This window comes from Diospyros lotus, chromosome 12 (genome assembly GCF_014633365.1).
Source record: "Diospyros lotus cultivar Yz01 chromosome 12, ASM1463336v1, whole genome shotgun sequence".
Taxonomy (NCBI): Eukaryota; Viridiplantae; Streptophyta; class Magnoliopsida; order Ericales; family Ebenaceae; genus Diospyros; species Diospyros lotus.
The window spans coordinates 7,000,285-7,143,681 of record NC_068349.1 but is presented as its reverse complement, the minus strand read 5'-3'; the positions used below and the strand labels follow the sequence as shown (position 1 = coordinate 7,143,681).

Sequence of the window (143,397 nt, the reverse complement as noted above, 5' to 3'; positions counted from 1 at the left end):
CATTAAAATGAAAAACTTAGAAGTTAGTAGTTGAAAGTTAAAAATTTAAAATTTAAAATTGAAACTTTTATCTTTTAATAGTTTCCCTTTTATAGGCTTTAATGATCTAATTCACTTTTAAAATTATATTAAATTTTATAAATATTAAAAAATTATAAAAAGTTGCTCATTCAATAAAAATATATTTAACATTTATTCAAGGTAGTTATTGGTTTTTTTTTTGTATGATGACTATATATAATTGTTTATAGGATATAAATATTTTCAGGTGATTCAATATAATTAAGATTGTCTAAATGATTACATTAATGATATTTATATACTTTTTATTTATTGCTATTATATTATAACGTCTTCTTTATAATTTATAATTTTTAAAATATTAAACCTATTAAATTATATATCAAAAATTTTAAATCAAATTTGTAATATAAAAATGTATAATTTTTTATTTTAAAAAATAAATTTAGCTTAAGCCAAGTTGAGTTTACAAGACTGGCAAGTCAGGTCGATAAGTTGATGAGATAGCGAACTCAACTCAAGATTTTTTTATAATTGAGTTGTGAAGTTGTACCCTATTTATATAGTAAGCTGAGTTAAGAAAGTTCATGAGGTGTCTAATTGATCTGACATCTTTATAATATATCAAATTTGTTAAAACTTAATCTTGCCAAGTTAAATTAATTGGTATTGCTCTCTTAGCATGTCAACAATGATCTATGCAAAATAAAATCACTTAGATTATTGATAAATTATAACCAAGGATTTGTTAAATAACGACTATAATCAAAGGAAAATATTAATAGGCACAATTTCACAAGTATAAATAGGCATTAATGAGACAATGACCACCTCATTACCTTGTTATTGTGTTGTTTGTAGGCTAAAGGCATATCCAACCCCTTCTTCTTTTACCATTTAACTATTTTGCCCCATTAACATAAACAAGGACCTATTAGCCCCCTCAACTCTCAATTTTAAACCTATTATGTAGTTCAACTACTAATTTTGTAATAGCTACATACCTTAGTACAACAAGTATTGCGCGTGAATTACATATGCGGTCTGATGTGGGCCCCACATTGACTAAGCCAATGGAAATGTGCCATGTGTCTCGATTTGCAAGAGAGAAAGAGGGCCAGTGGGGGATAGCTGCCTAAAACGACAAAGAGATAGTGAGAGATATAGATAAAGAAAGAGCGAGACATATAGATAGAGAGAGAGCGAGAGATACAGACAGAGAAATAACGAGAGATGCGAGAGCGAGAGAGACCGACAGAAAGAGAAAGCGAGAACGAGAGAGAGGCAGAGAGAGAAAGAAGACGACCGTAGAAGAGGAAGACGATCGCCCGCCCCTCGACGCCATCGCCACCCCCGACTCCAATCGACGCCCAACGCCCAGATCTGCCTGCGACCCACCTCCCACATCGCCCCCAACCCCAATCAACGCCATCGCCCAGATCTGCCCACTCACGCCTGGTCGCTGCTATCGACGGCCTCCCAACCTCGGTCGACGCCTCTGGCGCTGCTAGCGACCATCGACAGAGAGAGCAAGAGCAAGAGGAAAGAGGCAGCGAGCGGGAGGTCGTTGGAGACAGGAAAGTCTAGGAATAAGGAAGAAGGAAGAATGAGGTGATGTGCTGCACGCACCTCAATCGCATGTGTAATATACGCATTGACCCAGGTGTCTATAAAATTCAAAATTAGAAGTTGTGGGGGTTAATAAGTTCTTATTTAAGTTAAGGGGGCAAAATTGTTAAATGGTGAAATATGAGGGGACTGGCTATGCCTTTAGCCATTGTTCATATGTCACACCATGTGACCGAAAAGGCACAGCAACGTGTGCATCTATGCCATGCCATGCACGACCATATGTGTGATATGTATGCTTTTTGTAGTTCAAAGTCTTTAGAAATGTCTCAATTAATAATTATCAAGAATGCTATGGCATTATCATTAATGGGCCCATTGGCAGGGAGTTCGTTGGCTGTGGGGGCGCAACCTCCTCCTGACTTAGGCGAAGGCTATAAATTAAATCCTTAACAAAGTTTTCGATTTTAATGATTAAGGTTTGGGTGTTTATTGCTTGAACAATTGTTCCTAGCCTTGGTGCTTAGGATCGTGGGCATTGGTTGTTGACTTCGCTTATGTGACTTGGTGCTACAAATATTAGGGATCTTTTCCTATACATATGTTATTGTTGACATAGATACATATATCTTTATTAAAAGTTAAAGTAATTTAACTAAAAAGATTTAAACTAATTGAGTTTGAAAATTTGATATTTTATCAAATAATGAAGACAAATGGCATAAAATACCCTAAACGTTGTCTTTTTTATCGTGTGACACCCTTAATTGAGATCCATCGTACCCCTCAACTATCTATTTTACAATAATTAAACACCCTTATGTTAGAAATGTAATGCTTGCAATCACTTCATGGCCCTCACAATGCTCGAGTTCAACTATGCCGATGCCCCCACTTGTAGAGATATGCCACTAGTAGCACTACCAGGGGCGGACCTTATGTTAAGCCCATGAGGCAGGTGTCTCAGGGTTCATAATTTTGTCAATTTTGAGGGAGCCCATAATTTTTGTTGCTATCACCTATGTTGCACGAAAATGGAAAACGTTTCCGATAGAAAACGAAAATGTGGAAACGAATATTTTTTTAAAAATATAAATATAAATAGAGTTCGAAACGGGAATAAAAAAAATATTTCAAAAACGGAGAAATAACTCTTATGAAATGTTTTCTAACAAAATAGGCTATCACTATGACTCCAAGCTTATTCCCTTTGTTCTTGTTCTTCCCCTTACAAAATCTGTCTCTGTCTCATTCTCTTCCAAGAGTATTGATTTTGTGATTTTGTTGGGTTATTAATAAATTTTTATTTTTTTAAATAATTTTTAGAATTAAAAAAATTAAATTTAACATTATCATTATTTAAGTGTGCTATGTATTGTGATAATAATTTTTTTTTTTTGTTAAGCTTAATCAATAGTCGCAAAATTATGTCTCCTAAATATATATCTAGAGCTAAAAAAATTAAAAAATGAAAATAGATGCGAGAATCATTAATATAATGTCAAATAGGTGACAAGTTTAAATATTTTAATAGTAACAAAAAAAAAAAAATAGTTAACAACTTGAATAAAATTTTAGTGAAAGAGCAAGACATTGTCAAGAAATTTCCTGAGGGGTCCATTTTTACATTTGACACAGGCCCAAAATCTCGGCACTGAGCGCCATCATCAGCACGCCGACTTCTAGCTCGATCTTCATGGTATTATTGGATGGTTCAAAATGTTCCACCGTTAGGTTCCATCTCAGCACGCAGTTGAGCTCCATGAAGTTGTTGGTGGACGCCGAGAATCCAAGGTAGAAGAACTGGTTCACCATCGATCGGAGATCGAGATCTGCCTTTCTGAGCACCGATTTGGCCAGCTTTGGCGGCATTGTGCCATTTTTGTCTTGTTGTTGGGCAATGTACACCTCAATGACCACCTTGATTTAGTCGTACTCAACCCAGATGTTGAAGAAATTGGCCTGGCCGTCGCCTGCGATCTCCATCTAGAGCAGCGTCGAGGAGGAGACTATGCCGGATCGGACGCCATTGATATCCAGCCTGACGTGGTTCGCATCTAGGTCGATGCCGTCGCTGTTCGGTGGGAATCTCAAGTCTGGCTCGACAACGAAGGCGAGGCCTTCATCAGGAATGGCATTGTTAATCTGGTAGATGTTGATGGGGAATGAGGTGTTGAAGGATGCCACCCTGTCGGCACCGGTGACGTTGGCGTTGGAACTGCCTTTGTCATAGCTTGAACCTTTTTCTTGAGCAAGATCCGGCTGAACTGGTGGGATAAGTACAGGGCGCCAGCGGAGTCAAGGATGACTTGGAGAGCTTCGTTGTTAATGGTGGCTGGGTCTTCCATGGCGAATATGCGCACTGTAATAGACAGTGTCCTTGAAGGTGCTATATTTGGCGGAGAAGGTTTTGAGTTTCTCAGTGGCCGCCAGGAGAGAGAGGAGGAGGGGGGTGGCCTCAGTGCCACCATGGAAGAAATGCCACACCTTTTGCCATGTACGATGAACCCACGCCTTCAAACCTTTTGCCATGTAGGATGAATCACACCTTTAAAGCCGCTCAATAACACAGACTCGTGGTATTTATTGTAGTACCATGCTATTTGTACATAAGCTAATTTACATGTGAGTTGTGAGTTTATAGGTAAGATGAAAAATCTATTTTATTCCCATTTCTCTTTATCTCAATGACTATTTTATTCCTTTCTATTCTCTTTTTCCCTCTTATCTCCTTTCTCTGTCTTCTCCTCCCCCTTTAGCACTGCCCGCCGCTACCTCGCCTGATCGATTACCGACGATCGCCACTCGCCTTTTGTGCCTCGCCTCTCGCCTGGCTGAGCTTGCCTCTCGACCAGCGAGGGGCAAGAGGCGAGCGTCGGCCGTTAGCCGAGCAAGGCAACGACGGGCGACAGATGGTGGGCAATGATGCAGAGGCAGTGGTTGAAGGGGAAATGGGAGAAAGAAAGAAAGAGAAAGAGAGAGAGAAAGAAGAGAAGAAAAGAGAAATCGTGAATTTATCACGATAAATATTCAATTTATCAAAATAAATTCATTCTGTAAACCCATTTGTGAAGCTATTTTTGTACAAATAGCATTATCCTTTATTGTATGAATGTATGGGTGTATAATTATAATTGTTGTACAATTAGATAGTTTAAGGATAAAATAGGTCAAAATCTAAGTAAAGAATGTCAATCGACCAAAATAACAATGCTCAGTTTTGATGTTTTTAACCAATAATGAGCCCTTAATGACAAACTAGGTTAGCTAATAAAAAACATATATAATTAGTTATTTTATTTTTTTATTACAATAATTAATAATTATTGAAATGGTGACAAGATAATATAGGTAACTAGATAAGAGATTTTTTATTTTTTTATTATGCCTTATTATTGGCGTCCTTAGTCACCCCGTTTCAAGAGCTACACTGAGAAGATAAATTGAGAAATGTGCTCGATTGATCGGGATAATAGGTTTTGACACCACTAATGTCACTCCCAATATCCTATCCCAGAAAGAAACATTATTCTTCTCCCAAGAATCGAACTCACATTGGAAGTTCCCAAATAAACTTTCAACCTGCCCCTTTACCACTCGATTCTGTCTTGGGGTAGATAAGGGATTTCTTTACTTGTCCTTATAATGGTATTTTTATTGTCAAGATATTTTTATTTTATATTTTATTCTTAAATTTATAAAAGAATTATTAGTCTTGTAATCAATATATTTATAAATTAAATAACTTCACATATTAATGCAAAATATTAAAAAATTAACAACTGCAATGTTTTAATACATTAAGTGATAAAAAAAATACTACATTGATTTATTAGTGGCAAGATGAAAGGTAAAGAAGACATAATTAGGTTAGACTTCAAATTTGTAAGAATATGTTTAATTTAGATTTGTTTTTAAATCTATAAATTATAATATATAATTCAACACACTAAGGTGGGTTTGATTGCACACTTTTTCCATAGAAAATGGTCAATTTCCACCCAAATTCTAGTTTTTGAGGTGTTTGATTGGCCAAATTTTCCAGGTAACTTATTTTCTCACTTTCAATCACGTGATGCCTATTTGCCACTTTTGCTGGAAAACATTTTCCTTGGGGAGGCTGGAATTGATTTTTCAGAGAAATGGAAAATCAAGCAAACTAAAATCTTGAGTGAGAGAGAGGGCGAGGCGATCGAACAAGAGGCAGGGCAAGCTGAGCTAGTGAGGCAATGGCTACAGAAGAAGCCCAGCAGTGATGGCGAAGAGGGAAGCTCGGCAACGATGGCGATAGGGGAAGCTCGACCAGTGACGACGATGGCAACAGGAGAAGCCCGACAACGATGGCGAAGGGGAAAGCTCGGCAGCAATGGCGATAGGAGAAGCTCGACGGCGATGGTGAAGGAGAAGCGGAGCGATGGCGAAGGAGAAGCACAGAGATGGCGAATGGGGAAGCTTGGCAACAATGGCGATGAGGGAAGCTCGACGGTGATGGTGAAAGAGAAGCGGCAATGGCAGTGACGACAACCCTTCCCCTTCGTCTTTTTCCTCGTGACATTTGCAGCCATAATTTCATATATATGCGTGTGTATATATATATATATATGAAAATCAAACACCAAAATTAAAGAAATTTAATAATTTCTAGCTAGAAATTTAAGCTAATCAAACATCTTCAATTGGCTTTTTCCTTGGGATTTAATTATAGACAATTTAATTACTTAGAAAATATTTTCTTTCCACCATAATTCCATGTTAGCAATCAAATACACCCTAATATATATATATATATATATAATAATAATAATAAAAAAAAGCGGGAAAGCAAATGCAATCTGGCGGGAAACCTATAACGTTAGTATGCTCACGAGAGATCGCCTTTCACCTCGCCTCTCCCCCCTCCCCCTCTCTCTCTAGGGTTGCAGAAGATGTTCTCTAGCCAGTTCGATACCACCTCCACCTTCAACGGCGGCCGATTTACGTCTTCCCAGTCGACTCAGGCCACGGATTCCGGCTCTTCCGCTGCCAAGGTAAAAGTTTCATTTTCCTGTTTTTTCATCTCTCTCTCTCTCTCTCTTGCCAGCAAAACAGAGGGAGGTCTGTGTTTCCGTTTTTTATGCTTTTCACGTTCCACTTTCTTGCAGAATCGTGAAACGAGTGGGCTAGTTCCGGTTACTGTGAAGCACATAAGCGAAGCCACTAATTCTGGCGACGATAAATCCAATTTCGTTATTGGTGGTGTTGACGTCACTAACGTATGGGATCGACCATTTCCCTCTCTAATATTGACTTTATTGCTTCCGAGTTGGACAATTTCATGGACCAAGGGTTTTCTGCAAATATTTTATCAGTAAATTTGATAGACTTGAATTCCTGTTTTATTGGGAAACTGCTTTGTGCTTCGTTTGGAAATTGGAAAAGAAAGAGCAAGGAGAAAAGACAGCAAAAAGAAAATGAAAGGAATGAAATTAAATTTATCAAGTGCATTTTGGTTGGACTAGAAATGAGGAGTACTTGTCCAAGTGTTGGGTACTGTATTATTTCAAAATAAACGTAGCTTTAGCAGAATATTGTCTGATACTATTTATGATTATTGTGATTTCTTGATGCTTCAGGTTACAGTGGTTGGTATGGTGTATGATAAGGCTGTAAGGAATACTGATGTTGCTTTCTCTCTTGACGATGGAACCGGACGAATTAATTGTAACAGATGGTATGCACTTGTATTTAGCGTTGAATAATGTGTTTATTCTGTAATTGTCAATTTTTTATGCTGAGGTTTGGTGTTTGGAATATATGTGTGGTATGCTGCAGTTTTCAAAAGTTGCAGAATCAAATATAAAATACATTGATAACCGTTTGTTTTTCATCAGGGTCAATGAAGCCTTTGATAACAAGGAAATGGAAGAGATACAGTAAGTTATTAACCTTTCAGGAATTTTATGTTATGTTGATGAGATACTTTCTAAGAGAGGTCCGATCACTTGCTTTTCTTTGCACAGAGATGGAATGTATGTTCGTGTCAATGGATGCTTAAAAAGCTTTAAAGGCACAACGGCATTAGTTGCTTTTTCTGTCAGGTATCATATCAACATAAGTCCATTGGTACTTGTGTTTTAATGTATGTTCTGCATCCTTCACATTGGTTACAGAATTTATGGGGCTTTTTAATTGTGGAAAACAGCCCCAAGTTTTTAGAAAATTATTGACTGAAAATGAAAAATTTAGAAAATTTGTTCAAATACAAAAATTCTAAATATAAACTGAAGACTCAGAAATGCGGTTTTCAAATGTTCTTATTAATTTGGAGATTGGAAAATGCCTTTCTCTTCAATTTTTTTCCAGATCATCTCCATCTCCTGCTACAACACAAGTTACATGAAATAAAAATTCTCTCTCTGTGGAACATATGTTCCAATTTCCTATATTGAAAATTAGTTTTCTGTACTTACAACATTTGTGTTTTCAAATTTTCTTTAGGAAATGAAACCTAGAGATTTTGTAGAAAATTGGAGATGAAAAAGTGAAAAACATTTTCCACTACTAAAAAGCCCCTATACATTCGGAGTGTATTTCTTAAGTTAGCACATGTTGGTGCTAATGTGGTGGCACGCTACAGTTCCTCCATTTCCACTATTGCAGCTGATATTGTTCTTGCTAGCGCATGATGGTTGATTTGTTATATTGCTTCTTATATCAATAACCCGTGGCTGCAAAATTTTCTTGCACACAAGGCTTAAATCAATGCCCTCTCAAGCTAGTGTTTAATATGTTCATAAAGTTGCAATAATAGATTGAATCACTTGCCTGATTTTTCATATTTTATCTCTGTTGATTTGTGCATGGGTCCTTCTGTAGATTGGTGGATAGCAACTTCCAGATTGATAATTGCTAAACAGGAAGAATGGATGTATTCACATGTAACAAAATAAAAATGTTGGACTATGGATGTGTTTCCGTAATCTCGTACATATTATGTTAGACCTTAACTGTCAAGATGGAGAGGTTAAAAGTGCTGGATGCAATGTATGTGTGTGTATATATATTTGCTAAATTAAGGAACATGTTAGCACTAGTTTCTATTGCCATCCTTCATCATACTGAGGACCCATTTGTTCTTTAGCACAATGTGGTTACGCTTTCTAAACAGTTTTAAACTGTCAAAGTTTTTATCCAAACTAAGAGATGGAGACAGATATAGGTGATAGAGATAAGTAATAAATATAAGTGTAAATGGACAGTCTCTCTCTCTATTTTTAGGGTTTTATACTCGAATTTTTTACTATTATTTTCTTCCCGTAGATTCACACCTTACAATTGAACCTTGTATGTCTTGTCTCCTCTCTCTTTCCTCTACTCAAATTTATTTTAATTTTTATAGGCTTCCCCTCATTAGTAAGCCAAATACATTAAAAAATGGGGTAATTGGTTGATGGTATGCATTCTCTAATTGATATGCTTGATTGTGCTTCTGCAATTTCTGATATAGGGGGTTGCTCACCCTAGTCAATACTTAATCAGGTTCGTTGTCAGTAACATTTGGAGCGTCTGATCTTATTACTGCACCTTGTATCTCTCCACTATATTTAGCAAATAGGGAAGGCACTGGCATGAGATCTAAAGCACCACCAGCAGCAGGGTGCAACTTTCTCAAAATCTTTCTAGTCTGGCTTTTATTAAAAATAATGTCTACTTTTGAATCTTTTCTGTTCCTTTGGGTTCCACAACATATAATCGAACTCTCTCAATGGCTCCCAAAAATATTTTAAGGGGCAAGATAAAATGGTCAAATAAGAATGCAAGAAAAATAACATGAAATCTTGGATAAGATTTTTAACCCATTACTTATATAATCATGCCGTTGAGAACTTAAAAAGCATTAAACGTCTAACTATTGCTCATCCTTCCTGTTTCCAGCTGAAAAAATATCATTGAAACTCTGTAGAATACATTGGAAGATAGTGATGATTGTTAAATTAACATTGACGCAAAAGATGCGTAGGTACCCACACACATGGACACTTAGTATTTTCTCTCTTCCCAACAATTTAAAATATCCTAATATTTCCTTTTGGTTCATTTGAAACCCATTGGTTACAAGTTTGGAGTATATGGTAAACTTTCTTTCCTATGATCAACTGCTTTTGAATTTTGACGTCCCTGTGAATTTTCTTATGCATCTCAAATGGGCTCTGGCTGTCAACTCTATACCCAAATGCTGTAGAGATACATTGATCGTGTAACATGGCTTTGATTTGTTGATTAAATAGACCGGTGAAATTGGCAAACAACATTCTAAAAATGTACTGTTGTCTTCCTTTATACATTTTATCCTTTATTTTTGTGCTATTGATTGTTTTAAGAGCTTTTATGCATTCATTTCAGGCCAGTGACAAATTTTGATGAGATTTCCTTCCACTTTATCGAGTGCATACATTTCCATTTGCAAAACTCCAGTACAAGGGTATTTAGCACTTCTATTTTCTGTGTTATTTGGGAAAACAAAATGCATGCGTACTTCTGGTTAAAATATTCATCACAAGGTATTGTATAGCTGACTGTCTTATTCTGCTTAAAGCTCCAAGGTGATGCCACAACTCAACCTCAGTCTGTAGCTTTAAACACCACTACACATGATGGATCAACTGGATATCAGACAGGCCTGACAAATCATGTATGGAATTGGGAAGTAAATTTGGTTTTCGAATAGCTTATTGCATTTTCAAACATGATCCAACTTGTGCTTCTTTTTTTGCTTCTCATTTTCTTTCTTGACCCTCCCCAGCTCTCTGGACAATTTACTGTAGAGGGACTCAAGGGAATTGATCAAATGGTGCTTGATTACCTGCAGCAACCATTGAACTAGTGAGTAATGCTATTTTCTCAACTATCTGCCTGTTTTCATGATTAATGAATCTGCTGGCCCTTTTGCCAGTTTCAGAACTTTACTCAAGCATATTTTTTTTGTTGCATTTGACTACAATATTAGTACCTGAAATAATTTTTATTCTGAAACTCTTGACATTCTTAATGAAAATGCCTGTATCAAATTCCTTCTAGACAATCTTATTAAGAAATGCTTTGGTCACATTCCCTCAATTATTTGCAGTACCTCATTTGTTCTTAATGCTGATTTTTCTGAACCACCAAAAATGATTTGTTTGTAGTGAACGGGAAAGGGGCATACATAGGGATGAAATCTCTCAGAAGCTAAAAGTTCCGGTTGAGAAGATAATGTAATCTTAATCTCTCTCTCTCTCTCTCACACACACACACACACTCACATAGATGCAATTAAAATTTGTTCTTCTGTTGGTTTTCCCAGGGAATCCATCCGAACTCTTGAAGAGGAAGGCTTGATATACTCCACTATTGATGAATTTCACTTCAAATCAACTACAAGTGGTTGATTATGTTTTTAGAATTTTAAACTTTAGGAAGGTGCTGGCTTGAGGGCTGAGTAATGATACATGTGCTATTTCTTGTGCATTTTGGCTATGAACTGCCCCATCTATAGTTTGCTAATGTCTATATTTGTTTGCGCGCTTAGTTTTGGACTGAATATACAGACGATATTTCTTGTCCTCTACATACTTAAAGTTGCTTGTGGTACGTCAAATTCTTTTGTTAATGCTTAAAATGATCCAAATATGGAAAATTCGACCAGCCTGATGGCCTGGTTTTGATTTTGATGGGATTGAGTTACGACCCCATTTTTTTCTTTGTAATTTACTTGTTAAATTGTTTTCCCATAAAATTATCTGTTATATGTTATCAAGTTAATATATATATATGTATATATGTGAAATTAAAGTGTTTTATTACTATTAACTATCAAGTAGATGACATAAAATCATATCAACTTGACTGTTTGTTTTAGGGCAAAGCTTAAGCTTATGGAGACTATGGATTATGGATTAAGTACAGGGGAGGTTTTCTATTCTTCATTTGGGTCAGTGTAGAATTAATCTCAATGCATTGTTAGCTAATCCTATGTTTCTGTTGAAAAGTTGAATCCATGCATTGTCACTTAATTTTCTCTTTGAAGGCCAAGGGGTGTTCAGAATCATAACTTAGTGCTATTTGTGCTTAATTGCTCCCTATCTTTTTATTAAGAGAATAGTAATAATTTATTTGTTTAATATTATTTCATTTCATCCATTTCTATTGTTCTAATGAGAGAAATATTTTGAATTTCATTCTATTCATTCATTTCTCTCCCAGATCAATTCTTTTAGGTGCAACCACCGAGCAGGTAAAATGATTTAGTTGTCAAGGATATTTTCATTAACATTCATTTTTTTTTTTTGGTAAAAATCTAGTTATTAGATTAAATATGCAAAATTATTATTAGATAATGCATTCAATCTTTATTTTCACAACTTGAAAAAATTAAAATACAACTTTATTAAGCATCATGTTTAATTCTGGTTGGAATGAAAACCTTATGCGAAAATGAAAATTTAAAATAAACACCAACTTTTCTACTATCTGTTTTAATTTATTGCATTACCATTCCTCCCTTGGAAACAAACCCATCAGAACATTTGATAGGATAGTCAGAAGTCCCATGGATTGACCAAATGATGATGTTTCCACAAGAATGAAGGCCCAATATAAATATGAAAGGGTCAATTCGGCTTAAGTCTATTTAAATTCTAATGTTTTCAATAAGCCTCACAATAATAGTAAAAGAACAATATATATATATATTCTACTTTGATATTATTTTAAAGAATTAAATCTTGTTACAGTCTTCCAGTTTGAGTTTTATTAGATTATAAAATTTTAAATTAACTATTACGGGAGAGATCCAGCCATTTGTTCCAAAAGGTGAAATCGCTTACTTCGGGTGCCTTCACTCCCGGCCCGACATGAATGTTAGGGGAGGTTAATCATGGTGATTCAACTAACCAACAACAGCTAGATCAGTGTACACTGCGCACAAGGAGCCCCTCATTTGAGAGATTGCTCTTACATTATCGTTGATGAGACTCGATCCTGGGTCATTTGTTCCAACTTTACTGTTGTTGACCAATTGAGCTGCTCATGCGGGCAGGAGAGACCCAACCATTGCCTATTGCTTTGTGTGAAGAAGATGATCACATAATTTACAAAACTAAAGTACTCAATGTAAATTTTTTTTAACATTAGAAATACTCTTTTAACTCTTTATTTTTATTTCAAATTTCGAGAATATAAAGTTCATTTTTCTGAAGTAATTAAGTGACTCACCAAAGATCTTGGAAACACATTTGGTACTCACCTCTAAATTTTAGTACGATTAATATTTTTCTTCTAACTTTTATTACAAGTGAAGAGGAAGAGCGTTCCTTCTATATAAATGTCTCATAAGTGAGAGCAAACCTATTTTGTGAAGAAATATCATTAATTGCATGAGTGTACAAACAAATGTTGAAAATCTATATACAAATAGAATTACTGATACATAAAAGGTCTAGATACCAGCTGAAACAGTTAAATATGCTAATATTTCAACCCTGGATACGTCTTTTTTCAGTCCAACCCTGAGAACGAAAATACCAACCCATGAAGCCTACTTATCAATTTTGTTAGATAAAATCCACTACATATCTTTTAACTTATCATCAATCTTTCTATCAAACCTCTGAGAGATCAAAATAAAATATATCTCTGCACCTCATCCCAACTGAGGATTCTAGTTGAAGAAGACACCTTCAGAGTGACCATGTACGGAATTGCAACTGCAAGAAACTTCCATAACCATACAAGATTCCATCCTGTGTCTTTCCCCACTAAGCTACCACCCTCAGTGGCAAGCATTTGTAGTCTTGAAGGACTCAGAATATGGGGTTTTTGGGTGACATGGATTCCTTAGCTACTTTTCATTTTCTGATATTTGGAGAGAAATTGGACATGAAAGCAGGCAGATACACTTAAAACATATAGGCACTTAACTGGGATTAGTAATTATCAATCATCTCAGACAAACTCCACAGGCAATTACTAGTTAACATTAGTTCATTACATCACCATATTATTCAAAAGTTGGTTCTCCATGCCCAAGTCCAGAACACAGTTCAGTACGGGACAATGATCGAGTCAATAAGCTCCTGAAGTGGAGCCAGCTCCTTCTTCTCAATCAGCCCAAATTCCTGCAAAACAAAAATTTATAGTGAACTTTAGAAACAGTAATGAGATATGTACTTTATACTTAACATGTGGGCCATAGAATTTATTCTAACAGCAAGTCTTGCTGTCTTTGATTTGCTCCTTTATGATGAACTTAATTAACTTAATCAGAAAAAGATTTAGGTAGCAGAAGTGCAAAAGCAGTTTCACCAATCATGACTGCAAAGCAAAGTTTCGTGCACTTGGGGGCACTCTAATTTTTATGGTGAGCAAAACTTTCTAATTCCAAAAAGGAGGTGCAGAATCAGCATGCACAAAGTTACATGAGATGAGAATATATGAAATCTAATTAAAGTGCATTACAGGACTAATCACAAATTACTATATAGAAAATAGAGGTAGCTAAGGAACGGAGTACAGTACAGATGGCTCACATTTGTAGGTCCCCTTTGCTTTATTTCAGGATTTTTTTTTACCACCTAGAGGTAGTTTTTATTTGTGCTTGCAATATAACAGTTGATATCTGGATGTAATATGCCTAAGCAACCCCAATGCACACACGCACACACACCAAAAAATAAAATAAAAATGCTCGTTTGCAGTACATCCACCTCAGAGAGAGACACACACAAACACCTAATATGAACGACAACCTCATCACGACAATAAGATGAAAAATATTTTGAGAGTAAAATATTTTTCCTTAAAAAATTTTCCCCATCATGTAACATTTGGCATAAATTACTTAAAAGCTAGCATATTTTTTATGTAAAAATAAGATGAACAATTTTCAATAATAAAATACATACAACATTTTACACAAATTCCTTAAAAACTAGCATTTTTTATGTAAAAATAAGATGAAAAATACGTTTATATAAAATACATATAACATTCAACATTTTACATTTTTATACAAGCATTTTCCCAAACAATATGTAAAATATATCAGTTTGATGTATGAATTTTACATACAAATGCAAAACTAGTATTTGTATGCATTTGAGGGTAGATTTAAAATTTTTCAATTTTGAATTTTTTTCACCAGAAAATAAGATGATTTTTTTTTTTTTTTGTAAATTTTTTTATATAGAAAAATAATTTCCCAAATATTTTACATTGAAACAAAAAGAGCTATAATGTCAATCTTTACTACTTGTGAATTGGCCATAACTAAAGGATTATATTGACTTGGGGACCACTGCATTTTAAGATAAAACAAAGCTCAAGCCAATGCCATTTAAACCCAAATATTAAACTGACTTATAGCTGATATAATTCAAATGGCTAGCGCCTAACAGAATAGAAAAGGATATGCTATTAGTAAATCAAGTTGCATGAGCTTAAGAATATTTGGTTGAAAAAGGAATTGAGAATTTAGCGAAGAAGAAAAAAGAAAAAGGAATTGAGAACACAAAAATTAGTTTCAAGGTTTGAAGTACACTTACAAAGGTGAAGAGTATAAAATGCTTAAAACATGTGTTTAGATGGGCTTCCTCTTTCAGGCTCACAATCTTCTGGAAGTGAGAATGGTAGATATGAGCATAGACCCGAAACAGGCGTTTGAATATGGTCTTTACAACTTCCCTGAAGTTGGGAGGAAAAGGAGCACCTACACATTAAGGATAATGATGAACATAAGCTGAAGATATGGGACAAATGCAACCAGGAAAGGAGTGTCATTCAAAAACTAATACCCAAAGGATCTTTAAGAAGATTCAATAATTGGCTTTAATGAAAAAAGGGGACATTACCCAGCAAACAAAAAAGTAAAAAGAACATTAAGAATAAGATAACAAATCAAAACCATATATTACCCAGCCTCTGAGGAAAGATAGATTCTTCGTCCAACTGAGACTCAATCCAGTCCATCAGGTACTCAACATATTTCGGAGCAGAAACCTCAATTGGTTTCTTAATTTGTACGCCGTCAGCCCATCTATACTCATATCTGTAGATTTTTGGATTAAGTCAAGAGCTGTAAATTTCTACAATCAAACTATTAGGAATTTATTCAATTAATATAGCAATCATGCAAAGTGAAATAATGTTTTCCTAGCCTGAAAAGGTTCAGGGCCAAATTTTAAGTTCTCTGGATAAGAATCCACAAATAAGGAAACCTTTGGAAACTACTAAACAATAGTAAAAATAACGACAATAACAAAATTACTACCAAGACTATGAATGGGAACATAGATCTAACTGAAATACTCAAGTCTCAAACCATAAGGCAACAATGTTGAAACAAAGAGATGGAAAACTTGCATCTGTAATTGTGGAGATGTGGAATGCTAAAAACACACTCACTCTTCTTCAAGTTAATAAAAGAAACAATCTCCAGCAAAAATTAAATAAACAATCAAGAGAATATGAAACAAACATTAGCTCTGGCCTATGGGGGCATATACTAGGTTGGAAACAACAGTTAAAACAAAAACTATAATGATAAAAAAAATAAAAAAATAAAGCTTTAATTCCACTAGGTACGGTTGACTACATGGATTCTAACACTTCAATCATCACTATCTATAGTCACATATTCATAAGGCACATAATATATATTATGACTAAGGGGTCCTCGTCTAGTTTTTCCTGGCCTTCATCTACATCTTTTGCTAAAATCTTCCATTCCATTTTTTCTCACATGATCAAACCATCTAAATTGTGTCTCAAGTAACTTACCTTCAATGAGATCCAATTCAACCTAATAACTTCATTTCTAATTCTATCTTTTCCTGTATGACCGCACATCCTCTATTACATCCTTTATTAGTCTTTTACTTTGTTATCCCCATATTTTGCACATGTTAGTATTTCGATCAAATTTTCCCTTTTGCTTTCATGGGATTTTCCTATTGCAAAAAATCTCGTACATGCTTTTTCAATTTGAAAATTCTCCCTTAATTTTGTAAGTGGCATCCGCAATAAACTCACATCCTACATATTCAGTATTTGGCTTGAAGATTTTGGATGCTAAGTCCTTTCACATTTCAAGCTTAGTATTCATGCCTTCTTTTCTTTCTTCCACCAAGACAATGTCAAATTAGGAAAAAAACTAATTGTTAAGATCAACAAACACCCAAACATAATACAAAATAAGGAAGTCACTGCTTTCCTTTCTGGCCAACAGTCAAAACACTCTCCAATACCAATAACCATATTAAGAAAACAGCATATACTGATAAGAGGTAAACGCATATTTCTCCCAAGAAATATTAGAACAACCAGAAATAAGCTGCATTTCTTGCAAGAAACACCACCCTATCCATTCAATCTAAATTTACTTCCACAGAAATGATCACATCACTTTATTCTTGGGATACTATTGAGCTAGGCAGTTCAAGAAACAAGGAAATCCCAAGACACTACATAAACCCTAGTCAGGTTAACTTGTCTTAATTAAGGAGGTCCCAACCACCTACAGGATAATGTAAAACCAAATGAAAGACCTTAGCATCGACACACCTACATTCACCCAAGGGACTCATCAACAACAACAATAATCACAAGCCTTGATCCCACCATGCGGGGTCATTACATGAATTTTAGACCTCTTTAGCCTTCTCTATCTATGACAATATATCCTCTATAAGGCCATTATATGCTATGTCATGCTTAAGAGTTTTTCACTAATTTTTCTTTGGTTTACTTTGATTATATGCAAAAGACTTTGTTCTTTTTTGTTATTGTGACTTTTAGAAGTCAATTGACATTATAAATGCCATGCCACTGACCCTAACTTGATTAGGATAAGGTGGAGTTAATGATGATGATGATTTCTTCTCCCTCTTTTGCTACAAACTTCTTCATTTCATCCACTCATTTTACAAATGTGTGTGCTGCTCTTTTTTTCTCACAAACCATCTTATATTCCAACATCCTATATTCAAAATTATCAAAATAGTATCAGGTTGAAACTACTTACCAATCTAGTATTAGGGTTGCCACACCAGCTGCCACGTAAGTAGGGCTGCTTGTGTGACAATGCCAAAGGCATAAACGCACTTGGCTAGTGCGTTTATGTTTTGCCTACTGCCAGGCAAGGAACTCTGCTTGTGTGGCATGGACAATGCTAGATCGATAAATAATTCGTAGCCAATAGTGTTTCAATTAATTTAAATTAAAATAATATTTTTGAAAAAAAAAAAAACTCATATTCTTGTTATTAACAATGTTTAGAAAGCCAAACTGGAGAATCAAATTGGAAATAAGAGAGGGTAAAGGGTCAGACTAGGATGTACTTTTATCAAATAAATAAAAACATAATAATTAAATTATGACCTTAAAAAAATTTAAAACATATAAAATAATTCTATAATGTAGATGAAGTTACTAAAAGGCCATAGTATAAAGTAAGGATCTCAAAAGATTCTAAAAGATAATAATAAATAAACGAATAAATACAAATTAAAAGAAAATATTCTTAAATTGGCTCAAACATTCTAGGAGTTTGTCTTGACAAATGACATGCGACTAAGAAAGAATTTTTTTTTTTTTGGGCTTTTGCATGATCTCCAAGGACCATCATTGAAATTTTGAAGCTTTTAAGATAAATAAATTCAAGCTATCAAATTGCTACAGCATGCCCAATAATGTTTTATATCAAATGGTTGCTCCGAAGCTATAATGTCAACTAATTTTATGTAATTGATGGATTCAACTTTCCTGCTCCCTCAATTATAGACTGTTTTCCCAACAGAAAATTCCTCCACTTTTTCTCAGGAATTTCATCTCCTTTTTCTTAGAATAGCTACCACTATTGTTTTCGTTCTCATTCTTCCATCTCTGGAAAGCTTTTCTTGTCTCTTCTCTTGTCAGCTTAGCAAAGTGGAGGCTCCTAGCCAGATATGGGAAAAGAGTGGCTAAGCTGGGATGCCAGGATTTTCAAGTAGAGGACTAGGCAGTGAACATAAGCACAACTCTCTCTCTCTCTCTTAAAGTCTGATTTTTTGGAGGGAAGCAAGGATGAAGCTTGCAAATGAGGCTACTTGGCAAACAAAGCTTGCAAACGAGGCTGCTTTGCAAAGTTGTTCTCAGCTCTGCTTGTGACACTGTCCATGCAAACAAGTCACTGCCATCTCCTCCCTTTACTTACCACAGTCTCCAGCCGCAAATGGAGGTTATAGGGTCACAAATCCTGACCCTTAAAGCACCATTAAGAATTCCATTTCTATTCAACCCAATCTCAGCTGCATCAAAGATGGCAGCTGCACTGACAAGGGCTTTGAGACAGACAGTGATTAAAGTGTAAAGGAGGGAGGGGGTCAAAGTAGGACAGGTCACCTGATTCATGATTCAAGCAGCCGGTTCTTTCTCTTTGACTGGACCAGTCTGAGGACTGGTCACTGTTTTTCCCGTTCCAATCAGCCAGTCCAGTTAAGTTTTTAGAACACTGGTTATTAATAGTTTTAATACTTATTATTAGCAAATTTTAATATGATTTATTATTAATATTATTGCTATTTGTAATATTTGTATTCATAATATTATAATAATATTTGTTATTATTCAAATTTAAATTCATTTTTATTATTTATTAATATCTAAATAGTTAGAAATAATACTAATATTAATACTCCAGCTCCCATTCTTTTAACTACTAGATAAACCCAATTGATATTTTAATATTTTAATATGCATGCATGAGAGCACATGACTTCATTTAAAAGCTACAGAAAGCAATTTCCATGAAGGCCAACATTTCAGACGTACAGTCAAGGTTCGGATTTGGTCCCTCACATGAAGTAAAAAAGAACTCACCCATGAGATGAAAACAATAGAAAACAAATTTTAGAACTTAATGCATAGCTTCAATGATAACATGAGTGCTAGCTGAACCCATTTAGGCCATTAAAAGATAAAAAAAATTATACTAGATAAATTAACAATTGTTTGTCTTGAATCTCACAAAACTGAGTTTCTTAAGTTGAATTAAAGAAGACAATCATGAAGACATACTTGGGGCCTGCAGTCATTGTGGGACAGTTGTCTGGAGTGCAGAACTCTGTGAGGGTACCATAAAGCAAATTCACCTGGTTGAAGAAGTCCACAGCTGAAATTGGAAAAACAAACATCCTCAGTTCAGTCAGTTCTCAAAAAAGAAGCCCTCCCTCCCTCCCCTATTTTAGGCAACCCCTTTCGCTGGGGTGACTGCAAGCAAGTCAAGTATTGGTATGTATGCGGTGCATCATGTTGGTAATGAATCCTACACCCAATGGTGAATGGTGATTTTTAAAAATGTGAACAAATTTTAATATTAATATTTGACCAGTTGCCAAAACCTATTTGACAATCCTTAATACTTACACCAATAAATAAATGCAGAAAGAAGCAAAAGGTTGAGTTTATAGAGACTGTATGGCAACAGAGCGCCCTAATCTTAAGAGCAAAAAAGGATATGATAATAATAAGTGTTTTAGTACAAAAAGATTATTTGAGGAAAGGGAAAGTGAAGGATAATTGTACTACTTGTGCACATGCGCTTGAATATGTATATGTCATGCCTATACGGCATCCAGTGTTAGTTAATGGTGGACTATTCCAAGAATTTATCACATGAAACATCCATATCATTCTAGCCCCAGTAAATGTGACTAGATTGGAAGATACAGGCAATTTGCAGGCTTGCACAAGATACCCACACTTCAACTCACAGATGAAAGAAAACAGAGACCCTAAAGGTGACCCAATTGCCATTTCTTTTTATTAATAACCAAATGGTGTACTATACTGCACATGCCCACGCACACACAAACAGGAAGAGTGCAAGGGAGAAGGTTGATTACTGTTGACAGCTAGCCATTCATTAAGATCCTCTCCGGGAGGAAGTCTTACTGCTTCCCTGAGGTTTCCACTACCTAATGTTGCATCAATGTGCTTCCTTAGCTGTGCCCCCTGCATTAAGAAATAGAGCAAATAAGGTGTTAAGATCCAGACAGGCGCAGGAAATATCACAGTACAGAAGAATGAAACCCAGATACTGTAACTCACAGAAAAAGTTTCAGTGATGGGGCAATGAGGAACGCCAACATACATCCATGGCAATTTCTCATATATGCTATACCATAATTGCTTCAGTTGGATGTAAGTCCAGAAGCCGGATTCTACAGACCTTACCAACTGTAGCATGAATTCTTGACATGGCAATTCCATTTTTGGTCAAAATAAGCAGAAACAAGAAAAAGGTATTGGCCCTTGTGATTCTTTACCCACAGTTTTGGAACTCCACAGGAAGATCCATCTAAGAAGTATACTAAGTGTAGGCACTATTGGATCTCAATTTTCTTAGGCTCTCAACTTATACCCAACCATTTTCCTACGCTGTGACAAATTTCTTCCACAGAATGATAAACCATGGAGAAGAAAATGAGGGCATTAACCTTATTTGATCGCATCTTTGAAACATCATAATGAACTTTTTTATCTGTGAGTGGCAAAGACAGGATTTGGGGCTAGTGGGTCAATATATTAAGGTTTTATATTATTAAAATAACAACAAACTAGTATAAGTTTTACAAATGCAATTAAATATAACTATTAAACTAAGTAAAGTAACCAAAACAAATTCTTATAATAACATTTTAATTGTACAAATGTATTATTAGAATTGTTTACGTTGAGTTTTCATATTTTAAAAACGTTGTATAACTGCATCATTATCAATATATGTAACCAAATAAACATTCACCAAAGCATCTCCCATTCAATTATTCAATTTGTTTTTTATTATTTTTATTGTAGAGAAAGCTCTTTTTTTTTTTTTGGGGGGGGGGGGGGTGGTTAAGTAAGATTGAGTAGATTAGGCTCTTTCAATGCTTACTGTTGCAACTGGTAAAATCTAAGTCAATTTTACAAGTAAATAAGCAAATATACCAAGGGATAGACAGTAATTCTTTATCTTAACTAACTTAGCCACCCCTAGGGGATGGCTTGGTGGTAAGAGGCCATATATGGTTGCCTCCTCTACAAGTACGATTCAAACCTCCTCGGGAGGCAAGCCCGCACACAGATTTCTTTTATGCAAAATTGTAAATTTTGTATCATTGCACTTTGATCTTTTAGGAAGCATACACATCCATGCTAGGAACCATAATTTCATATTTATCATAAAATGAAGAAACTTCAACTAACAATGTCCTAATTTCATGTTTCTCACAAATGAAGAAACCTTAGCTAACAAATATCCTGATCTTTCCTCTGCAAAGCCTTTGACAATTCATTTTGTAATTCCAAGCACATTTTTCATTAATTTGTAAATTAAACACAAAATCAAAGGATTTGATCAATTGCAAATGACAATTTTCCTTGATTACTTTTTATTTTTTTTATTTTCTAATGAGGCAGATCAATTTAAAATTTTCATTTTTTTTAGTGGGGTCAAACTGTGATTAACCTTGGATTTTATAGAATTTTTACCTTATAAAGTGGGGGGAAAAAAAATCAGTGGGGTCAAATTGACCCCACTGTTTATAAGGTGGCTCCACTAATGTCAGTATTCTCAAACCTGAAGTTGAAATAGCAGTAGCCACGGACCAGGCCAAGTGCAGTTAAGGCCTTTCAGTCGACCCAGTCGCTCTGGTAATGTCCATATACTCAAGCCTGAAGTTGAAATAGCAGTAGCCATGGACCAGACCAAGTGCAGTCAAGGCCTTGACTTTACATTATGTTGAAGGCGTGGGGGTTGAACCCAAACCAACCAAACATGAAGCCTAGATATGTCCCAAGTCTACCAGTAATAAATATTTGAAGGCCCAAACCACAACATAGTCCATACGATAATAAAGTACAATATGTACTTACATTGACGTGTGTATCAGATTATGAGCGCAAAATTTCTCAACTCAGAGAATTTAGGTTCACAAGGAGAGGTTTGAGACATGTTACCTGTAGGTAGTTCATCACCATCCTACTTAGGAGTGGCAACAAGGCAGGGGGTGGGTTCAGCTTTTATTCACACCGTCTTTGACCCAGGTAAATTGAACTTTGTAAAGAAAAAGGAAAATAAGGATATTCTGGTGTTGAGGATGAAAGAAGGTAAAATATGATACCACATTAAACAAATTCAAGGAAAAAGACAAAGTAGCAAGAAATGCAGAAAAAGTTTCGAGTCAGAAAAAGTAACACACCTTACTCCCTGATGGTGCACTTTTCTTCGGCCGAAATGTCCTTTGGTTCCTATTTGCAAATGAAAACAAATTAAGGTGTAACCATAGAGGTAACTTATGATGTTTAATGAGTAAAATTAACCATAGAAACTAAGAATAATTTAAACATATGGATTGGAAACTATAGTTAACGTGCATATATACTAGCATACACACACAAATGTCACATGTGCTCACTTTCGCATTCCATCAAATACACTCAATATTTTCATCAAACAGGAAAATAAAAATAGATAAACACAGAGATACCAACACTTGTATTAGAAATAATGGTCAATAATGCTCTAAAAAACTTTGGAAATTCCATTATATTGAAGAAGTCCTAATTATCTGCAACATGCTTTATTTAATAATGTACCTAAAAGGAAACATGCTTCAGAATATATCAACTTATTTTTCCATGCATGTACGCTTTTAAACATGTTTATCCACAAAAGATAAACCAGTGTCTTACAGACCTTAATGTGCATAGATGTAAAAGTATAGCTACTTTATTATATGATACTAGATCCATAGAAATTAATTTCACACAATCCTGCTATATTCCATCTACCCTATCCTAGCATCACGCAGGAAAACTTATAAATAATAGTACCTTTTAAGTGCATAACATGCAGTAAAGAATTCCAGAAGTTTGTGAAGTCTAAGAGACAGAAAGTCTAAAAAGGCACCTCCTGATACAATAAATGATGCAGCGTGGAAATGTAATAACTAGTTTCACGTTAAAACTAAGAATGAACCAATTTGGGAGAAAAAGTCTAATATTAATCAAGCTGCTCAATAAACTCAAAATAAGAGTACTTATAGGCTAAACCCTAAATCCTAATTAAATCAGGAAACGGAAATCCTAATTAAATCTGGAAAAAGAAATCAAAAGAAAGTCAATCTACGTTAAAATAGAAAACCCTAAAACTTTAAAGGCTTCAAAATAGGCCTAAATGAGCCCTTTTGAAGCTCTACCGTAAAATGGCTCAACAAGCTGATTGTTCGGGCCTTTGCTTGTCTATTTGGTCCAAATAGTCACTTGCAAGACGATCCATGTGAAAAGGAAATCAAAAGAAAGTCAATCCAAGTTAAAATAGAAAAATCTAAAACTTTAAGGGCCTTGAAATAGGCCTAAACAAGCCCTTTTGAAGCTCTATCGTAAAATGGCTCAACGGGCCGATCGTTCGGGTCTTTTCTTGTCTACTTGTTCCAATTAGTCACTTGCAAGACATTCCACGTGAAAATGAAATCAAAAGAAAGTCGATCCAAGTTAAAATAGAAAACCCTAAAACTTTAAGGGCCCTGAATAGGTCTAAACGAGCCCTTTTGAAGCTCTTCTGTAAAATGGTTCAACGGGCCGATCGTTCAGGCCTTTGCTTGTCTATTTGGTCCAAATAGTCACTTGCAAGAAATTCCAAGTCAATAAATCTATAAGAAACAGTGCCAAATGCCCTCTAGGTGGGATTGACAGCATGAATGTAGCTCGCCCATCATTTTTATTTATAGCCATATTTTCTGTAAAGCCTTTATAACTCATCATACCTAAGAATTTCCTAACAAGTTTTTCTTAGTACCTCTTTTGTTAAAAACTTCTTCCCTTGTATGTGCTCTCTTCATAGGGGCCCTTATTTTGTTCTTCTCACGTGACTAAACCATCCTAAATTTCTTACCTTCAAATCTTTGAGTAATCTAAAGACTAAAAATCAAACTTTATCTTATAAATTATGTTCTTATCGCAGGAAGCATATGTTAGTTTGCACATGCTATCATGAATTTTTGGGTTCTAATTGTTTGAAAAGAACCAAAACACCATTCAAGATATGGAAACTCTAAAAACTGCTTTTTTCCTATTTTCAGAGAGAGAGAAATATTTTTTTTAAGTGTTCAAGTTTCTCTGTGACCAGAAGATCATGCCTTCAAGTTATGTGAATAGCATCCTTGCAAAAAAGCAAAGAGAAGGCTGCATGCATATATGATCCTCCCCCCAAACCTTGTGCACCGGAGACAATTTTTCTTTTTTCTTTTTTTCAAACAGAGAAATTTGGTAGGTTAACATCTTTAATCAATAACATTTTGAGGCCTCCAAAAGCTTTTAACCCAAAAACCTTAATCTGAGACCTTATCAACAGATGCATTCCCTCAGCCTTTCCGCCCAAAGAAGATGCCCAAAAACGAATGAAAAGAGAAAGAGATACTAATCCCAATTGCACCCTCACCCTGACGATCATAGAGGACTTCACATGCTTATTCAGATTTCAATATCATGTCGATACCAAGAAGAAATACAAATACCAACTGCATTTGTATAACTCCTATAAGAACAAGCCTCTAAGAATCCTACAAAATACCAAGTGGTTTATGCTTCATTCCCACAGAACTGATAAGCCTCAGTGGTCTCGTCAATTTTTTTCCCGTTTGGAGGAAGTAGCTCAATCTTTGCGAAAATAGCATTCCAAACACCAAACCCCACGCTATCATCATCCTTAAATCTGAACTGAAGAATACCTGAAAGAAACGATTACTTTCACTGAAAGAAGAAAAAGAAGAAGAAGTGCCTAAGACTTCAGTCTCAGAGTTTCTGCTTCATATGATCCAATTACGATTAGAATTGAAGTCCAAATCAAAGCAACATACAACTTCACCACACATGCAAGACAGACCTTCTGATTACCCGCAGATTAGATGTCGAATTACCGAGATCGTTAGAAAAAAAAAAAAGGAAACAAACGCGTATAATCATTAGCAACTACCGGCTATATCACAATCACTGGCCAAGAATCAACACGAGCAAAATCCAGCAAGAAATAAGAGGAGAAAAGATAGATCTGATTCGGTGATCATAGAACAGTGAGATGCGAAGATGAATTCAAGTTGTGTACGCACCTGCCCAGACCGAAGAGACTCATGGCTGAATGAAGGGAGAGAGGACGAATTAAAGAGTGGAGTGACCGTTTCGGATTGGGGATGACGAACAACGGAAACGTTCTAATCGACACCACCGCTTGACTTTCCGATCAGAGTTGCTTTACATCTACATATATTGCCAAAAGAACCAGCATCAGCCTGTTTATATATCACCGATGAAACCATGGCTCAGCAGTATATATCTATCTATCTCTATATATATAATATATATATATAATATAATATTCATATATTTTCTCAACTTTTTAAAAACCTAAATTAATTAAATACCGAATATGAAAATAAAACATAAAAAAAATCTCATAATTCAGAAATTTTCCAAAAATTTATTCTTCTTTTTTTATTTTATTTTCCGGATTTAAGTATTACTTTTAAAAATAGAGAAAGAATGGATACTTAAAAAGTGAAGTGATTCCACGGCTTGGCCCACGGAAAATATCTCCGGTATTCATTTCGTTCCCAAATTGAACTCCGATTCCGACCTCAGCAATTGGCCCTTTCTGATCGCCGGAATTAGAAATTGCGCTGGCAACGGCAAGGAGACAGCTGTTTCTAGCTGGATTCGGATTTTCCGACGGCAATTTCTTCCTCGGTACATCTTCGGAATTCGAAATCGTCCCCAAATGGAACTCTTATTCCAATCCAACCTTAGCAATTGATTGTTTTCGATCAGCGGAATTACGAGTCGCTGAAAACTCGCAGCGGCAGCAAGACGACAGATAGCTAGCTGGATTCTGCTTTCCTGTCCGCAATTCCTTCCTCACAAAACGCCAATTTCCACCTCACCCTTGTCGCTTTCCGCCGACTTCCTCTCTCGCATTTCGAGAGCTTCAATCAAAACGGAGCCAGTAATATTGTAAATTCCTGTTCTTCCTTGGATAGTTTACTACTGCACGGGTTGTTTGAATGAATTTATGGGTTCTTGTGTTGGTTAACTATGAAATATGAATTGCTCTCTTTTGCGTCTGATTTGTTAGAAAACTCCCCTAATCGTAAACAAGATGGGATTATATTTTTTTTTAGGAAAATCAAATCTAGGTATGTATGAGAAACATATTTCAGGTTGCAATAGGAAACACCAATGAGTATTATTGCTTATAAAATAGGCCCCGGCATAGGTTTTGACTAGTCCCCAGCTCAATAATCTTAAAAGAGATGTAGTGTAACCAGGTTAAGTTTATTGAGATTGTGTCTTCATGGAGTGTACCATACTCAGTAACCAAGGTTGTTTGAGTGAGAGTGACTAACTATATAGAGTTGTGAGAATTGCAAGAGTCTACAGTTGAGTGAATTTATCCCATTTTTACAAAATCATGGACATATAAGATCGAACTATGTTAAACTTTTATATATCCATTTCTCTTGGTTTCTGCGCATGATGTGTATAATCTGATCCTAGCAAGTGATATCAAAGCTTACTTACAAAGATTGTGATTCTATAAATTTGGTTGAAGAGAGATTCTACACAAGAAAAGGGGCTTGAGAGAGCAGAGCTTCTTTGCGTGTGCTTCATCAGGGAGCCATTACAAGTTATTCCTACTTACAGAAAAAGAAGAAGAAGTTATTCCCTATATGGAATCAGGGTTCAGATATAATATAATTAGTACCAAATAATAACCATTGGAAGCAAAACTCTTTGCCAAAGAGAATACAATTTTTTATAGTTTATAAATTGGTATATAATTGACGATTTCTTATAATTTAAATAAAGTGTAATTTAAATAAAATGCATGTTTTTTACGAAAAAATATGAAGGATTACTTAACTGTGTATTATGCTTAAAAGCTACCTCCTACTTCGTTTTTTATATGCAATCTATGAGCTATCAACATCATCATCATCATCATCATCATCATAATCATAATCATAATAATCATAATAATAATAATAATAATAATAATAATAGTAATTATTATTATTATTATTATTATTATTATTATTATTATTATTATTATTATTATTATTTGATGGTGTTATATGTTTTTTTCTTGATTTGTATGCATGATGTGCATGATTCCATCTTAACATGATTAACTGTGAATTGCTCTGTTCTGCTTTGCCTGAACTCTTTGCATGCACTGGTACCTCTTTTTTCTTTGTAATGTATTTTAACGAATTTGGGGGTTATTGTCCAATATCTTCTGAGTTAATTTGTTTGAAAATTTGAATCCATTTGGGTTATTTGCATGTATAGTTACTTCTTGCATATGATAAATTGGGTTTCTATACTGTGATTAGGTTGTAGGTGGAACCAAGGTTCTTCATTAGGTTGGTCTAAAATTTGTGAGCAGATATATATTTTTGTGTTTTTTTGGTAGTGTTTCTTGAAACCTTTGCTCATGTCATAATGTAATGGACATCTGTATTTAGCTTTTGTAGCTATTAAAGATCACATACTTCACTTGTTTTCCCCATGGCTGCTGATGCCAACCGTTCCAATGAGTAATAATAACTAGTATTTAGCTCAAAACCTTGAGAAATTCAATTAATTTTACATTTCCTTCTGAAAGTTGCTTCTAGTGTTCAACATGATTTTAGATATTTATAGAGTTTTGGTCCAAGACCCTTCTGCAAAACAGAATAATTAGTATGTTTTGGGGGGCTATAATCATTTTTAACCTATGGACTATGCTACAAGTTACAGTTAGGTTCCTGTTAAATCTGGATATTCTTCCCTTGGTATTTAGGTACTTCCTCATTTGCATATATTGTACAACTCACTAGCTAGTTTTTAGATTCATTCTGGTGATGAAAGCTTGGCATGGTGCAACAATCTTTTGTGCACGACTCACCAGTTACTTCCTTTTTTCTCTTTTGCAGCTTCTGCCGCAGTATTCTCTAGATTCAACAATCCAGTGATAAAAGCTCGGCATGTTGCTATTATTATCTTTTGTTCATGACCAGGGGCGGATGTAGGGGGGGGAAGCCCGTGCCAGCCCCAGCTAAATAGTAAAATATATATATAACTTAAATAGTAATATATATATAAATATATAAAAGCTCAGGCACAGCCCAGCCCCATGCCCTCCTCTGCATCTGCCCCTGTTCATGACTCACTAGTTACTTTCTTTTTTCTCTTTTGCAGCTTCTGCAACAACCTTCTCTAGATCCATTCCAGTAATATGATCTTCATCCGTAGTCAGCTTAGTTTTCAGGAAGAAAAGAAATTCAGAATTCTTGATCTCATGGCATGTCGGATTGTGAAGTTACCGTCTTTCATGGGATAGATAGATGATTTTGTTTGGCAATGTCTCCCATCCTGAGCAACAGTTATTGTTGTTCTGAAGGTGGAAAATAGGTAACTTTCAGAACGTACGAAAATTTCTGTGTCAAAGGAGGTCGCTGATTTGAGGGCGAGCTTTTGTAACAATAGTAAACTTATTCCTTCGTTACCAGAAACAGTCTCTTTGCAAAACAAACAAAAGGGGAAGCTGTATACAAATATATGCCCCCTTCCCGGGTGCACAAAACGGGAAGTGTCGGGGACTCCCTATTTAGAAGAGGGTGATAATTGTTTGTGGTCTCAATCGTTAATTCTCATCAGCTGGGCGGCCCTGGGCATAGGAGGCTGTCTCGGCAGCCGCCTAGGCCATGCCCATTTCAAACCACTTAAGGGCCCATGCCCAATTCAATTTTTAGATTTTAAATTAATTAAAAATACTAAATTTAAAAATTGAAAAGACTTTAGGAGCATCATGTTCATTTCAAGTCATTGTAAAATTTTAATCAATTTCAATCTCTCACCTTCTTTTTATCAATAATTAATTTCATGAGTATTAATATAATTTTTAATTAATCTCAATATATCCCTTATATGATTATATTACAACTATTTATATGTGCTTGACAGTGAGTGCGATTTCATCGTCTTTCTTAATTCTTCTCCTTTTTAATTTGTTATCCATCCATTGTCACTAACATATGCCATCAATCTACAAAGGTGTAGATCATCAATCCAATCGATTTCATAACTATGCCTTTTTTTCAACAATTTTATTTTCGTTCTTATCATCCCATTGTGTGACTTATCAGATATATCTTTTAATTTTTTTTATTAACTCTTAAATTATCAATTAATTTTGTGTATATATTTTAATATTTGTGATTCCTCTGTTATTAGTGAATCTATAGTAATGGATTGGTGATTGTGTCTATTGAAAAATATATGTTGGAATAAATTAATTGTAATAGTTTAATTATTGATTTTTTATCTAAAAATAAATTTAAAAAAAAATATTGTGAATTTTATATAATAATTTTTTTTATTTATATTAATTTTATTTTTAAATATAATCATAGGATTCATAAAAAATTTCACTTAAAAGTTCTTAAAATCTCATGGCCGACCCTGTATTCATGTTCACTGAGATTAACTCTTATTGAGTAATCAGTTATTCACTTTTTTTTTTCTTTTAGGAAGTGTTTATTAAAATGGGTAAAATAAAATTAAAATATTTTTAAAATTATAATATGAAATAGTCAAGATAAAATTGAAAAATATTTTAAATTTTTTATTAAATTATATATGCATAATTTTTTTTTATTTATAAGGTTCAAAATATACTTATTTTGAGAGGATAAAGATAAACATATTTAAAAAATAACAGATAAGAAATTACATTATTTTTTTTTTCAAAGATCGTTGGTAAATATAACAAATATATTTAAAAAAATAAAAATTTAAAATATTTCTTATATCTTTTTTTTTTTTTTTTTTCATCTATGTTAACAAACACTGTGTTAGAGCAAAAGGAAGCACACTGGCTTTGCTTGCTTCTTTATTGGTATTTCTGACTTCTCAAGGGTCAGTAATGTATTTCTCTGTTAACATTTGAATTGCAGTTGCTTTGGAACATGTTTCTTATTTTTAACTTTTCTATTAATGGCCTCCCCTTTGGGCTCAGTAGTAGTAGCAGTAACAATAAGATTGCTCTGCTCTTCTGTGATTAAACGTCACAAGTTAAATTATAAAAATAGCCTTTTATAAAATATATATATATATATTATGTACACGTATAACCTTTCCCTAATTCTTGCAAAAAAAGGGAAGTTTATGTGAGAATTACTATGAGAAGATGAAGAGCTTGGTCGCTACCAATTTAAGGGCGGGTTTGTGCTGCCCCATTTGATGCATAACAAGATTCGGATTTTTGAAAGTTCCAATTGGGGAAATGAATGGTAAGTTTAAGGTATGGTTCGTAATTTCATTTTATTCATTCGGATGACATGACATATGCTGTGATATACATGGTTAATTTAGTGCTACTTCAAATTTATGTTTACTACTCTCAGTTAATTCGCATTAGATTAGACGACAAATCTGATCGAAATTTCAAAAAGAATTTCATTCGTTCATCCATGGAATTAAACAGAGGGAAGAACAACTTCAATTTCTAATTATCACTGGACAGAATTTTAGCGCAAACCTTCACTGCGCTGCAGAGAACTTCAAATTCCTTGTTGCGTCTCTTGGCGAAATCATAATCGCCGGAGAAACCATCGAGGCGGCGCCGGCAGCGGCGAGCTTCTTCCATGGTTTCGTCGACCTGCCTCGCCACGCGCCTGTAGTCGCCATCGTTGAGCAGTCTCCTGCTCCGGTCCAGGCCTCTAATGGCTTTGCCGTAGTTTCTGGTACACGAGAACCTCCATGCCGCACTGTCGTCGCCGCCGCTGCTGGTGATTTCTCTCGCCTTTCTATACGCCAAGTTGATCGCAGCCTCCGCAATGCTCCGGGCGTCGCCGTCCGAATATCGCGTCTCAGGAACCAGCAAGCGCATGCAGCGGCTCCTGTCGTGCGTCCTCGAGCATACTTGCCGGAGGTTGGCATTCCGGCCGGCCGACGAGGGGGCGATGAGCATGGAAACCAGTGCGAGAGAAAGGAGAATGGAGTAGCCTCCGAAAGATGCTGCCATTTTCGATTGTCCGTGTTTGGTTTGGCTGTGCCTTGATTTCTAAGCGGGGATCTCTGCTCTTATATAGTGTTTGGACTTATGAGGGATTGTGACGTTATGAGGTTGGTGAATTTTAGGGTTTTAATGATCTGAAACGGGTTTTCGGGAAATAAGACATAATCAATGCTTCTCCTGGGATTGAAGTTTAATTTCATGCGTAACAGACTAACAGTTGAATTTTATAATTTTTGCCATTATAAATTATTATTAATTTTATATATATCACTTTAAGTTGCAATATTTGAAAAGTAAAAATAATATATAATAAATATACCTCTTGACTAAAAATAATATACACTTATTTATGTAAATCATTACCTTAAGTTAATGGTTAGCATTATCCTAATTACTAAAATATGAATTTTGTTTATTCTATAATTAGCGACAAAAAAATTAAATATTATTTGGGGTTCAAATCTTCTTAGACAAGTTTATACATTTTATATATATATTTTTAATATATTAAAATAATATTTGTTAATCAATATATGGGTTAAAAAAAATGAGATATATAAAGCATTTAAGACAAAAGTATTTTTCATTATATTTGTTAAATTTATCTGATAATTTATTGAAAAGAAGTCACGTAACTTTTTATTTTAAATTATTCAAATACATTTATTTCTCTTTCCTCTAAAAAAATTTATCTTAAATCTTACAAATAAGAAAAAATAACACATATATTATCTAATATATTCCAAAAAATTTAACAAACAGTCTAATAAAAAATTTAAAATGCTTTTCAATTTTATTTTGATCATTTTATAACTTAGTTTAAAAAATATTTTAATATTATCTTGATAAAAACTTATTTAACTCATTTTAACAAATGCTATATAAATTCATCCGCACATACAATCAAAAAATAATAACCCAAATTCTCATTTACACCAAAAATAAAAAGGCTTCGTATGACACCCTCTCAACAATTAAAATATATGATATTTAGTATTTGATATATAAAATGTCAATATTTGATATCTCAATTAAAAAAAATATTATTTTAAATTTCTTTTCGTGACAAAATGTAAGTGTGTTTATGAATGCACTCGTTTTTGTAATTGACATGTCACATGAATGATTGGTTGACGGTATTTGAATATGTTAACTAGTTTGTTGTGTTCTTTCAACAATTAAAAAATATGACATTTAGTTTATAACGTGTAAAATGTCAAATTTTTATATTTTAACTATTAAAATTTGTTATTTTAAATCCTTATATTGAGGCACACGTAAAGATATAAACAAGAGAGCGATGGAACCGTGTTCAACAAAAAGAAATTATAAATATTAGTTCTGTTATATTTTGTGATTGAAAATAGAAGAATATAACTTTTTGTGGGTTAATGATTCAAATATTTAGATGTTTAGGATTTAAGGGTTTTTTTTTAAGCTCTGAGTAATTTGGTCTTTTTTCCATCAAGGTAAATTTTAATTTGATATATCTCGTTAATGTAACTTTTTTATAACATGAAATTTTTATTTTCCATGTGTATGTTCTATAGAGTATAGATAATAACTTTATTTGCTTTTACCAGGTAAGAACTTAAAATAATAATTTTTAATAGTTAGAATACGAAATTTTGACAATTTTATATATTAAGGATTAAATACTATATTTTTAATTTTTTTAAGGAGCACAATAAACTAGTCAATTTATTTAAATACTATCAATTGGTCATTCACATGATGTGTCACTCATGAAAATTGACGCGTTTATAAAGAATTAAAGTATTAATTTTTAATAATTAAGATATTAAATCTTGCGTTTTACGTATCAAAGACTAAACGTCATTTTTTTTAATTATTAGTGGGATATATATATATATATATATTGTCTTATTGTTTTACGTTATTTAGGTGTTTTGGGGCTTAGGCCCAGTGTCAGATTTTATTTGTTTGGACCCATTCGATGCCCAATGGGCATTTTCCCTGACTCTGAAATTCCACAATCCATAGTGAGAGTAAGTAGATTACAGGAAAAATTCCCAAAAAAATAAAATCAAACTATCGTGTAAACTACTTTAAGATAATATTAATTATATATCGAAATTAATGGTTAAGTATTAGTAAATATATTTACATTTATCATATTATATTTTTAATATTTAAAGTTTTTTATTAGTTGATTAAATGGTTTAAATATAATATATTTATCATCAACTAATAAAATGATTTAAATATTAAAAACTAACTATAATAAATGTACTTTGTTTGAAAAACAAAAGTGTATTTATTAATACTTAATTATGCATTTAATGTAATTATTTTTAACATTCAAACATTTTTATTAATGATAACAAATGTATCATATTTTAAAATATTTTAATAGTTATTAAAAATATTCAAATACTAAAAATTAATTGCATTAAATGTACCTTAATAAGTATTCTGCTGGCGCATTGTACTTTTAATTTTTTAATATTAGGTTCAAATTTTCAATTTATATCAAATATATACTGTAATTTTGGGTCTTTAATTATGATTGTAGTTCTAATTATTTAAATTAATGATGATGTTTGTGTGAATTGTCTAATCTACCCTTATTATTTGTTCGTAACATATACTAAAACAAGTGAAAGTTGCATTTCAATTATTTGATAACAAGTGAAAGTTGCATTTCAATTATTTGATTTTGTTCTGTTATTCATATTTTTGAAGTGGACAAAATAAACGGGTGTGAGCCCCACCCACACACCCGCTTACGAGTCACATCAAATAACGTTATCAGACACAAATAACATAATATAATCGATCATTAATTTGATTAGTCGACTTATTTGATGGACACAAAAATATATTAAAATACGTACATTAGATTTTAACAAATGTGAGGAAGACCAACATTACCCAAACAATTATTTAAAGTCAAACAAACATAAATAAGAATCATGTTAAATGTATACCTATTTTATACATCTTGTGCTACATAAGGGAGTATTATGACTAAAATATCCTGCACCTCATGTGTTTCTATGCGCCTCATAAAAGGTATTTTTATCATAATACCCCCTTATATAATCTAAGATGTATAAAATAGATGCAGCGATAACATTTTCCCATAAATAAATTCCAATTGAGTGAAAAATCAACGCATGTAAGGCGTAATAATCAACGCATGTAAGGCGAAAAAATCCTAAATGGGAATGACCAAACACGCCTTTGGTCGCAAGTCGGCTTCGCTTCGCGTCAAGTAAAATCAAGGCTACTAATGATTGTCAATGGGGAAAAATATGGGTTGGGGCAAAAGCAAAAAGCAAAATGCAGCGTCTATCTAAGATTACGGAAGAAGAAACCTCCATTTCACTGTGCACTTAATTTTCACCTTTTCCCAGTTTCTACTCTGCTCGCCTTTTCCATGGCCAAACCCTAGATCTGTCTCCCCCAAGGTAACCCACCGACATCTTTCTCTTTCTCTCTCTATCTTCCCTCTCTCTCTCACTCTCACTCTATACATATATATGTATTTCGTGCGTGTTTATTTTTGGATCTTATTGCAGCTTTTTTAGCTTTTTGTTGCAAGTGAAAGGAACTGTTTGACCGGCGGCGGCGGCGGCGGAGGAGGAGCACAGAGAGAGAGAGAAAGGCAGAGGTAGAGAGAGAGAGAGAGAGAGAGAGAGAGAGAGACATGAGTGAAGCGTCATCGACGCTGGCGGCGACGGGGTTCCGGCCGCCGTTCACGGCGGCGCAGTGGCAGGAGCTGGAGCATCAGGCTCTGATATACAAGTACCTCGTGGCGGGATTGCCTGTGCCGCCGGACCTCGTCCTCCCCATCCGCCGGAGCTTCGAATCCATTGCTGCGAGGTTCTTTCATCAATCGAGCTGTAAGAAACCATCACCTCTCTCTCTCTCTCTCTCTCTCTCTCTCTCTCGATATACATGTGTTTATATTCAATTGATTATTTATGTGCATAGTTATATTATTGTAGTGGATATGTGTTTTTTTGGTTTTCTGATAGAGCCGTCCGCTGGTTTTCTTTCTTGCAGCTTTAGGTTGGTTTTCTCTACTTTTTTGTTTCCGTTTTAATTCTATATTTTCTCTTTCTTTGGTAAGTTGCTGAGCTTTCACGACACTGGAATGCAATAATGGTGTTGGGATGTATCATGTATGACTCTTAAATGCTGATTCCCTTTCCATGATATTACTGTAGTTTGAGCATCACAATATTCCAGGAACTTTTTGTGTTTGTCCATTGTTGATGATCAATGTTTTTGACCTTTACAGGTGTTTTGCCGTGTTTGAACTTCCATGGATGTGGGATTATTTCACACACACTTTGATTAGCGTTTGGAATTAACGTTTCTATCTATCTGTCTCACTTTTTTGTTTTTGGATCTGGGACAAATCTGTAATTGATGTAAATATTGGGCCCTTTTGTTGCTGTTAGTCAACTTTTTCGATGCTATTTTAAATAGTGAATATTTTTGTACTCAGCTAACTTAGTTCTTCATACTATGCTCTCTGCTATCGTTTCAGTGGGGTATTCTTCCTATTACGGGAAGAAAATAGACCCAGAGCCCGGTAGGTGCCGGAGGACAGATGGGAAGAAGTGGAGGTGCTCCAAAGATGCATATCCGGACTCCAAATACTGTGAGCGGCACATGCACCGAGGCCGAAACCGTTCAAGAAAGCCTGTGGAATCTCAATCTACTTCTCAGTCGCTGTCAACTGCCGTATCACGCAGTGCCACTGGAAGTAGTAGTAGTGGAGCTGGTAGTTTACAGAGCCTGCCTCTGCACTCCTTTGTTAATAGTAAGGATTCAATGCTTGGAAGCAATACATCAAAGTGGCAGATACAGCCTTCCTCCTGCGAGATCAATGATAAAGAGTACAGGTAAGATGCTCTTTCCTTGTGACTTTATGTTAAATGGGTATCTTTGCTTGTTTGAACATTTACTTAGTCATGTAATTAAGACATTTAATGTACTTTTGCTGTGAAAAACAAACAGCTTCTGTTTTTTTAGGCACTTCTATTTTTTTTAATGCAATTCATCTAAGAGGAATTAATATACATGTGCCGTCCCATTAAATTTGAACAATATTTGTTGGTAGACTTGCTGGTGGTGACAACCTGCTTGTAGGAAGATTATAAATTTGAGAAGAACTGTTTATACATTTTGGAAATGCTTATGCTGTCAGGTGTTTAATGGGTGGTTATATTGTGCTTTCTTGGTGGAATATTACATTAACATGAGTCATTGGATAGTTGATAGGTAACGGTATTATATATAGGAGGATTAATTCTGTTTTCTTTTATTAATGTGAGATTGATTAAAGCTATTCTTTTTTCAATAAGTTAATCTATCATTTATGCTTACATTGGCTATTTTCTGCATGGCTAACATGAGAAAACTTGCTGGTATACTATGCTAAGTATAGCAATATACAAGAGATTTCCTGGTATATTAGGCTAACTTTGGTGAATGTGCTCGAACCATTTTTTATTCCATAATTATCTGTGGATGCGCACCACATATACACTATTTTTTCCACTGTGCAGTATATATAATTTTACAAGAGCTCTGTGACATGATAATGATACAACAGCATTATAAAGCAAGAACAATCAAGCTCTATTAGAAGATGTCCATTTTGTTGACTGATGCCTATTAAAGGTAAGATGTGAGAGACATGATTAAGATACTTTGACATATGAAGAAAATTAATTGATACACTTGTTAGATGAGTTGTTAAAATTGAGGAAATTTGTAAAAGAAGAAGAAGAGAGGCCAAAGAGAACTTGGTGGGGAACCCTTAAACATGACATGGGATATAATGGTCTTACAGAGGATGTGCTCATTGATAGAGATGGCTTAAGGTCTAAAATTCATATAGTCAACCCTATTTAGGCTATGTTTGGCCATGCAGAAAAGCAAAATAGGTGCTTTTTTTTCCTTTTTGGGGGGGGTTGCTTTCTCCGAGTTTTTTGTTGTATTTTTTGGTGGTGTTTGGCCAAAATAAAAAAAGTTGTTTTTATTAACACTAAAAGCTATTTTTCTATTGTGAAGTAGAAATTGAAATTGGAGCTTTTGTTGTGTGGTAAAAGAAGCAAAAATAAAATTATTTTTAGACAAACTTGCCCCCAATCAATATTTAAAATTACACACTTTACATCAAACACTATTAACATAAATAATTTTGTTAGTATGATTTTTAGTATTTGTTTTTGCAAAAAAACATTTTTTCAATTATTGGCCGAACACATAAGAGCACAAAAAGTGTTTGTCAGATAATTTGTGTTCAGACACTAAACTGCTTTTTCTTGAAAATGATTCTTGTAAAAGCATTTTTCTAAAAGTGATTCTCACAACAAAAAAAAATTTCACAATGCCAAATTGGCACTTTCTGGGATTAAGGTTTGTGATTTTGTTGTTGGGGGAGGGGCATAAGGGGAAAGGAGGGGAGAAATTACCATATCATCATTATTTTTTTACTAGAAATGTAGCACCCCTGCTTTGCTTTTATGGCACAAGATCATCTTGTTTATTGGCTTCAGTATAGCGCTCTACTTGAGCAGGCATATGTTGAATTCTTCTCTGCCTCAGTGTGTAATTATGTGGTTTGTTAAACAAGAGTGTCTTTAGTTCATTTAATGGTGTACATACTTTTTGACTGTGGAATGCTTTATACTTTCAACTTAGGGAACTCTTCCCTGTGTGCTGGTTATAATTTCCATAGATAACATTGGTTATATGGGAGGTCTGTAACCCTCATCATGAAGGGAGTAAAGACTCCCAAAACATATGGACTATCCTTCACTGACTAGCTTGTCATGGTGTATTACTAGCAAGATCCCAGGGTTATTTTAGAAGATGCTTTAGGAACTAAAATGATGCTGGTGGCAGGGTACTTGGAAAACTCAAAAGGTGCAAGATTGGAAATGGAGATTGTTAGCATATGCTCTTCCCTGGAATATTAAGATTACTTTGACAACAAGGTTGTTTAACCTTGTTTGATGGCAGAGCATTGTATGACTTCGAGATGTATAAAGGGCATCAAATGAGAAGTAGTTAAAATTTCATGGATTATCTGTTATAGACTTATAGATCACAGGCATCCTTCACTGTCATTTTGGTCCGTGGGAGTTGGTATGAACTTGAAATTTCCTTTATGAATTAATGTGAATGTGCAATATAAGCCCACATGGATCTCTAAATTTTCATTTGAACAGGACAAATGCATGTTTTTTGATGTTATGTTTGACCCAGTGCTGAAAAGTGGTATTTTTTACATTATCTGTAACACACTGTTTCCTTGTCAGAACGGTGCTTGAAAATAGCCGTTGGACTTTGAAAACCTAGTAATATGCCCAGAATGCTCTCAATAGACTAATGTGGGTTAGATTGTGACAGAAGGAACACACAATTCTGTCATGTAGAAGACAATAGAAATGACTGAGAAGAATTGCAGAGGCCTGAAATATATGAACTTGGACCAATATGGTCTGATCCTCGAGGGCCTGATGCCAAACAATAGCTTACACTCGTGGTAAACAGGAACCTACTAATCTGGAAGATGGTAAGAGATGAAAATCCGAGGATTTTAGTGCTAGAATTCTAAGTTCAGGTCAATACTCGTTTGTTTGGTAGAGTTGGCATACAAAACCAACCTGGTGGACTAAGTAGGCAAGAGGAATACAAGTAGATTCTGGAGGCCATGTTTTATTTTAAGAAGTGCCACACTTTCCATTAAACCTTGTAATTAACTGTGACTTGCATGGAAATTTTCCTGTCAAATATCTTCTCAGTGATGAAATTTGCATCATATAAACAAGTTTCCCGGTGGTTGCATGCCATGCTCCTGACTTCTTTACAGTTTAAGGTCAATATTGGAGGAAATAGCATATGGCATTTTAAATATACCCCTGAAAATAATGCATACTTGGTTTGAGACATTACAATTAAAATGCGAAGATATTATTCCTCCTTTGTTCCCCTAATCCAAAATATAGAATTAGGACATTTATGCCCGAGCAGTTAATAGTCCTTGTCTGATTGATGCATTGTTAAGATGGTAGATCTATCAGTTAAGATTAGGCATGCTGCAAGATTCTGATCAATTACCTTTTGCTGATGTCAGTTGATGTTAAAATTTGAATTCTCCTTTTAACCCCAAAACGCAGGTATCTCCATGGAGTCAAGGCTGAAGGAGATGGGCAAGGTTTCCATTCAGAGGGTTCAGGAAGCTGCCGGGTCCTGGGAATGGACCGTAACATAGACAACACTTGGCATCTCATGCCATCATCCGGTCAGGTAGACCCCCCTCTGAATGCGAGCTATGGTGCCCATTTGCAAAGCAACTCCTATCCACAAGCCATGCTACAGGATTTTGAGTCAATGAGCAGTGCTGCAATGTCAAGACAGCGGCAGCAACATTGCTTCTTTGGCAGCGAGATTGGTCCATCAGGGCCTGGCAAACAGGAGACTCATGCCGTAAGACCTTTCTTGGATGACTGGCCTAAAGTTAGAGATTCATGGTCCAGTCTTGATAGTCAGAGGTACGACAAGAATACATTCTCAACCACTGAGCTATCAATCTCTGTTCCAATATCTCTGTCCGAAATCTCATCCAGGAATGCTTCTTCCCCAAAATGGTGAGTCAACAACTCCCTTCCATAAAGCTTGTTCCAACCTTTTTGGAAGGGTTTAAAACCCGAAAGATAAAATCAGACCTAAACAGTAGCAATCATCTTGCTTTGGTGCAGATGATGGAAAGAAGCCTACAGTAGCAATCATCCTACGATCTTGGATGTGAGGTATGGATCAAATAATGTGCCTTTTTTAGGAAGGTGTTTTACCTTCTCTTGCTTTCCGAACTTATGTATCCTACATATGATGCTCGACTTTGGGTTGACCAGCAAGCACAATCACCGCGGTTCTGTAATATTACCCCAACTAGTTGTATTCAATCAAGTTCCTGCTTAGAATAATTAAGATGTGGCTTGCTTCTAGTTCTAGATTTCTGGTTTTTATAGTTTGTGAAGAAGAGATGATCTGTGAATTCAGTTTGATGGCTGAGTTTTTTATTCATGTGCTCATGTGCAATGTCAATTTTCCCAAGTCCCATGCCATTGCCACCTTCGCGAGGACATTTTACATTAGCTACTTGGAGTCTTCATGCTTTCTTTCTTTAATTCCAATCCTATTACTGGACGTCCGCACGCATTTTTTTGTTTTTTGTTCATCTGGCTCTACCTCCAAAGCAGTCCAACATTTACAACACAATGGAATGTTAAACGACTGCTTAGTTATAGGAAATATTGTTCAGTTTTTCATTTCCAATTCTTTATTTTACATTCAATATTCTTTTTTGCCAAATTTTTTTCTAAACTACATAAAAAGGATGTTTTCAATTGTGATAAATATATTGATATATTGCATTAATAATATTTTAAAGTTGCAATTATATTATTAATAAGGGTTAATTACCTCAAAAAAGATTTGAGGACTTTTTTTTGTATTTTAGGTTGCGTTTTTTTTAATTTTTAATTTTTACTTTTAAATTTATTTTTAATTTTTTATTTTAGTAGCCTACTTTTAAAAAATTGAAACCCGTTTACTTTACCATTTTAAAAAATTATTTTTTAAAATAAAAAATTGAAATATACATTTTCTTTGAAATTTTAAAAATAATATTTTATTAAAAAAATTTAATTATTCAAAAAATTAAAAATATTTAATTTTAAATAAATTTGTTATGTAGATAATCGCGTAAGGAAGAAGATGATTGTGCATCTCTGCAACCCACATTTTAAAAGAGATAAAAATTTCTTGAATCAATTAATTATATCAAGTTAAATCGATATTTGATAATGTACTCTACCATTGGTTTGAAGAGCACTCAAAGGCAATGTCTAGGGCCAACTTCTAGAGGCTAACGACGGCGACATGCTTTCCTTTGACGAGATTTCGAGCAGTGGCGTCATCCATGACGGCGTAGTCCATGGAGTGGATTGCCGTCCCATTGAACACTTTCAGGCCCTTGTTGGACGGAAGTCTGGAATGCTCGAAATTCCGCTTAACCTTCTCATGTATAGGATTAGAAAATTTACTAGATAAACTTGCTTTACTGCCATGAAAATGCTCAAATAAAGCTCAAAATGAAACAAATTTTCCTTATTTTGAGTTTGAAGTTTATTTTGAAGGAAAACACTCAAAAAAATGGTATGTTCTCTTTACTTTTCAATTTTTAATTTTGAATTTATTTTCAATTTTCTGTTTTGGTAGTCTGGTTTTAGAAAATTGAAAATGCGTTCTTTTTATGATTTTGAAAAATTATTTCTTAAAACAAAAAATTAGAAAACGAGTTCTTTTTGAAATTTTGAAAATAATTTTTTAATAATATTTTATTCAATAAAATTGATTATTTAGTAAATTAGAAATATTTAATATTAATATATTATTAAAAAATATATACATTTTAAAGTTAATGAATTTTGTGATATTTTTTCTTATTATAATAATAAAATATGAATAAATAAATATATATTGATTTTAGAGTTTGTTTTGGATGAAAATACTCAAAAATAACTTTTTGTTATTTTGAGTTTTTCTTATAATTTTTTTTGTTTTCAAAAATGCATTTTTAAAAACAACAAAGAGAACGCATTTTCATTATTTTTTTGTTGTTTGGGTTTCTTTTACAATTATTATTTTTTATTTTTAAAAATATGTTTTTAAAAACAATAAAGAGAACGTATTTTTATTATTTTAGAAAATTGAAAACTAAAAATGACTTAAAAATAGTAAAGAGAGCGCAACCTTAGTTTTCAGATATTTGAATTCATTTTCAGTTTTATATTTTAAGTGTTTATTTTAAAATTGTTGAAAATGTATTTTTTTTTGTCTGTAGTGTTTTTGATATTTTAAAATTTTTGAGCGTATTTGTGATAAAAACAATCAAATTAATTTTTTTATTATTTTAAATTTTTTTATATTTTTTAAAAAATATAAAAATAATCACGAGTACGATTTTATGATTTTTTATACTGAAAACCCTTAAAATTTTATGATTTTGAAGTTGAATCGCACTCAATTTTATGATTTTATATGTCGAAAACCCTCTTACGATTTTACAATTTTAACAACCTTGATGATACTATTTATATTACAATATTAGTAATAATAATTACCAATGACATGATTATAATTTTAGTTTTTGTTAAAATTTTTGGAAATTTATAATATTCTTGATTATTACTTTCATTAATATTTGAACTATTAATTATTATTAATCAATTTTGAATGACTGATATTTTTACTATTTATAATACTAGTAGTTTTATAATTTTAGTATTATTATAATATATTATTGATTATTAATCAATTTAAAAATTATAAGGTTATAGTATGATAATGTAAATATAATTAATGTTAATTTTGATTGAATTGGAATCTATTTTGAAAAGCTAAGGGAAAATTCATTCTATTTTTGGGAAGAAAATAGTAGGAAATAAAAATAAATAAGTTCAATTTGTTTGTTAATTTGGTTTGATGAGGAGATATGATATGACATATGAGAGCCGGTAGCACAGAATATTCATGACCACGCAATTACCGGAATATTTCTCCAGAAAAATTTTAAAATGGTAAATACCCGCCACATATAAATATCGGAAACTCAAAAACCACTGCATATTCGCTCTCGATCCAGAGAGAGAGAGAGAGGGAGAGAGATGAAGAAGCCCTCTGCGGCGGACCTTCTGGTTTCTCCTCTGGATACGGCCAGCCCGAATCGATCGCCGGCCGGAACGCCGAAGCAGTTCGAGTTCAATTTGGGAGCCTTCAACACTGCCTCATCTTCGAAGAGGAAGAAGAGGAACAACAACGTCGGAACAAGCTCTATTCTGAACCAGGCTATTGGATCACCACCGCATCTGAATACGCTAAGTTCCATATCTGATCTGAAGGCTATGGCCTCTTCGCGCTTGGAATCCGTTAAGCGCTACCTCGAGCGCTCGCATTCCGAGATCCTCAAGGATATTGACAGTTCTCAATCTCGTCTCCACAAACGAGTCAAGGCCTCTCTCTCTCTCTCTCTTCTTGTTCAGTCACGCACCCTAAAACAGAATTTCTCTCATGTGCGTATTAGTCCCGAAATATAAAACTGAAAACCTTGCAATTTTTTTATGGTTGTCAAGTCGTGGCACACGGTACACACCACACGAATACATGGGCTACATCTCTTTATTACTAAGGTGATTGCCAAAAACCTATACAGAGAAACCTTCATATGGCTACTGTTTGAATAATTTGGATTGAAAAATTTGAATGGCAAGGAGTTTAGAATGAGTGTTTTGCTGCCAAACTGCAGTATGGTTCCAAATAGGCTACCGTTTGCTAAAATCCTTGGCCTTGGGGTACAAATTTGAGGGTAATGCTAAGGCTAAATTGCTTAACTCATTGATTCACTAGAGCGTGAAAATCATGCCAAAAATGCAGCTTAGGTGCTTAGTGTGTGCTGTAGCAGAGGAGGTGTGCAGCTGAACATTAGGTGTAGTTGTCGGATTATACTGGCTGCACAGAAGGACTGCATGAACTGAGGGTCGATATACATGTTTTTCTTGGGCCTAGGGTTAGTTTGGGTTAGGATTTGTGTTTATGAGCATGGCACTTAGTGGAGAATGCTAAGTGTCCTTCCATATAAAGAGTCCACTAAGATATATACAAGACTATGTTTCGCTGTGTATTTGAGAGATAATCTGACCCTATTACATGCTTTCTCTTAAGTGAATATGGTTAGGAGATTAATTAGGGATTATGTGGGGTTGATTAGTGACTGAGAGAGTGGTGTTGGGACAGCTGTATACATTGCTGTTCTTTCCCTTAAACAGGAGAAGACAATAGAGGTGTATTCTCTACTGAGCTGCGGAGATAGAAGGGAGGTAAAAAGAACCAAGAAGAAGGCTGTTCTTCAAGAAGAATGACGAATAGAGGGGTTACCTGCAGCAATCTAAGAACTAAGAAGGACTAGCTAAACTGAGTATTGTTTCTCTCTGTCTCATGTATGTTCTTTGGCATGTATTATAGATATGGCAGACTAAGATTGATATGAATTGCATGGCAGTGTGTGTGCAACAAGTATTTTGTGACTCATTTTGACATGTGTGCTGCAAGAAGGCTTTAGTTCATTCCCTTGTGAGATTGTGAACCTCTTAGGCCAGCAATATGAGCGATGAGCTCCATTTGTGAACATCAAAGGACAATGTGGCTTAAGTTCTTTGTGTTCCTGCTCCTATGTATCTCTGTTTCATCTTGTGTATATATGTTGACGTTTATCCTGGTGATGACAATATCCACTTGTTTACCCTCCCATTCCCTCTCCTTTTCCCCTTCTCTTCCTGCAGCAACCGGTGGTCACATAATTTGAAATTGGCTACCAATTAGTGAAATACTGCTTCAGATGTACGAATTATGCCATCAGGAATTCATAAACTAACTTTGTAACCGTCACGTCCTTTTGCCTGTGAATAACAGATCCAGATGCAAGCATGCCAGCAAATTATGGATGAATCAGATAAGGAATATAAGAAAACTGCTGAACGAATTAGCCAAACTATGGAAGCTATCAAGGTGCTTTAATGCCTACATATGTTACGAAACAAAAAGCTGATGTGGATTTGCTCAACAAGTGCTTTCTGCTAACCATAAATTGATGATTTATTTTCAGGCTGCATACTTGGAGATCATGGCAGAAGCACAGGCCAAGGGATCTCGTGGTATATTCATCTTACTTTTCTGGCTATCTTCTTCTGTGCTTGTGTAGTTTGCAGGTGTTTGTAAAAGCAACCTGGGATTTCAAGTAGCATGGATTTGGTAGTTATTAGTGAATTATTTGCAATGGTTGTCCCAGTCTGTGCACAAAAGTTGATTATTATTTGCAATGGTTTGCCTGCTGATGACAGGCGTTTGTTTATTTATTTTTTGTGCATTTGTTGCGGTTCTTGTACCGTGCATTCTAGTAATTCCCTAGGGGTCATTTATTCTACCCGTGTATAAGATATGTATGCATGTATATTCTGTTGTGACTCTGGCTCTATTTGTGCTTTGCCTTACAATATAATATACTTCATGAAAAGTAGCATAAATTCAGCTCGAAGCCTTGGCCTATATCCATTGATGTTCTAACCACTGGATGGGATAAAATTCATTGTCTTAGAGAAAGGTCCTAATCATCACATGATTCTTTATTTTTCAGCGTGCAAGACATCAATTCCTGAGCTCTCACGGTCATTTGAAAAAGCCCTTGACATTCTCAAAAGCCGCTACGGAATTCAATCAACTGCAGCATAACCAGCCCCCTCTATCATTGCGCTCAAACTTGAGTTTGGTATGTAGAACTTACGAAGGTTGATATCAATTTTGTCACTTGCTCAATTACTGTGCAGTAGGGCACCTCTCTCTTGGTATACTAAAGATGATCAATGCTAAATCTGACTTTTGATTTGTTCTATGGTTGGATGGACAAGTATGTAATGGCATAACCAATGAGGTAGGGATAGATCCGGCCAGACAGATGTATACGTGTAGCTTGCCAAACAGCTGAAGCAAAAAGTAGCCTGGAGTGCTTCTTTCTCATAACAACATACAGGATTTTGGAAATAGCTTTTCAGCTATGCTCGGATAATGGCTAAGAAACTAGCTAACAAGAAAAGGGGAAGCAAGCAAGAATATTATTCACACGATTAGATTGGATGATGCTCGAGCTCTCTATATTAGGCGATGTTACCAGTTGTGGAGAGTCAGCTAACTTTACGAATTCTTCTGAAAATTGAGATTCTCAAAAGTTCTATTAGTATATAAAAGCAAATCAAATAGGACAACCAAATCGACCCTCCCACTTTTGGACTATTCATCAGTTTCCACAAAAAAGATGCATGTGGTTTGTTTGCCAGTGGGGTTGAAGTACTTAAATTAGTCGGATAACATGTGAAATATTGAGCCAAAAGTTATTCAAGTTGGGTGATAAATATTTTCTTCTTTTTCTTCTAACTTTCTTTGTGGTGCAATTTAAGCTAACATTTATGGAAGTCTGAATCCTTGAAGTATAGCCACCTGAGGTTTTATTTGACTTATTTGCCCCACAGACGCCCATTATTTTTTCAACTTCTGATAATTCTCAAATTCATTTAAGTTAAGATAGAAGTTTTTTGCAGTGACTTGCATTCTGGAAGGAATCAATTTCTGCAGCAGAGATGGAAGGCAAACTCTATACGGCACAGACAAGTATACATGTGATGCAATTCAATTTCATTTTAGTAGTAGAATCTAATAGCTTCCTATTTCTTACGCCATCTATGCGAACTTTTTGACCCAAGAAGAGAAAGGGAAAACCAATAAGCAAAAGACACAAGTTAGTATTGAAACAACTGTATGCTTCTGCAAATTTTCACTGCTTCAATTCTCAACGTTTTTTAACCATTTAGTATGGTACAATACATAAATAGCTAACCGTCTTGTTTTACTAACTGTCAAAATTTTCCTTTTCATTCCATCCATCGGCAACTCCAGGTAAGATTTATTGCTTTTTATAGTTTTTTAACTGATGGGAGCACGTACATATGGACCAGACTCCACGTGATTTATTCCTTTATTTTTGAAAGCATGCATGGAGGAGAAACCCTTACTCCTACATTAAAAGCTTCACTTTTGATTTCAAAAGCTTGGCCAAATCAACTGGCATTTAAATTCAAACTGCATAGACCCAATTTGAATCCCTTAAACAATTTTGATTAATAGAAAAATGAACATAAGATCATTTGTTCGTAATCAAAATATATATTTGCTCTTGGACTTCAATAAGAAAAAGTCCATTTGGTTTAGTTCAATAATTGTCTCTTTAGGAGAATATAGTTTTCAGTGAGCTTTGTCTATGAATTAAGTAATCTTTGAATGTTTTTACTTTTTAAGTTTTTTTCCCCCCCCAGTTTTAAGCTTGAATAAATAAAAATGGTCTTACTAAATAGTTCATAGCTAGCATAAATCTTGTTATATCAAATATTATGAATTTTATGATTGTTGTATTTGGTTAGGGAATTGATTTTAAATTACTATAGTTTTAGGAAATGACACGAAAACCATATGAAATTCCTTCCTTGAAACTTTGGTAAGTTGGGTTTAAAAGAGATTCCTGTGCTATTGAGATGTGCAACTATACTTAGCACATGTGTTCTGTTCTAATAATATTGAACCTATTCCATAGGCTTATTAGCTTAGTTGTGCTTTGCTTACACGAGTTAGAAACTGTGGGGTCATAACAACAACAATATATATATATATATATATAATATTAATGATGATTTGATGGTTCAAAACACGGTCAAATACAGCGGTCTTCACCTGGTCTCTTCTTTTAACATGGGGCAATCCCAATTTTTATCCGAGGGAGAAGGAAACACTAGAGACGAATCATCCAATCAAACATTGGAAATGGGGAAAGGCGTGGGGATTGAGTTGGAGAGAGATGCTTTTGAAGATGATTGCATCAATGGCTTTGTGATCACTTTCCAAAGTGCATATTATTTACTTCACTAACCCAACATTCGTAACGTTGGAACAAAGTCTAATCTCCCCCTACTTTTCATGCTCCCACTAGCCTTTAAATATATGTCATTACGTCTTGTGGACTGGAATGAATGTTGGTGACTTTTCTTTAAAAATTGAATTTAGCCCTAAATCACAGCAATAGGTGTTGGAACAGCCAATAGGAATGCCACCACTAATATTTTAAAAATTGGTTTGGGAGGAGTGTTAATAAATATAAAACATTTAGTAAAAGAGACGAAGAGAACAAAAAATGATACAAAATTGTGAGGTATAATATGAGTTATTTACAAGAGTTTTGTTAAGGATGTATTCATAGATATAAATGATTGTCAGGTTAAATTGATGTTGATGTAACCATTTGGTCCATATTCATTTGATTGACTTAAGACTTGGTGTGTTGTTTGATTTAAAAGAAAAAACTAGGCTTTTAAAGCTTTGATGTAAAAAACTTTCATCAAAATGTTACAAGGGGTACTTCTCAAGACATAAGTTTTGAGAGTTTATATGTTTTAAGTTGATGAGATAGTGCACACAAAAAATCCCTAGTTTTAAGTCTTGGTAGGGACATCAAGATTACTTTTGTGATTGAAAGTTTAGGAGTTCAAATTGTGAAAATAATATTTTTAGAAAGTAAGAATATAATTATGTATAACAACGACTTTTCTTTAATTCTTATGAAAGAAGTTTAATATATTATAAATATTCCAAATATTGGATGACAATCTATGTGACATGGTGTATATTCATATATTTATGTTCATTAATTTCTCAAAAGTATAGACTAAAGTTAGTTTTAATTTGTAATATCATCAACCTTATTTCAAAGTGCTAACTTAAATTTGAGTTCTTAATGCTTAAGTAACATAAGCCATGCTTTCTTATAGACTTTGATATGAATTGAGTTGTGATATACATCTCTTTTTAATTTTAGTTTTTACTTTTATTTATTTTTTGTTTATTTCTAATTTTGGGGAGATGAGGTATAGTATAACTACATCTCTCTTTTTAGATAATGCAACACAATAGAGGTTTTTTTTTTTTTTAATTTTTTGTTATGCTTACACCTGTACCTCACTAAATTATAAAATTATATAATTTTATGATACTTTATATAGTCTTTCACGATATTCTAAACAATATCAAAATAACAATACTTAATAATGCAAAATTGTGCACCTTTAGTACTGGGAATTAATTGTAGAGTTGATATGTGATCAAGTCATATAATGAGTTGGACTGATTGAAATCTTTTGTTAGACCTGTTAATTAAAAAAAGAATTATTTTGAGTGTCATCAAGATGGGTTCTTTAATATTTAAATTATTAATTATTAGGGGTTATAAAAGATAATTGTATGTAAGAAGAGAAAAGAGAATTTAGGAGTGAAGCACTTATTATATGTTTGGGATATTGTTCTTTTATTATTGGAAGAACCAATCATAAGTGGGTTGTAATTTGGTATAATTAAATTTGACTTTAGGAAGAGATTTTCTTCCTTGGTGATGATGTCAGCTAATCTTAATTTAACCATATGTATTTCTCACAAGGTATAAATGCATCAGTAACATAAAGATCTTAACCTCAGCCATAAAACAAAGAGTCTTAGCCTCACATTATCGGTCAAGCTATTGCTTTTGCAAATCTTCATAGGCAAGGGGTAAAGACATGTGAATAACATAAAAGTTTTCCATCTCAAAAGCGCACCATGCATTTTGAACTTGACTGCTTTCCTTTACCCAAAGATTGCCTCCTCCACAGTCACAGAGCAGGCAGAATCCCTCTCTTTAGCGAGAGAGACGAGAGAGAGAGAGAGAAAGATGGGAGCAGTTGTAATGTCTCGTAAATCCAAGCAAGCAAGCATTTTTCCTTTGCTTAAAGAGAGGTTAGCAGCCCCCGAAGAGAATAAAGCCAAACGACAGGGCAGCAACACAGGAGGAGGGGGGTGGGGGGGCTGGCTATATTGCTAAAGCTAAAGCAAATTTGCCACAACCCCAAAGCCAAATCCTAATCACCACCCAAATAATAAGTCCACCCGCCTTCCCTCCCTCCCCACCTGACAGCCGACCACTGTTCCTCAGATGAGCTTCTCTCTGCCATATGGTTTATTGTAGTTTTATGGGGGCTGGGGTTGCTATGCTATTGCTAGGACATGCTTGTACTGATGCATTGCCAGGAAAGACAAAACATGGGTAATCATTTGGGTTTGCTTCTGTTATGATGCATTCCCTCTAAGAATCTTTCACATCTTTTGTCTTGGGTTTTGATGTGACACAGCAGTGGCTCTTCCGCTGTTACATACGTGTAGTAAGTTGATTCAACAATATACATTAATTAAATAACAGTAATGTAGACATCATTTCTCAGTATTCACTAAAACACTATTTTAGGGGCCAAAAGAAATATTAGTAACGGTTCTTATCATAAAAGATAACGGCAGCTAAACACCTTAAAAACTTTTTCAAAAATTTGGGTTAAACCCAAGCAGATGAATAGAAATTTTATGCCAGATTACATAATTAAAAATTTATCATAAGGTGTTATATATAATTATAGAAATATAATGTCATATACTTTTAATATACCATTTAACTAACATAATTCTACATATTTAATGTAAAAATTGCATTTAATAATTAGTTAATTACCATAATTTTATACCGTTTTTCCAAAAGCTTGAACAATTATAATTTTGTAACAGTCTTGTAAGAAAATACTGTCTAAAATAAATAAATATAAAATCTACTTTTATTGATAAATAAATATAAATAACGCATAAATGGAATTTTCGTTATCCGTCGTCTTGAGTCACGTAGACAGCTGGGTCCCACGTGTTTCATTCCGTCCATATATAACTCCGTCTACGGCCACCCCCACAGCCCACGCGCCCAATCTCACGCGCATTTTCCGTTAAGTGACGCAGTACAGTAACGGCGTCACAACCCCCGCCGGGCCCCCCCCCCCCCTCTCTCTCTCTCTCTCTCACACACACACACACTATATATATGCACGTCCCTTGGTGTTCCCTTTTTACATAAATTTATAGGCATGGAAGCGTAATACTTGCAGCTAAGATCCAAAACCTCTTCCTCTCGATCGAACAGCTCGGCTGCCGGAGTTTGGCCTGTGTTCTTTGCCGGCAGAGATTCGTCTTCAGCTGTCACTCCGAAGACAGTGTTCGTTTCCTTCTGTGTAGAAGTGGCGATGGCTTAGCTTGATTATCCGGAGGCGAATTTGCAGAATCTTTATGAGAGATCTGGCTGTTCTGTTGCTTTGTGAAAGATTTTGGAGTTATTTTGTTCTTCTCTGCTTGAAGTTCGTAAGGACAGACTGGACAACGGGCAACGGTGCTGATAGTTCAGAGGCATTGAAGTGCTCTTCGGAGAGGTTGCTTGTGAGGTAATGTATCTGTATCTGTAAACTGCATGTGTGTGTGTATAGCACGCACTAAGTTCGCATTGTTTGTGGTATTGTTCTCTCTGTTTTTCTTCCTTTTTTGTGAGGATTTTGGTGAATTTCAATGTTTTGATTTGGAAAACAATGCGAATCTGAGAAGTCAATTTCAAGCCTGTTTTCTTCACCTTTGGATTGGAAGCATTTTTTATTTTCTGTCTTACCTTCATTATTACAATTCTCTACTTGGTTTTGCGTTCTCCGGATTTCAGTATTTCTCTTCATCTTTGGTTATTGTGTCCATCTCAAAGATTTCATCATCTATGCATATTATATTCCTCATTTCAGCCTGTTTTGGAGTATGAATTTTGAAGAAAAGGAACAAAGGTGTTTTCTAACTCCAGAATTATGAGAATTCCTCTTCACTTCACCTATTGATTCTATGTTAATCTAAATGATTATATTATAAACGCATATTACATTTGCCATTTTCGGTCACGAAAGGAACAGAAGTGTTGTCTGAAACCAGAGAAGTTTCAGGACTGGTTTCTAGAGAGAATACAAAGAACAAGGACCAGTCAATCAGTGTGGTTTCTTCTTGTTTTGTCTCCTACGCCGATTCACCGAACCCTTTCGACGACCTAAACGTACACGGACACAAATTGTTTTTCAAGTAAAGCAATCGGTCACTGGTACCATTTTGAAAAGGAGATTCTACTCTGCTTTTTTTGGATTTCTTGAAGAATGAAGATTGATGTGATACAGGCAAAATGGAAAGCAATCACTATTGTTATTATTACTGAATCTCTTATATTATTCGTCAGAAACTTCGGCTTGAACGCAAATCCTACTATTTATTCTCCTTTATTCTTTATCTGCAAATTAAAGAAAAGCAACTTATTCGGAGACCACTTTCCAGTTCTGCCTTGCCATATCAGTTCCACTGATCCCGAGCTTTCTTTACTCTTTCCTCTTTTTTCCTTTTTTTTTTTCGATTCTCTCAACAGCCCGTTTGGCATCCCGAAAAAATGGATCCACCCGGAATTTTGTTTCTCTTCTGTTATATATTTATTCTCTTCGTTCTGAATTGGGCTTGCCGATTCCTCTTTTTAATCCAGTCAAGGATGTCTGTCTATCATGAGAGAGTGTTCTAGTTTTCAATTGGTGCCTACTGTCTGTTAAATTATTTTATTGAAAAATTTCATAGAAAATATTATGGTTTCACACACATTAACTGGATCGTGAAAGTTCATTATAATGATTCCAATTTTTAACAATGTTATTCACGTTATTTTGATACTATTTTCATATAAACATCTGATATATCATTTTCCTTTTTGTCATATTTTGCAAAATGTAATATATCAAATCCTTTATTCCCTGGAAGGGTTTTATACTTTAATAAGAGGAACCCTTGGTCCAAAGGAGAACATCTCTGCACTATAGCTATTATAAGTGAATGCATTCGTTTGTTACTTAAATCTTTTTTAGATAATCAATCACGGTTGCGAACTGTCTACGGATAAAATTGTATATGGACATTTCTTTCAATGCTTAGTGGGTACACGACTATTTCGTTTTTACTTCTAAAATAGCAATGCCAGTATTTGTTTTGCACAGTGCCACATTGATCACTAAAGCCGCTTTTGGTGCTAAGAGTATTTTGGGAAATGGGTTGTGATGTTATATAATATTCGTAGGTAATTTTTTATAAAAATATTATCTCGTAATTATAAGTTATTATCATAAATTTTTATTTTGATAATTAATAATAAAAAAAAATATGCGATTCTGTTTTGATAAGTAAATTCTATTCTCACAAGGGAATTCTAAATTTAGCAAGCATAGATGAACTTGATTTATATGAGATTTTCCCTTCACTCATAAGGTATGGGGATATGCTTTACATATTGGATTTTTTTTGTTTATGCAGGTTATAAACAGAAGGGAGGAACAAAAAGAAATCAAAATGCTGACATGTATTACGTGTTCGAAGCAAAGGATGGAGGACGATGAAGAGGGAACAACGCGTGGAACGCCGAATACTAAAGAATCCGTCAAAGGCCTGACGGCACAGGTTCTAATCCTATCCCTCTCACCCAACGTTTCCCGCCTCTCTGTGCTTTTGATATTGTAGGCTCCACTTTTTCATTTATATATGGATACGACCTACAATATTAGCTCAACAGACAAACGGAAATAGAGATTAGAGAGAAGGTCGCCCCCTGATTCTTGTAATGTGTAAAAGATTTTTTTATTTGTATAGTAGATAGCCCTAATAGTTGTAAAAGCCGGAAATTCGCGTTTGTAGTCGCAATCATCTAAGTCAATATAGATATTATTTTTTAATAAATAATTTATAATTATTATTTAAGTACATATTAAATAAATTTTGTATATGTAAATAGTCTATAAATCACGCATATTATATTAATTAATTCAATTTAACGATCTTATATCTTACAAAGATTTAATTTATAACAACTAACGTAAAAAATATAGTTACAAAACTAGTAAATCACAAATATAAAAAAATATTTATTTTCACCATAACACACTGAATGTTTGTGTTTATTAGAAATGAAAAGACATTTTTATAAAAAAAATTTGATAAAAATTTATTAAAATAATATAAAGGGAAATCACTTTTAAAATTACTCTTTAAACATATATTCATTAATAAATAATTTTTATTGTATAAATTACCTTGATTTTTGTTACCCTTATTTCATGCATATTAATTACCAAAAGATAATAGTGTTGATATTTTAGCGTTAGGTGCGATTTTTAAATATCTTAAAATCTTGCCTAAATTTATTATTCTTCTTTCTATATATTGGTGCGTAAAAGAAATGTATTTTATTAGTTTAACCAACTCAAATGTGCAAAAGGTTGTATAGAGTATGTGCATTTAATTTTTTTTTTTTTACTAGATACTGTATTTCCTTTTAAAGACTTTGAAAATTATATCCTCCCGGGAAAAAAATGGGAGGGAAGATGGTGAGTGTTCTATATTTCTTGAACTAATGATTATTATTTAAAGATTTTAATCGGTTATAAGCTTTTATTGTAGAGGGGAGGGAAACTATTTCCCGTGTTTGGAATTCTTCCCCTCCTCTCCTGTATTTCATTTTTCTTACACTCTAATTGGGCATGGATAAGGAAAAGAAAATTATTTTTTATTGATTTTATTATTTTTATAAAACTCAATATTTTTTTTGCACTTAAAAAGTTTAATTGACACTTAGGATATGCTTGATAACGTATAAATTTTATGAAAAATATCACATTTAAGAAATTAAATTCTATTTTTGTTGTTTGGCACATTATATTTTTTATAAAATTAAATTTTATGATATAACCATTTAAAATATATTTTAATTTATTTTTCATAGAAAATTGATTCTAAAAAGATGGTGATTTTTATTTTTCATGAAAGTTAAAAAATATTTTATTTTCTAATTAAACGCAATTAAACACCGAAAATATTATGTTATTTACGTCAAATAATATAACATTTATCTAATGTAAGTAAAGAGAGGGAGGGGTGTGGCCCCCCCTTCCCATCCTTGTGTCGGAAACCCGACACCTCGTGTCAGGTTTTCGACACGGGCAAACACAGATAAAAAAATAAATTTAAATCAAATATATTCGTACTCGACACAAACAAAAGAGTAAATCTGAATCAAACATACTTTTAGATTTAGTCATTCTTTTTGAAAGAAAGCATGATTGTCTCAGAGTGTTTTTAACTTTTTCATATACGCCATTATTATAGGGACATATTGGTCACATATAAAGAGGCCTCCACATAATCAGTAGTCTACGAGGCCTTCAAATTATTTTCATATTACATGTTCTTATTGGCACAGAAATAGAAAAATGGATGACTGTTCAAGATGCCTTTCCTGAAAGCCTGTTTTGCTCGGGTGGGATAGACTCCCTTCAGAGTTCTGTTCCCATAGCAGTCATAGCTGTTGTCAGTATTCCGTTTCGTAGTCCTAACAAGTATATGCTGCCCACACCAGCAGTTAAAGCTGGCCTAATTATGGGTAGGATCTATAGGGCAAAATCCTCAGGGAAGAAACTGGGATCCATGCTGCCGATGTAGGGGCAACATGTCGAGTTCACAGGTTGTAAAGCTAAAAGCTTCCTCTGTGACACACGGCCACCAAGAAGCTGACTTGGTTGACCATGATGTGTTTCACATTTAGGTGAGTGTCTATGAATCTAGTGGTTCAGTTAGGTTTGACACTTACATAAGATGGCTTTAAAATACACTCGATATTGATAGTTTTCGGTCCTCCTGTGGTTGCGCCTGATTTTAGATCGAATTGATGGATAACTTCTGTCGTTTTCATGTACTAAAGATCCCATAAACTTTCCTTGGCAGGCCAAGATATTAGGATAAACTCATAAATTAGCACTCTGCAGGAACGTAATTTGAATATTCTGGTCAAAGGGTCCTGTAGATCTGGAAGTCTTAGGTTAAAGAAAATAAAGATTGTAGGTTAAAGGTTCATTTTATGGAGTTTTTCTTTAAGGTTGTGGCTGCGAAGCTAATCTTCAGAAGTTGAGATGACAGGGTGTGGATGAGCTTTTAACCTGGTCCTACCCGCGCTCTTTCCTGTTAGATGATAAAGAAAATATGAGAATACAATGGTTACAGTAGCCATGATTAAGGCTTTCTTTTGCCAGAAATAAGCAAGCAGTGGTACTCTTCCTTTTCTAGGTCAGGGAAGTAGTTGTCACAGGAATTTAAACCTCTTTTTGAAGGATTGGCTGAAATCAGAAATCTTCTGGGAGATGATGGAACTGGGTAACAGTAGAGCTTGTGCACCCTTATATATGACATACTTTGTTCTTTTATATGTGCATATCCTGAAACAGTGTCCAAATGCTTACTCTAATTTGCCCACCACCTGTTCAATTATCATCCTGGCATGCCTCCAAGTACACCATAGAAGACCCGAATATTTTCTTTCTTCATGCACAATCATCATCTCTTGGTCAAGATTTTATTTTATTGGGCAAGAAGGAAGTAAGGTGATTTTGCCAGTTCTTAGAATAAGCAACTTCATTGCAGTATATTACCATACACTGCACACAATATTCTATTCCTAGTGGAAATCCTGGGAAATAGTAGATATGTGTATATATATATATATATTGAGGGACACCTGCTAGTGTACTCTCTGTGACACACCATTGAATTCTTGTCGGCCTATTGAACACAAAAGCACTAAAATTCCACAAGGCGGAAAGTGATGGCCTATACAGGGCGAAGTCAGTTTATGATGATGGCATGCCAAGGCTCATTTGTAGCAGAACGTTAAATGGTCCAAATTTTGTTAGACCATCAGCTCTGACCCTGTTCTTTCCTACTTGGTACATAGTCGCGTTTGATTTCTTGAGCGCAAAAGGTTGTACCGTGATAGCAGTGCCTCTAAATGGACAGCTGTTTCCATTAGACGCTGTGCTGTAAAATATTTCTCTATCCATACCCCGAAAAGTGATGGCTAGTTCCTGAGAGTAAATTGCCTATCCCTTAGCAGGTCTTGTTAACTTTTCTTACCAAAGCAGAAAAATTAACTAATACGCTGCTGCAATTTGCATTTTCTTTCTCGTTATGAAGAACTGATATAAAGCTCTGTAGACCATGGGAGCTAGTGACATTGGCTTTACATTCATTGTGTCATCAGAAAGCCTTAATGCTGCAATTCACGACTCCAGTTGCTGAACATGGGAGCTAGTGGATCATTGGACTAGAAGTAGATGACCCATAGCCACACTTGGAAAAACATTTGCATTAAATTTCAATTATTAGTTTGCCTGTTAAATAAAATTGTGTACTTCCTATAAAATAAGGAAAATATCAATATGCCTCGGTATCAGTTATGCTTCTATCGTTCTGAGCCTCAATTTTTAAATCCTTGTGAACCATAGCTCACTTTTCCCCTTTAACCTATTTTGTCAGACTTGAACAAACTTGATTCATAAACATAGTTAAGCTCCTGATTACAACATATAGGAAAACATAAATGGCATGGCATATATGTTGCAAAATATGGTTGCTTTGGAAGAAAAGATGTTGGCGAAAACCCCTCGTTCTCTTTTCTGGCTAGCACATATGAGATTTGATGAACAAGCAAAGTGTGAATGCAAAGGCTTGCAGTTCCTACTGTTGATGTTTAGATAATTGACTAGCATTAACATAAGCTGTAAATATCGAACAATCTTTAGTGTGCATTCACTCTGGTCATCCTAATTTCTTTCTTTACATAATTGTTTTTGAAATTGCTACATTTTCTCACTGCACCAACCCTAAACATATGTAATGGTATGCCTAATTACTGAACCTGGCCTGAAATGCTCTTGAAAGCTCGCAAACGCTCCTAGAATTCTAACCAAGCACCTCCAATGAAGTAATTTCGATGCTCTTATTTGTTTTCTTGTAACTGTCATAAATATTCAAATTAGATGGACGCAAATTGGCCAAATTTTTCTGGTACACAATTCTCGTGGTAACTTAATCTTCTATTCCAACAATATGCAGATCAAAGATATGGCATTGAAAATGTCGGGTGCATACAAGCAATGCAAGCCCTGCACAGGCTCTAGTAGCTACAAGAAAGGGCAGCGACCTTTCCCAGACTTTGACACCATCTCAGAAGGGGTCCCCTACCCGTACATGCAACCAGGGAGCTCGAGTTCAACACCTGCATGGGATTTTACTAGCTCAGGTCCCCACCTCTCTGGTGGATCTGATTCAAGGTTCACTAGGCCATTTGCAGGTGACCGGACCCCAGGAGGGTTATCCATCTCCGCCCAGTCCGGTGAGATGGTGCTAGAGGACGAGGATGAGCCCAAGGAATGGATGGCACAGGTGGAACCCGGAGTTCAAATCACTTTTGTGTCTCTCCCAAACGGTGGGAATGATCTAAAACGAATCCGCTTCAGGTACATTAGTTTTACCATCAAGGTTTCAAGTTCTGACTCAAGCATTTCAATCTAGATATATAAGAATCAAATGTCATCCTCTGATCACGTGGTTAAAGCCTTGACTAAAATCGTAAGATCTTTTTGAAGACAGTATGTTTCCTTTCACGCTCCAACAGGGCCCATCTTCCATTAAAACCTATTCCTTGTAGATGGACCTCTGAAGGATCCAAGTTGAAGAGTCATCAAAATCACATGTTTTGAACCCTACCGTTGCATGAACTAAGATCTACCTCCTGCATTGGATGAGTGTCTGAGGAAGCTTGTCCTTAAAAAAAAAATGTAGTTTGCTTCTAAGAGTTGATACTAACATTGTTTATATATTCAAACATTTGCAGCCGAGAAATGTTCAATAAATGGCAAGCTCAACGATGGTGGGGTGAGAACTATGATAGAATAATGGAGCTCTACAATGTCCAGAAATTCAATAAACAAGCTCTTCACACTCCCCCAAGGACTGAGGAAGAGGTAAACCACCCTTGACTTCCACCCTCCCATTTTTCCTAAGACATGTATTATAAACTATTCCACCGGTTTCTGTCTGCCTAGGATGAACCTAACTGGTCCTTCATCACAAATCAGAAGATAACGAAACATAAGTGTCATCATTGCCTATTTTTTGGATATAATAAGTAGGATAGAGAGGGTACAAGGGCCGTCTAAGGGGCGTAGCTTATTTCTAGTGGGATAACGTCGAATATGACTACCCTGGGATGAGTGTGTATAAATGATCCATATAAAAAATGAATACATTAAAAAAATTGAAAATTAAAAATACCTAGTGATGGAGAACAATCAAAAGATTGATTTAATACCAAGTTTGATGTGGAATGATCAAGGATTCGGAGAAGAAATAGAAGAAGCTTAAGAAAGGAGGAGAACTAAGAAGCAAAGCAGAAAGAGAGTAACCAAGATCGGAAATCAATACCAATTGTATTCAATAATCAAATGGTGAATTTCATAATAATTATATTTACGTAATGTCTGAGGATGAAAAGAAAAACCTCCTGAAAGATAACAACATAAAATCTAATCAGAATATAAATGGACTTGTTACTCTCCATTAAGTTCTTTATATGGATCATTTATACAGACTGCTTCATCCTTGAAAATTATTTGAAATGGATAACTCACAACTCAACTATAAAAATTAATTGTGCCAGCATCTACACCCTTCATCTATATATGCGCAAATGAACTAATACAGAATCTCCATGGTACTGCAGAGAGATTCTTCTTTCACAAGATTTGTATCAGCAAGGGAAAGCCCAATGGCTTCATCACTAAACAAAGAGTGGACGCCAAGAAACTACTATAAACCTTCTGGAAGCAAAGGGTATTTCCCACCAGAGCCTCCAGATCAAGGCGGCGGCCACCATTACCACCCTGGCTCAAGTGCTTATGGCCATGGTGGCCCAAAGGCCGAGAGACCATCCATGGACGCTTCACGGACAACAACCTCCTCTAGAGATGAGGCCTCAGTTTCGATTAGCAATGCAAGTGAAATAGAGTCAGAATGGGTAGAGGAAGATGAACCCGGGGTATACATTACCATCAGACAATTAGCTGATGGCACCAGAGAGCTGCGGCGTGTCAGATTCAGGTAATGCAGTTTAATCCTTCTCGATCTAACATTGCTTTGCCGCTTTGTGCAATCACCCAATTATCATATTTTCTCGATTTAAGTCGAACATCAATAGTTGATTGCAGAATCCAACTGGCACTTTTGGGTGAAGCCTTTAATAATACAACTCAATTAATATTAGTGTTAATCCATAACGAGTAGGTGTGGGTTAGGAAAGTGCTTGCTAAGTTGATTGAAATAGAAAATTCAAGCTTAACAAGGATCCAATCTCACATCGGTGGCTTACTACTTACTAATCTCACACGTTTGTTTTGTTGAACTCTTAATGCAAGCAAGCAAGCACTTGTGATATCTAACGCGCCGTTGTTCTGTGTTCACAGCCGCGAAAGGTTTGGAGAGTCGTGTGCCAAGACTTGGTGGGAAGAGAATAGGGAGAGGATACAAGCACAATATCTTTGAAGCATGCATGCATGCATGCATGCATTAATTTTATCTCTCTCTGGGAATGGAATCATTACATTCTGCTTCCTCAGCGTAAACATGCCAGTGGGTGCGCATGCATCAATCTACAACAGTGGAGCACCAGACACGATTCTCTCGCCTATGATTGAAAATTGAAATATATGGCATCACAGCGCATGATGTCCTGATACTCTCTATACGGATGGATATTGATCTTTGACAGGCAGGCATTTTTGACGAGGAGCCCTACCTAGGCTACCTTATATACCTATCTTGCTAGTTAGTTGGTTGATAAGAGAGTTCAAGAAACGAGATGTTGTCATGCGAGCAGAGCACACAGAAAGACCATACTTTAGTCTCTGGATATGCCTCTTTTTTTTTTTATATTTATATTTTGTTTTACATAAATATATTTATTTGTTCCTTTTCATCTTTTTTTTTTTTTGGAGTTGTTGCTGTGGGTGGTCAACACAGTTTATACAAAACTACTTCTATAAGATTCATTGAGCCCTGCCTTTGCTTTCACCGCAAACTTTTGGCCTCGATTGTCAGGATATCAATATTCTTTTCCTAGGGTCGTGTTTCTTTGAGAATAAAGTGGTGCAATAACGCTTCTCTTCTTCACCCTTCTCTCTCCCTCTGTTTTAAAATATGTTTTTCAATTTACTTAATTAGTATTTATTAACCAAAATATGGAATGAAAAAAAGTAAGATATGAGAAGCATCCCGAACTTTTATCCTTTCCAACGTGTTTGTTAAACTTATCTAACAATCTTTAAAAAAATCATTACGTGATTTTTGATCTGACTTTTTATAGATAAATTTATCTAACCCTTCTTTACATAAATTTATTTGATATTTTACAAATAAGTATAAATTACGTATGTATCCTTATATAAAAGCGCTCACCCATTTCTCCTTGTTTATCTTCTTCCTCCTACTGTTCGTCCGGAGGCTACTGATCTTTATCACCTTTCATCTTTTTTCTTGCCACTGAATCATCTGGCCACCGGTGGTCTCCTTTCCCCCTTCTTTTCATCATTCGACGATCGCTAATCTTCCCCATTGGCTTCCCATTTACCCATCTGCTAGTATTTCTTCAATCTTCCTTCATTTTCCTTGGCTTCACTGATCTTCCTTTGATCTTCCTCTTTCTTTTTTGATCTTCCTTTGTCCACTGGTATGTTTTTTTTTTTTTTTTTGTTCTTTTTATTATTTTATATTTTAGCCATTTTTAATTATTTAAATGAAATTATTGTAATTTCACCAATAATTATTTCTACTTTTAAAATCTATTTTTAAACATGGATTTAGAAAATAAACTATTATTTTTAATTTTTATTTTGTTGACAATTCACATTAATCATAAAATACTATTTTAATCATACATTTATTATTGATGCTAACATTCAAATGAATTTAATAATAGTGATATTTTGATAAAAAAAAAAAACTCTTATTTCGGTACTTATCATATGCATTTAACAAATATATGAAAAGAAAAAAATATAATTTTTAATGAATTCCAAAAAATTTAACAAGTACTCGGATAAAAATCTTAAAATGTTTTTTGCATTATCTTCATCTTTTCATATTTTGATTCAGAAAATACTTTAACTTTATCATCTTTATTTTGCTCATTTTAACAAATGTTATTGTAATACTTAAGATTTTTAAGTTTAAATATTTGAAGAAATATGATATTTCAAAAGATTATAAAAGGTTAAGACAAAAGTTCAATTTTTGAACTAAAGGTAAATTCGAAGGAGTTATGGCCGAAAAATGAAACTGCAGCATCATCGTCGCCAAAGAAGACACCGACACGTGGGCCCCCTTCCGGTGTCTCGTGAGAGGGCATGGGGGCCTCTCTTGACCTACAAATTTCCAGATTTACTCCCTTAATTATTCTTTACAACCCTATATAAAAATATTTAAGGTTTGGTTTACGAAAATACATGTTTTTTTATAGAAAATCTAACCCGACCATGGTGAACAGTACATCCAAAAGGTAAATTATCAAGGTGAGTGGTTTCTGCATACTTCTTGTTTTTTATTGATCACTATTAGTTTCATTTGTGGGTGATTTTTTGCATACATCTCATGTTTCTTTTGTTTTGAGCATATCCATCCTACTTAGCTTGCACCAGGTTTGAGCATAATGACTTTTGTGCGTGGCTTGTATATCATATTCCTTCTATTTTTTCATATATCATGTCATAGTTGGTGGCTTATATCTCATGTTTCATTGCTTTTGAGTATATCTTTCCTATTTTATACACATCACGGTGTTTGTATTTGTGCCTAGGTGGTGGGATTGGAGTTTGAACATGATGATTGACAGTTTGTTGGTGGAACATCACAATGATCGGGGAGCAACCCCGTGCCTAGAGGTGGGGCCGTTGCTTAGAGGTAAGATATGAGGGGTTGGACCACGATCACGTGCCTAGAGATGTGGCTTAGCCCAGAAGTGAGGCTAAAATGTTTGACATAAGTGTTGGCAGGAAAGATGGTGACTCAGGGAGATTCCAATATTGCGTATTGCTCTTGCATGCATTATTTCCTTTCTTGTACCACTCATTTAGATGTAACTGTTTAACTTGGATGTTTTATACCTCTAGAACATTCAACGTTTCAACCATATCAAAAAGTGACAGGTACTCCAAGTGCTAACGCAAGCAAAGACAAAGAGATGACGAACATTTAGTTTTCTTTTCTTAGATTTGTTTGTACGAACTTGTAATCCAAAGAGTTGTATTGTAATTAGTAGTTACGATACTTAATAAGAGGATGTATGGATATGGATGTGTTCTACAATTGTACTACAAACAAGCAAAAAATGAGATATTTATATTATTTAGTGAAAATCCTAACTATTTAGGTTCGATCCTTGCTTCTATTGATAAAAGCGTTGATAAAAGATTTTTAATAACGTCCGAAGTTGTTACTAACATATAATTAATATCATATAACCTCATTGTCTATTTAAAAAGTGGAGCATTACAACTGCCTTAATGAAAGATGAATGCTAGCTGCATTGGCAATCATGAAAAATGAATGGACAATGGACTGTATCAACAGGGAGCCAGCAACCAGAACAATTTGTTTGTGTCGAGCTGATTATCATACTCTACTAGCTGCAGTAAAAATGTAGAGAGATGACCTATATCTCAGAGGTGGAGACTACAACTGAGCTGTAAAACGACAGTTTATGAGAATGTAATTAAAGATTCCACCATCGGTAGCTCGGCTTTTTGGACGTTATTATAGGTTAAAACAAGTAAATGCCCCACCCACATATACGTGTGTTCTCATATCATAGCCTACTACCCCCAAAGAAGGAATTAGAGCTGCATCTCACCCCCATCATATGACATTGCACAAAAACTGTGTCAGCCATTCTAAGCATATTATGAGTAGCATAAGTCATTATTCGACTTTGCCAGGTGGAATTTAAAGCTCTGCGCTTGCCATATATGGGTGTTGTTAAAAAGTATGTGCCTGGTACATACTCGACGAATACCTGAAAGGCAGCGACTTCAAGTTCAAATTGACCACCCCCCCCCAATAAAAAAAAAAAAAAGAAAGAAAGAAAAAACAAAAAACACAAAAAGAATATTGGCTTATAGATAGATTTCCCTCAGCATAGTCCTTGCGGCTACCCCATTGAACATGCAGAGATTTTGATCGATGTCCGAAGGCATCTCATCTGCAACACCGACAAGCAAACAACCAGAGGGCACCCAAGGAGCATGAGCATTAAAAAATTAAAATTAAAATCCCCAGTTGAATTGAAACCATCTGCTGCTACCTCCTCAGAAAGGAGACCGATACCATAATGAGAGAGAGACATTATTTAGTAATAGAATCATCCGATGCACGCAATACAAGCAGCAGAGTTAAAAGAAAAGATGACGCCGCACCACCACTCAAAAGTCAAAACGCAAACTACAATGACAAATATTATCACCAAGCACCAACAACCATCTCTCAATCTCATCAGACAATTATTTATGAAAAATGCGCCTCATGCACAGGACAGACAGCATGGGACGTCAAAATAATCTCCAAACAAGAACTCCATAAGAGCATATCATGTCAACGCTCACCATATAGATAAACAAACTTCAACAACCAGGCCAGGCACACAACACAATATTTATATATAAGAACCACTAAAAAGACCCATCAGTTGTAAAACTTGCTACCGCATCTCAACAGAACAAACCTTCTCTTTTCATCCCACAACTTTCCTTGTCAATATCCTTCCAGGAGGAAGCTCTTGGGATTTCCTAGGAAAAGTGTCAGACTGGCCTTTCCATCCCCCGGCCTTCATTGGTGCTGGAAAGGACTGCCTTGCAGGCAACCTAGCAGCAGCAGCACCAACACTCATATTTGCCAACTTCTCAGCTGTCTCTGAAACTCCATGAACGACCTTGCTGTTGTAAACAGAAGCTGCCAATGATTGTAGCATTGCAACAGTAAGTAAGAAGGCATAAATACAATTATACAACAATACATACTAGAACGCAAAATACAATTATACAACAATACTTACTAGAACACAATGTGGAACAGAGTGGGTAAAACAAATTTCAAGGTGATTGGCATCAGTAGTACCTAAACGACCCTTCCACATACGTAATACTCTAGTGCCACCATTTACTAAAGATAATAATCTTTTACTTTAAGATTAAGAAATTAAGACCAGGAATCAGAAGTTGTTTTATGTGGAAACTGCATTTTCAGGTATTGTACTGGTGTCAACATGACAAAACATTGGTATTGGTATGGGATATATGTTGGACTCTTCATTTTTCAGGTTTGAGTTAATTCTTGATTTTTTAATTTAAAATAAAAAAAATTAACAATTGATTTTGATTCATTATTTCTGTTAATCTGCTTTTAGCCTTTCAAAATATATGTTTGTATGAGATCACCCAAATTGCCTAACTACCTGCTACCATTTTATCTTATATGTATAAGCAACATAACCTTAATTGTCTCTCTATGTCGTATCCCAATACCTGTGTCCCTCATTTGAACACATATCTCCATATCTTAAAATGTATGCAATTGATAAGTCCGATCTGACCTCTAGGTACATACCTGTATCTAACACCCATACCAGAGACCAAGTAACAAAGACCAGAAGAATAACTACTTACACATGATGCATTCAACTGACAAGAATTATCAGCACACCTCACAACATGCACCACAGTACAAAAAACTTGAAAAAATGGAAATAAGAATATATATCAACAGCAAAGTTAACACGAGAATGTCCAAGGATATATCTTGACGAGGTCACCTAAACTAAGATAAGAAACCAATCATGATTAGTGTCAAAGGGAAAGATTAACAGTTTCCATGTAACTAATTATTCTCTTCATCGCTTATCTTTTTTGTTTCCTACTACCATTTTTAGTTTATTTTCCCCTTGTTTCTCTCGTTTTGTGGGTTACTTCTGAGGGAGGGGGGAGCATCTAGCCAAGACAAGGGGAAGTAGTTACAGCATTTGAAAAACAGATCAAACATATGAAAACTGTCAAATCTAGCAAACAAACACTTACTGGGGCTATTCCTCATGGGTGGTCTGTATCTTGGGTGTTTGGCAGCATTCTTAAAAAATTTGTCATTCTTCATTGCATCCTAACAACAGAGGTCAGCGTAAAAATGAAACAAGGAGCAAAACAAAAGAAAAAGAAAAATAACACAAGGGCAAAACAATTAACCATCACCAACATGATTGATGATTGCCAGATATGCAAGTGAATATGAAATACAAGAGTTTCTATTCTTACCTGATTGCTCATTTCCAATTTACGTTGCACACCTGTCACAATTATGTGAGAAACACAATAAGTGCAATTCTGATCATAATGCTGCTCAAAATTTTTGTTCTTTTTTTTTTTTCTGAAAAAATGCATAGAACTTTATTACACGAATGAGAGAAGAAGACAATTTTATTTGGTTATTCATTTAATTTTCAAACTGGAGGGGGGGGGGGGGGGGGGGACAATTCAGATCACATAGCCAAACTCAAGTCTCTTCAATGACGGACTGGCAGCATGTCTAATAATTTAATTTTATATTTTAATTGTCACATTTTCTGAAAATCTTATGGACTAGAACATATAGGCACACAGATGTACAACATACTAAATAGATAGCACTTATCCATCAGCACAATTTTCAAGTTTGATGTGATAGATCAACTTCAGATCAGAGCTGGAAAAAATAATGCATCTCCTCATTGACCTTAAAGAGGGAATTCATACTGTGAGTGAAGAAAAGATGGAATCTAAAACAGAGACAGAAGAGGTAGAGATTGACCTTTAAACTGTATGTTCAGGTATATATATACATGCTAGGTACAAGTATGTACAGCACACAAGCTATCTACAACATACTATTTATGTACCATACTAACTCCATTCTCAACAGAAACCATAGTAACTTCTAATCAAAGTGAAGGCAGTACAACCATGACATCTATAATGCCTAAGGTTCGTTCACCATCACAATGCAGACTAAGGACAGAAGGATCCAACAGGCAGTGATCACTATTTAAAAAAAAAAATTAATAGTAGTTCTCATAAGTTATTAAAAAGGTTGTGAAAACTTAGATTGCTAAAAAATTACACCAATATGGCTTAATGTTCACCATCACAATGTTGACTAAATAAAGTAAGAAATGGTTTCAATATGCAGTGATTGCTGGTCCTTTAAAAAAAATGAATAGGTATTCACCAACACTTTGTGCTCATAAATTAGTAAAAAAGTGGTGACAACTTAGATTGCTAAAAAAATGCTGTGTATCACCTGACGTTACAGACATATGAGGTTTAGGAGGAGGACAGTTGCTTGCTGGCTTTGAATTAGACAGAGCCCCAGAATATCGTCTCATAGATTTCTGCTCTGCCATAGCTCGTGTTCCAGCTACAAAACATAAACTAATCAGGGCAGAGCAATGATTTAAAACTTGTCCAAGGGAAGACAATTGCATGAAGAGGCCGAACCAGGTGGAGGAGTTCTAGTGGTAGCAGTTCTGGAACGAAGAGATGGTGGAATGTAAAAGCAACTCTGCCACATGGGAAAATGGACCAGTTCTAAGATTAAGAAAGCCTCAATAGAATAAAAGCAAAGAAACATAATAATGCACATTCCTATCTACATGCTTGTTGAGATAATGATAATAAGAAGTAAAAGATTAGCTACCTGGAAGAATGGATGCTGTAGGACCTCCAAGGAGGTTGGTCTCTTGCATGGATCCCATGCACAAAGTGACTAGGGGTTTCGAGAGATTAAGAAAAATGTTAACAATATCAATCTTTATGCTCAACCAATTTAAATTTTTACAGACATTTGAAAGAACTTTCAGCTTCTAAAAATCATATTCTAAGAAAAACGTAGGAGAAAAATAAAAGGTGTTAAGAGCAGCTAGAGTGCAAAACACTTACTGTAATAAGATTGATTGCATCCTCACTAGCAGAAGGTATCAGTACAGAAAGATGAACACTAGTGAGCTGTCAGGTCAAATTAGAAATATCCTTTTAGGTCATGCTCATGTTCACCAAAAGCAGGAGAAAATAGTATGCATTATCTTTTAAACCATACAAGATTCCAAGTTGATGCATAGGGTAAGGAAAATAGCAGAATAATTGACTTCTTATTTCTTAAACAGGCATAATGGCATAATGATTCTTAATTATTCATATGCACTGTTTATTACAAAGGCTCAATTTTTATCATACACAACTTGAGAAGAATATGAAAATAGCCTAAAACAATGGCTCAGCACTGACCTGTGGAAACTGGTAGTTGATAGCACTTGCAAGTTTAAGCCCTTCAACCCACTCATTTGCAGTTGGTGTACCTATTACACTGCATATTTTGTATATCTCATCTGCTTCACTGCACCAAGCATATTACAATGGAGAACTTAGAGTGTGTTTGATAGCACACATTTTCCATAGAAAATGTCTAATCATGTGTAATTATTACACATATTTTCTATGGAAACAATCAAACACCCTTAACTTTTCTATGCAAAATATGTGTATGGTACAAGCATTTAAAGCTTCTTTCCATGGAATTCATTTTCCAAGGGGGTGGGATAGTTTTTGTTTTCTAGGCAATCATTACCTAGAATTAAATTCTAGGTAATGCAATCAAACAAAGCCTTAGATGACTACAAATAAGCAAAAGTCAACTTTACCCAAACCATTCCCATCATTTACAGATTCTCTATATTATTCAAAACAGGAGTCACATATACTTGCCAACATGAGGTCATGATTTGTTTTGGACCAGGAAAAGCACTGTTCTAGGAAGCAAGCTCAAATAAAGGCAGGCTCTCAAAAATGCCCACCCACTGTCATGTTGCCATAGCAATAGAGAGGAATTCAAAAGGACAATAAATTCACCTTGAGCCTGGAAAAAGGGGACGAAGAGTAAACAGTTCAGCCATGATTGCACCCATTGCCCACATATCTGGCCATATAAAGGTAGATCACCAATTATAAACTTAAGTCATAATCATTTAAAATGTCTTCCAACAGATAGCTCCACCATTGACTCACCAACTGCAGAATTGTACATTTGAGACTGAAGCAGAACTTCAGGGGCCCGATACCTGACAGTTTCATATTTTAGCTTCAAATACACCAAAGCAAAATGGAAAGGTGTCTTGTATAATGCAATATGGAAATTATAAAGAAATGAAATTCACTACATACCAGCGTGTTGAAACATATTCTGTATAAGGTGGCTGGGAATTGATCTCACGAGCAAGACCAAAATCAGCAATTTTTATCGTCTCTTTTGAAACCAGCAAGTTCTCTGTATAGTATGCAAGTGAAGTTAATGGAACACTTCTTTAAAAAGAAAATGAAAAGAAATTACACAAAGAGAAAAGAGAATCAAGAAGAAAGTTCAAAAACAAGAAATAAACATGCTCGTAATAATCAGGTTACTGAAGTATTAAAACAATACATATGCCAAGCAAATATTTGACTTATGTCTTAATATAAATAAGACAGATCAACATATAACCAAAAATATTGATCTTCATTTCCAACAAGTGGATAGATAATAAACAGTACTATGATAATTCTTATCGATAAACATAAAACAAGAAGGGCCCTAGGCACAGGTATACATATATTTGTGTTAGGACATCAAGATAGTATTTTGAGAGGACATCCTTGAGCATACATCTGCACATTCTATTACTTTTTTTTGCTTGGCATGAAACAAATTTAGTAAATCTTCACAACACATACCAACAAAGCCACCTGCAAAGCTTTCCACCATTAAATAAATCATTTAGCTAGTGTTTGGGGAACTTCCCAGGGGCACCTTTCAACCCAAAGGATTTTCTAGCATAACATTCAGGGACCCCAAATAGAATAGCTTTTCTAAAAGCTGATGGTGTTGGGAAGCTACTATCCCAGGGCCCAGATAGCTTTCTTGTTAAGCTTGGCAGATTGTATATTCATTTTATTGTTAAAAAAATTTCTCCCTCTAGCGTCTACATTATTCTTCCTGTAAATCTATTCATTTACAAATCCCTTACTTTACATGAAGCTCTAGCCAGTAAAAAGAGGTTTGAAAATATCTCATATGACTCCTCCATCAAGAATAATGACAATATACATATCAAATCTTAAACAAGGTCAACTGTAAAAACTATCACCTAGGTCCAAATAACATGTTCACCTCATAAACACCATCAACATTTACCTGGCTTAAGGTCACGATGGAAATATCCTCTCTGATGCATGTACGCAAGCCCCTGAAACACTTGGAAGCACCAATCTTTTACTTCACTTTCTGAAAAAAGCTTTGCTCTGTCTTTCATAAGTTGATATAGGTTGCATTCCTGAAACAAGAAAGAAACACCATTTTACCCATTTGATAGTGTATTCAGGTGATCAGAAAACAATATGGAGGAAAGCATACCATGTACTCAAACACAAAATACAAAATATCATTCTCTCTAATAACTTCCATCAGCTTCACAATATTAGGATGGTTCATCTTCCGCAATGACTGCCAAGAAAACAATACCCGTCCATATGAAAACATGTGAAACACTGAAACCAGAGGTGAAGCAGAAAAATTACATTTTATGTTACCTTAACTTCTCTCAAGTTTATGCATTCCTCCCAAGAATAATATTTTCTCTTCATTTTCTTAATTGCAACCTGTTACAAGATAATTTTTTTCCCTTAATAAGTACCTAAAATAAACAATTAAGAAAGAATTATTTGATGCAGATTGGTGTGAAAAATAAATACACTTACAAGTTCCCCAGTTCGCTTATTGATAGCTCGCCAAACACTTCCAAATGTTCCATCACCGACTTCCTTGATCATCTTGTATCTGCACCACCCTGAAATGTCAATCCACTATCCACAACAACAATTAGAAATATTACCAAACAAAATTACACAAACAATGCACCTGTCCATTCTCGTAATTTCAACAGTCCGTTGATGCTTTATTTATAAAAAGAACGGCACATGGAAGTGTCTATGATCTTATCTTCAGTAGGTGACTCCAAAAAGAAAAACTAGAAAACGTAAACTAATTGCCTGGCTGATCTAGCTGGATCCACCATCAATTTTCTGCCAAACCCCACATCACCATAGAACCAGTACATCTCTGATGGATGGGCTTTATAGCCTTATTCATAAGAGATAGCAGAACGAAGACTCTAAGACAAAAAGACATGTATGGAGGAAGAAGTCGAGTGCCGCAGAACATCTTTATGCCAATAGAGGAATGCAGATAGACTGGATCCTTTGCAGAGTCACACGACGATATCACAAACTTGTTAACAGCTACCTCAGCTAGGGTACTTAAAATCTCTTGCAGGCTCTTCACTCGCAGATCATAACATCACTCAGACAAAAAGACATCAGGAGGGGATGTAAATATAGCTAACTACAAACTCCTTACAGATACACTGCAACAGGCTTGCTACTTCAGAAAAGATCATTCCTCATTTGCAGGCTTCAACCCTGTGGCCAGTAAAAACAATGTGACAGACACAAAGGTGTTAATGCCATCTGATAGAAATTAACTTAAAGCAAATAAAAGCCATTGAATATAGAGGAACAAAGTATTTGAGTAATGGCATACCCTAAAGACGGTTTCCCGAGGATTGCGAATGGATGTTGTATCAACAATGCACTAGAAGCAAGAAAAAAGTCAAATGATGCTAAAAATTGATGATGCTTCAGAAAGAAGTGAATATGTAACTTACTCATACATGTGCACTAAAGATCCAACACCTATCTCAAAAATAAATTGCATCAGGCCTCCTGCATTGTTCATTCAAGAGAATCTGTCCATTAAGTGCAGTTGACAAAGGAAACAAGAAGGAATTCTCCGAGGATGAAACTCCGCCGCCAATCAAGCAATTGCTGGAAAGGGGAACCCCGATACTGATAGCAGTCTGGCCAAAGGCATTCTTTTCCCATGACTTAATAAAGGGAATTAAGTCCTTGAAATGGAAATCCAGCGCAACCTACAAATACAAAGAAAGAAAGAGCTAAAATCACCAAAAATATATGTTGTACCAGTCAAGATGAACACCAAGATATGCAGTTCTTCTGCTGTATAAATAGCTAAGATAAATGTATTCCATACCATTACAGAATGCGTCAAGTGAGAACACATAAAGCAATAAACAATAGAAATTCCGAAGTGACACAACCACTGAACATGCTAATAAAAAACCACAAAATATTTCCCTCACCAATCTTTGGCAGGGTCCAAGGAGAGGGAAAAGCACGCAGAAAACTCGAACAAGCTTGTTTGGATGGAAAGTACGGATGGGTAACCCGGGCACCGGGGGGGTAGAGAAAGGAGGCTCCGATTTTCCCCTTGCTTTGGAATGAAAGGGGAGGGAAGGGTATGTATGATGCCCTCCCATACCCTTATTTCAATTTGTGATGTGTTGAGGGGGGAGGAAACACACTAATAAATACTTTTGTTGTTTATTATTTTACCCTTATCACTTTTGTAAAAAATCAATATCAACCTTAATTAAAAAAAAATCCTACAGTAACCTTTTTATACATTAAGGTGACATATTTTCGGCAAATACTCAAAATTTATGCATACAAATCTATAGCACAATCCAAAGCTCATCCACATTTAGATTATTCTCATCCAATATAGAAAGAACAAACATATTTTGTATCTTGTAATTTATTTTGAAAGTGAAAGGTATTAATTGTCACTTTGTGTCTATTATTTTACCATTCTGTCCCCTTCCATTCTCTATTCAAAAAAAGTAAAGTCATATGATGTCCTTTTACATTCATGCTTCTCAAACAGGGAGAAATTGATGACCTTTATGTTACTTCTCTTACCTTTCCACTCTGTTCCATCCATTACCCTACCCCTTACCCAGTCAAAGCCTTACTGTCTCTTCTAGGAAACAAACAATGAATCAATATCAAAATACCAATTTCTACTTCGCAAAAAAAACTGTGCTGCAGTTTTTAGTCAGATGTTATCCATATTTTACCACATTCGTTATGTTATGTACTGGTTTTACGTAACAACTTGTCACAGCAAAAGATCAAACAGTACATTTCTGAACTAACATCCTGTGAATACAAATGTGCTTCAAATTTCGGCAGAAAATTCCATCTGTCAAATCAAACTAATGCACAAGCAAACAAATGTTACAGAAACCAAAGTTCAATAGTGGTAACGGATACAAAAAATTAGTGGTAACAGAAACCAAAAAGTAGTTATCTTTGGCAAACATCAGCCGCATACAAGCAGTAAAAGACAAATAGATATGGCTGTATAAGATTCATTTTAACAAGAATAAAAGCAGCTGTCGTGATAATCCACTAACACATGCATCATCTCCTGAGCCAAGAATTTATCGTGTATATAAGATATATGACTCTGGGATACACGTGGCAAATGCAATCGATGTCAAAAGGACGACAGCATGACTAGTTGGATATTGACTCAAGAATTTCAATAGGGTTGGAACAGTTTTAAATGGAATTATGCATGAAATTACTTCTATCATTCTAGGCATTAAAATCTCTATGCTAATTTGAAAACACCTGTTTAGCTTTAACAAATACATGAAGAATAGTTGTACACTGATTCCTCAAACATGATGCTCAGATGAATCCAACACTCATTTGTGAACCGGCAGCTGACACGTTACTGGTATAGCTTTAAATTGATTATAAATCTTTCTGGTATGTCAGCAAAGGAGTGACATACTCTTTGTCAAGCATCGATAAATAAAACTCCAAACAGATTCAAACAAAAACACTAAGCTGCAATTAGCGCATCCACAAAACTGAAGCAAAGATAAACTGTGATGGCTGATCAGAAGGCATGACCAGAAAACTCGCAAGCCTTCCTGTCCAATTTCATATAGTATGCTAATTGTAAAGGATGCCAGAGAGATGGACCAGTCCAGCATGTACCAGCTTCACCAGAAACATGCACATCACCTCTCAAATCCCTTGACCTCATACCCTAAATTTAACCACATAGTTTAAATCATAACATATTACAATACGCCCGCAATCCAAATCAAACCCCAGCGTCCTCCTCACGAAAAATACCCTAGACCGACGCATCACCGTACCGGAACAATTACCAATAATGGCACCAAAACGGAAATCCAGCACAAAAGCTCCAGTCCCGATACCCTAGCCCTAGATCTCGTCGTGCGAATCCGGAAAACCGAAATCCGAGGGAAGGAGCGGGGCGGGGGCCAACCCAATCCGATTTAAATCAAAAGATCCACGCAGAATTATCAATTGCGGTTACCCAAAAAAGGCATGAATTGGAAAGATCAAAGCACGTACTACCTGCGTTGGTACCGGCATAACCTGGAGGCGCCACGGGTGGCCGAAGACGTCGAATCTCCAGAGCTCTCTCCTTCGATGGAAAATTCCCCACCTTCCACCCTGAGACGAATCTCTCTTCTCCTCGCTTTGTTCGTGGGCAAGAAAATGCGATTCTCTCACCCTCCCCAAATTATACCCTCTCTCTCTCTCTCTCGAGCCCTTCGATGTGACCGAAACCGAAGAATGATGACCCCATGCGTGACGGAGCATATATGTATGCGGGAGAGGAGCCGTGATCCCCTGTGCCGCGGGTTTCCGTTTTAACGCTTGACGTGTTCGCTGGATGGGGGGTGCGACCACCAACCGCGTGTGGGCGGGACCCACCAAATCATGAAGATTGGATCGAGTGACCGCCAAGGAATTCTTTCTTTAGGCGGGTCTGGTGGGAATGGATTTTAGGTACAGAAATTTCCTTTCTTTTTACATAAAAAATGAATTTCCAAATATTATTATTATAAAAAATGACTATTATAATTTGTTTTGGTGTATTTTTTAATTTAAATATTTGATTTTATGGAAATTTACTTTGTGAAGATTATATTAATATAATATTTTTTACGAAATGAATATAAAAAAATTCATGAAAATATGTACAATAATTGAATATCTCGTATAAGATAAATTTAAAGATAAAGATAATAACTTTTAGATAATATTATGATTTCTAAAATATATTATTTAATGGTTATCGTTGGGATGGGTGTAAGGTGGGCATATGATTTGGTTAGGTCAGATGGGTGGGGTGGCAACATACGATAATTTCTCCATCAACACGTTGATATTCATTTCTTTTTTTTTTTTTTTGGTGGAAATTAAATTAAATTAAAATAGGTGGAGTTGGCTGGCTGGGGCTGAGGTGTCATCGATTTGGTACGGCCGTGGCGCCGCCGCTCCCATCCCATCTATCTCCCAAACCCCCCGGGGCTGGCTAGGTGTAAAGCGGCCGGCTTCCAGATTCTCTTGGCTGGCTCTGCCTCTATCTAAAAGCCTTCTAATTTGGTCCTCCCTTTGGACCTTTTTACCTCAATTGCCACGCATATATATATATATATTTATATTTATATATGCCCCCGGCATAGGTGTGTAAAGCGTGAACATGTTCCATCTGTGAGCAATCAATCGATTTGATTACGAAATTTAATAATTAAAAAAATTAAATTGGTCTACAAAATAAACTGAACGGATTGAGTAAAGTTGAAAATCGAACTAATCAAAAATTTAAAAAATCAAATAAAATTTGTAAAAATTAAATCAAACAAATCTGAAAAAAACTAAAAAAAAAACTAAACAAATCAAATTAATTTTTAGACTGTTGCCACCGACCACCCAACTAGCTGATGATCTCAATGATTCAATGACTGATTTTTTTGTAAATCTAAAAATTAATTTTAAGGTGTGTTTGATTGCATCACCTAGAATTTAATTCTAGGTAATATTGGCTAGAAAACAAAAATCACTCCACCCCCTTAAAAAATGAATTCTATGAAAAGAATCTTTAAATGATTGTACCATACATATTTTTTCATAGAAAAGTTAAGAGTGTTTGATTGTTTTTCATAGAAAATGTGTAATAATTACATATTTTTCATGGTAAATATGTGTAATCAAACACACTCTTATTGTAAAAATACTCAAAATTAGTTTTTGAATAAATGTCATCAGCCACCATCAGTGTGGATTCTAAATTGACCATTAGATTAACCTTGTCCAAGTGACCCACGTATCCCAAAATCAAAAGAATCTAATGGTTAAATTTTAATATATTTATGTTTTAATGTAGAATACCTACCCACAAGAAAATTGTTGGAAAACTTATCAAAAGGTTCTTTGATGGTGGCAGCCATTGTCGAGGTGGTGCGAATTATGAGATAGAGCTAGTGACTTGCAATGGGAGGAAACGATCGAAGGAAGAGAGAGATGCTGATAGCGATGGCCAATAGGAACAAAGTTGGCACCTATTAGCGTCAGAGGTAGAAAATAAGGGTCAGCGTCAGTGTTAACATCAAAAAGAATGATGGGATCGATCAGAGACAATGCTGGGATCAATCGGAGACAACGATGGGAGATGAAGGGGAAGGGAAAGAACCGAGCAAGGGGGAATGAGGAAGGATCGAAGCACCGTTTTGTGAATTATGTTTATATTGGGGCTAAAACAATGTTGTTTTACAACTTCGGTCAAATCGGTTAGTTTGGTTATTTCCAATTCAAAAACCGAATCAAAACTAAAAACCAAATTTCTTAAAAAATGAACCAAATCGAACCAACAATTTCGATCAGTTCAGTTCAATTATTTCAATTAAACCAAAGTTTTGCACACCCCTACATGTAAACATAATACTTCATTATCTAAAGTTTGAGATACAAAGCTCGTGCCTATATCATCCTTGTCGCAAGATGCAAAGTTCATGGTTGGCACTTCAACCTCTGCATGGGACTCAAAGTTTAAGCCTTAACCTTTAACATTTTACAAGATAAGAAACTTATATCTCGTATTTTATCTACTCATCATTTCTTAAATTAAACTAAATATATTTAGTTGTTGATGTCACTTCTAATAATCTAAGATGTTATAATAATGATAACCTTATTGAGTTGGGTGCTATTAATAATGATAGCTTGAGCAATCATGCGAGATCCATGATTGCAAGTGAGACAAGTTGCATACCATCCATACATGTTAACATGCCATTCATAAATCTTCAATTGACCAGTTCTTCTCTTATCATTTCCATCTTTTTATTTTCTATTTGTTTGAATCAGTCTCTCCCACTTGTCGATTTCTTCTCAAAGTTAGCATTGCTTGCCTATAAATGCAATATTTAGCTCCACTTGTGACACACACAAAATCGATTAGCCATTCTGATCATTCCTATTACCACTATTCTACCACTATTTTGTTGGGTTCGTATGTTGTTTCTTCTTGCTCCTTTTGTCTAATTTTTCTCCTCTATAGAATTTATCTTGATCTAGTCTTACACAAGAGGATAAGGTTTGAATTGGTTTTCATTCTTGGAGAAAGAATGAGTCTTTCATTGACCATTTCTTCTTTTCTCTTCTATTTGTTTGAATTAATCTTTGCCATTTATCGATTTCATCTCAACGTTAGCATTGCTTGCCTATAAATACAGCCTCTAGCTACACTTGTGACACACACAAAATTGATTGGCTATTCTGACCATTCCTACTACCACTATTTTGCTGGTTTCGCTTATTGTTTCTTACTATTCCTTTCATTTATTTTTTCTCCTCTACAGAATTTATCTTGATTTAGTCTTACACTAAAGGATGAGGTTTGAATTGGTCTTCATCCTTTGAGAAAGAACATGTCTTCAGCTGATAAGTTCTTCTCTTATCCTTCCCTTTTCTTTATCTTCTATTAGTTTGAATCAATCTCTCCCACTTGTCAATTTCCTCTCAATAGGGGTGTGCAAAAAAATCGTCAAATCGCAAAAACTGACCGCATTGAATCACACTGTACCATGTAATTTTTTTAGGCTAACTGTTCGGCACGGTTTGAGAAATCTCCAAACCGTGCAGTTTGTAGTTTGGAATTTCTTGGTTTGGTTAAAAACCAAACAGACAGAGTATTATATTAATAAAAAAAATAAAAAATATATAAGTTAAATTTAAGGCTCCTAGATCCCTTCTTTCCCCTTCTTATTCGTCCTGTTTCATCTCTCTCTCTCATTCTCTTCCAAAAGCACTGCTGTAAATAACTAATTTTGTGAAATCCGACCTTCTAATCTTGAATCCAATTGGATTTTCACTGTGAAAGCAACTCCAATTTACAAGAAGGTAAATCTTTTAGTTTTATCATCTTTATTTTAGTATAGATCCATGATATATAGTGGTTTGGATTTGGCAAAAAGTTTAAGCTTAGATCTATGAAGATCTAGCCATTAAATTTTGCTGATTTTTGGGTATGTTAATCGATGGGGGTAAGGGTGTTGGGGGTTACCTCTAATTGCCAGAAAATCACCGACCACAATGGCCTGCAATGACTGGCAGTGTTTTTCTATTTTTGCCAAAAATTAAAATCATATCTACGAAAATTTAGCTGTTAGATCTGTCCTATTTTTGGATATATTAACCCCATTGGCTTAGCATTTCTAATGGTAGGCTTTGATAACTGGCTGTTGGTGGTCACTGATGATAGCGATTTTGGCTAGTATGGGCTATTTTTGGGGTTGGCAATTCTTAGGTGATTTGATCATGCATTTATTCAATTCTCATGAAATTTGATTATCTTTTTAGGTGGTGTTTATGGTTACGACCTTCAAAATCGTGAAGAGGAAGCATCAAACTGCGAAAATCGCACTGCATTTTGTGGTGCAATTTTTGCGCACCAAACTAGACCGCGCGGTTTGGTTTAATACCAAACCGCACATGCGGTTTGGCATATTAAATCTCCCTTAAACCGCCCAAACTGCACTGTGCCCACCCTTACCTCTCAAAATTAGCATTGTTAGTCTATAAATGCCATCTCTTGTTGCACTTGTGACACACACAAAATCAATTGGCCATTCCAATCATTCCTACTACCACTAGTCTTCCATTATTTTTTTTGGGTTCGTCCATTATTTTTTTATGCTTATTTCATCTATTTTTTCTCCTTTACAAAATTTATCTTAATTTGGTCTTACACAAAAGGATGAGGTTTGAGTTGGTCTTCATCCTTGGAGAAGGAATAGGTCTTCAGTTGACCAGTTCTTCTCTCTTATCCTTCCGTTCTTTTTATCTTCTATATGTTTGAATATGTCTCTCCTACCTGCCAATTTCCTCTCAACGTTAGCATTGCTTGCTTAAAAATGCAGCTTCTAGTTGCACATGTGATACACACAAAATTGATTAGCCATTTTGATCATTCCTACTACCATTGTTTTGCTGGGTTCGCCTTTTGTTTCTTGTTGCTCCTTTCGTCTATTTTTTCTCCTCGATAGAATGTATCTTGATTTGGTCTTACATGAGAGGATAAGGTTTGAATTGTCTTCGTCCTTGGAGAAAGAGCAGGTATTTAGTTGACTAGTACTTCTCTTATCCTTCCCTTCTCTTTATCTTCTATCTGTTTGAATCAATTTCTGCCACCCATCGATTTCCTCTCAATGTTTGCATTACTTTCCTATAAATGTAGCCTCTAACTGTACTTGTGACACACACAAAATTGATTAACCATTTCAATCATTCTTGCTTTCACTATTCTGCTAGTTTCTTATTGCTCCTTTCGTTTATTTTTTCTCATCTACAAAATTTATCTTGATTTGATCTTACACAAAATGATGAGACTTGAATTAGTCTTCATCCTTGGAGAAATAACATGTCTCTTATCCTTTATTTCTCTTTATCTTATATTTGTTTGAATTAGTCTATCCCACTTGATAATTTCATCTCAACGTTAGCATTGATTGCCTATAAATGTAGTCTCTAGCTGCACTTGTGACATTCACAATATCAATTCGCCATTTCGATCATTCCTACTACCAATGTTCTGCCATTGTTTTGTTGGGTTAGTCTATTGTTTCTTGTTGCTCATTTCGTCCCCAAAACCATGAGTGTATACAACTTTTGAAAGAGTTTGTTGTATATTGAGGATTAACCACTTTAGGCTTTGCATCGCTTTGAGGTGTGGAAATTATCCTTAAGGCTGGTGATGTTTGTTACTGTAATACCCAAGAAATTTGGATTATTTGAGAATAAGTGTTTTATTAGAAAAATGAAATTTCGGGGAAGATTGATATCTAAATAGCCCAAAAAATTGACCGAATCGACTGCAGGGAGTGCCCTGGAGCTGAGATGCCAAAGGAAAATGATATGGCCGTGATGAGTATTTCGAGGCATGATTTATGACATCAAAAGAAATGAGATCGGGAATAGTTTTCGGTACAGTTAAAATGCAACTGCCAATTAGGTTGCAATACCGAATTATTATAGACGACTTCCGAGAAGTCAACGGAAGCTTGAGGAGGCTTCGTTTTTTCATAAGGAACAACCCTTCAGCGGTTTCAGGAAGAAATGAAAGGGTTTAGGGCCAAAACAAAAATTCGAGTCTAAGTGCAGTTTTTTGAAATTGCCAGAGGGAGGTCAAAACGATATTTTTTTTGGAATCTTCGGGGGTCAAATTGATGTTTTAGGACTTGGGGATCTTAAATGCAATATTGAAAAGTTTAGGGGCTAAGTAAAAAAGGCCAAAAGGGTAAAGGCCAAAAGTTGAGGGGTCAGAGTGCAAAAAACTCAAAGATGGCAACAATGACAAACTGACCAGGCCACGAGGGTCGTTGAAAGCCATTAGGTTTGCATGAGGGATGGTCGGGGAACACTTTTGGAAAGGAATGGGTCGATAAAAGCCACAAGGGTGGCTGAAAATTGAAGAAATCCGATCGAAAATGGTCGCGCGATCGAGTGCCTGCAAATTGCTTTTGGTTGTCGGATAAGACTCGCTCAAGGCCAATCTAAGGGAGGTAGAGACTCCTAAAGGGTTGGGTAAGGCGGCCAAGGGCTTTTGGATGCTTGATTTTGCCTATAAATAGGCGTCCATGAAGGCCAAAAATTGTAAGAGTTGGAGCTTCAAATCAAGGTTGATTTCGAACGAATTAAGGTTTCAAAATAAAGGGCTTTTGTTGCACATAGCTTGAAGAGAAATTCTGGAAATTTTGAAGAGGTTTGGTAGGGTTTCGAGCTTTGCCAAAGATGGGAGGCGGAAGCTTCGGCCAAGGCTTTAAGCCTCTGGTTGAAGGCCTTTCGACCATCCTTTGGAGCCCCAAGATGGTCCGTGTGGATCGACTAAGCAAGGAGATCAAAGTGGCATCGAAAACCAGAAACGCCGGCAAGGCCGTCGCCGGAGAAGACAACTGGCATATGCCGGCCACGCGCTGGTCTTCACGCGCGCCCAGTAGCCCTAGGCGCGTGCAGGAGTGTGCGAGCGCATGGACAATCCAAAAATTCTAAAAAAAATTCCCAAAAATCGAGAAAAATGTTTTACGGGGGTTTGTGCAAAAAGTTTTGGTGTTTGTCATCATGATGTCTCAATATTCACACCGAATAGTCTCGTTTTACGTGAAAATGCAGTATCCAAGTAAGTCTAGTAATTTTCTCTTAATGTTAATAGGTTATTATGAATTGTTATGGAAAGAAATTTGAGAAAATAGTCTCAAGAGTATTTATTGGGATTTTTAGAAGGAAAAAATGGAAAAAAAATGAAGGAAAAAGGAAAGAAATTGGAATATTAGGATATTTAGTGACTAAATATGGTTTTTATGATTTATGTGCTCAAGAAAAAGTGATTGGTGCAACTTTCGAGAGTTGGCATGAAAATCGAGGCCGGATATGCATATCGAGGCGATACGTGTCTTTCGAGGTATTTCGAATCTCGTGAAAAGGTGAGTTACCCTATCCTATACGATATGATTGTTTATTATGCATAATATTTATGAAAGATATGATTGCTTATATATGCATGATATTTATGAAAGATATGATTCATTTTGTCATATTGTATGGAAAGTCATGATATTTGCATGGCACGACATTATTGTCATATTAATATTTGTGCATGGGGGTGGGATGTCACCTTAAGAGTGTAGCCGTAATTCCCTAAAGGCAATTGATGAAATAACGTTAGGATTATCTTACTGGAGATGCCAAGATTCTGCCTAGGATTCCGTGCCGGACTGGGTCTGGGAAGTTACACTAGGGCAATGTTTGTTCATGTATTTGCATCATGTATTCAAGTATCATGTTTTTAAACCCTCATTAGAAGATTCATCTTCTAATCAGGCTATGCCCCTGAAACATTCAAACGTTCCAGTTAGGACTTGCAGATATGGCAAGGAGATGATTGAGACGTAACGACACGTGATGATGTGGCCGATGGGTTTGGCGAGTTGTCCCAGTGTTTGTTTCCTCATGAGGATTCAGGATATATTATCATATTGATGATCATGTATAATTGTTATGGTTTAATGTATTTTTGAGGAACTTAATTGTTATCTCTTAATGATGAGTCTCCATGTAATTAAGTATTTGAAGATGTAATGGTACGGATTCTTATTTTATGATTAAAGTGGATTACGATTCTATACCATATCAGGTTTCGATTTTAGCTTCTGCATTTATGATGATTACATGTCTTGGCTTATTGATTCTTATTTAGTATGCTGGGGAGGTAAAACAGGATTGTCTGGAAATGGTTTATATTGAAAAATATATATATATTCCCGAAATTTCTAAGTTATTTAACGCTCGAAAAAGTGAGGCGTTACTGTTACACCTTAAGTTTTTTTTACGTTTACTATCCATCCTTACCTTTTTATACAACAATCTTAAGGATAATCATGGATGTCTCCTTTAACATCGTCGCTATCAGTTGTGTTGTCGCCGATCATGCCCCTGCCACTACCACTGCTGGGGCTATTATAATCGATCATGCCACTACCTCTGCTATTGCTAACCATGTCATTCCTCGTCATCTTATGCTACAGCCGTCGGTTTTGTGCTTCATTCAATCCTGCCTATGCAAGATGCAATGCCATTTCCCAATGTCTCCAAGATCGAGTTGTTTGATGGGAACAACTTCAAAAGATGGAAAGAAAGGGTTTATTCAATCCTTGATGTTTACGATGTGGCATATGCACTCATTGAATCAAAGCCTAACGAAGCTAGTGTTGATGCCAAGTTGTTAGACCATTGGATGTTTGCAAATAAAATATATAGGCACACAATACTTAGTATGTTATCTAATGAACTATTTGATGCTACTTTCCCTATAAGGAAGTGAAGAAAATTTGGAATTCCATGAATGCTAAGTACACAACCGAAGATGTTGGGAAACAAAAGTTTGTGATTGGAAAGTTCTATCGATGGGAAATGGTGGATGACAAGGAAATCAAGGTACAAATCAACGAGTACCACAGGCTTTTAGAAGACTTGAAAGCTAAAAATATCGTGTTGCAAGAAGAATTTGTAGCCGGTTTGCCCATTGAAAAATTTCCTAAATCATGGAACAACTACAAGAACCAACTTAAGCACAAGCACAAACAACTGTCACTTGAAGACCTAGTTGTACACATCATCATTGAATAAACAAACCTCCAAGAGCTATAATTTGCAAAGGCAAAGGAAATGACGTCCAAGGCTAACTTAGTACGAGGTAAATTTCAAAATCCCAACAAAAGGCATGAACACAAAAATAAATATGATTATAAACTTAAAACAAATAACCTTAGTTTCAAGAAAAATAAATGTTATTGCTTTATCTATGAAAAATCAGGGCACCATGCACCTTAGTGTAGAAAGAGAGTGAGAAATGATAATCCTACTCAACCAAAAGCAAATTTGGTTGAAGTACATGATGTTATTGTCGCGATCATTTCTCAAATGAATATTGTGGCCAATGTAAAAGATTTGGTGGTAAACTCTGAGGCTACCAGACACATATATGTAAATAAAAGTGTTTTTTTTTTTCTTAGATTCCAGTAGGAGAAGGAGAAGAAATAATTTATTTTGATGATTCAAGAACTACATCAATTCTTGGAAAAGGAAAGATTTTTCTCAAACTCGCATATGACAAAACTTTGTTCATGTTCCAAATATTAAAACTAAATTGGTCTCTATATCTTTGTTAAGCAAGGTTAGGGTTAAGATGTCATTTGAATCTGACAAGATTGTAATAACGAAAATAATATTTTTGTGAGCAAATGTTATTATAATTAGGGTCTTTTTTTACTTAATGTTTATGAAATAATTATTGAGAATGCAACTTCTTCTGTTTACATGCTTGATTCTATTGATATGTGACATGCTAGATTAAGATATGTTAGTATTTCATGTATTAAGAAAATGCAATCTCTTTGACTCATAACTAAAATAAATAATTCTTATTTAAATAAATGTGAAATGTGTGTTGATACTAAATTAATGAGAAATATTTAAAACAAAGAGAATCTGAACTTTTAACCTTAATTCATATTGATTTGGGGGATTTAAAACAAACCAGAACTAGAGGAGGTAAAAAATATTATATCATATTTATTAACGATTGTTCTAGATATACAAAAGTATATTTAATGAGAAATAAAGATGAGGCCTTTAGCATGTTTCCTCTATACAAAGCAGGAGTAAAGAATCAATTGAATAAAATAATAAAAAGAGTTAGAATCAATTGAATAAAATAATAAAAAGAGTTAGGTCAAACAGAGAAGGTAAATATATTTTATTTAATGACTTTTGAGAGAAATAAAGAATAATTCATGAGATTATTCCCTCTTATTCTCCTAAATCAAATGGCATGGCAAAAAGGAAAAACAAGACTTTAAAAGCAATGATAAATTCAATATTTGTTAGTTCTAACACACCTATAATCTTTGGAGGGAAGCAATTTTGTTTGCTTGTCATCTACAAAAAAATATTCTTTATAAGAAAATTGGTAAGACATCTTATGAGTTTGAAAATGTTACACTCTTGACTTGAAATATTTGAAAGTGTGAGAGTGTCTTGCAAAAGTTATGCTTCCAAATTCTAAGAAAAGAAAAATAAGATAAAAAAATATTTGATTGCATATTTATTGGTTATGCTAAATATAATGTTGCATATAGGTTTCTTGCATTGGAAAGTGATATGTTTGATTGTAATACTATGGTTGAAACAAAGAATGTTGAATTCTTTGAAAATATTTTTCCATTAAAATCTAAAAGAATTACTCATGTACCTTTCCTTAAGAATGTCTTTAAAAACATAAATGAAGAGTTTAGAAAGAGTAAGAGATTAAGAAAGGAAAATTCCTTTGGAAATGATTTTTACAATTATCTTATTGATAATGATTCTTTAATTTATCGTGAGGCTATATCTTCTCGTGATAAACTGTTTTGGAAGAAAGCCATAAGATTGATTCCATTTTACAAAATAAAACTTAAAAATTAGTTAATTTATCTATTAGGCCCTGTTTGATTGGCCACATTTTTTCATGGAAAATAACCATTTCCCACTCAAATTCCAGGTTTTGATGTGTTTGATTACCCAAATTTTTCATGAAAATGATTTCTATCTTTTGGTCACGTGATGGCTAATTCCAACTTTTGCTGAAAAACTAATTCTCACAGAAAGGGTTGGAAAAACTTTTCCAGGGAATTAAAATTTGAGAAGCAGCCTACCGTGTTCGTCGCCATCTTCGCTGAATACCTTTGAGATCCTTTTCTTGACTATCATAATCTTCTTCTTTGTCTATAGCAAGGTTTTCGGCCGACCTCTGAGATCCCCTTTGTGTTCGTCGCCGACCCTTCCCTTTCCTGTTCGTCACCGACCTTTCCCTTTCTTGTTCGTCGCCATCTTTACCGACCACTATTCATCTTCTTTTTCGGCTGCTGACTGTTGTTCATCTTCACTGTCATTCCAGACCGTCATTCATCTTCCTCTTCAACTTTTGTTCCCTTATTTTTTGGTTTTTGGCCCCCTTCCAAGCTCCCCCGCGTTCATTGCATATGCTTGCTTTTGGAGTTTTTAATTTTACTTTATCCTATGTTTTCATTTTCCAGCCACATCATTTGTTTATGTGAGTTTTTGTTCAATTTTTTTCTATTAAATTTATTTTGAGTTTTTTTGTTCATTTTTTAGTCATATTAATTTATTTTGAAACAAATAACTAATTCCATGAAAAATAGTGGTAATCAAACACCAAAAGTTAGAAAAGTACAACAAATTCTAGGTAAAAAATTAAGTCAATCAAACATCTTTAATTGATAATTTCCATACAAATCATTTCTAGGTAATTCAATTATCTAGAACTTATTTTCTTTCCATGCAAGTTTCATGCTTACAATCAAACGCACCCTTAGAGCTAAACTTATTAGATGCAAATGGATTTCTAAAAGGAAATTTAATCCCAATGGTTCCGTTGACAAGTATAAAACTAGATTAGTAACCAAAAATTTTACTCGAAAAAACAAAACATTGATTGTTTTAATACATTTGCTCCAATGACCAAAATCTCATCTATACGTATTTTAATTGGTTTAGTTTCAATTCACAAACTTTATATTCACTAAATGGATGCAAAAACTGGATTTTTGAATGGAGATCTAGAGGAATAGATTTACATGGTGCAACCTAAAGATTATGTTATCTCTGGTCAAGAAAACAAAAATTTGTAAACTGCTTAAATCCTTATATGAACTAAAGCAAGCACCTAAACAATGGTATAAAAAATTTGATCAAGTTTTGACAAGTGATGGTTTTTCTTTCATTAAAATAGATAAATGTGTGTACACAAAAATCATTAATAATGAATGTGTAATTATAAATTTGTATGTGAATGATATGCTTATTTTTTATACTTATCGTGAGATAATATATAGTACTAAAGGTTTTTTAGCTTCTAAATTTGATATGAAAAACATAGGTGAAGCTAGTGTCACCTTGTGTGTTAAAATCAAAAGGAGTCGTGATGGTAATGATAATACTAAAAGTTTTTCAACCACAACCACCCAGCCTCAAACTATCATGAGATTGTACATATTATTAAAAGCTAGTGCACACATTGTAATTTTTTGTTGGCTTTCTTGTTTTTTTTTTTCTCCTTTGTAGAATTTATTTTAATCTTATCTTACCCAAAAGGATGATGATTGAATTGGTCTTCATCATTGGAGAAAGAACAATCTTCAACTAATTGGTTCTCCTCTTATCCTTTTTCTTCTTTTTTGTTTTCTATATATTTGAATTAGTCCCTCCCACTTGCCAATTTCCTTTCAACTTTAGCTTTGCTTGCTTATAAATGCAGCCTCTAGCTACACTTGTGACGCACCCAAAATCGATTGGCCATTCCAATCATTCCTACTACCATTTTTCTACCATTGTTTTGCTAGGTTTCATCTATTGTTTCTTGCTACTCATTTCGTCCCCGAATCGTAAATGCACATGACTTTTAGAAAAACTTTTTGTATCTTGAGGGATAGATACCTTCACTTTGCAAGGGGATAAAAATTATCCTCAAGATCAGTAACATCTGTCACGCCTCAAAACATTACAATCTAGTATTACAATTGCTTTAAATCTAATTTTATGGCTTCTGGAGCAGCCAATGAAGCCCGGCCCGACGTGCAAATCATGGATTAAGTGGCTTACTTAGGTAGTTAATCTATTTTATTTTGTTTAAAATTATCTAAAAAATAAAAAAAATCAAACTTATAATTTCTTAGTTTGACATTAATGTGGGTCACCCTTGAGCCACTTGAGAACCAATTTTATATGAATATTGTGCAAAATGCCGATCAAAGTGACTAATTATGTCTAGATGCTGCAACTTGTAAATGGCTGCTAATTATAACAAATTGCATTACATAAACAAAATAGGAAGCTACATAATGTGACCTTTGAACGCATTACAAATTGCACATTTAGGTCTAAGGACATTACCATGACAAGAGAGCCAAAACACAAAGGGGAAGACTACAATTCTGAGATCACCTTTTGATTTGGAAAGAATACTTCATATCAAAATCAACATAAATTTGTGGGGAAAAAATAAATATTATTGGGTGGGTAAAACTAGTATTTTTAAAATCAAAAATTGAATTTTTTTGACATTTTTACTTATGAAACAAATTTCTTTATGGCAGTAGGGTACCTTGGCTCCTATCTCCTATGCCTGATCTGATGTTATGAATGCTGGGTTCAATCCTCCTTTAGATTCATTGCATTCCTTCCTTCTTAACTGGAACTCTGCTTGGAGGAGTACCGAAGTTTCTTCTGGCAGATCAAGATTTTCTCCTTCTCAACCCCATATTCCGTGTCTTCCTTTCGGCATCCCCATCGCATCCCCTTGGCCATGGTAGCAACTGCGTCCACAAAATAGCTCGACTCCCTGATTACAGCGTACCCGTTGAGTCGCAGGATCCTGTCCATCTCCAAGAGTACATACTTCATTTCACATCTGCATGAGAATTAGCCGAATGTCAGAGCCTGACATTTTTCGGTTTCCACAGCAAGAATGGTCATTTTTGTCTTGTGGGATGCGTGTTCTGTACTCGTAAAATTGAATTAAGAGCACGACAGTGACACCTAACTAGTAATTCTGGTCACTAAGGGCTATCATTTCCAAAGTTATTTGAGTGTCTTGATATACCAGACAGTTAGATAACTAAGCCACATTAGACACCGGCAGGTATTATTGAAACACTAGTTACCTGTGGCTTTCAGCAGTAAAAAGCCCGTCAAGGTGAAGGAGATCATATGTCCTGGGATATGTAGAGAAAGCCTCACACCTAAAACAGCAAGCAACGCTAGGGATTAGAAAGAGATGCCATCTAGTATGTTACGAACAATAATGCAAATGAGAGGCCGCCTGATATATGCCAGCCAACTGGTAACAAAAACAGGACGATGAATCAATTCAGTGATTTCAGAATTACCAGTCATGGTAGGTTCCAATAAGGCCCCTGTCATAGACAACAGCAAGCGTGTTGGCCGCATAGGTGGAGACCACATTCATCACCCAAAGGGGATCGTTGATCACAGCTGCAGCAAAACCTCCATAAACGGTATTCATGTCCATTACATTTCTGATCTTGTCGGTACCAATTGCAGGGAGCAACTTCTTGTAGTGCTTCACTCTTACCTTCCACTTACTGTCGTCATGCTTGAAGGCACCAGAACCGCCGCCCTGAATATCACCAATACGTTCAGGTGCTACATGCAAACGTTCTGGCCACTTAGGGATGGATTTCAGTGCCAGCTTCTTATGCTTCGGGTCTGGAACAACAACACAAGGCCGGAGTGGAGTGTACCATGCAGAATCTGGTTCAGTGCCATCGTCGCACTTAGGTGGGTAGGCATCCGCAACTGCAAGCCTGGTATAGCAGCTATTGTCTTTAGATTTCTGCCACACAGCAATGTCATCCTTCTTCTTGTACAAAGTAAAGCACATTGATGTTAGCAAATCCTGCAACTTCTCATAATCCGATTTCTGCTCCTCCACAGTTGTGTTCCAGCCTCTCCAGCGATTCTCATAGTTCACGGGTGGACCAGACAGAACCCAGAAGCCTCCAGGACGGAGTATGCGGTTTATTTCTAGAAGGTAGATCCCACCTGAAAAATAACGTCCTTTGGTTATAAATACTTGCTGCAAATGGAAGATAAAAAAGAACTCCAGCTACTACAACAAACATATGAAATTATGATTTAGCAATGTAAGGAACATAAATTGAATAGGATGTTCTTTTAGACTTCTAGTCTTGCATCGTTAGTTAATAGGAGAAACTTCGAAAAGGTCAATAAGAAGAACGCATCTAATGACTGTGGTGCTCTACCAAAAATGAAAAACTGTCATTATGGGTTGAGAGAGATTAATTACCAAATTCTGTCCATGGGATCAGACATCTTGAGCAATGAGCCATGTCAAAAGAGCTAGAGGGAAAAGGAAGTCGCTGAGTTGAAATGATGCCCAGAATCGCTGGAATGCCACGTTCCAGAGCGAATTGCACTTGAGCCTCGTGATTATCCCTCGGGGCCAGGGAAACTGTAAGAATTCCACGATCCAGTAAATCACCTCCCCAGCTCGCAACCTATACATTAAGCAATCATAAAGATTTTAGTGGCAAAAGTATTCAACACATAGTAAAAATATGCACTACTAACATTGCTAATCTTTATGGTGGCATAGTTTTTTTTTTTATTCAAGAAGACCTATAATCACATTGTTCTATATCCAGTACTAATTTGAAAGACACCATTTTCAAGCAGATGGTATGAAGCAGATACCCATGAATGGGATCAATTCAACGTGTAGGTTAGCACACAAGCTATATAACATACAACAATGTCACTGTTCCCATGTGATCAACCAGTGCAGAAAGGGAAGAAGGAAGTCGATGGTGATAAGGAACTCACACCACAACCGGTATCAATGGCAGTTCGAATGGTCCCGTCTCGCATTTGTGGAATCAGTTCTTGCATCAAATCAACATAAGCACTAACACCATTGGGGAACATAGTACCCCCACCAGGGAAGCGGAATTTTTCCCCCTCTTTTCTCAGCCAATTCTGATTTGACTTCTGCTTGTTGATCCAATCGTAAGGCACATTTCTAGAGCCAGATACAAATGATTAGTTCAGTAAGGTTCATGTACGGGCAAACCAATCCAAGCAGCAACTCTGTCGTATTAAAATCTCGAGCATTCTACATTACCTGTACCAACACTCGTCCCTGCTCTTGGGCCATGTAATAGGTACCTTATACCCATTCGGAGGAGGAACCAGGCATTCTTTCCTCTCAAAAATCGGAGGACAGTGGCGCTCTAAGAAAGAAAGCCGGTGGACACTGTACTTCTTCCACCTCTGTAAAAAAATTAAGTCATCTACATAAATATTTCTAAGCCATAGTTAAATCAAGTACACAAGCCTTGATGCTGTGAAATCATTCATAAGATGTTACCTTCGGATCTGTGCACGGAGTGTAGTCTTGATAGTCAACACTGCATTCAGGGAAGGAAACAGGCTTGATTTCAAGATGGGTAGAGCCGACTTTGGTTTTCTTTGGAGATTCAACAGCTTTGGTGACTACTTCTGTAACATAAGCGCTTCTCTCGGAACAGAAGATGCCACCCAGATAGAATGAAAACCCACATAATACAACAAACATTATTGTCATGGGGACTGCCCTGGAACTTTTGTCGGGTTGCGAAAATGGTTTTCCATCTTTCTGCTTCATGGCCCCGGATCTTAACTTCTCGACTACCTGCACATATGTAAGACTCGTTGTAGGGGTAAATCTTCACGAGGAGAATAGGAATCAGAAAATTAGTGAGATTTTCAATGGGTACACATAATTTCTCCATTGGACTGTTTGATTACCCAAATCTCAAACAAAAGATAATAAAGATCTTGGAAACTTCAAACTCAACCCTTCATACCATATTAAGCAAACCAAAAGGGAAAGCAGTTGAACTGATTTAACAAGTTTTAGAAATCAGATCATTGATTACAGAGTCATTGAAATAGAGATTAATGATTCTCAAGCAGTCAGACAAGAGATTCAGTTGATGTGTGTGTTTGCGTGCATCGTTAATCACTTCATTACACAAAATCCATTAATTTACAAGATGAAAGAACAAAAATTAACAAACACAGATGAGCACCACACGGAAGAAAAGAAAAGACAAGAACACGGTTTGTAGGACAGACCAGCTCACGGGAAAGGAAAAGAGAAAGGGGAGGTTAATAAAAGCCAGAAGCAATGGTCACGGTCGGACAAAAACAGGGGATTAATGCAGATCTATGGGTTAATAAACACTACCAAAAATATCGAAAAAAACCTACAAAACAAGTACTAGATTTGCTAGTCACTGCCATGTTATTACACTTTCCATGTCAGTTATGACTAAATATTTCAACTGAAATCGGTCCCAACCCTGAAAATTGAGCATTCATGATAAAGTTGAGGGCCCTCTAACCACTAGCTCAAAAAAGTTGCAAGAAAAAAGAATGAATGAATCTACCAAACATGCAAAAAGGCAGACGACATGAAAAAATACACAAATTATGCACATAATTTCATTATTCTTTACACCAAGGATAAGTTGATGGTGTTCAGTTATCAATATTGACCAATCTGCGATTTTTCTTCTCTATCAAAAGAACAGACTGGTCCAAGAAATGGACATAATTCATCTGGAGTTTGATGACAAATTTGACTCAATTAACCAAAGGAACTTTTCTACACGTTCATGGAAAAACAGGGACGGTGGCGAAGAAAAAATGCACATTCCATGTGGAAATGATAATTTCGAATCCTTTTCTTGACCACCCATTTGAGAATTGCCAAAAGGGTTCTATCTGGAACTGGAATCAGCTTAAAATCTGAACCCAATGTCTGAGGCCCGATCTGCTTCCCAAGACAATAAAAAACTAGCTGGAAGATCTGCTGGTTTAGCAGTGGAAAGCAGAAAAAATAGGAGATGGAGGGAGGATTTAAAGATCTAAAGGAGATCTTACAAAGAAAGACAGAGAGTGTTACCTTTCGTTCTGGGAAGATTTGTACCTCAGGCTGTGTTATATCTCAGACAACTGCCCAATCTCTTGTACCAACAAAAGCTGCAATGTTTCAGAAACAAATGGGTCTTTGATAAATCCCTCTTAAATTGTAGAGAGAGAGAGAGCGAGAAGAAGAAGACTTAAGGAGGGTGGGCAAGGTCCCAGAAGCCTCAACCTCACACACACACATAAAACTCGGAAAGCTATAAACTTTAAATAAAACTCTGGCCGGCTAGCTGTCTTCTTTCCTTCTTTTTTTTTTTTTTTTTCTTTTTTACTGCTTCATCAGAAGCTTCTTCCTCCTCTCTCTCTCTCTCTCTCTCTCTCCACATATACATAAATTCATAAATTTATACACACATATACAGAATACACTTGTGTAAGAGTCAAGGTGAATTGAAAAGTTTGCACAGAAAGTGATGAGGCTGGAGCTAAGCTGGTGTTTGGCAACCGGGAAAATAAAACTGTTACAGCATGTTTTTGATTTTGACAAGGCTGTCATCAAATCTCAATTTCTGTGTATATGCATGTAACTAGCCAACAATATATATATAGCGATGTTAATTATTATTTTAAATATATATTTTATTTAAAAATAAAAAAATAATATTATAAGTCAGATAATGATATTATCAGTATGTATTATATTTTTATTAAAAAATATGTTAAATAAAGGAGATAATAATATATAATTTTTTTAATTTTATTTAACAAAAAAAAGTCACATGATCGATGATTTTTAAAAATAAAATATATTTATTAAATTTCACAATTTTAGATTGAGAGATGAGTATGGATGGCAAGTACCAATGACGGTGGCATTGATGAGGTTAGTAACTGTTGCCAAGTCTATTCTGTTTATTTAATTTGGGAACTCACTGTACATCACACGCTTTTGACTTTCAGCTTGCTTCCGCACACTGCAGTAGATCCAACCATGAATATAGTAAAGGGAATTCAATATATACTTTACTGTTTTAGTAGCCCTACTAAAACTCTAAATTAACACCCCATGGTGGCCCTTGTAGTAAGAATAAGGGATGAAAATGTATTGAGATATAAGTTGAACTGTCGAATAAATAATATATCAGTATTAATTTGATGAATTACGAATTTGATCATTGTCTTATGTAAGAATCGAACAGTCAATCTGCGATTTATCTCTTCTACCATAACTGAAGACACGAGTACCAAGAGCTGTGCAAGAACACTCATCCCAGAAAGTGAATATACATGAGATTTTAGGTTTGAAATCTCTTTCAAATATTATATGAAAATTTTATCATAATTTATTTATGGGCGTGGGTTGGAGTAAAGCCCACTTCTTTTGGAGATTAGTCGGTCAAAGTTTAAAATACCCTAAATTAATTAAAAATAAAAAAACACTAATTACTATATATGGCTAAGTTTATAATATAATTTTTTATGGGTAATTGTTATGGTATCATAGGGGTAGACAATGATATTTATATTTTTAATTACTAGATGGGCAAAAGCAAATATGAATTGAGACCAGCCCTCCCATCACACCGACACTAAGCCTAAGGTGCCCTCCATTTTATTCTTTGCTTGCCCCATTGTCACTTTCAACTCCCCTGTTCCTCTTCTTTTATATTCAAACAAAAACAAAGGAAAGGGCCTTTGGATCTTGACTTTGAAAACCCAAACTTATTTTATGACTTGTGACAATTAAATATTAATATTAATCGTATTTTAGTTCAACATTATTTATTTTGACTTAATATATATATAATTAGGTGAATTTACATATTAATAATGAAAATAAATTATTCAAAATATCTTTCTAAGATATACTTATAAGCCACGCCTCATTCTAAAATTATGAAATTCACCCACTAAATGGCTCCTTATTGACAACAAGGGACCACCATCATAGAGAAGACGAATTCAGATCCATTTTCCAACTCAAAAGCAATAATTTAGTATATTTAATGACTAAACCACATGATGACCCAAAGCTAACACTTGAAGGTGAAGTATGTTATTTATTTACCAAAAGTAAGTTTAAATAATGTGATGAAGCAATTGTGTATTTTACCAATACCTTTTAAATTAGCGATTGTGTAGGACCTAATCATGGTTTAAATATATATATATATATTACAATTAATTAAATTATTATCATTAAATGTTATTTTATTGAACTTTATCATGACTTGTTGTGATAATAAGGATAGAAGTAAATAAATAAATTGGGTTTTTCAAACATCTTAATATCTTATTCTTGTCCATTTCTACTTTTTGACGGCAATAGCAAAAGAACAATATAAATAATTTTTGTTATACAAAGTGTAAAATAAAAATACACATCCTGTTTGTGTTTTTGCTCAAACAAAACCAAGAAATTTTATCACATTAATTTATAATTAAAAAATCCACAGCTTTTCCTCTATCCTATGTACTAATCGTCAGTCACCTCTCTTGTCTCGTTGCTAGTTACTTCTTGTCGAGTCACACCACCCATCCAATTTTGTTACTAGTCACTAATTTTACAACACCTTTTCCATTCTTGATATATACTTGTCACCAATCACCTTTTCTGTCTTGTCACTAGTTGTTTCTTGTCCTATCACACTACTCATTTATCCTCGTTGTCAACTAATATCTCTGCCACACCTTCTCTTCCATCCTCTGAACTTGACATCGGCCACCTCTCCTACCTCGTCGCCGACTACTTCTTGTCCAGCCACACTACCCACTCAGTCTCATTGCAAGCCACCATCTCCGCCAATCTCTTATCCTCTGCAAACCCTATTTGTCCTAACCCATTTTCTTCTCCATCATTTACCTTTCAATCGTCGTTGACCACTGGAAGGAAAAAGTTATGACGAAGATGATGATCGACAACGGAAGTTTGCATGTGTGTAAGGGATAATTTGGACATTTCAGCGTGCATGCGTTACAGAGTCTAACTCAATTCTAGTGAGATGTGCAATTGACTCGTAAATAAATAATTTATAATTTAAATAATCAAAAATTTAAATAATTATATAAAAATTATAAAGACAAGAATATGAATATGACTAAATAAAACTAACCCTACGCAAAAATTAAAACCATCCCCAAATAAGACAAATGTTGCCATTACTAATGCCCAAATGGGGAAAAACAAAGATCACATGGCATGGCTTTGGTGGCCCCAACGGAAATGACTCAAAGCAATAAAATTGGAAGGTTATAGCGGAAAGTGGGACCGTCGGTGCCAAATTCGCATGCTCGTGGGATAGTGAAGTACGAGGGCTTTATATTTCTCGAGATGTTATTTCGAAACTCATTTTTAATATTTATAAGAATATTTATATATTAATATAAATATTAAAATATTAATATATAAATATCATAACAATATAATAGATGAGAAAATAGTTAGCATTTTTGTTATATTTATAATATGATATGATAATTGATAAGATAAGAAATTGGATTGCATTTAGTTTATTAATTATGGGAAAACGTCCATATTATAAGGTGTCACAAACATTTATCAAAGACAAGCCCCTAATAATTCCATGTGGCATGTGATTTTGCATGTGACTATGCTTTCCTATCTATATTCTTGCTTCTTCTTTTTTTTTGGTTTTCTACATCACATTTTCTTTTTTTTTTTCTAGAGTTTTAGTCTAATATTAACTATTAAGTAGTAATATTATTAAGTTTTTGTTCTTTTTGACCCAAGGGGTTGGCAAAGTTGGCTATTTCGACGACAAAGTGTCACGATTCGAAAAGGGTAGTTGGTACTTGCAAGCAGTCCAACGCTCAAGTCAATAAGAGTTTAAAGTAATAGAGTATGGGTTAGGCTTGAAAAGAATATATCTTGATTTACAATCAGACTTATTTATATAAAAGTGAAAGTGTCTTGTGTGTTGTTGACCGTCATAGGAAGACAAGAAGTCGAGATATACGGTATTGATAGGAGCCATCTCTAAGGATCTCAAATTTGATGGAGGTTAGGAGATGATCGAGAATTAGCGTGTAAGTTGTTCGGAGTCGATATGATCTGTTATTAGTGTAAGAATCTCAGCTTAGATGGAAAGATTATTCGAATTTCTTGGGCAGAGATCTAGTCCAGGGCTGCCCAGGCTAGGCTGTGGACCTAGTATGGTCTAGTTTCAAATCTTCAACTCAAGTTTTATGAGTATAAGTCCCTTCTTCACCAAGTTTTGGATGATATGATTATTGATAGAGTAACCCAATACTTTGAAAAATACAAAAATATCCCTCCTTATGACAAAATCCTAGCCCAAAACCCATATTTAACTAGAAGACCTATAAAGCTTGGGTGACAAATTTGGCTAAGAGAGTCAAACTTGGACCCAAGCCTAAGCCCCCTCTCCAGCAAGATCGACCCCCAGGTTTGAATTCAATCATTCACGTGGTATGTTTGTATTCATCTATAGACTGGCATCAGACCGTTCACATGCTACAATTGTGACCCTTAACTAATTTCCTAATGTATCCATTAAGAGTACAAATTTTGAGTGAAGTATTTCATTAATTACATATTAATTATGAATCAAATATCTCATTAATCACATATTAATAATTATATCTATTAAGATATTTTAAAATTATCATCCTTACACGGTCTCTCACCGCTTATGCCTTCGAATTAGACAGATGAAATAAATTACAGACTAACAATTAACCCTTGTCTAAGCCAAGTATCGAAGTCTTAATCTACTGATAGTAATCTCAACGTATCATTTATCCACCACCTTGAAAACTATCTATCAAGATATCTTAATAAATATAACCATTGTCATAGATGTCAAGGTTTTTAGCTATTTTAGTCTATTCCATAAAAAAAGTGAAATTAGAGCCCAATCAAGGGCAAAACTGTCAATTGATTTTAATAATTATGATTGTTAAAATCCATATAAAAATATATTAGATATTTTCTTATAAAACTGTCAATCTTGATATGAAATAATTCTAAATATTTGATTAACTTTAACAAAGTTATCATATCAAGGGTATTTTAGACAATAACAACAAATAAAACTTAAAATTCTATATTCATTCAAAACATAAATTTGTATAATTCAACTGAATTTCCAATTTATAACTAAATTTCAAATTTTAAGCTCATTTATTTCGAACAAACAATTTGGAATGGCAATAGGAAAGGTCTGATAGGAGAGCCTTTTTTTTTTTTTTTTTTCTAATTCTGTTCTCTTTATCTTTTTTCTTATTCTTGTTACTTGTAGTATCGAAATATTTTGTTTAATTTCTTATTCTTAGTACAGAAGAATGAATAACTTAAAAGAAAATTATCAATAATAAGAAACCACGAAATGTAATGTTAATGCAAAACACTTGGTAGAAATATAGATAAACAAGGTTTTATGTTATACCTAGAGGGTGTTTTATAGCTTATAAGTTGGTAGGGAAGAATAAATGTAACGATCCATTAGAGGGTTTAGATTTTATTTAGAAATTATTAAAATTCTTAATCAGTTTTGTTTGGAGGATTTTTGCTAATTAATTATTAATGTGGTAATTTAGAGATTTTAATTGAGAAAATAGTATTTAAATATCAATTAAATAGCATTTAATTATATTTCCTTATTAAAGGCAAGGGCATGAAAGTAATTTAGAGATTTAAATAATAATTAGAATTTAATTATTATTAAGAGTTGTGTTCTTGAGGGAAACCAAACGTGCGTGAGAATTGAAAGTCTCATAGTCTCAATAGGAGAAGGTTTTGCGAGTCTTCAAGTTATAATGGGAATGAGATGGGCTTAAGACTATCTATATATATATAGATAATTGACCATAGCTGGAGTTTACACGCCGCAAGAACAGAGAGCAAGAGCCAACAGTGGGTCCAAGTCTTTACTTAGGAAGATTTCTAGTTGCAGTCGTCGATTCGATCCGATCAGAGTTAGCATAAGGCAAGTATCCTATCTGTAATTCCTTTCATTACAGATTCATGTTAATTCGTTCTCAGTTTATTCCAGCGCTTCATTGAGTTCTCAGATTTATATCAGTTCCAGTGTGTGTATATATATATATATATATATTCGTAGAACAGTGAGTGCATGAAGAAGATATGTGTGATTCTTTATAGTGAATCTTTTAAATATGATCTTCAAATCATATTAATAATGATCTCAGAATACCAAGACTCTTTGTTTTGGGTTCTCAGTTTAATCAAATGGTATGCTCATGTATATGTATATATATTCATGCGATATATCATTATCCAGTGAGATTTGATAAGCCATGCACAATTCTTTTTAGCGTTTTCTTTCAGAAACGATTGTTTTATCCATCTTGATATTATTCTATATCAGTTGGGATTGTTCTCCCAAGATTTCTTTTGGAATGGTGTAGTAAGATAAGTTCTTGATTCAAGATATTGTCTCTATTATCGTGAGTTTTAATTTTGATGAGATTTCAGTCATTCGAATGAGTCTTGTGTCATTCGAATGAGTTTTGAGGCATCCGAATGAGTTTTAAGTGTTATCGTAAGTTTTTCCCTTATAATGTATCAGTCATTCGAATGAGTCCTTTATCATTCGAATGAGTCATGTGTTATTGTATCATTCATATGTATTTTTGAAGTTTTGATATTGTCATTCGAATGAGTTTTCTTGTCATTCAAATGAGTCCTTAAAGATTTGAATAAGTTGTTGTTTTGTATAGTCTAGCATTCCAATGAGTCTCTCTGTCATTCAAATAAGAGTACTGTTGTATTCGAATGAGTCGCTTTTTGCAAGTTCAAAAGTTAAAAAATTGTCAAATTCATTCAAATGAATTTATGAGTCATTCGAATGAGTCCTTAATCAAATTCGAATAGCCTTTGTTATATATCATCTATCATTCGAATGAGCCTCTGTCATTCGAATGAGTTTCTGCCATTCGAATGAGCTTGCTGTAGTCCCTTTTTTTTCATTTGAATGGGCTACTGCTTCATTTGAATTGCTCCTTATGCTTCCTCAATCATCCGAATCTTATCATATGGCATCCGAATGGCTTAAGATGAATTCTCGATGCAAGTCTTAAATTTAATATAAATATTCAATTATTCAAATATTGAATTTTTATGCCAAGATATAATAAAATCCAATATGCCCTACCTATACTCAGAAATTTCAGAATCTTTGTATCTCAATATTGCTGGTAAAAATCATATACCATGTTTAGCAGTTCATTATGACATAGTCAACATTATTTTGTGAGATTATTGTGCATACACATTTGTATAAGTATTGAGCATGATTTTATATGGAGCACTACATATCGTGTGCTAGCACTTATATGAGCATTGCATTATGCTCGTCAGGCGGCTTGTCTGCGAGAATCCCACTAGTATCAGTTTAGTTATATCTCAGTTATGAGATGCTCGCCTGATGTCGACTAGGGGGCTATAGGCATATTGCCCATAATATGTGTTTACAGTTTTTATGTTTGCAGGATTCAGATTAGACAGGTATGTATTATAGTTATGTGAGCCTATGTGCCAAAGTTGTATACCTGCATTTAGTTTACAATTTATGTGCATTACATCTTGTAAATGCAATCCAATAATTATTATATCTCTCAATACAAGTTCAATAAGTATTTTATCAGTATCGATATTCTTCGATTCAGCTCTAGTTATTCTTTTCAGTTTATTACTTGCTGAGCGTTGTAGCTCACATTGTACTCTTCACCATTCCAGGTCCTAGCAGGGGAGTACCAGATGTGAGGCCTAGCAGCAGTGTCCAGTAGTGTGTGTACGTGGAGCCGCTCAAGATAAAAGATGTCTGGGAGTTGTTAGATTTATAGTGTTTGTCAGTTTGGGTTTATTTTTATTTCCAGTTTAGGGATTCTCCCTTAGATGCAGTTATGGTCTTTGGTCTTGATGACTCGGAGTTTTATTCCAGTTGATTGAGATATTCATTATTGATATCAGTTTTTAGTTATCAGTTAGTTTTATTTTATTTTCCCGTAACACCTCTTTTCGGGCAATTCTAGGAGATGGGGTGTTACAATAAATGTTACATATTTTATTTTGTTATATGTTTGTTAAAATAAAAGAGTTTAAAACCTGTCGAATTTAAATGCTATTTTAAAAGTATTTTAGAAAAACTTCCTTTAACTTTTCTCAAAATGTTGTTATCAGTTTGTTTCGTTGATTAAGTAATTTATAATTTTGTCCCCCACAAACTCTAACATTTACAACCTTCCCTACTCTTAACCATTAAACTCAAGCTCATTGCCACCTCCAACTCATCGCCGTCACCTCCAACCCATTGCCATCGCCGTCGTTCGTTGCCTCTATTTGCTTCCAACGTTGTCGCCTCTATTTCTGTTCATTGCCTCTATTTCTGTTTGTCGCCTCCATCACCACCACCTGCATCTCTGTTTGTCGCCTCCATCTCTTTCGTCCATCTCTTTCTCTATATATATTTAATATTTTTATAAATTAAACCTAAATTTTAACATAAAGTATTGTATTAATATTTTTTTAGTAATTGTATATAATTTATCAATATCTAATAGTAAAAATTTTATCAGTTAGATATTAATTTATAATTTATTTTTATAAAAAAATAATATTTTTTTATAAATTTTATTTTGTATTATTTAGCAACATGTCTATTTTAATCTTTTTGTTAAGTTCTAATAATTTATCAGTTTTTTCAAATCAAATACATAATTATATAAATGATAACTTAAATCACATTTATCCAAACATGTTATCAATTTAAAAGCTAGTTAGCTTAAAAGTTTTATATAATTTTTAAGTAAGAAGACTTAAAAGTTATCTTAAAAAACAATAAACCAAACAACCTCTTATGGGGTGTTTGGCTTACTGATTTGACTGCTTATAAGTTATTCATTTAGCTTATAAGATGTCAAACTTATTTTATTAAGTATTTGGGTTGTTTAAAGAGCTTAAAAACTAAATAACTTAAAAGTTCTAATATCACATTTTTCCAAAAGCTCCCTACTCCCAACTTTTCTAAAACACCGCCCCCTAGTTTATTTGCGTTGATCGATTAAATGATGATTTTACCATCATAGAGATTCAAGCTATTTCCAATTGTACCCCTATCTTCATCATCTGCATCAATTGATCTATCGCCATCAAACTCATCTCTGGCCGCCACCATCCTCGTCATTCGTCACCATCATCGTCACTGTTGCTTTTGCCCATCACCCCAATCATTTGCATCTCACCGTCACTATTCATCTGCAATTGATTTCCATCGTCGTCGCCTATTTGTCGAAGCTTTCTGTTAGTGTGTATATATATATATATTAATCTATTGGTAATATATTTGAAGGGGAAAATTAAAAGGTGTATATATATATATATTGTATTAATAATTTTTTTAATAATTATGTATAATTTATCAATATCTAATAATAATATTTTATATTATTTAATAACATGTATATTTTTATCTTTTTATCAAATTCTAATAATTTATCAACTCTTTCAAATCAAACACATAACTATTAACTGATAGATTAAAAGCATATTTATCCAAACAAGTTATCAGTTTAAATATTACTTAACTTTTCAACTTTACACAACTTAAAAAGCTAAACAGCTTAAAAGCTTCCCAAGCCAAACACCCCCTTAATAAGTTGTTTAATTAAGTCATAGTGGACCAAATACAAACTAAAATGAATATACATTACTGAGTAATAGGCGTCCACAAGCTTGAAAATCCAACCTGAACCTGTCATGTTGGGTTCTTTTTGTTATTGAGATAGTTGACAAGCTAAAGCTGAACTCGTTAATGAAGTAAATAAGCATAATAGTGTTTATTGAAGAATTTTTATAAACAAGTCCATTCAATTCAATTCAATCTTTGTATATATATATGGCATCAAACACACAGTACATTTTGGGAATTTTTAAGTGAGGTATTGAAAGCTAAATTAAAAGCTTCAAAGGTGAGACAAAGTTAAGGGTCTACTGACATGTTATTTTGTTTCATTAACTTAGCACTCACATATATTTGTTTCAAATATGTAATTAAAAGTAATTATTTATACCCAAATTTTTAAGTACTTATCTTTAAATTATATTAACAAAATTAAGCTTCGAGCAATTAAGGACCCTATGAGATGTGATGACTGAGGTATCTCTCGAACACTTGATTAATTCAGAATAAATAGATAATCTAATTGAAGTTACATAGAACGAAATTGAACGTAACTAAAACGAGAATAACGATGGAACCAATTTTTTGTTGGAAAATTGGAATAAAGGAGTATTGTGGCATGTTATATTAAAGTTAAATTCAAGTGTAACTCGTTAAATATTTTAACTGGATTGAAGTGGATTCTTAGTCTTCGTCACAAGAAGATTGATTTGGTATATTCATAAGACCAAAATAATAAATGGGTGAATGAGAAATTGATATTCAAAGTATACCCGTTGACTTGAAAAATATTAAGGGAATGTGCTTGTCCCACATCGGAAAAGCGATATAATCTTTTAAGGTTTACGTAGGCTTACACATTTTATAATGAGTAAGCTAGTTAGACAAAGGCTTTCTCTTGCATGTGTGCACAGAGGGGGTGCAAATCCCAGGCTTGGTGAACTAAAAAAAGGGCCACCCAAGAGGGGCTATGCTTTGCTATTTCCTTTTTATTTCTTACTCAGAATCCACCTTGTAACCGTTGCAGGAATTTGAAGAAAGATTGTTACAACATTAAGCTAGTCGTTACAAGCATTTTTCATCCAGTAACGACGGATTAAATAGCTAGCTGCTCGCTTGAAGGCCAGTAACGCCCAAATTTAATCAAATTGAATTCCTGTAACAGCCAGGCCTTTTGAATGTTGCCATTAATGAGCATTTCTACTATAAATAGGAGCCTCTCATTCATTTGAAAGACACACCAACACACAGCATGAAATCTGCAGTCTCTTGAAGCGTTCTCCTCTCTTGCCTAGTTCTAATAGTGTTCGGTCAGTGTTTAAGTTCGCTATAAGGCTCTGAAGCTTGTGTTAACTTCTTGGTCGTCAATCGTTGTACCCTGAGAGATAGACGACAACCATCCTCTAGCACTCTCGATGAGAAGGTGAATTTGTTTTAAGGATACTGTGTGTCACACATGCCTTGGTTCTCCATCCTTGCGCTATTTGGTTTAGTTTCAATTTTTTGTTTGTTCTACTCCATATTTTGGTTCAATTTCATATTATTCAATTCCATATTTTGTCAATTCAATCTCGTGCTTAGTTGGTTCTATTTAATATTCAGTACTGCAGTTATTATTTAGTTATAATATTTTTTTTGTTATACTGCTATCATAGTTAGTACTACGTCATATTTCATACTTCAACAGTTAGAGGCATCCATTGCCATTAATGTTTGCATTTGTAACAACTTTCTTATTAATTTCCTAAAATGGTGTGTTTGATTGCAAGCATGGAACTTACATAGAAATATAATAAGTTCTACCCAACTGAATTGTCTAGAAATGATTTACATGTGTTCTTTTCGGCCCAAAAGTTGCCAAATGAGAGATACAGGGACGTGGAAGCTGGTTTCAGTGATCGAAATAGGAGGTGGCGGCACTTGCAAAAACACTTTGATGGTGAAGTGAGTAAGGAATTAAGTTGGCATAGGATCGATAGGTAGAAAAAAACATACATTGCCTTGTGATTAGACTGATTTATATAGATGAGAGAAATAAGGAGTCCCTTTGTATGCATGCTTACATCGGGTGCCGCAGGGTGATGAGACTGTGATATCCGGCGCCGACAAGGCTTCTTGGCGAGGCGTGGTGCTAATGGGACAGACAATAAATATGGATGAAACTTGCAATAAATGCGGATGAGATCCATAGTGGATGCATCAGTACTAGTACATAGTGGTGGTGATGGCTGCTGTAGGCTAAAACTAGGTTGAGATTGGGCTGGAAAGCTGGTGGAGGTTTTGGGCCTCTATCAAGCAGAGCTCGATTGGGTAAGCACGGTCCACATGCAAAAGAGACTGGGATGGCCTCAAGGTCCACTGTCACGGTAGACCTAGGTGTTTGGGGGCGGATTAACTGTGCCAAATTTCCCCTATCCTTGTCTGATCCAGGAATAGGCGTGGCCAGACCTCGAGTCACCTTGGTCTCATCCAAATCGTGCCTTGTATCAAACATGCATGGTCAAACCTTGAGTCACCTCGATCTCATTCAAATTGTGTCTTGTATCGAACATGCATGGTTGGCCCTCGAAGTCACCTCGGTCTCACTCAAGTCACGCCTTGTATCAAACAGACCCAGCAACCTCGCCTCAGCCAACCCCTTATGCCAATCGCCCGAGTCTATCCCGATGGGCAGACTTTCCTCGAATTACGAGTTCGAATAAATTCTAGCAAAGCAAGAATATAGAAAATTAAAAGCTACGAGGTATTTAAAAAATCTCTCATTCCGTTACAAGGTTTACATTTTTGATAGTGAACCTACAATACTATGAAAACACAACCAAATAAAGTAACTATCATTGCGAAACTAGTCCTCTTTTCCATTGGTAGCACCTCCCGCAAAATCACATGGTAAGTGCTAGCTATGTGCATCCAACTAGAAATCCTTTTTGTATCTCAGTTGGGAATGTTAAGATGATCAAATCAATTGGAAGTCTTATTGGCCATGCCCCAATCGAAAAAGCTACCAGAAAAGTACGTGGACAAGCAATCAGGAAGGTCGAAAGACAAGATATGACAATCACTCCAGAAAAGAACTAAAAAATGAGTGTAATCACCCATTATAGTTAGGGCTGGCAATTTTGGACACGACACGACACGGAGTTAAGCGGGTTAGGGTTGGGGTTAATCGGGTTTGAGTCATAAACGGGTCAACCCGTTTATGACACAATTATTTTCGTGTCTTAGGCGGGTCAACCCGTCTAACCTATTTAGACACAAAATGACACGTTTAATTAAACGTGTTAACAGGTTGACCCGAACACGTTAACACGATTATATACGAAATGACACGTTTAATTAAAAGGGTTAGTGGGTTGATCTGAACACGTTAACACGATTATACACGAAATAACGCGTTTAAAACTAAATAACACGTTTAACATGTGACACAACACGACCCGTTTAAATTAAACGGGTTAAATAGGTTAACAGGTGACACGACACGACACGTTTAGTTAAATGGGTTAAACGGGTCGTGTCGTGTTACACGTTTAATAAACGTGTCGTGTTCGGGTTTAAGGAATTTAACACGATTATTAAACGGGTCGTGTTCGGGTTAGCCTGATACGTGTTATACGTGTGTCTCGACACGACACGATTACGACCCGCCAATACGAATTGCCACCCCTAATTATAGTATTACTCTCGCCCAAAAATGCTTAATTCCGACTATAGGTACCTCAACTGCCTCAGCAACGCCGCCAACGAAAACACTGTATTCGACTAGCAAGGCCTCAAGTCGAATCAACAGCCTCATCTCTCAAACCCCAAGGCTTCCCAAAAAGCAAAAAGTAACCAAGAGCGACTAAAATTGATTGCATAAGGTGTGTAGAAGTAAGGTGGAGTCCTTCCCTTTTATAGGCATAATGAGGGACATCCAACGACTGAAGTCTATCCATCGCAAAACAAGCGTCAAAATCATGCCATCTGTCATGCGCTAAAGGCAAAAAGGTGCCTCTCCACCTATAGCATGTTGCCTTACCTTATAGGCTTAACACTTTGAATTTCGGGAGCTAGTACACTATGTCAAAACATTTAAAGCTTCCCCCAAAACCATTAAGCTCCACGCGGACCTTGGGAAAAATTTACAACACCCAGAAAGCCCATCACCTTGAAAATACCTAGCTCAACTACCTCGATCATGCACAACCGACCTCAATCATCTCAATTACACATCCCAAGCTAGACTTCAATTACAAAGCCCCACATCTTCAGCTAACACACCCCAAGCTCCTTTACGACGGCTTGGCAATCTGAGCTCAAAACTCGCCCTCATAAACGTCCAACCTGAGGGTCTCGTCCCAGGCTCAATTGTCAAACTATCTCGATTTTATACGACAAAGGTCCAACCACCTTTTTTGTATTTCGTGCTTGAATGCTCGCCCTAATGAACATTTGACTTGGGGGGTTGTGGACCGTGTTGACCCAATTGAGCTCAACCTAATAGAGGCCCAAAACCTCCACTTGCCTTTTGGCCCAATCTCGACCCAACTTCAACTTGTAACGACCATTATCACCACTGCGTATTGGTACTCTCGTGCCTACTATGGATCCCATATACATTTATTGCAAGTTCCATCTACATTTATTGTCGATCCCATCGGCACCATGCCTCCGCCAGGGAGCCTCGTCGGCACTAGACATCACAGTCCCATCACTCTGCTACACCCAATGCAAACATGCATACAAAGAGACTCTCTTATTCTCTTTTTCTATATAAACCAACCTGATTACAGGTCAAAGTATGTTCTTTTCAGCCTATCGACTCCCTGCTAACTTAATTCCTTACTCATTTCACCATCGAAGTGTTTTTGTAGGTGCCACCGCCTCTCATTCCGATCACCGAAACCAGCTCCGATGTCATAGAATCTCCTATTTGGAAACCCTTTGGGCCGGAAGGAACAACATGGAAATTATCAAGTACGGGTGTTTGATTGGTTTAATTTTCTACCTAGAAATTATTGTACTTTTATAAATTTTTGTGTTTGATTACCACTATTTTCTATGGAATTCATCTGCCACATATGTGACTCCCCTTCCCCCCAAACCTCACTTCTTCTCTTTGTCTCCCCTTATCTCTTTCTCTCTCTCTCATCCCAAATTTCACCCAAATCAAACCTTCCTACCTTTGCCCCCGTTATGCTTTTCTTCAAGCTTCATCTCCAACCACCTTTCTCTTCCTCGCGATCGCCAGCTATGCTCCTCCTCCTCACAATTGCCAACCGCACTTCTTCTCTTCCTTGCGACTATCGGCCTCGTTGCTACTCCTCCTTGGGACCACCGGCCTCGCTGCTCCCCATCCTCTCGACTTTCTTTCTTGTGCCCACCGACTGCTCTCCTCTTTCTCGCGATTGTCGACCTCGTTGCTCCTCTTCCTCTCAACTGTTGACCACCCTCCTCCTCCTTGCAGCAGTCGGCCTCGCTACTCCTCCTCCTTTCAACCGTCAGTTGAGTTTCTCCTTCTATTTTTTATTGTCGGTCATGCTTCTCCTCCTCACAACCAACTGTGCTCATTCTCCTCACGATTGTCGACCCGTTGCTCGTCCTTCTCACAATCGCCAGCCTCGTTGCTCCTCTTTGCCACCACCGACTATGCTTCTCCTCCTTCGTTAGATCGAATCTTTGACGCATATAGCAAGGAAGGGATGGAGATGTTGGTTGCTTTCCAATTCCCTTAAAAATTTGATCTACCCCCGAGAAAATATTTTCTAACAAAGTGGAAAAATGATATCACCTGAACAAATGTGGAAAAATAATTTATCTGAAAAATTTAGTCAATCAAACACCTCAAAAGTTAGAATTTGAGTAGAAAAGGGTTTTTTTCAAAAAAAAAAAAATATGGCCAATTAAATGCACCCTAATTATTTTTCTCATTGAAGCATTCATTCGCATTAAAAATAAAAAGGGGGTAATTCTCTGAGAGGACTTTTTCCTTGAAAATGAGAAGTGGAAGTAGAAATACGGTTACCGCGTAGTTCTCAGGGCCATTCGCTATCCAAAATTGTTAATTCCTCCGCCTCAAGGAGCGCACCCAAAGTATAAGTTATACCAACCACGCACGTGCATCGGATTGGATTGGCAATAAAGGTTATGGTGTACTGTAGCTCAAAGAACGAAATGATCCCTTCATCGTCAACCTCCCCAGTAATGCTCCCTCTGTTGATCTCAGCTCTTCTCTTCTCGATCTCCTCTGCCTCTGCAACTTCACATACTTCCAGCCATGACTTCGTCCAATGCCTCAAGAATCTGGGGGCCGCTGCTCAGTCTCCGATCCCAATCTCCGAATCCGTTTTCACCATTGCCGATAACCCAGCCGAGTTCGAATTGGTTTACTTGAGCTACTTCAGGAATGGTAGATTCCACAAGGACTCAACCCAGCCGCTGGTCATTGTTGTCGCAATGCACGAATCGCATGTCCAGCAGACAGTGATCTGCGCCAAGAAATTGGGGCTTCATCTCAGAGTCCGCAGCGGCGGCCACGACGACGAAGGCCTTTCGTACATAGCGCACGAGCCGTTCGTGTTGCTCGACATGTTCAAATTTCAATCTGTGGATCTCGACATTAACGCCGGCACCGGTTGGGTCCAATCCGGAGCTTCTCTCGGCGAGCTTTACCATAACATTTCTCAGAAGAGCACTGCTCATGCCTTCCCCGGGGGCCTCTGCCCGTCGGTGTGCACCGGCGGCCACTTCCTCGGCGGCGGATTCGGTGTTTTGATGAGGAAATATGGCTTGTCGATAGATCACATTATTGACGCTTGCATTGTGGACGCCAATGGCAAAATCCTCGACAGAGCAGCCATGGGAGAGGACCTGTTCTGGGCTATCAGAGGCGGTGGCACCGGCTTCGGCGTCCTCTTGTCGTGGAAGATCGAGCTGGTGTCGGTTCCGTCAACCGTGACGTTCTTCCGGCTGGAGAAGACATTGGCGGAAGGGGCAAATGACCTAGTTTACAAATGGCAAGAAATCGCCAGCGAGCTGCCGGACGACATTTTCCTGAGACTCGAGATGAAATTCAAATCCGGCGAGGCTTCACCTTCGCCGAACGACCTAATCTTCCAATTCATCGGATTGTACCTAGGGCAAGCCGCGACACTTCAGCCACTGATGGAAAAGCAGTTCCCTGAGCTAGGGCTTCGACAAAAAGATTGCAAGGAAATGACCTGGGCGCAGAGCACGCTCGTCATCGAACCCTCAGCCAATGTACACTCCCTCCCCGACTTGCTCAACAGGCAAGAAATGAACGCGCCTTCCTTCAAGGTGAAATCGGATTTCGTCAAGACGCCGATCCCAAAGTCGGCGCTTGACGGAATCTGGATCAAGATGACCGAGCTAAACCGCGACCTGATATGGCAATGGAATCCGTACGGAGGAAGAATGAGCCAGATCTCCGAGTCAGCAACTCCTTTCCCTCACCGTACAGGATACAAATACCTGATGCAGTACTGGTACATGGTTCGCCTTGGAGATGGCAAACAAGAAGCCATGGACAAGTTGAAAGGATTTTACAACTTCATGGCGCCATACGTGACGAGCTCGCCGCGCGAAGGTTTTGTGAACTACAGAGATCTCGATCTCGGCACCAACGAGAACAGCGCGGGTTCGGAGGCCTTCGGCGCCAGTTATTTCATGGGGAACTTTGAGAGGCTGAGGCAGATCAAAACTAAGTTTGATCCTGATAATTTCTTCAGAACCGAGCAGAGTATTCCGCCACTTTCAGCAGCTTGAACAGAGCCAGAGGTCATTGATGAAGACGGTGCAGGCACCAGGCACCAGGCACCAGGCACCAGGCAGGCAACGGAGGAGGATTGGGCATTGTAAGGTTGACACGCACGAGAAAATCAATATTATCAAGGCATGTCTTCTTCTGGTCGGAGAAGTACAACGTTGTTAATTATTATGGGATGATTTTGGCTTTGGCGCCCGCAATTAGGTGAATCCAATTCCCAGAATTAAATTTATATACGTATAATCAAATAGAATCCAACCACAATTTGTTCAAACCGATTTATTTATTCATAATAATAATCATATTAAGCCAAGTAATCCAAATGATTGCATTTGATCAAAATAATCGGTAACGTTAAGAAAGTTAAAGAGTTCAAATTTAAGATAATTTAATAACCACAATTGTTGGTTTATAATAGTGGTAATTTAATTATAAATAGTCTAAATATTAAAAAATAATACTTTTTTTTGTAAACTAAAATAAAGACAGGAACAAATTTGTTGAAACATGAAATATAATAATATATGATACAACTAATGAATTTAAAATCTCAAGTTTGAGTCCTCTTAATCTTAAGATATAAATTATTATTTTACTTATTAAAAAATCTAATTGTTAAGGGTATTTCCCACTCTACTTCTTATGGGCTGGGCTCGACCCAACAGGTCAGCCCAATCGCATGAAGTCTAGTGGACCTAGAACTGAGTTCGTCAAAACAACCTCGCACATTGCCAGAGCCTGAGCTCAGATCGCGAGACCAAGTGAACTTTGTACGAGCAAGCTCTCAACTATATTTCGAGCAAGCTCTCAACTACGTTTCGAGCAAGCTCCCAGCAACTCTTGCAGCTCGTTAGCCTAATTGATCAGCTCACATAACGAGAATGTCAAATGCCAAAGAATGTTAATGGGCTAGGAACCGTCTCAGCTGTGCCAACCTAACCCCATCCTCTCGACCCATGTCGGTCCTATCCTGGCCCTTGACAACAACATCATCACAGCCACTTCTGGATTTCTGCGCGCCCGCCTTAGATCTCATCTTCATTAATGACGGATTACATCCATATTAATGAGGGTCCCTTTGGCACCTTGCTACTGCATGGGCACCTCCGCCAGTGCCGGATATTATGTCCTATCACCTGCAGTCGTACAACACATGCAAACGGACATCATCTCCTATATATCAGTCAGCTCGCCTCAGAGCCATGGTATGATTTTCCTACCAATTTGCTGATACTCTGCATTTTTCGAACTTGCTTACTTACTTGAGCATCGGAGTATTTTTGCAGGAGACCAGTCGACGGATCAACAAATTGAACCAAATAACCCATTTTCTCTCTCTCAGATCCATTACATCAGTACGGGCTAACGAATCACAATCGACCAATTCCGAATGTCGACACTAATAAATAACTAACTTTAAAATTTCGATTCAAGCAAATAATACTATTCGTCGGGTAAAGATTTTTCTTAAAAAAATATTAATTTTTGTCTCAAATAATATAATGATTAAGATACAATAATTACAATAAGTGTATTTTATTATCATATAAGATGCATTTATTACATATTATTTTTTTTTTAATTTTATTAGTTAGTTAAATATCTCAAATCATGTGAAAATTATAAAAATTAATCACATCTCAAATATAAATTTCGTTTTTAACTTCTTCTTTAAAAAAAATATTTTTATCTCTCAAATAAACTAATTACACTCTATAAGACTATAACCATTTTTGCTAGGGTAGTTTCATTGAGCAATTAAATTCAATTATGAGTGCAATTTTAATTTTTTCCACATAATTTTTCAATTTATATTTATCTTAATATGTTATACTCACAATCACAATCAAACAAAGCCAACTCAAAGGGTAGACTTGTGAGGCATGTGTCTAGGGCCCCAACCCCTTGAGCCTAATAAATAATTATTTTAATTTTATTTTAATATTTTTTAATTTTTTATTAAAGTGTCGGGAGCTGCTAAATTAACGATGGCCTCGGGCCCTCAACCCCTTGAGTAGGCCCGGCAATCGAAACTGACATTCAAAGTGATATAGAGTGTAATTAGTTTGTTTGAGGGAGTAAAAACGTTATTTTTTTTTATAAAATAATTAAAAATAATTGCATCAATTTATTTTTAATTAATTATGAATTCCTCAAATCACTAAATCACTGTATATTTATTATCAATTAATAAAAAATTATTTAAAAATTAAAAATAATACATTAAATATATATTATTTAAAAATAAAGTATACTGATTGTGCTCTTAAAACAATAATTAACATTACCCATAAAAAAATTATATTAATTTATTATAATTTTGCTTGCTTTTATTTTTTTGGGTGCACATAGAAGAGATAGTGATTTTGAGTTTTAATAAAAAACCAAAAAAGAAAATCCATATGAAATTGATTCTATTCTAGTTGAATGTTTATGTAAAAATTAACATTATTGATTTATATTAAACGATATATGATTGGCTGCTGTACCAATTAAAATGCCACTAATGGGCCACTGTTGACCCCCCGAAAAAGCGGCGTGGGCCATGACGGCCCAATATCATATTCATATTTATAGTACAAATATATTTTATTTTTAAATATGAATAAATATATATTATTTTCAAACAAAATATATTTATTTTATATTTTTTTAATATTAAAATAATTTTATTAATAGCTGATAAATATATAACAATTTAATTAATTAAACTAACTTAGGTAATATAGGAATGTAAGAAAGGCACGTTACCTCAATATAAAATACCTTTATTACATTCACACCTAACTTACCATTACCCTTATATTATACTATTTATTTGATTTATTCTGTGGTGGCGTCACGTGGTTTAACACTTTGACCGGCAACAGCAGGAGAGTCAATCTCGGCCGTCCATTTCAACCGGCTCAGCAGGTTGACTTTACACCACCGGTGGCTGTGGCTGTATCTGTGTCTGTGTCCTGCACACGACACGACGTCCCTTCAGCTCCTCCAGCCTTGGAATTTCCGGCACTGCCCTGCCGCTGTAAGTTTCCTTCTCTTCCAAATTTCGTTAATTCTCATCCAATCCAGCCTCTGTTGTTTTTCTTCTTTTTCTGTGTGTATTTTCGTTGTTCGAGCCGAATTCGATCCGTAGATCTGTTGGTTTATGTTAAAAATTACTGGTGGTTTTCTTCTGCGTTGTTTCTCGATTCGAGTTTATGCCCGGACTACCGTGTTTCTGGGGTTTATTCTTCGTGTTATTAGGTTGTCGACCGACTCTCGGCTGTTCTAGTTGTGCGTGAATGAAAATGGGGGTTTTCCGTTTTGGTCCGCCTTATGAAATAGATTTTCCGGTCTAACTATTGATCCAAATTGTTGTTTCAAAGGCGTGTGTTTTTCTCGTTGTGATGAGCGCTTGCAGAATTCATATGGGGGAAAAGTTTAGCTCTTAGTGATTCGCTTGAGGTCCTACATGTGCTGAAACTTGTCTGATCACATTTGGATCCCTGGTTCACGACTTTGTCTTCTGCTTCCAAATTATTCTTTCAGATCTTTATCAATTGTGCATGTTGGTTGAAGAAACTCGGTTCTGGGTTGTTCGAGAGCCTGTGTACAAGTTGAATTAGCAATTCAGCCGTCCCTCAAGCCCCTCCCCAGCATAAAAACATTTGACGTTTCAACTAAATATTCTTGATTTTAATGTACAAGAAATTTGCAGTCTGCATTTTCATAGTTGGTTTACATGTTCAATTATATCTGCATTCAGCTATTTGTAGACACTAAAGATATGCCTGTGCATAAAATCTGTTTGTCTTTTGAATCATATGACATATATTACTCTCTTTATACTGAATCAACTGATGTTTTAGCTTGTGCTCTATGCTTATCCTTTACTTGAGGATAGGTAATCTATAGCAGTGTGTCATTGCCAGTTTTTGCTGGCTTCCTATTAATGGTAATATATGTAAATATCTTGCATCGATTGGATTTTATTCTATGCATATGTGTAAGTTCCTGTACATGATATTTTATCATGTCACTTGTGTGGAATGCTAATTCATAAATTTTAGCTCTGTTGAATTCTCAATCTACTTTGGCTGAGATAGAGTGGATTGGAGAAAAATGATCCATATTGCAGACCCCAAGTAGTTGGCAGAAAAACTGAGTTTAGATAGGGGTTATATGGCTGGATATCACAACATAATTACTTGCCCAACTCCTGAATTGGTTTTTTGTATTCGCTAACGCGTTACTGAGTTTCTTTCCTTTTTTGGTAGACAAAATCATATCCATTTCTCTAGAAGGTTGTTACTATGCATCAATATCCCCACCCCTGCCCCCCAAAAGAAAAATAAAAGGTTGCATTATATTTATCCCCCCCCCCCCCCCCCCCACCTAACAACCCAAAGTAGTTTATGATTTAACAGTTGTAATCAATTTTCCTACATAGTTTTACTTTCTCGTCTTATTTCTAATATGTGTAAGGAAATATCTACCAGAGCTACACTGAAAGCATAGGTTAAATGTAAGAGTGATTGGTGTATTGAGTCAGTTGCACATTCTTTTTATTCCTCTGTCTCCAGTGTCACGACTACTTTAAATTGCTTGTTAGCATTTTTTTTTTTTTTGTATGCTTACTTCTTTTGAATCAATCTGTATCATCTGTCTGCATTGCTTTAATTTGAACAATACCACCTTTTTATGGTTTAATCTTCTGTTTTCATTACCCCAAACTTCACTTTTAGGAATTTCATTTGAAGATCTATGCTCTCTGTTGCAATCCATGAGTGTTCAATGTGCATAATGGTAATATACCATTATTATGCAAGGGAATATGGTTTTTATTGATTTTGATGAGGTTGTTAGAAGTTCATCATACAGCACATATAGAACTTTTACTAAATGCATGTAATAGTATATGTATTGAACATACTTCATTTTAATGGTGAAAGCATGTTCTGCCAAGGTGACAACTCGAGTTAATGTGTGACTACTTTTTGTGCTAATAGTGTCAAGTTATTGGAGACCATATCACAGACACTCTGTAATGTCCTTATACTCTTCATTGTGAATGAAGAAGCAAATTTGGAGAACATACAATGCGAAAATTGAAGCTTCTCTCTCTCAATGGATTAGTAAACCACCTAACCAAACTGCCATCTTCTTCCTCTCTCTCCCCCTCTACTCCTCTTGCTTTTGGTGGTGGCAGGCAGGGGACCCTTATTAGCTAAAAGCTGGTGGTAGTTGCAGCCTCCTGGATTCAGTCAGAGTAGAAGTCCAATAATCTAATAGGATTGCAAGTCTGCTATCATTTTTTAAGCTTTAAAACACTTGGGTCAATTTACCATACAATGAACTTGTAGAATCAATGCTGTACATAACATAAAATTTCTCAACAGGCAACATAAGACTTCAAAGTTTATCATCTGTCACAGTAATTGTAGAATAAGACTTCAAAGGATATAATAGTAATTGTAGAATAAATGTATTTCTTTCTTATTGTACTTTGCTGCTTTCTCTGTTTGTACTACCTTTCAGTTGATTATAACCGAAAGCCTATAAATAGGCTAAAACCTAGAGGATTAGGGATGGTTGAATGATAATAGAAATCTGTCTCTCGCAACTTCTCTGATCTCTCCCCCAATTCCCTCTGATTCTCTCTTAATTCTCCCTCATTTCTTTTGATTTCTCCCTCCCTTTCTGATCTATCTCCCTCGATTTCTCCCAATTTCCATTACAAACCCTAGGTTCATGACAAATGGTATCAAAGTCAATGATTATTGGCTGTGATTTCGGAAGTTTTAGCAGTTGACCAAGGCAAAGCAGATTCAGGTGATTTTCGGTTTTAATTCTAGCGATTCAGAGCAATAGAGCCGGTTGATTATTGGCTATTAATTGAGGCAGGTCCAGGCGATTCCTAGGACTATTTTCTGAGACAGATCCAATCGATTCTCTGATTCCTAGAGGTTGTTAATCGATCCTCTGTTTTCAAGGCTACTGAAAGAATTAGGTAATTTCTAGAAGTAGATCCAGTGCTAATTGAATTACAGGAGGCTATATCAAAGCCAATCAATTCTCAGGAAGCTGCCCCAAGCTTATTGATTCTCAGGAAGCTGTTGATTTCTCTATTTGACTGTGATAGAGGTGGATTCAGGTTGCTGAGGTTAGATCGCGAGCAATGGATAAAGGATTCAAGGAAAAAGTTGATAACTTCAACCAAAAGCTGGACGAAATCATGATTATGGTGGCCAAATCGTTTCAAGTTAGTCTGCCAGCTGAATTATACTTTCTAAGGAGTATACGGATCCAATTATTCAAAGAAAAAGACTAGTTCCGGTGACATTTGGAGATCCATGCATTACTCATTCATGGAATCAGCTTCTAGAGATAAGGGAAATTTCTAGATCCACTAGAGGTCCAATTATATCGGCTGGAATAATTCCTTAGACTTATGGATTGCAAGAATCTGAGGAACAATCTGAAGTGGACTAGTCAGTTGTAACGCAAGACTCCGACAAAGAAGAGATCTTTCATGCATCTGATGAGTTGTGTGCCCTAGGCATCTATGCTAGGCTGGATCAAGTCTTTAACGCTCTGCAGACAAACAAATAAGTTTTGATTGGGCAATTCGAACCAGAACAATCTTATATTGTTTCCAAAGAAACTGATTGTAAGGCTAATGAGGTCTAAGACTAGGAATGGTAGTTGCAGAAAATGAGGAAAGACCTGAATTGGATCAGGCAATTCAAGATGACCAGAAAGGAATGGCAATTGCCTGGAGAAGTTATTAAGGCTCCATTGGAGGAGAAATCTATTGAAGGTAAACCTCTTATGTGTGCCGGCAAAACAGGAAGAAAAATATGTTTTAAAAGCACTAGTGTCTGTTGACTACAAGAGAAGGAAGTTATTACAACGAATGAGAAATGATGTGGCACTGTGAGTACTAAGGGAAGGCAGTTTACCTATTTGGAACTTTTCCACTGCAGTTGAGGATCTAGCTAGACGATCCTCTGGGCTCAAAATAGCCAACATCAAAGGTGATGTGATGAGAGGAACATATGTAAATAGTGGTTATGTTCATTAATAGCTTTTCTTGTAGTAACTGGTCGGATGTGTGAATTTCAAAAGGCTCATCACTTGAAGGCTTTAGGTTTGCAAGTTTCAGTTGCTAACTATGATAGACAGGAAGTGTCTAATCATGCCAGTAATCTTGCTTCAAAAATTAGTAAAAAATGAAGGAACTCATTAAAGGCACTTGGCGTGGACATATTGATAGGTTTTGGCACCATATTGGGTTCTCAGACTGTGAGTACTAGCAATCGTGTTCTTAAATTGGAGTTCAATCTTGATTGGATAGCTATTGCAGGAGGTGACTATAATGGACTTGAATTCAGTGAGATTACTTCTATTGAAGTTATGGATCAAATTATGCCTGGATTCGATCTTGAGATAGAAACGTTGGCCTGAAGAGTTTTAATAAACCCAAGGAAAATTGTCATTACACTGGAGTGTTTACATCCAAGGTTTTTCCAACAAAGGATGAGAAACCAGTCCTTGTTGAGCTCAACGAAGCTAAGACAAAACAATGCAAATACACCTTGGAAGTAGATACAGCTCTGATCGCAACTGTAAGAGCTTCATCTACAAAAGACTTTGGACTAGAGAATATCAGCGTGGTAACAAAATGTGGTTTTGTTCCCGTTGATGAGAACATAAGAGTGTAGAGGAATAGGCCTAGAAAGAGAAAGAAAGAAAGAAGAAGGATAAAACAGATAGTGAAAGCAGGGATTAGATGAAGAACAGTGGCTAGTCACTGTAAGTTCTTGGGGACAAGAACTCTCTCAAGGAGAGGGGAATTGTCATGACCCTAAGGATATAATAGTAATTGTTGAACAGATGGGTTTCTTTCTTGTTGTACATTGCTACTTTCTTTGTTTGTACTACCTTTCAGTTGTACTATAACTGAAAGCCTAGAAAGCCCATACATAGGCTAAAATCTAGATGACTAGGGATGGTTGAATGATAATAGAAATTTGTTTCTCTTTCAACTTCTCTAATCTCTCTCTCCCGATTCCCTTTGATTCTCTTTGATTTCTCACTCCCTTTCTGATCTATCTCCCTCGATTTCTCTCAATTTCCATTACAAACCCTAAATTAGACCTAGGTTCATGACATCATCTTTGACAATAGGTATGTCAAGGATAGCAGAAGGGCAATGAAGCGTATACTCTGTAAGAGAGAAGCTTCATGTCATGACCCTAGGGATATGATTATAATTGGGGGGAAATCCACAGTGTATAAGTTGTTAGGGCTAACTATAGAAGTTTAGAGATTAGGCGGGAATAACTAACTCTTGTATAAACAATTAACAGGCCTGTTAGAGTAGTTTGTTGGTTGTATTTTCTGTTATTTCCTTCAATTGTAAGCCTATAAAAAGGCTGACATAGTTAGAGGAAGGCATGTGATTTGAATGACAATTGAATTCCATTTCCCTCTCTCAATTCTCCTAACTCTCCCTCAGTTTCCCTCTCTTCTTCCTTAGTTCTTTCTGTTTTGTTCTTTCTCTCCCTCCCTTTCTACTCTTTCTTTCCTGCGTTCTTACCAAATTCCTTTCTAAAACCTAGCCAAACCCTAGGGTCGTAACACTTCACCCTGGTTTACACCAGAAATGAGAGTTTGCAATGTTTAAAGGTTGACTAATATGGAGAGTTAATATAGAATTGACTCTGTTATCTCATATGGAAAATTCATTTAGAATTGACTCAATGCTTGCACGTTATATCATTTGAATGAGTATTGTATCTGCATTTTTTTCTTATAAGAAAAGAGTTTATACCAGAAGACACAGCCAAAAGGGGGTGAACTTGTACAAAAGTGGGAAAGAAGCTTACAAATTAATAAACATTAAGATTGTGAGCAAAAGAAGACAAGAAAAACGAACCGAGCTTGCACACCACCAACAAGGATAGGATCTTGAAGGGAATTAGAACATTCTATACCCATATAAGTTCTGTTATTTCTTTCTCGACAAATTTGCCACATTACAAAAAACAGAGTGAAAAAACAAAGGTGTCTTTGACTTTTTGATAGGGCGGCCTAATCCAAAGCAAAAAGGACCACTCCTGCTGAGCCTGGCATGACTAGAACTGGATGCCAAAAACATGGAAATGGAAGCTCCAGACTGCTTTAGCCACAGGACAGTGAGCAAACAGGCGGTCTAACATCCCTCTGCTTCTCTTACAAAAGAAGCACTAGCCCACCACACATTGAACTCTTCTATGCAAATTATCCATCATGAAGATGGCACCGTGAGAAGCAGACTGGATGAAAAAAGCAAACCTATGAGGAGACCTTGACCGGATAACTTTCCAATGAAAGGTCTTACCTTGATCACTGGGAAAACCATAGAATTAACTGGCTAAGAAAATTCCTACTTTTTCCTTTCACGTGATCCTTTTTAGATATGTACCTTAAGCTAGTGAATGTGAACTATATATTTACTTAGCAAAGAAAAGAATGTGAATTTTATATTGCTGTAATGACAAATTATTCTCTAGAATAAATTTATGCATTTGACCACTTATTTCTCCAACCATGCCTTTCAGAATGCATGGAAATTTTTGGCTGTTGACCTGACTGATGAAGAATTTAGTTTATTATTTAGTTGCTAAACATTGTTCTAGTTGCATTAGGAAGGGCATCCAGCATAAAATTTTGCCACGTTATTCTTTTGCATGGATTTATATTTTCAATGTGACTTTTAGAAGTCAATTGACATTAATATGAATGTCGTGTTACTAATTCTAACTTGTTAGAATAAAGTGCAGTTGATGATGATTTATTTAATAAACATATTTTGTTGATTTTATTTGTTGTATGATAACAATTTTGTTTAGGTTATATGTTGTGGTCAACCTTGTGATGGGAGCAATTAGTTTATATTTTCTTGTACCATTCAAAAGTCTATTTCCTCACCTATTGGGATTGAGGCTTGTGATTGTTGTTGTTGTTATATTCAAAAGTCTATTTCAATTCTATGTTTGCAAAGGAATTGCTTTGAGAAAAAGGAAGAGATGGACTTGTTCTTCAAAGGGATGAATGAGGAGACATCTGAGTGCCCCTTCAATGAGCTAGACATCCAAAGATGTCCATTTTTGAGGAACATTAACAAGGCGACTAGCTTCTCTTTCTCTTCCGTGAGCATCCCTATTCAAGTAAGTTAAGTTTTGTGTTCGAGATTAGTTCAGTTACATATCTATCTTTTGGAATGGTGTCTTTGAGTTTTCAGTATTCTACAATTATAAGGGAATCTTCTTATTTCTTCTTATCTCTTCAGGCAAGGGTAGCCAAAGGTCCAGTCTTTGAAGATGGCCCCAATTTTGACCTGGCTTTTAAGCTTTTTCATGGAAAGGATGGAGTAGTTCCACTCTCAGGGAGGTCACCTTGTCACAACAACTTGGAACCTAAGCCTGCACCCGAGTTTAACCCTTTAGCTGCAAAAGCTGCCACCATCAGTCTCTCAGCGTTTGGTCCTGGTGGGCCATTTTCCTTTGGTTCCTTCTCCGATGGCTGGAAGAATCAGAAAAAGAAATCTGAGTCATCCAAAAAGAGAGAACCATCTTCTCAGGTGTATATGTTGGACTTTTCAGTTAAAATTTATTCTAGATTCAATTCATTTGTTACTAGTGGCAACTGCTGCAATAGAGATATTCTACATATTGTCCCAAGTTAACAAATAAATAAAATTACAAAACACAAAGTTATCAAGTTTAGAAAGGCAAGCAATTCTCATGTACCTAGGGTTTGGATTGGAATTCGGAAGAATCTAAGGGAATTAAGACTAAGAATAGAAGGATTGGACAGAAATGGGGGAGATAATAGACAGAAATGAGGGAGAGTTGCAGACAGAACAGAAAAAGAGAGAGATTAGAGAGAAAGTAGAGGGAAACAGGAGGGAATTTGAGAGAGAATTGATGAGAGGGGAAAACTAAAATTCAATTATCATTCGTAACATGTCCTACCAACAGACTTCAGTAGCTTTATATAGCTACTCTACAGAAAATAACAAACTAACAGAAAATTACTACCAGTGGAAAATACAAGTAAAATGTAAAATAGGCTAATTACTATTTTAGCCCTAGTAAACCCTTGGGTCCTGACAGCAATCTAATTACAAATTTAGACAAAAAGGTGTACATTTTTTAATGCTACTCCTGCTACTGGGCCCTTTTGTAATGATCTGGTCATCATTAAGTCAATAAATATGCTGCTTGCATTCAAATTATCCATGAATCCTATGCAAAGAAAAATATTTGTGCCTCCCTAATCCATTAGAAAGGAAAGAACAAAGAAAGATTAAGGTGGAATCAAACATGAGAAATGAAAAAACTATTGTAGGTAAATAATGGGTGAACTCTCTTTATAAAAAAAGAAATCGAGTATACTGGATGATTAAGGGTTTGCAAAAGATGCATGAGCTAGCAAAACAGATTCCTACTATGATACAATGAAGGTACTTGTTAAGCAGAAAGAATTTAAAAGGCAACATAAAGATCAAGAGGAATGTAGGAATTGGAGTGACCTTCCCGCTCATATATTTAATGATTGTGTGATGAGAAATTAGAATTATTAAATATTAATGTTTGCTGTTAGCCTTTAGGTTTTATTTGAACTTGGAATTTAGACTTTATATTTAGATTTGAGGTTTTTAAGAATTTGGAATTTGTACTTTTTTTTATTTGTGATACTGTAATCAAGTTATGATACTGTTGCTGTGCAAGTAGTTATATTGTTTAATGGTAACTCCGGTACTTTAGCCGTTCTGTTGTGATGTTGCACCTGACTCTTGTCATTTCACAGTAAGTTTTTGTTAATGTTGTAAACCTGAGATTATATGGGCATTGATGTTTCATGCAAGCAGTTATTGTTTGTGCTCTGGGAATGTTGTCCATCAATAAAGAAAGTATTATTTGTTGTATTAATTTTACATATTCAAAGACCTTACACTTCATCATGTTGTAAATATCAGGAAGGAGATTCGTCAAAACATGAGGCACGGGGAAATGAGTGGTTAGAAACTGGTAACTGTCCGATTGCAAAGTCTTACAGAGCCGTTAGCGGTGTTCTTCCACTTGTTGCAAGAGCACTTACGCCTCCACCTGGGATGAAGTTTCGATGTCCTCCTGCAGTAGTTGCTGCCAGGGCTGCCCTTGCTAGGACAGCCCTTGTTAAGACATTGCGACCTCAACCTCTTCCTGAAAAGATGCTTGTAATTGGAGTCTTGGGAATAGCAGCGAATATCCCCCTGGGCATATGGAAGGAGCACACACGGAAATTCTCACTGTCATGGTTCGCGGCGATACATGCATCAGTTCCCTTCATCGCCATGCTTAGGAAGTCTGTTTTGATGCCCAAGAATGCCATGGCATTGACAATTGCGGCTTCCATCCTAGGACAGGTCATTGGCTCTAGGGCTGAACGAATTCGGCTCAAATCCAAGGCTGAAAGAGAAAAGGCAGCATTACAAGCTTCTAATCCCGGCACTATAACTGGTCTCAGCCCAGGACAGCACGAGCGCAAAGGTTCTGCAATTCCTCCTCATTGTGCCACGGAGGAAATGTTGTGGGATCCACTTCCTGCAAAGGCTGCTGGGCCCACATCTTCATCAGCCAATGTGTGTTACTGAGTTTGTGACAGTCGCCCAAAAAGGTGAGAGTGCCACTGAGAATAAAAGATTGCATTGAATGATTTGCTAGTGTAGTATGAGAGTATGACGTACTTTGGTTTGTAATTCAGCCATATGAAATGGTATGAGTGAACTTCTTGTGAAGCAAAAACGGGTACTGCCCCTTCTTAAGATTTGTGAATTGTGACAACATTCTCAAGCAAATTGTGCTGCAAAATTCATGCTGGAGTTGGCACAATGTTTCCTTTAAGATGTCTTGGCTGCTGCTGTTATGGCGAACTCTGCATGATTGTGTTTGAAAAAGCAGGCAACTGATCGTGACATACTCACAATACTGAAACTTTTAGCTTTGGAAGAAATGTGTTGTTCACTAGGTGATGCCTGTCTCAGGTCTCTGCAAAGAAGCAAAAGCTGCTCGTCCATAATTGCTTTGTTCCACGGTTCCATTGTAACATGGAGCAAGTGTTTGAAATGAAAAAGGGAAAAACTAGAAAGGAGCTGAGCATTTTTAGTGCATGAATTCACTGCTTTGGGAATTGTTGTCCTTTTTATGCTTAATTTTATCTAATTACTTAATGCCCATTATTTTAATCATCAAAAAATAATCTTAGCATTGCTATCCAAAGACATTTTCATCTAGATAAAAAGTTAGTATTTCATAAGTTGATATATAAAACGGCTTTGAAATTGTAAAATTGATTAGTTAAGGTTGATTAAAGGTAAGGTTGTAATTGAGGTAAGTTGAACCGAGTTTTAGAAAATTTAGACTTAACTCATTTATAAACGAGTATTTTCATTTATAATCAAACCGAGTATCTTATGACTCGCATTAAGCTCATAAGTTTAAACGAGTCTTATCGAGTTTTAATTTTATTTAATTGAGTCTCAAGTAATTCATAAGCTACTTGACTCATTTACGACCCTAATTAAAGGTACTGGCTTAAATTTTATTGTTTCCTCAGAAGGAGTTAACTCATAAATATTTTTCAATTCGGGTGTTGATGAGCATTAAGTCAAAGTTGAGGGGTATCCGTGTAATGAAAAGCCAAGAAACTAATAAAGAAATGAAGGAAACAGAAGAAGGAAGTTGAAAACCTTCTTCTCCTCCTGGCCACAGAGCATTGACTACTACTCATCATCATCAGTAGTGGTTGGACGATTCGACTATTCGCTTCAACAGATATACCTCTTAATATCATATCTTATAATCACTGGCAAAGCAACAAAAAAAAAGAAAGATTTTGATCTTGCTGCCTGAACTCCGATCGCCGGATGAAATTGCCGGTGGCCGGGAACTTCAGCTGCAGGACTCAATCCACCTGCTGATTTACAACAAAAATCCTTAATTGACGGCCATGGATCCTCCGGCGGCAGCCGAGAAGGAGAAGGATAGTCAGAGCAACGCGTGGCTGGGTCGCGGTGCTGGCCTTTTCTTGTCTCTCATCGTTCTCTTGTTGCTTACGCTTTTGATAGGGTTTGTAGCGGTTTTCATCGATCACTCATGGATTTCCAATCCGATCTCGGTGCTCTCCAGGTGCAAGATAGTCTCTAGCAGTAAGTTTTTCTTTCTTTTTCTTTTCCAATTTTCTTTTTTGGTAGCTAAGAAAGCGTGAAGAAGATTATTTTGGAAGTTGTGCAAGATAAAGAGAAATGGAGACAAAGCATGGGCTATGCTACAATTTCTAGAGATGGAAGCACCAACAGATTCCATTCCTGCTGATGCCACTTATGAAATTAGGCATTAAGGTCTAGAAGTCTAAGTAAATCCTATAACTATCAGACGATCTGGTGCTTCTCTTCAAAATCTCCAAGTCCTCATTGAAAGTGGAAGTACACAATTTTGCGCAAGGATTGCATAAGAAATTCAGTGGTTCGATGATGCTTGGACCTGCCTTGACTGACTACAAGGCCCCTATTATGGATTTTGTGTGGGAGGAACGACCCTTTCACGTGGTTGGAAAACCATTTGTTCATAGAGATCCCTTCAGCTTAAGGCAGCTGAAGACCTCACTGGCAATGGTAGACTTGCTGTCCTCTGGAACAGCAGCCCCTACCTACAATGCTTCAATGAACCTGTTGAAGACCTTTGATGATGTGTTTCAGGAGTCTAGACATTTATATCAGAAGAATGAACCATCAGATTACACTAACCCTTGTTCCAAGCCAATCCTACATTCTAAAGGCGGAAATTAAAAGGCAAGTGTAGGAAATGATTGAAAATGGGATCATAAAGCCAAGTGTGAAAGTCTCACAGGAATCTCATCCTGTTTTAGCTAGCTTTCCATATTTATATTTTCATCTTTTTTGTGCAGTCGTGGTACAAAGTTCTTGTAACTTTTGACATTGTTTTACTAATTGTCATCTTCAGTTCCTTTTTAGCCAAAAATATACATATTATGTATACCCAAAGTTTTCTTGTAAGGGCATGTATGCAAAGTGTTGTAACAAGTTTTCTTAGTCATAATTTTTTCTTGTACCTCCTTTTTCCACTGACTTCATTTGTTTTGGAGTTTTTACCTTCAAACCTTCTAGAATAATCTTTCTCAGTCTTCAAATAGTATTAGTCATCTCATCCCACATTGGATTAGTGTCACATTTCACGATTCAGTCTCTTCTGTCATATACTTTTTTCTTGAAAATAACTTGTTTTTTACCTTTTAAATTATATTGTTTGATAAGCTATTTTGTATGTAACCAAATGGTCATGTTGATCTTTGGAGAAAGAAATAATGAGGAAAAAGCTATATTGGATTCTCCATGACATATTTTATCATCCTAGCCAATACTATCTTTGCCATCATACCTCACCTTTGTACCCTAACAGGAAATAAATTATAAATCTCATCACTAACCCAACTGGGAACGGGGAAACTCAAACTCAACCCTTGCCTCTACCCCATCCCAAAACCTATTCACTTTTAAATACTATTAATGCATTATTATCACCAAGTTTATATTTTAGCATTTAACAATAAAAAATCAAATGTAAAATTCATAACATAATCGTTAAATTAATTTAAAAAATATTTAAATCAATCGAAAAACGAATCCAAACTATTCAAGATTTACAATTAAGGAAGTTTACAATAACTCTGTAAATATAATATACACAATGTTTGGCAGGTCAAGGCAGGGTATATGCCTACTATTCCCACCCTGACCCTGTCCCTGTCCCTTGTCAAATTGACTTGGAGAATCTTTGATCTCTTCCTCAAACCCTAACTGGCATTACCCTGCCCCTATCCCTAATGAGGTCAGATAAAGTTGTTATCTCTAATGATGATCTTCTCTTTTTTGCACTGACAGAGTTAGAATCTGTCCTTGTAAACACCTCCTAACTTTTTTGCATACACTACCTCATCCTTCAAAATCTTATCCTTAATAATCTCTATTCCATTCTTTTTACAGTTCTTTCCTAACTTAACTAACATTTACCCTTCTTACCTATCTCGACTCTTTAAGGAAAATAATATATTTGATTATTATCCAAATCATTGTATCTACCACCTCCATATATTTCCTTGTCAAATTTTCAATATTTCATGATCCAAGCTTGAGCCTTTGGGTCTAGAATCTAGACTAACTCATTTACATGCATTTGTCTTTGCAAATGTAAAACCTTCACAAATTTTAATGGCCCTAGGCTCCTAGCCCATTTTTCACTACACTCAAGTGATATAGCATGTTACTCAAAGAGTTATTGCTCCATCAAAATATGCTTGTGTGCTGAATCCATATTAAAATATCTAACAAATTTTATGCCAGTATCAGTTACCTAATGCCACTCTTTTACTTTGTCCAAGCTTATGATTGATTGTGACAAGGAGTAATACTTTTACCATTAGAAGTGTTGAGGGAATTACTCAATCCACAAACAAATTTAGCATTTCAAATCAACTATTAGTCAAAAATTGAAACTCCCACTAACAACATTGTAGCAAAGAAAACCAACTACTAGCACCCTTGATTAGTGTGTGGTGAGGTGGCCTTCATGGTTAGGCTCCACCATACACAGTGATTGACCTTCTCAACTGTCACGGCTGTGGCTACTTCTACGTTTAATTCCAGTATTATTTCCATTTCTTGCTTAAATATATTCTGTTGTATTTCATTTATTGCATTTATATTCCAGCTAGTAGATATATTCTAGCTACCAGATTCTGTTAGCTTTAGGAGGCCACGTGTAAAGGCCTTAGGAAGAGACAAAACATTCTGTTGTAACCACTGGGGAGGGACGGATCCGCTGCATCTTCTCCCACCTTTTGCGCCTATATGTAATACTCCCATTCCACGGGAGATGATATGAAAAAGATTGAATACTAACAATTACTCTATTTCTCTCTATCTCTCTCGCCTTCTCCAATTCTCTCGCTAACCCTCTGATCTTTCTACTCTCTTACTCAACTTCCTACTCATTTCGCTTCTAAACCACCGAGCCCTGGTTAGTTCATTGTCACGGTGACTTAGGACCGTGACAATTTGGTATCAGAGAATCGATTCTGGCCGAGATTTGTAGAAGCTATGGCTGACGGAACCCGCATGAAGAATATGGAATCACAGTTGCAACAAGCCAACTCGTCCATGACCGAGGTCCAGCGACGTGTTGACCAGTTGGAGCTGGGCAATGGTCGCAACCATGAGGCGATCATGGCACTGGACCACAAGCTGGAAGGAGCAATAGACGGCTTGGAGAGAAGGCTGGATGGAACGCTAGTCCAGATGCGAGAAGAAATGGCACAAATGCGAGAGGAACTCGGGACGCAACTTCAGCAGTTCATGCTGATATTCACTCGCCAAAATTCGGTGAGCATGGCCCCTGAATTCCCTCCTAGAGATAGAACCGAACCCCTCTTAAGGAATAATATAACAGTACATCGTCCAGTGACTCCCGATATAGAAGGAGAACCCGATGAAGAGGGGGAGACGATGTTGCACAGAGGTCGCATGGAGCAGGCACCTCGACAACAGCCGGGATTTCCCTTGCCCCGAATGGAGATACCCATCTTTGAAGGGGATAACCCACGCTGGTGGGTAAGGAAATGCGAAAGAATGTTCGAATGGTATGACATCCCGGAGGGTAGAAGGGTGTCCTTAGCTGCCGCTTACTTTAATGATGCGGTAGATGCATGGTATCAAGGGTGGACTAGTGTAAGGAACCATCCTACATGGGGAGAGTTCACTGGGAAATTATGTGAGAGATTCGGGGAAAGAAGTATGTCTAATATTGTTGAAGAATTCAACAAACTCAGACAGGTGGGGGAGTTGACTTCTTACTTGAAAAGGTTTGAGGAGCTTAGATCTATTATGAGCAGCCATGACCCACATCTCTCGGAGGCCTACTTCGTGTCCAGTTTCTTGAGTGGACTAAGTGAGGACCTAAGGCATATGGTCAAAATGATTAGACCCCGAACGGTGGAGCAAGCGGTAGAGTGCGTGAGACTGCAAGAGATGGTGGTAGAGGCCTTGATGAAGAAGCAGAGGCATCAAAGTAAGGCTCTGGCAGCAGGGACCTCTCATTAGGGAGGCAGAGGATTTAACCGAGAGTGGGCAGCTAGTAATTTCGGAGCTAAACAACCGGGTGTACCACATACAATGGGGAGGTTTAACGAACAAAGGAGGCAACCAGGTATGTGTTATAAGTGCGGGGATAAGTACTTCCCAGGGCACCAGTGTAGGAGAAAAATTCTCCTACTAGAAGGAGATTTAGAAGAAACAATAGAAGAGGTAGAGGGAGTTGATGAGTGTGAAGAAGTGGGGAAGGAAGACAATGGGGAAATATCACTCCACATGTTAAAAGGGATGACTAACAACAAGATAATTAAAGTCGAGGGAAAGGTGAAGGACAAGAACCTGATGATCTTGATAGATAGTGGAAGCACCCATAGCTTCCTTGATGAGGGCACTGCGAGAAGATTGAGAAGCCCGCTTTCGGATACTCCACCTCTTAGTGTGACAGTGGCTAATGGGGGTAGAGTGATTAGCAACTCGGCCTGCCCAAGGTTTAATTGGGAGATGCAGGGGGAAGAGTTTGAAGCCGACCTCAGACTTCTGCAATTGAGGGGCTGTGATGTGGTTCTAGGAGTTGACTGGATGAAGGAAGTTAGCCCCATCAGCTTCGACTTTAACCGTATGGAAGTATCTTTTGAAAAAGAAGGGAAAAAGATGACACTCAAAGGAGGTAGAGAAACTGGAACCTGCAAGACGATGACCGGAAGGAGCCTACAGCGAGTCCTTCGACACAACTGGAGTAAACTGACTCAGTTGTTTTCAATTATAGCAGTGGAGGAAGGACATGAGACAATGAGGACCGGGGAGCTCACCTTGTCCTTCAACAGCCATCACAGAGACGTTGGCCAGGTACACTCTAGCCACCTTATTAATGAATTGTTGGTAGAATTTGGGGACTTATTTGTTGAGCCGAATACCTTATCGCCCAACCAAGACTTAGACCACTCCATCAACCTCAAACCAGGGTTCGAACCAGTAAATATCAGGGCTTACCGATATTCACCTATACAGAAAACGGAGATTGAAAAGATGGTTAAAGAAATGCTAAACCAATCCTTCATACAGCCTAGCGACAGCCTCTTTGCCTCACCGGTTCTTCTAGTCAAGAAGAAGGATGGATCTTGGCGTTTTTGTGTAGACTACCGCCAATTGAATGCCCTCACTGTAAAAGACAAGTTTCCCATACCCTTGATAGAAGACCTAATGGATGAACTACATAATGCCACCATTTTTTCCAAGCTAGACCTTAGGTCGGGCTATCACAAAATCAAAATGAAAGCTGAAGATGTCCACAAAACTGCCTTTAGAACTCACCATGGGCATTTCGAATTTAGGGTGATGCCTTTTGGACTCACCAATGCACCAGCTACCTTTCAATCCCTCATGAACCGAATATTTGAACCTTATTTGAGAAAATTTGTATTAGTCTTCTTTGATGACATCCTTGTCTACAGCCCAAACCTTGAACAACACCTATCCCATCTCAGAACCACTTTAGAAGTCCTCAAATCCAACCAACTTTTCATAAAAAGGTCTAAGTGTTGCTTTGGCCAAGATTAGGTGGAATACTTGGGCCATATAATATCAGGGGAGGGAGTGAGGACAGACCCAAAGAAAGTGGAGGCCATGATCAGCTGGCCCAAACCCGCGAACTTGAAGGCTCTAAGAGGGTTCCTCGGCCTCACAGGATATTATAGACGGTTTGTCAAAGGGTACGGCATCATCAACCGGCCCCTAACCGATTTGCTGAAGAAGGGAAATTTTAAATGGGGTGAGGAGGCCGAAGCAGCCTTCGAGAAGCTTAAGGAGGCGGTGAGCACAGTGTCGGCTTTAGGGTTACCAGATTTTAATGAACCCTTTGTACTGGAGACAGATGCTTGTGGAGTTGGAGTAGGGGCAGTCCTAATGCAGAAGGGTAGACCTCTGGCGTTCTTAAGCCAGGCTTTGAGCACCAGGCACTTGGGTTTGAGCATATATGAGAAGGAATTTCTGGCAGTATTGATGGCAGTCGAGAGGTGGAGACACTACTTAGAAGGGGGTAGATTCATCATCAAAACAGATCATGAAAGCCTCAAATTTTTACTACAACAGAAGCTACAAACTCAACTACAAAAGAGAGGCATGGCCAAGCTGATGGGACTCAATTATTCCATACAATACAGGCGGGGCAAGGAAAATATAGCTGCAGATGCACTATCAAGGTGCCAAGAGGAAGGCAGCTTGGCAACTATTACCACAATAGTGCCCGAATGGTTTCAGGAAGTGGTGGACAGCTATGCCGACGATGAGCAGATTAGGGAGCTAATGGAGAGGTTGGTGATGGAATCTAATGGGGCTGGAAACTATACTCTAAAGGAAGGTATGTTGAGGTTTAAAGGTAGGCTTGTCATAGGGAGCAAGGGAGACCTTAAGCAGAAATTTTACATTCATTGCACAACTCACCCGTGGGAGGGCACTCGGGGATCCAAAATACTTACCTCCGAGTTAAGCAGTTGTTTTATTGGCCCAAGATGAAGGCGGAAGTAAAGAACTTTGTGTTGGCATGCGATATATGCAAGAGATGTAAACTGGAGAATGTGGCTTACCCGGGTCTCTTACAGCCTTTACCAGTACTCGATCGAGCTTGGGTTAGTGTATCTATGGACTTCATCGAGGGGCTACCTAAATCAGAAGGGAGGGATAGTATCTTGGTTGTAGTGGATCGGTTCACAAAGTTTGCACAGTTTTTAGGGCTGGCTCACCCTTACACAGCCAAGGAAGTGGCTAGAATGTTTATGGACAGAGTAGTATCGCAGCATGGAGTGCCAAGCACCCTCATATCAGACCGCGATAAGGTGTTCACAAGCCACTTTTGGCAAGAATTGATGAGCTCTATAGGGATTAAGCTCAATATGTCAACAGCATATCATCCCCAATCAGATGGGCAAACGGAGAGAGTCAATCAGGTGCTGGAAACCTACCTAAGATGCATGTGTATACAGCAGCCCAAACATTGGCATAGGTGGTTGGCATTGGCACAATGGTGGTATAATACCACCAACCATACATCCTTAAAAATGTCCCCCTTTGAGGCACTGTATGGATGCCCACCGCCGCTATTACCTGCCACTGGAGGGCATGCAACAGAGATATCGGTGGAAGAATACCTACAACAAAGGAAGATGGTCTTGCAGCAGCTAAAGCAAGATTTGGCATCGGCCTGGAATAGGATGAAACAGTATGCGGACAAAAGAAGAAGTGACCGAGAATTTGAAGTGGGAGAACGGGTGTATCTCAAGCTAAGATACCCTCACCTGAAGGCCTTCAGCCAAGGGGCAGTATCCAAGTTGAGCCCACAGTACTTTGGACCATTCAACATAACAGAGAAAATAGGTAAGGTGGCCTACAGACTCCAACTACCCGAAGGCACCCACATACACCCTGTCTTCCATGTATCCTTGCTGAAACGATCAACCGGGGCGAAGTGGGTAGACGCGGCCTTGCCAGCACCGTGTAGGGGTACGGAAGGTCCTATGGAACCAGAGGCGATTATAGACAGAAGGGTGGTCCACAACCAAGGGGCCCCTCTAATTGAAGTGTTGGTGAAATGGGCACAGGGAAGTAACAAGGACAACTCGTGGGAATATCTACCCGCCCTACTCCAACGTTTTCCAAGGACAACAAGCCTACTTAGCATTTCTTGAGGACAAGAAATTTTCCACAGAGGGGGAAATTGTCACGGCTGTGGCTACTTCTATGTTTAATTCTAGTATTATTTCCATTTCTTGCTTAAATATATTCTGTTGTATTTCCTTTATTGCATTTATATTCCAGCTAGTAGATATATTCTAGCTACCAGATTCTGTTAGCTTTAGGAGGCCACGTGTAAAGGCCTTAGGAAGAGGCAAAACATTCTGTTGTAACCGCTGGGGAGGGACGGATCCGCTGCATCTTCTCCCACCTTTTGCGCCTATATGTAATACTCCCATTCCACGGAGATGATATGAAAAAGATTGAATACAAACAATTACTTTGTTTCTCTCTATCTCTCTCGCCTTCTCCAATTCTCTCGCTAACCCTCTGATCTTTCTACTCTCTTACTCAACTTCCTACTCATTTCGCTTCTAAACCACCGAGCCCTGGTTAGTTCATTGTCACGGTGACTTAGGACCGTGACATCAACTCTCTAAGCAAGTAAATCATCTCCACTCTTTGATGGGGAGACTACTTCACTATTCCATTGCTTTTGGTGACATAAAGCCTCATTTTTTTCATAACCTAGAAACTCTCCCAACCCTCATTGAGTCACCAACAACGGTCAAAATCATCTCTTCCTATAATTTTTGTATTTTTCCTTCTTAATTTCTTCATGGTGTTGCACTTGCATCTATTCCTTTTATTTATGTAGTTGCTTCAGTATCCTGCTCCACCATCAATACTCCCCACTTAAGCCGCCCTCAATGTCTAATTCACAATATTAACATTGTTTCATTTTCCTTGGAAGTGAAATAGGTTTTTTGGTTACCATGCAAAAATGAGGAATTTGTCTTCACCTTAAAGTTACAAGGAATCGTTATTTAAGTTACTAAGTGATGGGAACTTCTTGTGGTAATCTAATAATGGTTTGTTAATGACTTCACTACCAATTTGAAAGCTTTATTTGTTTTACTCCTAATTCTTTCTTTTTAAAGTTAAGGGGAGAGTACTCATGAAGAAACCCATTTGGTTGATAAGGGTTGTCCCATTCACTATTTTTTTATTTGATGAGGCTGCTACCCTGCATCCTAGGAAATGTGTGTGCATGAGGGTGCACGCATTTGTTTGCAAATATGGTTTTGGAAGCTTATGCTTAAAAGCTTTGGGATACTTGCCAACAAGTAGGGTTGCAATCGAATCGAGCCGAGTTAAGCTTCGCTGAGCTCAAGCTTGGCTTGGCAAACCTAAACTTAGGCTTGAGCTTGACTCAAGTTCGGGCTCGCCAAGTTAGCTCGAGCTCGGGCTCGACAAGCTTTTGGCTAGCCTAAGCATGGGTTAGAGCTCGAATTTGTCAGAATTATATTTAAAAAAACTTGATAATCTGATATGTAAATAATCAACAAATATAACTTTAAATCGAACCTGTTAATCAACAAATCCCAATAGTAAATTAGGTATTAATTGATTAATCTTCAAGTCACAACATATCTTAATATCAACACATTTTAATGGAGAAGGTGTATTAAAGCTTTGCATTTAGTTTCTCATCGTTAAAACATTCTCAAAATCAAACTCAACAAAATTTAATGATATTATTATAATAATTTAATGTTTGATAAATTTATGTTAAATTATATTTTTATAAAATTATGAATAAATTTATTAACGTATTTATAAACGAGTATATTCACGAGTTATTCACAAACTTCTAATCGAGCTTACTCATGAGTCTCTAATCAAGTCAACTCGTGAACTAACAAGCCAAGTTTTGCTGAGCTCAAACTCGACTCATCTACAAATCGAGTTTTAAAGTAAACCTCAAACTCGACTCATTTACCTTAACAAACAAGCTTTTATCGAGCTGAACACCGAGCCACTTGCTAACAACTTGGCTCATTTTCGACCCTACCAACAAGCTGAGCAGTATGATCTTTTTGATTGTGCGAGGAAGATCTATCATTTGAAACCAACAAACTTCTCACCCTTGAAATTGTCTCTAAAAGGTTTATCTTTCTCCAAGCCATATCAAAAGGCATACTCAGTGAAGATTTTTTTTTCTTTCTTTTGATAAATAGTAAAGAAACTAAAAGAACTACCATTGGTTGGTGGACCCTGTACAAGAAAGCTTGAGATAAAATTTTCTGAAAGAGCTCATCAAGAAAATGTACAAAAGTCTTGAAGAGAAAGGTAAAATAGGAGAACTTTGTTCCCTTAAGCCAGCCAAAAGTTCTTCCTCTCAATACTTTCAAAAGCTTTCATATTTCTCTCTTGAAATGTGCCACCACTCAGAGAAGGAAATAAAGTTCCATAATTTTGTCTCCTAATTGGTGCAAAAAATCCTTCACAAAAGCTTGAAGGATATTATATGATTTATTTACTAAAAGAAAATATATAGAATGATTTATGGCTGTTGCATATGTGGCCTTTTTTTTTTGGGCGTGCATTCATTTATTTGTTTATTCAAAAATACTTATTTCTAGATGCATTGTGAAATATCAATCATCGTATGGTATGGTGATCTCGTTTTCATTCTTCTTTCCTTTTGAACGCTTCAGGTGTGGATCTTAGGTCATCTAAGGTCTGTGAACTTGGCCTGTTGAATTATAAGGCAAAGCATGTTTTCTATCCCTTTGAGAAAAGGAAATTTCGATGTCATCATGATTACTATTGGGCTTCTGTATTCAAGGTGATTGCTACTATTTCTTACCCATTTAACTGTTGATATCATCCCTCTATTAGGAGCCCAGATTAAGTTTCAAGAATATTTATCTAAGATCTGGCAACTTTTAAGTTTTGAATTGATTGAGAAGTATACTTCATTAAGATTTGGTATATAGAGTTTATTGCATCATGGTTGAACAATTTTTCTTTGTTTGTTTCTTTTAGGTTTATAACCTGAAGTACTAGTTTCACTTTATTCAGAAAAGTCAATATTAATGGTAAAATGAGTTTTAGGGGGCTAGTTTCTCTCAATGTGCATTGCCAAATATTACATTAAAGTACAATGCCAGTGAGAAGCAGCAGGGAAGCAAACAGCAATTACTTTCAAGTTTCAAGGTTGTAGACTATAATCACCTGCGCTTGCATGAAAATCCAGCATCATGAAAGATACATTTTTTATAGTTTGGGCATTCTACAAAATCAAGTTGTTAGTAGATTGTATTAGAAATGTTCATAATTCCTCTGAATTATGGACCAGTGAAGCAACTTTACTGTTACCTGTCTCCCACAATACTATGTTGCTATAAGGTGCTCCTCCCTTCCCCTTTCCCTCTTTCTTGTGTTACCTTGTTATTTCCCTTCTAATTCTCCCTATCTCACTGATTCTTTTTCAAGTCCTGTTGTCTGAATGTTGATTAAAAATTCCCAATATCATGTTTCCTCTGAAAATGCCAACTTATCCTTTGTAACAGATGGTTTGTGACTGACCATATGAGGCCCTTTGTTATCATGATATCATCACCTGCAAGTGCTCATAATGGTGTTGGATTTGGAGTTTAAGTAATAAGCCTTTAAAATCTTGCTTATTATTATTAATAGGGCAACTAAAGTGAATAACTGATAGAGCTTCTCCTTGAATGACGTTGTAATGATAGAAAACGGAACCAGATGGATCAGATGAAATAGATCCGGGGGCCAAGAAATGTTGTTTTTGGCTTTAATTGCTCATTTTAATGCTTTATGTTATAGGCTGCTAATGTTTGCTGTGTGATCAGAACCACCAGTATTTATAGCTGTGCTCGTTTGTATATTTGCTTGTAATTCCAGAAACTCCGGTGGTGGGAGCATCATAAAAGTACTGGAATAATGTATTTCCATCATCCAGAGACTCCATCAGCTTTTAGCTTTGGGACAAATTGTCCCGCTCAACCAACACAAATGGAGAAGGCAGGTAGATAGAATGTCATGTGTAAACAGCATACACAAAGGCATTTTTGCCTAAATATGTTCAGTGAGTTCATCCATAACTAGGACAAAAAGATGATTGCTTAATGCAGATCCTTAATATAAGTCAATTGTAATTGAAAAAGCCTTGTATTTCCTACACATCTTTTGACACATGTTTCTGCTCCATGATACATGTCTTTTAATAACCTGTATATAAGCAATTCAGACTCTTTTCCTTTCTAAGACTCTTGATATGACTTCTCTAGGAAAGTTCTCATCTACCGTTTCTTTTGGACTTAGAAATATTGGTTGATAATAATGTTGAAGTTATTTATGTCTAAAAGAGTCTATGCATCCTTTGTTTTTTTCTTTGTTCTTTTCCTTGTTTAATGTGCATTCTTTCTTTGTTGATGAAACAGAAGAAATATATGTATCGTTCTGCACCTCAATATGTTTGTTTTTTTCTTTGTTCTTTTCCTTGTTTAATGTGCATTCTTTCTTTGTTGATGAAACAGAAGAAATATATGTATCGTTCTGCACCTCAATATGTTTGTTTTTTTCTTTGTTCTTTTCCTTGTTTAATGTGCATTCTTTCTTTGTTGATGAAACAGAAGAAATATATGTATCGTTCTGCACCTCAATATGTTTTATATATTTGGCATTTACCATGTCACTACCTATTCACTGGGAATATCCATCATAGATGTCTTGCTTCTCGTTAATTGCATTTCCTGATCACTGTATGAGTTTAGGAATTAAGTTAGCTATATATCATTATTTTAGGATTACATTATTCTTTTCCATATATTTCAGGTTGAATACAAAGACCATTCAGGTCAGATGCAAGTTGCATTCGCCGAGGCTCCAAATGAGGCCCTTCCTGTGGATTGCAGACCTAATTTTGGTGTTGCGTGGTTGACCAAGGACAAATTCAAGGTAGTTGCACCTTTTGGTTTCTTAAATTACATTGAAAGAACTTAATCTGCCATGTTAATCAAATAATCTTGAGAAGTGATATTTAAGTCTTGATTCTGAAGACTTATGGTCAAACCCCGTTGATTCATTCTTTCAAGTTCGGATTGCAAGTGTGATGTTCTTACTTCCTTACTGGTCTTTCTTAGGTGAATGAAACTTATGACTGCTGGTATACATTTGGCCTTTCAAAAGTAAATATTTACCATAATAGTTACTTCAACTGCCAGCCCAAAGATCCATCGACAGCAGAGATGCTCAAACGGTATCTTATCCTGTGAGTGTTTAAAGTAGTTTCTATTATTTATTCCTTACGAATTGTAGAAATTTGCTAGAGTGGCAATATTCAAGCAACCCAAGAGAAATTTTGGCAATATTACTAAGATATTTTGTTTACTTCGCTCTAGTTTCTATAGGAACAGTACCTGAACTGAGAGTTACTTGACAGGTCACCAAGGATACTAAAGTCATGGTTTGCGAGCAGGGGAAGAGACTGGTACTGGAAGTGGGAAATGGTAGCCGGCCTTGTGACTGGATTTTCAACTTCCTTGATCTCCTTGAGCCTAATCGCAGTTGTCCAGCAAGTGAAGTCCCGTTTGCTTCTAACCTATCTAAAGCAGGCTTGTTTAGTTGTGGCGTACTTCTCATTTGTGGGTTGGTTGGCCTTCCAATACGTGAAAAAGCTCGGCCTCCCAAAGATTTTTATGCAAAACTGATAAAAGGTAGAGCATTTGTGGTCTTTGCTCCTGGGAACTGGATTCAGCAACTCCTGGAACCAAAAGAAAATACAGCATTGTCCTGCAATAGGATAGGATGTCTCTGGGTAGATGGCCTGTTGTGCTTATACTCTATACCAAGCATGGGTTCTGGCAATCAAGTGGGGAAACAGCATGTACAGGCGGCTTATGAAATAAAATCTTTGCAATTTAGTGAATGCCAGTCCAATAGTTAAAGAGCTTTGTAATCTTATGGAGGCTAGCTTGACAAGAACTGCACCTTTGTTGTTGTACCTTTGAGAACCGAATAACGAGGAAATATCACATTTTGGCTTAATATTATATGAATCCATTGTTGACTTTCATTATTCTTCTCTTTTGGAGAGTGATATTTGTGTAGGATTCTTGGACTGAAAGTGTCGCTAACAAAATCAAGTGACTATTTTGCAACTGTGAATCTATACTAAGCTTTTTGCCAACTTAAACCTCATTCATAAGTAGTGATATTAAGACTTTAAATATTGTTATCTATGAACCACCGAAGGAATTGGACCATGTGAAAGCATTGCAAAATACTAGCTGTTTCTTCCAAAAGAAGTTGAGCTTGAAAAAACAAAAGAATTTGAACCCAGTCGAGCGATGAATACCAAAATGAACATGAATAGCTTAAACTATTAAATAGACAGATCATGTGTTGTGCAAGAAAATATACATCAAATATTATGGACTTGTATATGATGAAGCAATACATCCAAAAGGTCATATTTAAACAAATTTGCTATGGACAATACCATGTATCTATATATCTTTTACATAAACAGTCCGATTTTACCTACAAAGATACATGCAGACAGAGATGTACAAACACGAAAATCAGCAAAGCAATGATGGGTTTGCGAAGATACTTAACGGTATGAAGCAAAGAAAGAGTAAAAGATGTACTCATTTCTCAGTTTGAATCAATTATTGGCCAACTGCAAAAGAATTCATCCCCTCTCTCCCTAGGCACAGCCTTTAGTTCCACCAAGTAGAATCAAATCAACTCTCCAACCATGTTTAGCCATGAACATATCTTCTGCAAAACCATTATATCTCATGTTAACTAGATTTTATTTGGTCTTCCTCTTCCTTTTTTTTAACCACAAACTGCTTCCATTCCATCCACTTATTTTACAGGTACATGTTCGAACCCATCTTAATTGAACTTTTCTTCAACAAGCACCATTCCAACCTTAATATAGATAATCTCATTCCTAATTCTATCTTTTCTTGTATAACCATAAATCCATCATAGCATTGTCATCTCAATTGCACTTAAAACTTTGCACGCACTGGTTCAATTTTTTTTAACTATTTTTAAGATGATACTCTGCAAGTGTAGCTTGTATTAAACTATCTGGCTTTATGCCATCTCCCAGCATACGGTTATAAAAGGTGATAGCATCCACCAATCTTCCAACCTTGCAGTAACCACGAATCAGAATACCATATGCTACCACATCAGGCAATAAACGCCTGGATAATGCATGATTGAAGATAACAGAAGCTTCTTCCACAAGACCTCTTTTGCAAAGACCGTCAATCAGGATACTGTAACTAACCATATTTGGGGAGAGATGGTTATGAAGCATCTCTTCGTGAAGCTCAAAAGCATTTTTCATATCATTCGATTTGAAATAGCCATCAATTAAAGAACTGTAAGTGACCACATTAGGTTCTGGACCTTTTTCCAGCATATCGGAGAATAGCAACATTGCATCATCCATCCTGCCTTCTTTACAAAAAGCATCAATTAGAATTGAAAAAGTGATGACATTAGGTTTGATCTGTTCATATCGCAGTCCTTCATAAAGTTTAACAGCTTCATTCAACATTTTCAAAGAGCAATAACCACAAATAACAGTGTTGTATGTCACAATATCAGGTTCTGGTCTGCCTGCACAAATCTTCCTGAAAAATCCCAATGCATCTTGCGAGCGACCTTCCTTAAAAAGCATGTTAATGAGAACATTGTAAATGGTAACATCAGGATTTACTTCACTGTTAAGCATCAGCTCAAAAATCTGTAATCCAGTTGTTGGATTCTTCTGTTTGCAGAATCCATCAATGAGAGTAGAATATATTACAGCATCCGGGGAGAACCCTCTCTTCAGCATCTGGAAGAAAAGAAGTAATGCCTCACCTGGTCTCCCTATCTCACTGATCCCTTTGATAAGCACAGTATAAGAAGCTATGTCCGGAACTACATTATACATATCCATATGGATGTATAGCTTTACAGCATTTTTTAATTGTTTCAATCTACAGCAACCATCAATTAAGCTGTTGAAAATAAAAACGCTAGGTCTTAAACCCCTCTTCATAGCCTCATAGAAGAATTTAAGAGCATCTACCATCCATCCTTGTTTGCTAAGAGCAGTTATGAGCACACTATAAGTAACAACATCAGGAGTGTGGCCCTCCTTTAACATAGCCTCATAGACATCAAAACCATCTTTCAAATGTCCCATTTTGCAAAAGCCATCAATGAGACTACTATAAGTGAATACGGAAGGCTCAATCCCTCTTTTCACAATAAAACCAAATATACTACATGCCTCAAGAAGCCGACCCTTTTGGCACAGGCCATTTATAAGAGTGCTATAAGTGACTGTGCTAGGAGTGATACCTTCTTTTAGCATTCTATTATATATTTCAACCCCCTCTTCTAAATCTCCAACCTTTACATATGCGTTGATCATGGAGCTAAAAATAACTACATCCAATTTCATGCCTCTATCCAGTGCCTCTGAGAGAAGATGGTTTCCTTCCTCCAACTTCCCCGCCTTGAAGAGTCCATCAATGAGAATACTATAAGTGATTAGATCGGGAGCAGGACCCATTGTTTCCATAAAATTATAAAGATCAAATGCCTCCTCAAATCTAAACTCCTTACAATACCTGTCAATCAATGTGCTAAACGTCACCAAACTTGGCTTTGGACCTGCCTCAGCTATCAAAGAAAAGTACTTAGAGGCGACTTCTAGACAATTGCCTTTACAGAGACTCTTCAATACCTTATTGCAAGCAACAATATCAAGCGCAAGCCCTCTCTCAATCATTCTCTGATGTAACTTCAAACCCATTTCAACCTCACCATTCACGAAAAAACCATTAATCACATATTCATACACATTCAAACACCGGCTCTGCTCTCCTACTGACCCGTTACATATCACCTCGTACACATCCAAAATACTATCAATGCTCTTGGAACTCACCAAAGATCTCAACATTGTGAATACCGCATATGGTGATACTGGAACACCCATTTCAGACAATCGAAAAAATACCTCAACCGACCGATCAATCATCCCATTGCTACAGTAATGCTCAACAATTAAGCTATAGACCGTGCTAGGGTTCGAACCGTAATGCCTCAACCCCTTGTACAACACACATACAATATCCGAAGTCCTAAATTTTCTAGCCATTCTATCGAAAACCCATCTAGCAGCACCGAAGATTCGCTTGCTGAGCAACACATGGGCAAGAGCGCAAAAAGACTCGAGCGTGTGGCTAAGCCCTAGAACATTCTCGGACCACTCGAAGAACCGAACAGCGGAAGTGGGTTTGGAGAGGAGATGAAAAAGAATGGGTTCCACGTGGTGGGGGCGTAATTTGGATAGAGTTTTGGAGTCCAAGAGGCTGAGATTTTCCTGGTGAAACGCTGTTGTGATTTCATGCACTAGGGTTTTAGAGATTGGAGAGCAGCCGTTGGTGGATGAAAATTGGAACAAGCGAGAGGTGAAATTGGGCTTTAGAACGAGTGGAAGTACCTGTTTGGATGAAGCAGATGCAGACGCTGAAGAGAAAACTGCCATTCGTTTGGATTTTTAAGCATTGGCAGGTCCATTCACTCCAAGTTCACAGGTTCTTGGAAGTTTTGCAGAGGGCTTTGCTGCATTTGCAGAGGACACATGAGTGAAGAAAAATAAAAATAGCATAAATTTTGTTAGTTTTTTATTATTTGAGAAGAATAAAACCCAAATGAAAATAAGATAACTTTATTTTATTTGAATGCTGAATTAAAATGGACATAACAATAAAAAATAAAAAATAAAAAATAAAGTTACGATTATCCATAGAGATGACAATGAGTGCGATTGAATGCCTCATGTTTCTGACGCTTAACTCTTTAATTTTATTAGAAGAAATAAATTATGAGATGTGTCTCAAAAAGAGTAGAGTTTGAATTCACAATTTATCAAAATAACACTGACATATCATGGTTCTATCGGGATGTCTCTCGCTTCCAACGCCCAGCTCTTTAATTTTATTAGAAGAAATAAATTATGAGATGTGTCTTAAAAAATATAAAGTTTGAATTCATGATTTATCAAAATAACACTGACACATCATGATTCGGTCTTTATCATCTAAATTATGTCTCAAGAAATGACAATTAGTACTCTATTTTATAGTTAGATTTAGTACGCAAATATGACTCAAAAATATAAATTTAACTAAGAAAAAATATTTTTATAATAATATTTTCAAAAATATAATTTTTTTTGCGAGAATCGTGTACTCGTGTATTATGAAAATCACTTTTCCCCATCAAAAAATTATTTTATCTCCTATATTTCTTATAACCAAATTTATCTTTAATAGTTTAAATTATTAAACGTAATAAATGTCTTATATCCACACAATTTGTATAATATGTTAAATGGGTAATTTTATAATTTTAAAATATTTTTTAAAAAAAGTATTTAAAATATTAGACATATCAATACTACTTTTATAAAATTTTAATTTATATTTGGGACGCCCTCCATGTGGGAAGGCACCAAACGCAATTTATGAGTAACCACCAAAACGTTTTTTTGATAGGAAAACTTAGTCTATGTTCTCTTTATTTTTTAATTTTTAATTTTAAGTTTTGAATTTATTTTTAATTTTCTGTTTTGATAATCTGTTTTTAGAAAATTAAAAATGTGTTCTCTTTGTTATTTTGAAAAACTATTTCTCAAAACAAAAAATTAGAAAACGCGTTCTTTTTAAAATTTAAATTTTTATTTAATAATATTTTATTCAATAAATTTAATTATTTAGTAAATTAAAAATATTTAATGTTAATATATTATTAAAAAATATATATACATTTTTAAAGTTAATGAATTTTGTAATATTTTTTTATTATAATAATAAAATATAAATAAATATATTTTAAGTTTAAAGTTTGTTTTAAATGAAAACACTCAAAATATTTTTTTGTGTTTTGAGTTTTATTTACAATTTTTTTTTTCAAAAATATATTTTTAAAAACAGTAAAGAGAATGCGTTTTCATTATTTTAGGAAATCGAAAACTAAAAATAATTTAAAAATAACAAAAAGAACGCAACCTTAGTATCAAAAACATACTTGTGGAAAATGTATAAATGATATATTTAACATATTTATTGAATACTGCTCAAGTGTATATTATTTTATCTAATTATATATTATAATTCATAAATTAAAACAAAAAAACTTAAATCAAATATATATTATCGCAAGATTGAAACCTAACCTAATTGTGGTGTCTTTTGGTATTACTGTCATTTTACATTCGCTCGATGCTCGTGCTCTCAATTTTGGTAGAAGAGATAAATTACAGGTGGAGACTTTAACTCATTACACAAAGCAATAAATCGAACCCACGATCTATTAGTGCGAATCATAATTTATCGTGAACTAACCACTTGATCTGTATCCTAATATCTCTTACTCCACCCTCAACACCAACAAATCACATTGGTATTTTATTACTTAATGTATTGGAAAAAATTTAAAATATTGCAAATGTTGTTTAATTTTTTGCTTGCAATTAATATCAAATTCATTTGCTATAAATTTGTTTCAAAAAAAATAGAGATGTAGATACAAGGATGGGCAAAAAAATCCCCTACCCATACCTTACG

General features: G+C 35.9%; 12 protein-coding genes across 22 annotated transcripts; 7 read left to right on the top strand and 5 right to left on the bottom strand.

The window, feature by feature from the left end:
* Positions 1-6,458: 6,458 nt before the first annotated feature.
* Positions 6,459-11,245, top strand: LOC127787011 (replication protein A 32 kDa subunit A-like). Its single transcript, XM_052314837.1, has 10 exons — positions 6,459-6,617; positions 6,732-6,842; positions 7,203-7,300; positions 7,461-7,502; positions 7,590-7,667; positions 9,973-10,051; positions 10,166-10,261; positions 10,373-10,452; positions 10,755-10,823; positions 10,913-11,245. The coding sequence occupies exons 1-10, from the start codon at positions 6,516-6,518 to the stop codon at positions 10,995-10,997; spliced, it is 840 nt and encodes a 279-aa protein (XP_052170797.1). The 5' UTR covers positions 6,459-6,515; the 3' UTR covers positions 10,998-11,245.
* A 2,255-nt stretch (positions 11,246-13,500) lies between these two features.
* Positions 13,501-25,934, bottom strand: LOC127787153 (MOB kinase activator-like 1A). Of its 3 annotated transcripts, none has more exons than XM_052315054.1 (8): positions 25,734-25,934; positions 22,827-22,875; positions 22,585-22,681; positions 20,487-20,595; positions 19,660-19,753; positions 15,519-15,652; positions 15,150-15,313; positions 13,501-13,724 (listed from the first exon to the last, which is right to left on the bottom strand). In XM_052315054.1, the coding sequence occupies exons 3-8, from the start codon at positions 22,603-22,605 to the stop codon at positions 13,650-13,652; spliced, it is 597 nt and encodes a 198-aa protein (XP_052171014.1). In that variant the 5' UTR covers positions 22,606-22,681; positions 22,827-22,875; positions 25,734-25,934; the 3' UTR covers positions 13,501-13,649. The 3 variants fall into 3 exon arrangements, with proteins under 3 accessions (XP_052171014.1, XP_052171015.1, XP_052171013.1); XM_052315055.1 differs by lacking the exon at positions 22,585-22,681 and adding an exon at positions 25,199-25,355 and having other exon boundaries at positions 25,734-25,931; XM_052315053.1 differs by lacking the exon at positions 22,585-22,681 and having other exon boundaries at positions 25,734-25,931.
* Positions 25,935-30,989: 5,055 nt separating this feature from the next.
* LOC127787187 (pectinesterase inhibitor-like) lies at positions 30,990-31,707 on the bottom strand. The gene has a single exon (XM_052315096.1). It carries the CDS (start codon positions 31,685-31,687, stop codon positions 31,169-31,171), a length of 519 nt encoding a protein of 172 aa, XP_052171056.1. The 5' UTR covers positions 31,688-31,707; the 3' UTR covers positions 30,990-31,168.
* A 3,262-nt stretch (positions 31,708-34,969) lies between these two features.
* LOC127787416 (growth-regulating factor 4-like) lies at positions 34,970-40,544 on the top strand. 4 transcript variants are annotated; one of them, XM_052315457.1, is made up of 5 exons: positions 34,970-35,115; positions 35,227-35,550; positions 36,204-36,561; positions 39,850-40,320; positions 40,432-40,544. In XM_052315457.1, coding segments are annotated over exons 2-5 (1,026 nt in total). In that variant the 5' UTR covers positions 34,970-35,115; positions 35,227-35,354; the 3' UTR covers positions 40,433-40,544. The 4 variants fall into 4 exon arrangements, with proteins under 4 accessions (XP_052171417.1, XP_052171416.1, XP_052171415.1 ...); XM_052315456.1 differs by having other exon boundaries at positions 35,250-35,550; positions 39,850-40,544; XM_052315455.1 differs by having other exon boundaries at positions 35,236-35,550; positions 39,850-40,544.
* Positions 40,545-43,375: 2,831 nt separating this feature from the next.
* LOC127787117 (uncharacterized) lies at positions 43,376-47,168 on the top strand. 3 transcript variants are annotated; one of them, XM_052314989.1, is made up of 5 exons: positions 43,376-43,740; positions 45,203-45,298; positions 45,396-45,444; positions 45,924-46,055; positions 46,882-47,168. In XM_052314989.1, exons 1-4 carry the CDS (start codon positions 43,402-43,404, stop codon positions 46,016-46,018), a joined length of 579 nt encoding a protein of 192 aa, XP_052170949.1. In that variant the 5' UTR covers positions 43,376-43,401; the 3' UTR covers positions 46,019-46,055; positions 46,882-47,168. The 3 variants fall into 3 exon arrangements, with proteins under 3 accessions (XP_052170949.1, XP_052170948.1, XP_052170947.1); XM_052314988.1 differs by having other exon boundaries at positions 43,376-43,746; XM_052314987.1 differs by having other exon boundaries at positions 43,376-43,806.
* A 4,156-nt stretch (positions 47,169-51,324) lies between these two features.
* On the top strand, positions 51,325-61,231 carry LOC127786668 (protein BREVIS RADIX). The gene is made up of 6 exons (XM_052314215.1): positions 51,325-51,666; positions 53,594-53,737; positions 58,217-58,620; positions 58,998-59,127; positions 59,886-60,262; positions 60,625-61,231. The coding sequence occupies exons 2-6, from the start codon at positions 53,630-53,632 to the stop codon at positions 60,701-60,703; spliced, it is 1,098 nt and encodes a 365-aa protein (XP_052170175.1). The 5' UTR covers positions 51,325-51,666; positions 53,594-53,629; the 3' UTR covers positions 60,704-61,231.
* Positions 61,232-64,642: 3,411 nt separating this feature from the next.
* On the bottom strand, positions 64,643-74,807 carry LOC127786667 (cyclin-dependent kinase F-4-like). Of its 2 annotated transcripts, XM_052314213.1 has the most exons (19): positions 74,578-74,807; positions 71,982-72,245; positions 71,858-71,908; positions 71,177-71,736; positions 71,017-71,095; positions 70,849-70,917; positions 70,673-70,762; positions 70,454-70,592; positions 69,448-69,550; positions 69,292-69,344; positions 69,136-69,202; positions 68,515-68,623; positions 68,170-68,235; positions 67,928-67,996; positions 67,729-67,792; positions 67,532-67,648; positions 66,511-66,542; positions 66,280-66,358; positions 64,643-65,158 (listed from the first exon to the last, which is right to left on the bottom strand). In XM_052314213.1, exons 4-19 carry the CDS (start codon positions 71,182-71,184, stop codon positions 64,941-64,943), a joined length of 1,362 nt encoding a protein of 453 aa, XP_052170173.1. In that variant the 5' UTR covers positions 71,185-71,736; positions 71,858-71,908; positions 71,982-72,245; positions 74,578-74,807; the 3' UTR covers positions 64,643-64,940. The 2 variants fall into 2 exon arrangements, with proteins under 2 accessions (XP_052170173.1, XP_052170174.1); XM_052314214.1 differs by lacking the exon at positions 67,928-67,996.
* Positions 74,808-87,909: 13,102 nt separating this feature from the next.
* On the bottom strand, positions 87,910-92,829 carry LOC127787258 (probable methyltransferase PMT20). The gene is made up of 8 exons (XM_052315221.1): positions 92,612-92,829; positions 91,031-91,333; positions 90,785-90,933; positions 90,487-90,682; positions 89,951-90,161; positions 89,010-89,685; positions 88,785-88,862; positions 87,910-88,531 (listed from the first exon to the last, which is right to left on the bottom strand). The coding sequence occupies exons 2-8, from the start codon at positions 91,304-91,306 to the stop codon at positions 88,309-88,311; spliced, it is 1,809 nt and encodes a 602-aa protein (XP_052171181.1). The 5' UTR covers positions 91,307-91,333; positions 92,612-92,829; the 3' UTR covers positions 87,910-88,308.
* Positions 92,830-108,432: 15,603 nt separating this feature from the next.
* Positions 108,433-110,156, top strand: LOC127787238 (berberine bridge enzyme-like 6). Its single transcript, XM_052315186.1, has one exon. The coding sequence runs from the start codon at positions 108,444-108,446 to the stop codon at positions 110,022-110,024; it is 1,581 nt and encodes a 526-aa protein (XP_052171146.1). The 5' UTR covers positions 108,433-108,443; the 3' UTR covers positions 110,025-110,156.
* A 2,726-nt stretch (positions 110,157-112,882) lies between these two features.
* LOC127786705 (uncharacterized) lies at positions 112,883-122,942 on the top strand. The gene is made up of 4 exons (XM_052314313.1): positions 112,883-113,050; positions 120,056-120,221; positions 120,344-120,634; positions 122,036-122,942. Exons 2-4 carry the CDS (start codon positions 120,081-120,083, stop codon positions 122,690-122,692), a joined length of 1,089 nt encoding a protein of 362 aa, XP_052170273.1. The 5' UTR covers positions 112,883-113,050; positions 120,056-120,080; the 3' UTR covers positions 122,693-122,942.
* An 832-nt stretch (positions 122,943-123,774) lies between these two features.
* On the top strand, positions 123,775-137,816 carry LOC127786711 (uncharacterized). 3 transcript variants are annotated; one of them, XM_052314321.1, is made up of 6 exons: positions 123,775-124,246; positions 134,431-134,561; positions 135,644-135,763; positions 136,577-136,699; positions 136,885-137,000; positions 137,184-137,816. In XM_052314321.1, exons 1-6 carry the CDS (start codon positions 124,048-124,050, stop codon positions 137,449-137,451), a joined length of 957 nt encoding a protein of 318 aa, XP_052170281.1. In that variant the 5' UTR covers positions 123,775-124,047; the 3' UTR covers positions 137,452-137,816. The 3 variants fall into 3 exon arrangements, with proteins under 3 accessions (XP_052170281.1, XP_052170280.1, XP_052170282.1); XM_052314320.1 differs by having other exon boundaries at positions 123,778-124,246; positions 136,885-137,012; XM_052314322.1 differs by lacking the exon at positions 135,644-135,763 and having other exon boundaries at positions 123,780-124,246; positions 136,885-137,012.
* A 310-nt stretch (positions 137,817-138,126) lies between these two features.
* On the bottom strand, positions 138,127-141,397 carry LOC127786710 (putative pentatricopeptide repeat-containing protein At1g31840). Its single transcript, XM_052314319.1, has one exon. It carries the CDS (start codon positions 141,312-141,314, stop codon positions 138,798-138,800), a length of 2,517 nt encoding a protein of 838 aa, XP_052170279.1. The 5' UTR covers positions 141,315-141,397; the 3' UTR covers positions 138,127-138,797.
* Between the last annotated feature and the right edge of the window lie 2,000 nt (positions 141,398-143,397).

Bases quoted from the DNA above. Each gene is read 5' to 3' on its own strand.
- LOC127787416 (XM_052315456.1), top strand. From the start codon at position 35,355: ATGAGTGAAGCGTCATCGACGCTGGCGGCGACGGGGTTCCGGCCGCCG. The intron at 35,551-36,203 runs GTAAGAAACCAT...CTATCGTTTCAG, and splicing joins GTTCTTTCATCAATCGAGCT to TGGGGTATTCTTCCTATTAC. The intron at 36,562-39,849 runs GTAAGATGCTCT...CCCAAAACGCAG, and splicing joins ATCAATGATAAAGAGTACAG to GTATCTCCATGGAGTCAAGG.
- LOC127787238 (XM_052315186.1), top strand. From the start codon at position 108,444: ATGCTCCCTCTGTTGATCTCAGCTCTTCTCTTCTCGATCTCCTCTGCC.
- LOC127786668 (XM_052314215.1), top strand. From the start codon at position 53,630: ATGCTGACATGTATTACGTGTTCGAAGCAAAGGATGGAGGACGATGAA. The intron at 53,738-58,216 runs GTTCTAATCCTA...AACAATATGCAG, and splicing joins TCAAAGGCCTGACGGCACAG to ATCAAAGATATGGCATTGAA. The intron at 59,128-59,885 runs GTAAACCACCCT...ATGGTACTGCAG, and splicing joins CCCCAAGGACTGAGGAAGAG to AGAGATTCTTCTTTCACAAG.
- LOC127787187 (XM_052315096.1), bottom strand. From the start codon at position 31,687: ATGGCAGCATCTTTCGGAGGCTACTCCATTCTCCTTTCTCTCGCACTG.
- LOC127786705 (XM_052314313.1), top strand. From the start codon at position 120,081: ATGGACTTGTTCTTCAAAGGGATGAATGAGGAGACATCTGAGTGCCCC. The intron at 120,222-120,343 runs GTAAGTTAAGTT...TTATCTCTTCAG, and splicing joins CCGTGAGCATCCCTATTCAA to GCAAGGGTAGCCAAAGGTCC. The intron at 120,635-122,035 runs GTGTATATGTTG...TGTAAATATCAG, and splicing joins AGAGAGAACCATCTTCTCAG to GAAGGAGATTCGTCAAAACA.
- LOC127787153 (XM_052315053.1), bottom strand. From the start codon at position 25,756: ATGAGTCTCTTCGGTCTGGGCAG. The intron at 22,876-25,733 runs GTGCGTACACAA...ATTTGCAAATAG, and splicing joins AGTCTCTTCGGTCTGGGCAG to GAACCAAAGGACATTTCGGC. The intron at 13,725-15,149 runs GTAAGTGTACTT...TTTGTTTTGCAG, and splicing joins ATTTTATACTCTTCACCTTT to GAATTTGGGCTGATTGAGAA.
- LOC127787117 (XM_052314987.1), top strand. From the start codon at position 43,402: ATGAAGAAGCCCTCTGCGGCGGACCTTCTGGTTTCTCCTCTGGATACG. The intron at 43,807-45,202 runs GTGCGTATTAGT...TGTGAATAACAG, and splicing joins TAAAACAGAATTTCTCTCAT to ATCCAGATGCAAGCATGCCA. The intron at 45,299-45,395 runs GTGCTTTAATGC...ATTTATTTTCAG, and splicing joins AAACTATGGAAGCTATCAAG to GCTGCATACTTGGAGATCAT.
- LOC127786711 (XM_052314320.1), top strand. From the start codon at position 124,048: ATGGATCCTCCGGCGGCAGCCGAGAAGGAGAAGGATAGTCAGAGCAAC. The intron at 124,247-134,430 runs GTAAGTTTTTCT...TGAACGCTTCAG, and splicing joins GTGCAAGATAGTCTCTAGCA to GTGTGGATCTTAGGTCATCT. The intron at 137,013-137,183 runs GTGAGTGTTTAA...GTTACTTGACAG, and splicing joins CTCAAACGGTATCTTATCCT to GTCACCAAGGATACTAAAGT.
- LOC127786710 (XM_052314319.1), bottom strand. From the start codon at position 141,314: ATGGCAGTTTTCTCTTCAGCGTCTGCATCTGCTTCATCCAAACAGGTA.
- LOC127786667 (XM_052314213.1), bottom strand. The intron at 67,793-67,927 runs GTAGCTAATCTT...CCCATGTGGCAG, and splicing joins TACAGCATCCATTCTTCCAG to AGTTGCTTTTACATTCCACC. The intron at 66,359-66,510 runs GTAAGAATAGAA...CTCTGTTGTTAG, and splicing joins AATTGGAAATGAGCAATCAG to GATGCAATGAAGAATGACAA.
- LOC127787258 (XM_052315221.1), bottom strand. From the start codon at position 91,306: ATGAAGCAGAAAGATGGAAAACCATTTTCGCAACCCGACAAAAGTTCC. The intron at 90,683-90,784 runs GTAATGTAGAAT...ATCTGGCTCTAG, and splicing joins AGGGACGAGTGTTGGTACAG to AAATGTGCCTTACGATTGGA. The intron at 88,532-88,784 runs GTAACTAGTGTT...ATTCTCATGCAG, and splicing joins TTTACTGCTGAAAGCCACAG to ATGTGAAATGAAGTATGTAC.
- LOC127787011 (XM_052314837.1), top strand. From the start codon at position 6,516: ATGTTCTCTAGCCAGTTCGATACCACCTCCACCTTCAACGGCGGCCGA. The intron at 7,668-9,972 runs GTATCATATCAA...CATTCATTTCAG, and splicing joins TTAGTTGCTTTTTCTGTCAG to GCCAGTGACAAATTTTGATG. The intron at 10,824-10,912 runs GTAATCTTAATC...TGGTTTTCCCAG, and splicing joins GTTCCGGTTGAGAAGATAAT to GGAATCCATCCGAACTCTTG.